Genomic DNA, 144,179 nt, shown 5'->3' on the forward strand with positions numbered 1-144,179 from the left:
GCGAAAAGCCACGGGGTTGATGATGGCTACAATTTTTTAAGGGCCAATGAACCTAGGACCCAGTTTCCAAGAGGGAACCTTTAATTTAATATTCCTAGTAGACAACCACACATAGTCATTTACTCCTAGGTCCGGACCTGGCGACCGTCTCTTATCAGCCATGCATTTGTATTTACCTCCCATATTTTTCAAGTTAGCTTGCACCTTCTGCCATACCGATGAAAGAGATGACGAAAACCGTTCCTCTTCGGGAACCCCAGAAGACTCTTTGAAAGTACAGAATTGGGGATGAAAACCATATGCACCAAGAAATGGTGACTTGCCAGTGGATTCCTGACGACGATTATTTATGGCAAACTCAGCTAACGGTAAATATGATGACCACAACTCTTGGTTTTCAGACACAAAACATCTTAGATATGTCTCCAGGTTTTGGTTGGTACGCTCAGTCTGTCCATTCGACTGAGGATGGAAAGCTGAGGAAAAGGACAAGTGTACCCCCAAACGGGAACAAAAAGCTTTCCGAAATTTAGAAATAAACTGGGTACCCCGATCCGAAACAACATCGGAAGGGACCCCGTGAAGCTTCACGATTTCACTGATGAATACCTGAGCAAGAGTCTTAGCATTAGGTAGTGCGGGTAACGCAATGAAGTGTACCATTTTGCTAAACCTGTCCACTACTACCAAAATAACTGTTTTACCCGCAGACAAAGGTAAGTCAGTGATAAAATCCATTGACAGATGTGTCCATGGTCTATTGGGAATGACGAGTGGTAATAGAGACCCTGCAGGACGTGTATGCGAAACTTTTGCGCGCGCACAGGTAGAACAAGAAGACACAAAATCCAATACATCCTGACGCAACCTTGGCCACCAAAAACGACGAGACAATAGCTCCAAGGTTGCTTTACTACCCGGGTGCCCAGCAAGTGCCGAATTATGATGTTCCTTTAATAATTCGAAACGCAGGTTCAACGGTACAAACAATTTCTCTGAGGGGCAAGAGACCGGGGCGTCCCCCTGGGCCTCTAACACCTTCCCCTCCAGAGCAGAGTGTACCGCAGAAACAACCACTCCTCTTTGAAGAATGGGTACCGGATCACTCACATTACCCCCTCCAGGGAAACAACGAGATAGTGCATCAGCCTTGGTATTCTTTGCCCCAGGACGATAGGTAATAACAAAGTTAAACCTGGTAAAAAATAGCGACCACCTAGCTTGTCTAGGGGTGAGACGCTTAGCTGATTCGAGGTACAGAAGATTTTTGTGGTCCGTAATCACAGTGACGGGGTGGACTGCCCCCTCTAAAAAGTGACGCCATTCTTTAAACGCTAGTTTAATAGCTAATAGTTCCCTATTGCCAATATCGTAGTTCTTTTCTGCTGCAGATAGTTTTTTAGAAAAGAAAGCACAAGGATGCCATTTGCCCGGAGACGGACCCTGAGACAGCACCGACTTCAACAATAAAAGGCTGAGAGACATCAGGTTGGACTAGTACAGGTGCCGAGGTAAACCTCTCTTTTAGAGAGGAAAAAGCAACTTTAGCGGCGTTAGACAATTTAGAAAAATCAGTCCCCTTCCTAGTCATGTCAGTAAGGGGTTTTACAATAACTGAATAATTTTTAATGAATTTCCTATAGAAATTCGCGAAGCCCAAGAACCGTTGCAGTGCTTTGAGGTTCTCAGGAAGATCCCAATCTAAAATTGCCTGGACCTTCCTAGGATCCATACGGAAACCTGAAGCAGATAAAAAATAACCTAGGAATTGTATCTCCTGAATGGCGAAGACACATTTTTCAATTTTAGCATATAATTTATTCGTCCGTAGGACCTGCAGTACTTGTCTGACATGCACCTTATGTGTTCTCAGATCAGACGAATAAATTAAAATATCATCTAGGTATATTACCACAAACCTGCCGATTAGATGACTAAAAATGTCATTAACGAAATGTTGAAAGACGGCAGGAGCATTGGTCAGACCGAAAGGCATAACTAGATTTTCATAATGCCCCTCAGGGGTGTTAAAAGCTGTCTTCCACTCATCCCCCTCCTTGATACGAATCAGATTGTAGGCCCCCCTAAGATCAAGTTTGGAGAACCACCTAGCACCCGCAATCTGGTTAAACAGGTCAGGAATGAGAGGAAAAGGGTATGGGTCTCGGATGGTTATCCGATTTAATTCGCGAAAATCTAGGCAAGGACGCAGGCCCCCATCTTTCTTTTTAACGAAGAAAAACCCTGCAGCCACAGGTGAAGAAGAGGGTCTGATGTGTCCCTTAGCCAAGCTCTCAGAGATATAATCTTTCATGGCTTGTCTCTCTGGACCCGAAAGATTATATAACCTGGTCTTGGGTAATTTTGCGCCGGGAATAAGGTTAACCGGGCAATCATAAGGACGGTGAGGTGGTAACTTCTGACAACCCTTTTCAGAAAAAACGTCCCCAAAATCCGAAATAAATGTAGGTAGGGTAGTTATGGAGGCGACTAAGCAATTGCTATTTAAGCAATTTTCTCTGCAATGCTCAATCCACTCCGATATCTCCCTGGCCTGCCAATCCACCACTGGATTGTGCGCTACCAACCAGGGAAGGCCCAGCACTACCGGAGTGGGAAGCCCCTCCAGAACATAACATGAAAGCATCTCGTTATGGTGGTCCCCTACCCGAAGGTGTAAATTATGAACAATGTGGGTGAGGTTTCTCTGAGACAGAGGAGCAGAATCAATAGCGAATATGGGAATAGGTCTCTGTAGCGTACAGAGAGACAAACCCATAGTGCGGGCAAAATGGGCATCTATCAAATTTACCTCTGCTCCACTGTCTAGAAAGAAAGAAATAGTCTCCGTCTTAACACCAAAAACAATAACCGCTGGCAACACAAATTGCGATGTACGTATGGAGGAAACATATACCCCCCGGCTGACATCCTCCACACAGCCTGGGGTTAGTAGTTTTCCGACGGTCTTTTGTTTCTGAGGAAAGAAGGACAGACATTAATGAAATTACCCCTCTCCCCACAAAAAAAACAAACCCCACGCCTACGGCGAGCCTCAGGAGGACGGACCTGACGAGTAGTTCCTCCTAGCTGCATAGGCTCGTCTAAGTCTGTACAGACTAACTGCTGCTTGGGAGGGGTTACCAATTGCTCCGGTTTTTTCAACCTGTCCCTAAGGCGTCTATCTATTCGGATAGAAAGGGACATAACCGCATCAAGGGAAAAGGGGGTCTCATATAATGCAAGCGCATCCTTAACCCTTTCGGATAACCCAGAGCAGAACTGACTCCTGAGAGCCGGGTCGTTCCATTGGGTATCCGTAGCCCACCTACGGAAGTCAGAGAAATACTCCTCTACCGGCCGCTCTCCTTGTAGGAGTCTCCGTAATCTTGATTCAGCCAGTGCGACTCGGTCAGGGTCGTCATATATGAGACCCAAGGCCCCGAAAAACTCATCCACTGACTGAAGAGCCTGGGAATCAGTGGGTAAAGAGAACGCCCAGGACTGCGGGTCCCCCTGCAGCAGGGAAATAACAACCCCCACCCGCTGTTCTTCATTACCAGAGGAGTAAGGGCGCAGTTTAAAATATAATTTACAGGCCTCACGGAATGTCAAAAACTTGTCCCTTCCCCCAGAAAATCTGTCAGGGAGAGGGACCTTGGGTTCCGCAACAACCTGGTTACCAGTAGCAACCGCTGGGCTTGCGGTCAGTTGTAATTGCTGCTGTTGCTGGAGGACCGACGCCTTCAATCCTGCCACCTCCAAAGACAGGCCATAAAATTGTTTGGACAGAGCAGCAATTGGATCCATACTGGATTCTAAGTAGGTAAAAAAAATTATATATATATTTTTTTTTACCTACACAAAATAAGGGCCAGATATAATGTAATGACCGGTGTCACGCACAGGGAGGGAAAAGGGAAAGCCCTGCCCAAGGGAGAGGGAAAGGTGGTGACCCCTGACTCACCTTGCGGCTGGCACCTGACTGCCCTGACGTCCCTAGACGGGTTCCTCACCCGTGCGGCGATCACGTGCCTAAACCCTGGCTTTCCCTAAAATGAGCCCTAGATAGTGAACGGGCCGGTGGGATCGCTAGTCCGCACCACTGACACTAAGAGGGAAACACCAGGGAGAGGACAGACAATACAGACAAACACATAAACCCAGGTGGGCGACCACAGCAGACCACAAAGGTCCAACAGGGATCCGGAGGGTAACACTCTGGACCAACAACCAGAGAACGCAGCAACACAGCTCCAGAGGGTCAGTATAGAAGTCCAGGCAGGAAGCTCTATATCTGGCAACCAGAGAAGTGTTAGAGGGGAATATAAGGAGGTTGGGAGTGCTGGACAAGGAACAGCTGAGGAGAAGGAGCTACGGATCCCTGAGTGAGCCAAAAAGGGTTGCAAAGCAAACCCAGAAAGCTACCATAAGGAAACAGCCCTATCTTACATAGAGCGCGCAGCTAACCGCTGCGACTTCCTGACCCCGGGTATAACGGAGTCAGGCGTGGTTTTTGACACCCTCGTGACAGGCGCCCAGGGATAATAGTAAGTGCAGTGAGATCCCTGGGCACCGCTGTACATATCATGATACTTAGTTCAGAATTTTTTGCCAGATGAAAAGGTAGTCTTTAAGGTCACTAGGGGAAGAAGAAGTTAGGTTGCCATTTTCAAATCTACCTTTGAACTTAGAGTTGAAGTTGCTGAAACCACTCCTATCAGGTTAAGGAGCCAATAGTCTCTTCTTAAGGAAAACCCTTTTCGTGATGCCATGTCTGCTATTTAAGTGAATGTAACTTGAATAAAGCTCTCTCTTGTTCTGGCTCAGGGAGATGAGGAAGTGCTTTTTCATGAAACCAACTTTGTGTGTCTGGTCTCATTATGAAAGCAGTATAGCACGTGCATACTTATACTTCTAATTAATTTGGCACCACACAAAGAAGATGAGAATCGCATGAATTGCGATAACAATCTCCCCCTCTTGAGGATGGACACATTTTTTCTATTACACAGAAATTAATGGATCTGGGATCTCCATTGTTTATCTCATGTACATGTCTAGAAATAGAGGCATCTCTTTTATGCCTAATATCGCCTAGATGATTCCCTATTCTTCTTCGTAATTCTCTAACGGTTTTGCCCACATATTGGAGTGGGCAGTGTGAGAGGTAGCTTTCTTTCAGGGGATCATCCTCACAAATACCTTTGCAAACAACAGGTTTTAAGGTCCAAACAGTGCATTTATTGTGGCACACCAGCAAAAGCAAAACCAACAAAACAATAAACACTCTCCCATCCAGGCTCTAACTAATACATAACATCCCTGACTCACCTATTAGGTACAGTTCACACCCTGTGATCCGATGTGGCTATCCCAGCCAATGTCCCACAGCCTCCTGGCTCTACAGAGCACAGTACACCCACTGTCTCAAGTCCAATGTCTCTTGTGGGGGATTAAGGCTCAGTAGTCCGCCTGACTATGGCACTGCGACCCTATCAGGCGTTGCTTTGCCCCCCAACTCTAGGATTTCTCAGAGCTTCGTGGTCTCTCAGCCTCCTGGCTGAAACCACACATCCAGAGCCTCTGCCAGACTCTGCTTCCACACTCTCCAGGATCACACTTCCCAGAATCCCACTCTTCACCCTCTGTCACTCTGAGGTTTCTTTTATTTTCAGGTGATTGTGGCACCTGGTATTGCCTCTGGCCTGGCAATTGATGGGGATATGGAAAATCCTGACATACACCTCCCCTAACAGCCATGATGCCTGTCACTGCCTCACAGCAGGTACAGGTGCATAGATATACCACTCCCATGGTCTTGCAGTTAGCAAAATCACTGATTTTATATTCCCTCTGTGTAGTCACACTCAAAAAACTCTTTGTAGTATGTACACTGCGTGCAGAATTATTAGGCAAATTAGTATTTTGACCACATCATCCTCATCATTTATGCATGTTGTCTTACTCCAAGCTGTATAGGCTCGAAAGCCTACCAATTAAGCATATTAGGTGATGTGCATCTCTGTAATGAGAAGGGGTGTGGTCTAATGACATCAACACCCTATATTAGGTGTGCATAATTATCAGGCAACTTCCTTTCCTTTGGCAAAATGGGTCAAAAGAAGGACTTGACAGGCTCAAAAAAGTCAAAAATAGTGAGATATCTTGCAGAGGGATGCAGCACTCTTAAAATTGCAAAGCTTCTGAAGCGTGATCATCGAACAATCAAGCGTTTCATTCAAAATAGTCAACAGGGTCGCAAGAAGCGTGTGGAAAAACCAAGGCGCAAAATAACTGCCCATGAACTGAGAAAAGTCAAGCGTGCAGCTGCCAAGATGCCACTTGCCACCAGTTTGGCCATATTTCCGAGCTGCAACATCACTGGAGTGCCCAAAAGCACAAGGTGTGCAATACTCAGAGACATGGCCAAGGTAAGAAAGGCTGAAAGACGACCACCACTGAACAAGACACACAAGCTGAAACGTCAAGACTGGGCCAAGAAATATCTCAAGACTGATTTTTCTAAGGTTTTATGGACTGATGAAATGAGAGTGAGTCTTGATGGGCCAGATGGATGGGCCCGTGCCTGGATTGGTAAAGGGCAGAGAGCTCCAGTCCGACTCAGACGCCAGCAAGGTGGAGGTGGAGTATTGGTTTGGGCTGGTATCATCAAAGATGAGCTTGTGGGGCCTTTTCGGGTTGAGGATGGAGTCAAGCTCAACTCCCAGTCCTACTGCCAGTTTCTGGAAGACACCTTCTTCAAGCAGTGGTACAGGAAGAAGTCTGCATCCTTCAAGAAAAACATGATTTTCATGCAGGACAATGCTCCATCACACGCGTCCAAGTACTCCACAGCGTGGCTGGCAAGAAAGGGTATAAAAGAAGAAAATCTAATGACATGGCCTCCTTGTTCACCTGATCTGAACCCCATTGAGAACCTGTGGTCTATCATCAAATGTGAGATTTACAAGGAGGGAAAACAGTACACCTCTCTGAACAGTGTCTGGGAGGCTGTGGTTGCTGCTGCACGCAATGTTGATGGTGAACAGATCAAAACACTGACAGAATCCATGGATGGCAGGCTTTTGAGTGTCCTTGCAAAGAAAGGTGGCTATATTTGTCACTGATTTGTTTTTGAATGTCAGAAATGTATATTTGTAAATGTTGAGATGTTATATTGGTTTCACTGGTAAAAATAAATAATTGAAATGGGTATATATTTGTTTTTTGTTAAGTTGCCTAATAATTATGCACAGTAATAGTCACCTGCACACACAGATATCCCCCTAAAATAGCTAAAACTAAAAACAAACTAAAAACTACTTCCAAAAATATTCAGCTTTGATATTAATGAGTTTTTTGGGTTCATTGAGAACATGGTTGTTGTTCAATAATAAAATTAATCCTCAAAAATACAACTTGCCTAATAATTCTGCACTCCCTGTATATATGGACATGCTATGCATCCACCACACCTGTATATGCCACATGTTTTTTTAGCCAACCATGTGTCTTGTTTTTTAGGAGGTAAATAATGACTACGAACAAATCTATCTCTCAATGATCTCCCTCTTCTGTAGGTAATGGTTGGGTGGTCTGATATTATGTTCTTTATATCCGGGTCCATTTTTAAAAGGTCCCAATATTTATTCAGGACATCTGCACTCTCCTACTTTGGTCATCATAGGTCCCTATAATGCGCATGATCTGTTTTTTATCACTCATCCTATCTTCGTCCTTAGGTTTAGGGACGAGTAATTCTGTCCTCTCCTTATTACAGGCATGTTTATAGGCATTATTAAGTACCTGCTGTGGATATCCTTTCCTAATAAATCTAGATTGTAAATCCCTGGCCTGGTGGTGGAAGTCTTCCTTATTAGCACAATTTCTGCGTATGCGCAGATACTGTCCTTTTGGTATACCCCAACGCAAACTAATGGGGTGATGACTTTCCCATTTTAGAAGATTGTTGGTCGCCGTGAGTTTCCTATATGTCTGGGTACGTATGACACCATTCTGCAATGTAATATCAAGTTCCAAAAATGCTAAATGACTGTCATTAAGTTCATAAGTAAAATGCATCACTATTTGATTTACATTTATGGTCTTCATAAACTCCACAAGCATGCCGCGGGCCGCTCCACAGTATGAATATGTCATCAATTAAGCGGCCGCAGAACGCAATATATGTTGTTCGCTGGTTGTGATCCGTGAACACCACAGTGTCCTCCCACCTGTCCAGGAACAAATTAGGTAGGCGCACAGGCACTACCCATTGCAGTGCCCCTGAGCTGGTCGAAGAACTTGGAGCCAAATATAAAATAGTTGTGTCTGAAAACAAACTCCAGAAGATTATATACAAACTGATTATGTGGGGTACAATAAGTGCCTCGTGTCTTGAGGAAGTGTTGTACTGCCACAAGACCTTTGTCATGAGGAATATTACTATATAAGGCCTCTACATCAATGAAGGCCATAAAGGTATCATCTTCCACCACCAGGCCATCTAACTTATTAATAAGATCCATCATGTTAATAAAGAGCTGGGCACTCACACCTATCTGGAGTAGGTGGTAATTTATTTCTGACATAAAATAAAGATTAAAATTAAATATGACAAATACTTTTAAAATGCATGCATTTACATATAAATAAAGCCCTTGATAAGAGGATCATCAATTAGTAGTGTGGCCAGACTCTAAAAGGGCTATCAATCCACCAAAAACAGGGACTAGGCACGGATTTATCACAAACAATCGGTTATATGTCCAAACCAGTCCACCGTGTGACGAATCACGCTGATCTAAAATTCATCCATCCAGCTAGTACAAAATCGCAACTCAGAAAATAAATTGCATGTGGTAAATCAGTCTATCAATTACGCTTCCACAATACTTGTAACAGGACATTGTCCGTAGTATTTCAAGATTAAATACCTTAGAACTTTGTCCACACAATTGTCGACTCGGTACCAAATTTGTAAGAACGTTAAGGAACGAGCATCACACCCAGCAAATCACTTGAACATTCCTCTGGATCGTACGGTATACTCACAGCCAGGCTCTTTCACGGGCGGGATTCGGTGCATGCTCCGCGGCGTCCCTGTTCAAGGGAGAGGGAAATATGGTGACCCCTAACTCACATTGAGGCTGGCACCTGACTGCCCCGACGTCCCTAGATGGGGTTCTCACCCGTACACCACGTGCCTAAACCCTGGCTTTCCCTAAGATGAGCCCTACGTAGTGAATAGGGCGGTGAGAACACTAGTCCGCACCACTAACACTAAAGGGAAACACTAGGGAGAAGACAGACAATACTGACAAAACATATAGTCCCAGGTGGGCGACAACAAACAACCAACAGGGATCCGGAGGGTAATGCTCTGGTACGACAACCAGGGATAACAGCAACTCAGCTCCAGTGGGTCAGTATAGAAGTCCAGGCAGGAAGCTCTATATCTGGCAACCAGAGAAGTGGGAGAGGGAAATATAAGGAGGTTGGGAGTGCCGGACAAGAAACAGCTGAGGAGAAGAAGCTACGGATCCCTGAGTGAGACAAAAAGGATTGCAAGGCAAACCCAGAAAGCTACTATTAAGTAACAGCGCTATCTTTAGACATAGAGCGCGCAGGCACCCGCTGCGACTTATATATAAGTCGGTATAACGGAGTCAGACGTGGCTCTTCACACCCTCGTGACAGTGATGTCTCGAACAAATATTTTCTGTTAGTCCATATGATCCTTACCGTCGTCTGTCGTATGCAGATAATTTCGAAATTGGCACCGATACTTGTGCCAGTAACTTCAGATCACAGGTCACCACGGACTTCAACGTTTTCTTTAAAAAAAGATCTTATTAGTTCTGTAACGGATCTCCTAGCACCCCGACCGGGTACCTCCGTCGATGGATGCGGTACCTCCGTCGATGGATGCTCCTAGTGGTTCCCGAGAACTCCAAGCACTCCACTTGACACCATAACCGCCACAGACCCCATGAACCGCCGAAGCTTGGTTGAGGTCTCACCGTCTCCTACCCACCCTGGACCTACGACAAGGCTCCAGGCTCCAGTGGGTGAACCTCTCCTAAATCAAGAGAGCAGGAACAGGAACAGCTCTTATAAGAGCTAATAGTATAGCCAGGGGAGTATAGCAAATCATCAGCGTATAGCAATCCCCAGTGTCAATCAGTTACCCAAACACCAGCCTCAACATGATGAAGGGTAAAACAGGAACTCTTTATTAAACACACAAGCATTGACTTATACACATTTTCCAACAAGGTTACCACCCACAGGGTTTTGTAAAAACAACCAATAAACACGTACAATACAGTAAAACACTCCCACACAAAATCCTCCCCTCTGCCTGTGATACAATTACCTTACATGGGTTAATGTAATCATCACAGGCAGGAGAATACACAATGTCTTCTGTCCTAGAGACAACCGAGGAGTAATTCAATTATCTCTCAGGACAAAGGGAAATCGCCAATACACACGTGGAGACAATAGGACAGACATCACTACTCAAATATACAATGTCCCACCCTTTACAGTACACATAGACATTTAACATATCCCAAAATGGCACGAATTAGACGAGGGGTTCAAAAGTTTAGCATGGGCTGATGAGAGGGCCCATAATCCTGGGGCAAGAGGCTGGCAAACAGGCCCCTCCAAAACCGAGTGGTGAGGTTGGTTTTGCCACACATCTCCCCCTCCCAGTGAGGACTAACCAGATACCTGACCTCACGCCGGTCAGTATCTGAGTTAGTCTGGCAGTCCACCCACCACCAAATACTGGACCTGTTGAATTTGGTAGCTTGTCTCTGTCCAGTGAGTCCACCAAGGTTATGTTGGTAACTGGTACTCCCGGTCTCTGTGTTGCTCCCTGGCTTGGAGTGGAGGTTGCTTTGTGGGCAGGGATCAGCGGTACTCTGCCTTGGTGCCAGTGCTACCACGGAAGAAGCCTGGTTGGAGCCTGGTTGTTGGAGGGGGAGACCGACTGTCTCCCCTTTGGATACCCAGCTCTGCTGCTGGAGGGGGAGACCGACTGTCTCCCCTTTGGCTAAACAGCCCTGTTGCTGGGGGACAGGACCGACTGTCCCTACCCCTTGTGCTGTAAGTGCAGAGACCAGGGTCCTATCTGCACGGTTGTGGGGCTTACTGTCTCCCCCTGGTAAGTTAAGCTGCCGCTGGTGAATGGAGACTGGGCTCTCAATTCCCAATAAATCACACGGCCGCTGGGGAATGGAGACTGGGCTCCCAATTCCCTGTAAATCACACGGCCGCTGGGGAATGGAGACTAGGCTCCCAATTCCCTGCAATTCACACTGCCAATAGGGAGAGGGGGTAGCAAGCTCCTCTCCCATACATATTTCCAGCCTCTGGGGAGGGACACCGACTGTCTCCGCTCACAATACAGTATCCTGTTGCTGGGGAAAGGAGACTGGGCTCTCTATTCCCTGTAGGACACTCTGCCGCTGAGAAATGGAGACTGGGTTCCCAATTCCCTGTAAATCACACTGCCGCTGTGGGACAGGACTGAATGTCTCTGCCCCCTGTAACTCAGCCTGCCGCTGGGGAATGGAGACTGGGCTCCCAATTCCCTGCAGGACCGGTGGAGAGACCTTGGTCCCATCTCCACCGGCCACCTGGGTTTCTTCCCAGTAAACATCCACAATATCCTCCCAGCAGAAGGGCTCTGGACCTGGGTCTGACTTCTTGCTGTCCTGCTGAGCCTTCCCAATGGAGTGGAAGAGATCTCGGTAGTCCTGCTCCAGTTCCCACTCCAGGGTTGCTAGGTGAGCCAGGTCTTTCTCTATCTCATGGGGGTCATCCCAATCCTGCCTAGCCTCCCTCTCGTAGAAAATGTCCTGAAGTCTGGACTGTGCAGGGCTCCCGAAGTCAGCCTCTGCAAAGGACTCCCATAACAAGCCAGGACCATCAAACTCCTCTCCCTCTGGCTTGTCATGCTCAGCTGTCCAGGGTATATACTGTGCCATATACCAGCAGAGCGCCTGGTAGGCATTCTCTAGCCATAGCTCCTGCCATACCCGGTGCTCTAGTTCCTTCACCCATTCCTCCAGGGGCTGCTCTCCCAGGAAGGGCATCCGCAGGGCCACTTGCTTCTGCAATCACTGCTCTTCACTGGGGAGACTCTCGCCTCGCTGGTATTGTACATTATGCAGGGCATCGTGACAGACGCCTTTCCGAACTGCATCCCTCCAGTCCGGGTCATCCTCTTCCTCATAGTGGAACGCTGTCCAAAGACTAGCCGATTCCATCCTGCTGTAGCCAGGGGCGCTGTACGGATACTAGCGTTGCCCTCAATATACTCCACGAACGGTGTCTCCGAGCTGCTTCTCCTCACACTAGGAGGCCATCCCACTGCTTGCCACCAATGTAACAAACTCTATTAGGGGTAGCGTGTAGTTTGTTTGCTTTTCGCCGAACGAACCTTGGTTGCAGTAATTCCCTAGTCCGTTTGGATGAAATTCGGTAAAATCCCTCAGAGTAACATGCAGCATCCACAGGAACAGTATAAATCCCACAACGATCACAGATACCCAAACACCAACTGAAACATGATGAAGAAGACTCTTTATTGAACACACAAGCATTGAGTTATACACATTTTCCAACAAGGTTACCACCCACAGGGTTTTGTAAAAACAACCAATAAACACGTACAATACAGTAAAACACTCCCACACAAAATCCTCCCCTCTGCCTGTGATACAATTACCTTACACAGGTTACTGTAATCATCACAGGCAGGAGAATACACAATGTCTTCTGTCCTGGAGACAACCGAGGAGTAATTCAATTATCTCTCAGGACAAAGGGAAATCGCCAATACACACGTGGAGACAATAGGACAGACATCACTACTCAAATATACAATGTCCCACCCTTTACAGTACACATAGACATTTAACATATCCCAAAATGGCACGAATTAGACATGGGGTTCAAAAGTTTAGCATGGGCTGATGAGAGGGCCCATAATCCTGGGGCAAGAGGCTGGCAAACAGGCCCCTCCAAAACCCAGTGGCGAGGTTGGTTTCGCCACAAGTTCCGATTTTCTTTACTTTCAAATGGAGGATCTAGACCAAACGCGTTTCGGGACATTAGATGGTCCCTTCCTCAGTGGTTAACTGTCCTCCATATTTACTCCCTTATATTTAGATCACGGTATCATCCAAAATGTGGGATGGATCATAAATCTCCTATAATATATTTTCTTTAAAACATATATGCAAACATTCTCATGTAAAATTTTCAATCAGACATAATAATAAAATAGTAAGCAAGACATTCCAAAAAACGCAAAAAAAACCTACCCTGCGGTATTGATGCGTTTTTGTTGCAATTTTTAAATAAGTTTTATAAAATGGGTGTAAATACTTTCTAACTTATAAAAATGTGATTGGGATATAAAAATTCTATTAAAAAAAACTTACCGTATTTTTCGACCCCATAAGACGTACTTTTTTCCCCCCAAAAGTTGGGGGGAAAGCCCCTGCGTCTTATGGGGCGAATGCTGCCAATTTACATCGCAGACTGCGATGTATCAGCTGGAGGGGGGAGGGAGGAGGGCCGGTGTCATGCAAATGCGGCGGGGCCGGTGCGGTCACTGTACTCCGGCCCCGCCGCTCACTCACTTCCTTAATGCCTAAACCTTTTATAATAATAACTTTAATTGAAGTTCCGATCCCCAGCCCCATCTGTACTACTTACTAAATGTCCTTCATTCATAAAGTAGGCGGCGCAGGCACGTGACATCAGTGAGTTACGGCCGGCCGCCCGCCCTGCCTGCTACAGGACATTTAGTAAGTAGTACAGATGGGGCTGGGGATCGGAACTTCAATGAAAGTTATTATTATAAAAGGTTTAGGCAATAAAGCAGTGAGTGAGCGGCGGGGCCGGAGTACAGTGACTGCACCGGCCCCGCCGCATTTGCATGCCACCGGCCCCTCCCACAGGTTTAGCTTCGGTATATTAGGGCATCTGTGGATGCCACTATTATGGGGTGTGGGATATGTGGATGGCACTGTTATGGGGTGGGGGATATGTGGGTGACACATACACTCACCTAAAGAATTATTAGGAACACCTGTTCTATTTCTCATTAATGCAATTATCTAGTCAACCAATCACATGGCAGTTGCTTCAATGCACTTAGGGGTGTGGTCCTGGTCAAGACAATCTCCTGAACTCCAAACTGAATGTCAGAATGGGAAAGAAAGGTGATTTAAGCAATTTTGAGCGTGGCATGGTTGTTGGTGCCAGACGGGCCGGTCTGAGTATTTCACAATCTGCTCAGTTACTGGGATTTTCACGCACAACCATTTCTAGGGTTTACAAAGTATGGTGTGAAAAAGGAAAAACATCCAGTATGCGGCAGTCCCGTGGGCAAAAATGCCTTGTGGATGCTAGAGGTCAGAGGAGAATGGGCCGACTGATTCAAGCTGATAGAAGAGCAACGTTGACTGAAATAACCACTCGTTACAACCGAGGTATGCAGCAAAGCATTTGTGAAGCCACAACACGCACAACCTTGAGGCGGATGGGCTACAACAGCAGAAGACCCCACCGGGTACCACTCATCTCCACTACAAATAGGAAAAAGAGGCTACAATTTGCACGAGCTCACCAAAATTGGACTGTTGAAGACTGGAAAAATGTTGCCTGGTCTGATGAGTCTCGATTTCTGTTGAGACATTTAAATGGTAGAGTCCGAATTTGGCGTAAACAGAATGAGAACATGTATCCATCCTCTGATGGCTACTTCCAGCAGGATAATGCACCATGTCACAAAGCTCGAATCATTTCAAATTGGTTTCTTGAACATGACAATGAGTTCACTGTACTAAAATGGCCCCCACAGTCACCAGATCTCAACCCAATAGAGCATCTTTGGGATGTGGTGGAACGGGAGCTTCGTGCCCTGGATGTGCATCCCTCAAATCTTCATCAACTGCAAGATGCTATCCTATCAATATGGGCCAACATTTCTAAAGAATGCTATCAGCACCTTGTTGAATCAATGCCACGTAGAATTAAGGCAGTTCTGAAGGCAAAAGGGGGTCCAACACCGTATTAGTATGGTGTTCCTAATAATTCTTTAGGTGAGTGTATATAGCAGTGCCATCCACAGATCCAGCCCCCATAACAGTGCCATCTACAGATCCAGCCCCCATAACAGTGCCATCCACAGATCCCCCTCCATAACAGTGCCATACACAGATCACCCCCCATAACAGTGCAATCCACAGATCACCCCCCATAACAGTGCCATCCACAGATCACCCCCCCCATAACAGTGCCATCCACAGATCTCCCCCCATAACAGTGCCATCCACAGATCTCCCCCATAACAGTGCCATCCACAGATCACCCCCATAACAGTGCCATCCACAGATCACCCCCCATAACAGTGCCATCCACAGATCACCCCCCATAACAGTGCCATCCACAGATCCCCCATAACAGTGCCACCCACAGATCCCCCCATAACAGTGCCATCCACAGATCCCCCATAGTAGTGTCATGCACAGATCACCATTAGTTCAAAACCCACCAAAAGCAAACCTTTTGGTTAAAAATTTTTCTATTCTTATTTTCCTCCTCAAAAACCTAGGTGCGTCTTATGGGCCGCTGCGTCTTATAGGGCGAAAAATACGGTATATAAATTATGTAATCGTCACCAAGAGACAAAAAGTGGGAAATAGAGTATATTATAACTCATTTCATTTATATATTAAAAAACTTTAATATGAGGTATTTTTATGACAAAAAATAAAAGATTTTGATGTTCATCTTCTTCTTTTCAGAGTTGGATAACGGTTGCGGAGTGTGATAGAGAATGGGTGGATGCCAATCGCAAAGGACGGACTGGCCATCCATACACATAACACGGTCCAGCATCGGCGAATGGCAACCACCCAACATCTACAGGAAACCAAAGAGCTCAAATTCCGCATTTAACCCCACAGGTAAGAGTGTGTTGAATTTGAAAAAAAATTGTGTTTCTGCTCTTGACATCCTACTCACATGGTCTCCTCCCCTCCAATGTTTCTGTACTTTTTCTATAGCAGCAAATTTTAGTTTTGATGGATCCTGGTCATGTACAAGTTTAAAATGATTAGATAGGGAATGATTTTCGAATCCTTTCCTAATATTGGAAGCATGTTTGGCAATTCGTTTTTTCAATGGCCTCTTAGTTCTGCCAATATATTGCCGTTTGCAAGGACATTCAATGATGTAAATAATGTCACTTGAATTACAAGACAAGAATTCTGTAATTGTGTGTTTATATAAATTAGAAGTTGAAATAATTTCAACAGTTTTTTTGGGGAAGGATGTGAATTTGCAATTGTTGCAATGTCCACACCTAAAAAAAAACTTTAATGTTTGCCCATTTTTGTATACTTTGTGAATTAATTTATCTTTTTGCACCAAATACCAATGTTTTTTGATAATATTTTGTACTTTTTTATATTGTTCATTATATGGTAATATTATCCTTAAAGTTACGCCTGTACTATTCTTCTGGATTGAGGTGGTTTCTTAAAAAAAAGACCTCCTGTCTATGTTCCGGACTTTATCTAATGCTTTATCAAGGATATTTTAGGGTACTCTTTTTCTAAGAATTGTTCTTTCATATTCTCTGTTTCTAATTCAAATTGTTGATCTATTGCGCAGTTTCTTTTAATCCTTCGAAACTGCCCCTCAGGGATATTCAGGAGCCATTTGGGACGATGCCAACTTCTATATAGAATATAGCTGTTGCGTGCTGTAGGCTTAGTAAAGGTACTACATTTTAATCGACCTTCCTCAACCTCAATTTGTAAGTCTAGAAATTCGAGTTTAGTGCAAGTAATTGTGGACGTTAATTGTAAATTAAAATTATTGGTATTAATCTCCCTCAAAAACTGGTTGAGGTTATTTTTGCCCGTTTGCCAAATAAAAAATATGTCATCTATATACCTTTGCCATAGCACCAGGTCCGACCCCAGCTTGGGAGAAATATTTGACTCCTCCCAATCAGCCATAAAAAGATTGGCATAACTGGGGGGCGAACCTGGTGCCAAAGGCAGTGCCCTGTGTCTGTAGATAAAATTGACCATTCAAATCAAAATAATTATGAGTGAGGCTAAAATCGATTCCTTCAACAATATAATCAATTTGTTCAATTGGGAGAGTACCGTCTTTTAGTAGTTGTGACCTCACTGCCTCTTTTCCTTGTTCATGATTGATTACTGTGTACAATGATTGCACATCCAAGGTGCCCATTATCCAGTTTGATTTAAACTCTAGATGTTCAACAATTTTTATAATTTGGGTCGTATCTTTGGTATACAATAACGTTTTCTTTACTCTAGGTTGAAGTAATACATCAATATATTGAGATAAGTTTGTAGTGAGTGAACCAATGCCAGATACTATTGGGTGTCCAGGTGGATTGTCCTTATTCTTATGAACCTTAGATATGCAATAAAAAATGGGCATTCTAGGTTGAATATTTAAAATAAAATTGTGTTCATCTTCTGTTAAAATCCCTTTATCTAGACCTCTATTACAAAGTGTTCTAAAAAAATTTGGGAATTGTTCAGTTGGATTCTTGATTAAAAGTTTGTATGTTTTTGTAAAGGGGGAATATTAATCACCAATATTAATGCAAATATTAATAATTAATATTCATAAATGAGAGGAGCCGTCTATTGATGACTCTGCCCATTTATACCTTTATACACTGCTCAAAAAAATAAAGGGAACACAAAAATAACACATCCTAGATCTGAGTTAATTTAATATTTTTCTGAAATACTTTGTTCTTTACATAGTTGAATGTGCTGACAACAAAATCACACAAAAATAAAAAAATGGAAATCAAATTTTTTAACTCATGGAGGTCTGGATTTGGAGTCACACTCAAAATTAAAGTGGAAAAACACACTACAGGCTGATCCAACTTTGATGTAATGTCCTTAAAACAAGTCAAAATTAGGCTCAGTAGTGTGTGTGGCCTCCACGTGCCTGTATGACCTCCCTACAATGCCTGTGCATGCTCCTGATGAGGTGGCGGACGGTCTCCTGAGGGATATCCTCCCAGACCTGGACTAAAGCATCTGCCAACTCCTGGACAGTCTGTGGTGCAACGTGACGTTGGTGGATAGAGCGAGACATGATGTCCCAGATGTGCTCAATTGGATTCAGGTCTGGGGAACGGGCGGGTCAGTCCATAGCATCAATGCCTTCGTCTTGCAGGAACTGCTGACACACTCCAGCCACATGAGGTCTAGCATTGTCTTGCATTAGGAGGAACCCAGGGCCAACCGCACCAGCATATGGTCTCACACGGGGTCTGAGGATCTCACCTCGGTACCTAATGGCAGTCAGGCTACCTCTGGCGAGCACATGGAGGGCTGTGCGGTCCTCCAAAGAAATGCCACCCCACACCATTACTGACCCAATGCCAAACCGGTCATGCTGGAGGATGTTGCAGGCAGCAGAACGTTCTCCACGGCGTCTCCAGACTCTGTCACATCTTTCACATGTGCTCAGTGTGAACCTGCTTTCATCTGTGAAGAGCACAGGGCGCCAGTGGCGAATTTGCCAATCTTGGTGTTCTCTGGCAAATGACAAACGTCCTGCACGGTGTTGGGCTGTAAGCACAACCCCCACCTGTGGACGTCGGGCCCTCATATCACCCTCATGGAGTCTGTTTCTGACCGTTTGAGCAGACACATGCACATTTGTGGCCTGCTGGAGGTCATTTTGCAGGGCTCTGGCAGTGCTCCTCCTATTCCTCCTTGCACAAAGGCGTAGGTAGCGGTCCTGCTGCTGGGTTGTTGCCCTCCTACGGCCTCCTCCATATCTCCTGATGTACTGGCCTGTCTCCTGGTAGCGCCTCCATGCTCTGGACACTACGCTGACAGACACAGAAAACCTTCTTTTCACAGCTCGCATTGATGTGCCATCCTGGATAAGCTGCACTACCTGAGCCACTTGTGTGGGTTGTAGACTCCGTCTTATGCTACCACTAGAGTGAAAGCACCGCCAGCATTCAAAAGTGACCAAAACATCAGCCAGGAAGCATAGGAACTGAGAAGTGGTCTGTGGTTACCACCTACAGAACCACTCCTTTATTGGGGGTGTCTTGCTAATTGCCTATAATTTCCACCTGTTGTCTATCCCATTTGCACAACAGCATGTGAAATTGATTGTCACTCAGTGTTGCTTCCTAAGTGGACAGTTTGATTTCACAGAAGTGTGATTGACTTGGAGTTACATTGTGTTGTTTAAGTGTTCCCTTTATTTTTTTGAGCAGTGTATAACAATAACACAATACTTTCACTATACTTTACGCTAACCACTATGCTAGCTGCATGCGCATTACTAAACTAACTATCGCTAATAACTACACGTTACACGGATAGTTGTACATAAAACAGTGCTTATTAATACCTAATACACTAAGCACGCAATGCACTAACAATACAGCACTAAATATACAATCCTAAACTACACTACACGTTCCCAAATTCCACCCATAAACTAACTATACAGTTCACACATACAAGTATTAGCAGCCCACCCCCCTGACTACTTTCTGTCCCTATGGGGTACAATAAGGGTTAACAGTGGCGCTGCAGGGACGAGTGCAGTCCACAGACACAGACGGAATAGCGGACAGCAATGCAAGGGTTAATACTGTAACAGAAGGTTCAGCACTGCAAGGGTTAATACCTTGCAAGTGAGTGCTGAGGTACACTATGATGGGGGTGGAAAACAGGGAATCCGGGGTGAACGTTGAAGGGACAGGGTAGGTAGGGGTTAATCAAAGGGGGGATCGTTGATGGGATAGGGTAGGTAGTGGTTAATCGTTGGTGGGATAGGGTAGGTAGGGGTTAATCAAAGGGGAGATCGTTGGTGGGATAGGGTAGGTAGGGGTTAATCAAAGGGGATCGTTGGTGGGATAGGGTAGGTAAGGGGGTGATACTTAGTGTCCAGGAGTCTTGCTCGTTCGTCCAGAGGTCCTGGAGGGGGGGTCCGGTCGCCTCCTCTGAGCGCCGGTTGTGCTCTCCTTCAGGAGGGGGGGGGTCTGGTATCGGTCTCCTCCGTGTGCAGGGCTGCCGGGCTTTATACCCTGCAGCCCGCACTCCCGGGCCGCGGCGCATGCGCTGTGCCCGCGCGCCACCAGTCAGGACACGTGGGCCGGCGCGGTGATATGACATCACCGCGCCAGCCCGCGCGTCCCTGCACGTGCACAGCGGGGCCGCGCCTCTAGCAGACAGGCGGGAGAAGCCTTTGATCTCCCGCCTGCAGCACCTGGCATTCCGGACAGCGCGATAGTAATCGTGCTTTCGGAATGTGCATAATGGAAGGAGGGGAGGTTTCTCCCTTCCTTCTATCATGCATAATTATCTCCAGCGGCGCTGGAGATAATTAGAACAAAGGCCTCAGATTCTGTTGAATCTGAGCTCTTTGTATCCATCAGGATGACCGGACCCTTGTCCGGTCATTCTGATGCAATTGGCCAGATTGCATCGGTGTGAATGCTTGGGGCCCATTCCCACCGATACACCTGGTTTCAGCCCATGGAGATGGGGGGGGGATATATATATATAATATACATGTGTATGGATGCTTGGGGCACATCCATACACATGTATACATTAATCATACATCAGGGGGCATATATGTTATGAAGGGGGTGTAAGGGGACACAGTATAAGGGGGCACAGCCCTTACACTATAAGGGGGCACAACCCCTACATTATAAGGGGGCACAGCCCCTACATTATAAGGGGGCACAGCTCTCCCACAGGGGCCACCATGAGCCCCTGTGGGCCACTAAGGGCAGATGTGCGCAGATGCTTGGCACATCCGCGCACATCACCCTATAGAATGTGTCGGCAGATAAGAACCATTTGGCCCATCTAGTCTGCCCAATATACTGAGTACTATGGATAGCCCCTGGCCCTATCTTATATGAAGGATGGACTTATGCCTATCCCATGCATGCTTAAACTCCTTCACTGTATTTGCAGCTACTACTTCTGCAGGAAGGCTATTCCATGCATACACTACTCTCTCAGTAAAGTAATACTTCCTGATATTACTTTTAAACCTTTGCCCCTCTAATTTAAAACTATGTCCTCTTGAAGAAGTTTTTGTTCTTTTAAATATTCTCTCCTCTTTTACCTTGTTGATTCCCTTTATGTATTTAAAAGTTTCTATCATATCCCCTCTGTCTCGTCTTTCTTCCAAGCTATACATGTTAAGGTCCTTAAATATTTCCTGGTAAGTTTTATCCTGCAATCCATGTACTAGTTTAGTAGCTCTTCTCTGAACTCTCTTCAAAGTATCTATATCCTTCTGGAGATATGGTCTCCAGTACTGAGCACAATACTCCAAATGAGGTCTCACTAGTGCTCTGTAGAGCGGCATGAGCACATCCCTCTTTCTACTAGTAATGCCTCTCCCTATACACCCAAGCATTCTGCTAGCATTTCCTGCTGCTCTATGACATTGTCTGCCTACCTTTAAGTCTTCTGAAATAATGACCCCTAAATCCCTTTCCTCAGATACTGAGGTTAGGACTGTATCACTGATTTTATATTCTGCTCCTGGGTTTTTACGCCTCAGGTGCATTATTTTGCACTTATCCACATTAAATTTTAGTTGCCAGATTTTTGACCATTCCTCTAGTTTTCCTAAATCCTTTTCCATTTGGTGTATCCCTCCAGGAACATCAACCCTGTTACAAATCTTTGTGTCATCAGCAAAAAGACACACCTTACCATCGAGGCCTTCTGCAATTTCGCTGATAAAGATATTAAACAATATGGGTCCCAGAACAGATCCCTGAGGTACCCCACTGGTAACAAGACCTTGGTCTGAATATACTCCATTGACTACAACCCTCTGTTGCCTGTCCCTCAGCCACTGCCTAATCCATTCAACAATATGGGAGTCCAAGCCCAAAGACTGCAATTTATTGATAAGCCTTCTGTGTGGGACAGTATCGAAAGCCTTACTGAAGTCTAGATAAGCGATGTCTACTGCACCTCCGCCATCTATTGTTTTAGTCACCCAATCAAAAAAATCAATAAGATTAGTTTGACATGATCTCCCTGAAGTAAACCCATGCTGTTTTTCATCTTTCAATCCATGGGATTTTAGATGTTCCACAATCCTCTCCTTAAGTATGGTTTCCATTAATTTCCCCACTATTGATGTCAGGCTTACTGGCCTATAGTTGCCAGATTCCTCCCTACTACCTTTCTTGTGAATCTTATTTGCTAATTTCCAATCTTCTGGGACGACTCCTGTTGCCAGTGATTGGTTAAATAAATCTGTTAATGGTTTTGCTAGTTCACCGCTGAGCTCTTTTAATAGCTTTGGGTGTATCCCATCAGGCCCCTGTGACTTATTTGTATTGATTTTAGACAGCTGACTTAGAACCTCTTCCTCTGTAAAGACACATGCATCAAAAGATTCATTAGTCTTCTTTCCTACCTGAGGTCCTTTTCCTTCATTTTCCTTCGTAAAGACTGAACAGAAGTATTCATTGAGGCAGTCAGCTAGTTCTTTATCTTCTTCCATATACCTTCCTTCTTTTGTTTTTAATTTTGTAATTCCTTATTTTAGTTTCCTTTTTTCATTTATGTATCTGAAGAATGCCTTATCGCCTTTTTTCCCTGACTGAGCTAATTTCTCTTCTGCCTGTGCTTTAGAAGCTCTTATAACTTGTTTGGCCTCTCTCTGCCTAATCTTGTAAATTAGCCTGTCATCCTCGTTTTTTTTTTTTATATAATTCCTAAATGCTATCTTTTTGTTTTTAATGATTTTGGCCACTTCTGCTGAGTACCACAGTGGTCTTTTCCTTTTTTTGCTTTTACTGACAAGCCTAATGCAATTTTCTGTTGCCTTCAATAGTGCCTCTTTTAAGTAGTCCCATTTCTCCTGGACTCCAATGAAACTGTTCCAATCTGATAGGGACTTGTATACCACTAATCTAATTTTAGAAAAGTCTGTTTTTCTAAAATCTAAAACTTTTGTTTTTGTGTGGTGTGACTCAGTCACTGTACTTATAGTAAACCACACTGACTGGTGATCACTAGATCCCAAGCTTTCCCCTACAGTAATATCATATACCAAATTCCCATTTGTGAATACTAAATCTAAAATGGCCTCCTTCCGGGTTGGCTCCTCAACTACTTGCTGTAGAGATAATCCCAGTAGGGAATTTAGAATATCTGTACTCCTGGCAGAACTAGCTATTTTGGTTTTCCAGTTTACATCAATCTAATTCCTTGACTTGGCTAGGTGGTCTATATATCACACCTACACGAGTTACCTTATGATTATCAAGCTGCAAGGTAACCCAAACTGACTCTAAATTGTTCTCGCTAACTTGTATCAAATTAGATTTTATGCTGTCTTTCACATACAGGGCCACCCCTCCCCCCTTCTTGCCTTCTCTGTCTTTCCTGTATAGAGAGAACCCTGGTATTGATATATCCCAGTCATTACTCCCCTTGAACCACGTCTCAGTAACAGCCACTACATCTATATTCTCAGATGCCATTATAGCCTCAAGTTCATTGATCTTATTCCCTAAACTGTGAGCATTTGTAGATAAGAATCTGAGCTTGTCATTTCTTAACCTTTGTGCTACTGGCATCTTCTGGCATTGTTCCGGGGGGCAGTCGGACTGCTGGATTATCACTCTTTTGCCCCCCTTTCCTAGTTTAAATGCTCCTTAGCAAATACTTGGAACTGTTCACCGAGGACATTCGTTCCTTTGAGAGAAAGATGCAAACCGTCTTTCTTGTATAGTTCTTTTCCATTCCAACAAGAGCTAACATGAGACACAAAGCCAAACCCTTGGTTCAGACACCATTCACCAAGCCATACATTGAATTCCTTAATGCGAATCTTCCTGTCATTCTGAAGGTTATGCAGAGGCAAAACTGCAGAGAATGAAACAGTTGATGCAACCTCCCGTATATCCTTTCCAAGTGTGTGAAAAGCTTCTTTCACCTTTGAAACCTCATTGCAAGCCAGATTGTTTGTCCTCAGATGGACAATAACATCCACTTCCCTTTCCTGTTTTGCTTGCCTAACAATATTAAGGATCCGTCGTCTATCCCTGCTAGCGGTAGCACCAGGGAGACATCTCACAACACCATTTTCCTCAAACTTCACACCTCTTATGATGGAATCGCCCACCAACAGCTGCTATCAGTCCTCACCTTCTCCTTTTTGTCTTTGGTTGCAGTCTTGCATACTTTAGGCATGGGAGATGATTGTTTCTCACCCACTGTGCTTGAGCCATCCGCCATGTTGCTCTTGCACTCTGAAAGTGCTGCAAATGAATTATGGAGAGCCACAGACTGTGGGACATGTCTTCTATCCACAACTCTCAGTCTACCAGAACCTACAGTAACCCATCTTCCATTTCTAGGGGACCTCTGTGGCAGTGGCATTGCAATGTTCTCAGTCTGAGTTTTCTTAATGGTTAATTTACAAATCTCATATTTCAAAAAGGTAATTTCCTGTTGCATTATGGAGAGCTGTCTACAGATCAGACAGTATCCAAACCTCTGAAGAGTGGAACCTGAAATAAAAGCACAACAATTCCTGCACAGAACCAGGTCTGCCATTGCAAAGAGAAGGGGGGAAAAAAAAAAAAAAAAATTTAACAAACAAATCTTACTTGTTTAGATTGTATCCACCTCCAGATTACCTCCTGAGTATCTCCTGAATATCTCCAATGCACTTGCAGATCAGCACTTGATTAGACCAGCACTAGATTAGAAGCCTTGAAAAAGCAGCAAGCTATAATTAGCAAGCTAATGCAATGTTGCTATATATACACACCCTCCCACAAAGGCTCCTCCCCCAACAGCAAATTAACACCTTACCCGCCTATGCTCATTTGCAATCAGACAATAGAGATACCGTGTCTAGCAAATTTCTTACCTCTTGTGAAACACAAGTGTCTGAGTATCCACCCGAAACACCACTGAAGTTCTGCTACAGTGGAAAAACTCTGAGTTAGACTAAGATCGTCTCCTGAATATCTCCAATGCACTTGCAGATCAGCACTTGATTATACCAGCACTAGATTAGCAGCCTTGAAAAAGCAGCAAGCTATAAGTGACCATTAATGCATGCATATATATCATACAGGCTTACAGTATCCCTAGTTTCAGGTGCTGCACTATCATCTGAAGGCAATCGTCTATGCTGTGAAGATACGAGATGTGTAGCACCTGAAACTACGGATACTGGAAGCCTGTGCTAGCATTTCTCCTGCGGTGTTGCTATCAGTGTGTGAAGAGTGGGAGAAGAGGGTTGCATTGACAATCCAACACAATGGGCAGCACATTGAACACATTTTATAAGTGGTCAGAAACTTGTAAATAACTCATGAAAGAATAAAGTTACGTTAAAACCAAGCACACCATTGTTTTTCTTGTGAAATTCCCAATAAGTTTGATGTGTCACATGACCCTCTTTCTATTGAAAAAACAAAAGTTGGATTCAAAATGGCCGACTTCAAAATGGCCGCCATGGTCACCACCCATCTTGAAAAGTTTCCCCCCTCACATATACTAATGTGCCACAAACAGGAAGTTAATATCACCAACCATTCCCATTTTATTAAGGTGTATTCATATAAATGGCCCACCCTGTATATTTGTGCTGTTTATCTGTGATAATTTCTTTTCCCTCTTCGTGTCTTCTTCTTTCTCCATTCTTTCTTATAGGTGATCGATATCTCTGTGCATTGTAATTCTCCTGATATGTGTCTTTTTTTGGTGTTGTCTGCTGGTACTGTGTTCTGTGCTCCTGCTGTGGAAAGTGATGTTTGTTCCTTAAAAGAACCTGTCACCGGGATTTTGTGTATAGAGCTGAGGACATGGGTTGCTTGATGGCCGCTAGCACATCCGCAATATCCAGTCCCCATAGCTCTGTGTGCTTTTATTGTGGAAAAAACCCGATTTGATACATATGTAAATTAACCTGAGATGAGTCCTGTACATGAGATGAGTCAGGGACAGGACTCCTCTCAGGTTAATTCGCATATGTATCAAATCGTTTTTTTTTACACAATAAAAGCATACAGAGCTATGGGGACTGGATATTGCAGATGTGCTAGCGGCCATCTAGAAACCCATGTCCGCAGATCTATACACAAAATCCCGGTGACAGGTTACCTTTAAATTGTATTGGTGATTCGGGGGTGAATTGGTGCCATATGTGTGGGTCCTCAATTGGGGAGTTTTCTGTCGTGTCCGTGATCTGTGGTGTGGGGGGGTTCTGTCTAAAAAAATGCTCTCTTTCTTCTAATATCTCAAATCTATTTTAAACTGGGATTTGAAAAACAGTACTCTTCTGTACAGATGTTTCATTTTTATCCTCATTATTATATTGTATATTCCTATAAATTTTTGACTGATCTATTTTATTTGGTTGAATTTGTTGATTTTTATTATATCTTAATTTATTCATTTTTTTATCCATTATATCATGTTCCACTTTGTCCAGATTTTTTTTACATAATCTTCCCTGCCATATATTATATTCATCATTCTTAGGTAGCTTTTCAACCACTCCTTTTATCTCATAAATTTTAATGGATACCTCCTCCAATATTTGTGTTCTCCTTTTTATAATTAATTTAACTAGAGCTATAGATTGTTCATGTAATAACAGGTCCCATTCACTATTAAATGTTGGTTCCCATAAATCCTGTGTTGGGGATTTCATCAATGTGAGGGCTTTTAGGATTTTGTCAAGGGTAATATATTGTTCTAATGTTTTAATTTCCCACCTTTGTTTGAGTTGTTTAATTAATAGTATTTCTAATTCTTTAAATGTGTCTCTTATGGATATTTCACCACTAGATTGAATCCCATTAGCACTATTGAACATGAACGATTCGACTGTTAGCCGCTTGTTTTCCACGTGACTCCAGATATCAATGGTTTCAAAATCACAGTGTGCTGGCCTTATGGGTGACAACTGGAAAATATATAGAATAAAGTATAATGGTAGCACTACCGCGCCTGATTCCAAGGAGGGGTGCTCACAGCAAACAGATTCACCCAATCTATAAAATAGCAACAAATTAATAAAAAGCTGGGCACTCACACTTATCTGGAGTAGGTGGTAATTTATTTCTGACATAAAATATGAATTCCCAAGTTTATCAAGACATTTTGCAGGAGAACTTAAGGCCATCTGTCCACCAGCTGAATCTCAACAGAAGATGGGTGTTGCAACAGGACAACGACCCAAAGCATAGAAGTAAATCAACAACAGAATGGCTTAAACAGAATAAAATACGCCTTCTGGAGTGGCCCAGTCAGAGTCCTGACCTCAACCCGATTGAGATGCTGTGGCATGACCTCAAGAAAGCGATTCACACCAGACATCCCAAGAATATTGCTGAACTGAAACAGTTATGTAAAGAGGAATGGTCAAGAATTACTCCTGACCGTTGTGCACGTCTGATCTGAAACTACAGGAAACGTTTGGTTGAAGTTATTGCTGCCAAAGGAGGTTCAACCAGTTATTAAATCCAAGGGTTCACATACTTTTTCCACCTGCACTGTGAATGTTTACATGGTATGTTCAATAAAAACATGGTTATATTTAATTCTTTGTGTGTTATTAGTTTAAGCAAACTGTGATTGTCTATTGATGTGACTTAGATGAAGATCAGATCACATTTTATGACCAATATGTGCAGAAATCCATATCATTCCAAAGGGTTCACATACCTTTTTCTTGCAACTGTATATCTAATTTCGTCTTTAGCGATCAATTGAGTCTCCACTGCTCCTATAAGAATTTTTTCCAACTTAGATTGAAATTCATTGGTAGGATCTCTCTTAAGTTGGATATAGGAGGATCTATCATTCAGGATTGTATTGCACATCTCAGTATATTGCAAGTGATTAAGGATCACCAGATTTCCTCCTTTATCAGAGGGTTTTATTATAATGTTATCTGATTCAAGTGTCAACATTGCTCTAATTTCGGACTTAGTAAGGTTTGGTCCCTGGTCTGCATTCTTGTATTCCAGTTTTTCAAGTTCCTTAGTAACAATACCCAGAAATAAATCTATGTTATTGGTTTCTTGAGGGGAAGGTGATTTTGTGCTCTTTGGTTTTAAATTAGTAAAAGGACCCAGGCCCCTCTCCCTTTTTTCCCGGTGAATGCAATCCTTTACCATAAGGGTCTACAGTATCGTGAGTAACCACACTTGTGGCACCAGTTGAATATTATTGAAATTATGCACATATCGCATATGCTGATAATGATCTCCATGTATCTATGTTTTGTTTAATTGTTTTTTGTTTTGGGGATATATTTATATATATATATATATTTTAAGATGTCACTAATAAATGTTAAGTTTTAAGGGTAATTGCATTATTCAGTGGCACCTTTTCAATACTTACCCAGTTTCTATACTATTAAATATCAGTAAAAGTAATAGTGGTATCCGTAGCCACGGTATTGGTGGTGAGGGCAGTGTTAGTGACAGTGGCACTCTGGGCAAATACAAAGCAGGGAATCAGAAGGGGGACAAGAAGCCCACCATGAGATATCAGTTTGATAAGAATGCAGGGAGAACTCCGATGATGATTGTTTGTTGGACAGGATCTGGGAGCCAGATCAGGGTGCTGAGGATGAGGTAACATATGACAAGGACGGTGGCAGCACAAACAAGCAAGAGCAGAGGTGACGTACGGCCAGAATCTTCCAAAGAATTGCCAAGGCCAGATCTGCTTCAGGAACTGTTGATGCCACTGATACTGTGGGTGCAGCAGGCCCAAAATGTGCCAGAGTTAAGCTATGTTGTCTGGCAGTTTTTCTCCTTGCTGCCAGAACAGCATTACCCTGTACAAACTTACAGTAGTAAAATAAGCCCTGGGCAGTCAAACACAAATATAGGCACCACATCTCTATTGACCCACATGAAGCGCCATCACTTGATCCAGTGGGAAAACAGAGGTGGCTGCAAGCTAGCGCAACTGTCACGAACCGGCAGGACAGGTAGTGAATCCTCTGCACCAGAGAGGCGATGGCGCGGGTTGTACTAGAGGACCGGTTCTAAGCAGTTACTGGTCTTCACCAGAGCCCGCCGCAAAGCGGGATGGATTTGCCGCGGCGGTAACTACCAGGTCGTGTCCCCTAGTAACAACTCGACCTCTCTGGCAACTGATAAGGCGTGGTACACAGGGAGAAGGCAAGAGCGTAGTCGGACGAAGCAGCGGTCAGGGCAGGCGGCAAAGGTTCAAAGGCGAGTGGACGGTAGCAACAGGTAAGGCAAACTAACATCATAGGGAACGCTTTCTCTGAGGCACAAGGCACAAAGATCCGGCAGAAGGCTGTGGGAGGAGAAGGTATAAATGGGCAGTGCACAGGTGCAGCCTAATTAAGTCAGCACTGCCTCTCACAACCTTAACCCTTAATAACCCCTTTGGACCAGGCACCAATCACTGGTGCACTGGTCCTTTGAATCTAAGAGTCCCGGCGCGCGCGCGCCCTAGAGAGCGAGGACGCACACGCCGAGACGCTGGAGTGCTGCCTGGGGACATACGCTGTGAGCTCAGCGTAACAGTACCCACCCCCCCTTTGGTCTCCCTCCCTTTTTGGTACAGAAGAACTTGCGGATGAGACTGCGGTCCAGGATGTTCTCCTCCGGCTCCCATGACCTCTCCTCAGGACCGCAGCCCTCCCAGTCGACCAAAAAAAATCTTTTCCCCCCGGGAGATCTTGGTCGCCAAGATCTCCTTGACAGAGAATATATCGGAGGTACCGGCGACAGGGGTGGGAGAAACAAGCTTGGGAGAAAAACGGTTAAAGATAGCAGGTTTAAGAAGGGAGACATGGGGGCGCATGCGCGAGGCTCACGAGGACATGCTTCCGTGAGCTCCGCTCCGCTTGTCGAACCAACCTGCTCTAAGCGCCTTTGATTAGGCTCCAATCAGCCTCAAAATCGATGCAGGGATCCCCGAAGATGACCCGCACCAAAGGGAGGTCGAAAATTCCGGGCACCCCGGTCCCGTCGCAAACTTTACCGGAGCTATTCCGACAGACCAGGCAGACTGTCATGGCGGACGCACCTTCAGAACCCACCAGTCCTGCATCATCGGACGGTGGCGGTCCCGTACCAGACACGGCAGCTCCGAATACAGGTCAGAACAACTTATATAAAAATATAGCAGCCCTGTTCAAAACTGAGTTATCCCAAGCCGTCACTGAATTTTCCCGCCAAATCCAAGACCTGGGAAATAGAGTCTCCGACATAGAGACAAGAATGGACGACATGTCCGATGCTTTAGACCGCGATAAAAAGGACATTAACTCCCATGATGCCCAACTTATAGAGCTAGAGCTCAAACTCGAAGACCTCGAGAATAGGTCCAGGAGGGGCAACCTGAGGGTCAGAGGCCTCCCAGAGACTTTCACCGATCTACAAGCCACCCTTACCACCCTGTTTGCAGCCCTCTTACCACAGACTGAGCTCAGTCTTTTCAAGATGGATAGAGTCCACAGGGCTTTGGGGAAACCTCGTAACCTGGACCTACCCAGAGATATCATTCTCAAGCTTCACCATCCAGAAATGAGAGATAAAATCTTATTTGCCGCAAGGGACTTACCTGTACTACCTGGACTCCCAGCTTCAGTCCATCTGTATGCGGACTTGGCCCCATCCACACTTCGTAGACGCAGAGAGATGAGACCAGTCACACAGTCCCTGCAGAAAGCTCAAATTCGATACAGGTGGGGATTCCCCTTTAACCTGTCATTTCAGCTGAACTCTCGTCTGCATACAGTCCATTCACCGGCGGAGGGATTAGAAGTCTTACAGCGAGCAGGGATCCCTTGTGAACCTCAAGCCCAGTTACCCTCATCGCCGAAACCTCAAAGGCCAGCAAGAGTCTGGACCAAGGTTCCTGCAACCCCGAATGGATCAAACAGATCAAGAATCACTTGAACTTTTTCCTGTCAGGATGGTGGCAATATCTTATATTACATTTTGCGGTCTCATAGGGATCCCTTGTTGTATTATTCCCTCTAAGCCATATGAGGCCAACCCTTTTGATTCAGGGGTTCGATAACGTGGTTTATCATGTTGTCCCTGTCTATGGGTCATTGTGAGATAGTAAGGCGAGCCAATTACAGGCTAGCTATCTATTCACTTTTCCCACTTATGATTGCTTTTTGTTATGGGCTTACCAGCTCTACTTTTTGTTTTACGTTTTTATATGTTAATTTGCTGTTTAATTGTATTGTTTCATACTTCTTGGAGACTTGGCATGGGGATTCATACTATGAGGTGTTAGGAGGGAGTGGTGCTGGGGTGCGACTGGCTCTGGGGGCGGGTGACGTCTGGCTTCACCCTCAAATTACTACATTGATTCTGCACTGATATCATGTGTAAGATTTTAACTCATAATGTAAGGGGTATAAACTCCCCACGAAAGAGAAAAACAGCATTCTCCATTTATGTTAAACACAAGCCTGATGTCATCTGCCTACAGGAGACCCATTTCACTCCCACATCTCACCCTAAGTACTTTAATCCACAATACTCCACTTTCTACTCCTCTTCATTTACTTCAAAATGTAGGGGTGTAGTGACATTGTTGAAAAATACCTTCCCTTTCACTGTTTCCCAAACTTGCATAGACCCGGAAGGGAGATACGTAATTCTACTGGGAACATATAGGGATAAGTCTCTTTGCTTGGTTAACTCATATGCTCCTAATGAGGACCCCATTACTTTTTTCGAAAAGGTTGGAAAAGTGATTGAATCCCTAACTTTCCATAAGCTAGTATGGTGTGGGGATTTTAATTTTACCATAAATCCTGTACTAGATCGTTCCACCCCTCCTTCTACCTTGCGACCTACAACGCAGACAAAAAAGATCCAACGAGTCTTTCAATCTTTGGCCCTAGCTGACACCTGGAGGGAACACAATGGTACACAGAGAAGTTATACCTTTTATTCAGCAGCTCATAGGGTGTACTCTCGCTTAGATATGATTTTATCTTCCACCTCGAGAAGTTATACCTTTTATTCAGCAGCTCATAGGGTGTACTCTCGCTTAGATATGATTTTATCTTCCACCTCTCTTCTTCCTTACATGTCTTATTCCAGACATGTGGTATCCTCTTGGTCAGATCACGATATGGTTATCTCTGATTTTACGGTTCCACAGGTTAGTTCTACTCCGTTTCACTGGAGGCTCAACGAATCACTCCTGACCCATACAGCACAATTTTCTCAATTGAAAGACGAACTTTCGAACTTTTTGTCTGAGAATGTTTCTCACGAAATCAATCCTATGACATTGTGGCTGACCCACAAGGCCTTCATGAGGGGCAGGTTGATAAGTTTGGCCTCCAGGAGAAAGAAGGAACGTTGTCAGGACTCGAACCTGTGGCCAGTCATGTCCCAGGTGGTAGCTCTACCCACTAGGCTACCGTCTCTCCCTGGACTGTTCTCTAGCTAACTTCTAACTACCTCTCTTGTCCTTGCCTTGACCTGCTGATTATTCCAATCTCTTGCACCTGCTACTTCCCTATAAAACCCAGCCCTTGAACACAGCCCGTTGCTGGTTATTGTGCCTCCAAGCCTGTAGCAAGCTTCCTCTCTGCTCCTCCACCGCTATTGCTGATTACCATCGTTGCCAACCCGGACCGTTTTGACCTCGCTGAATTGCCGCCTGCATTGACTTACTGCTTACCACCGACCACGCCTCCGTCTACTCCTGCTGTTACCTCGCTGCCATCTCTGCTGCCGACCCGGACTGATCGACCGCGCTACCTGCCTCCTGCTTCTGTGGGCCTCTGCCACTGGACTCCATACTTCCAGCTCGGGTGTCCTCAGACTCAGGTGAGCCTCGATTGACACTACTCCGTAACAGAATAACCAGCCCAAAAAAAAATGGAGTCCACAGTCGCCACCCTGCGCAAGCAGGTGTCTGAGCTGCAAGAGTTCGGCACCACCTACCAGGAGAAATTTTCGCAAATCCAAGGCCTGGTACAGAGTCAACAGGGGGAGATCATTGAGCTCCAACGGCAACTCCTGGACATACGCGGCACGGCTGCAGACACCCGCATGCCACTACCCTCGAAATTCAATGGAGATCGTCGCCAGTACCGGGGCTTTCTCAATCAGTGCCGTATCTACTTCCGGATGCATCCGGCCCCCTTTTCCACTGACGAGAAGAAAGTATTGTTCATTGTTAACCTCCTGACGGATGAGGCCCTGGCATGGGCGTCTCCATACGTGGAAACCAATAGCCGTCTGCTGCACGATCTGGATGTTTTCATCACAGCTATGAGCCAGGTCTTTGATGACCCCAATCGCTGTGCGACAGCTGAGGCAAGACTACACAGTCTTCGACAGGGAAGACGCTCTGTCGCCGAGTACGCCTCCGAGTTCCGCCGCTGGGTCTCAGACACCAACTGGAACCCAGCTGCTCAAAGGAGCCAATTTCGGCGAGGTCTATCGGAGGCGATCAAAGATGAACTTGCCAGACTTGAAGCCCCGGATGATTTGGACGACTTCATTCAGGTGTGTGTCCGTATTGATCAGAGGCTCACCGAGAGAAGGAAAGAAAGGCTCTGGTTCCAAGGCGACAGACCCACTTACTCTACTACCCAGCAGGTCGCCCAACCTCCCATCGAGCCGATGATGGTTGACGCAGTGCGCAAAACTCTGTCCGTAGCAGAAAAAGAACGACGACTGGCCTCTGCCTCTGCCTCTACTGTGGGGAGCCAGGGCACATTGCCATCAAATGCCCCAACAAATCCCGCAGAACCATTGCCGTCACTAAACTGCGAGAGCAGCGGCAGGCCGCAATCCCACCGGTGATGGCAGAGACAACTGAGTTAGCAGCCACCGGGTCCCACTTCACCATTCCAATTGTCATTACCATCGGGGATCGACAACTTCTCTGTTCTGCAATGCTCGACTCCGGGGCTGGCGACAATTTTATGGATCAAACTTTTGCTCACGAGAACAACATTCCGCTTGTAACCAAGACAGCCCCCATCGATCTGGAAACAGTGGATGGGTCCCCACTCTCCTCGGGACCCGTTACACATCAGACCACAGATTTACAGCTCCACATTAAAACCGACCACCACGAGACGATCCACTTCTCTTTGATTTCCTCCCCCAAGTTTCCGGTGATCTTGGGCATCCCGTGGTTAGCCACTCACAACCCTTCGATGGACTGGGAAACCCGCTGTCTACGGTTCACATCCGAGTTCTGCTCTTCGAACTGTCTGCATGAACCTGCTTCCCCAACACCCAAAGTATCTATCATCTCGGAACCAACGGTCAAGGAGCTGTTGCCTCCACAATATAGTGAGTTTCAGGATGTCTGCGAAAAAAAAAACGCAGACAAGCTGCCCCCGCATCGACCATACGACTGCCCAATTGAATTATTACCTGGGGCTGAAATACCCTTCGGCAGCATCTACTCCCTCTCGGAGCCTGAACTCAAGGCCCTGAAGGACTACTTGAACGAGGACCTAAAGAAGGGCTTCATTCGACCCTCCACCTCCCCCGCGGGAGCACCCTTCTTCTTCGTGGAGAAAAAAGACTCCTCTCTACGCCCTTGCATTGACTATCGCAAGCTGAATGATGTTACGGTAAAAAACCGTTACCCTCTCCCCTTGATTTCGGAACTTCTCGAGAGACTCCGGGCGGCGAAAGTCTTTACGAAACTCGATCTTCGAGGGGCCTATAATCTGGTTCGCATTCGCCCCGGGGATGAATGGAAGACCGCCTTTCGCACACGATATGGACATTTTGAATACTTAGTTATGCCCTTCGGACTTTGCAATGCCCCAGCCACTTTCCAACATTTCATTAATGACGTCCTTAGGGACATGCTGGATCTGTTCGTAGTGGTATACCTGGACGATATTTTAATTTTCTCTGAAAATCTCGATCAACATCGCGAACATGTCCGCAGGGTGTTACAAAGACTTCGCGAGCAGTCCCTTTACATCAAGCTCGAGAAATGCGAGTTCGAACAGACCACCACCCAGTTTCTCGGTTACATCATCTCCCCGGAAGGGCTTAGTATGGATCCTCGGAAAATTCAGGCTGTAATAGATTGGCCTCCCCCTAAGAACGAAAAAGAAATACATAGGTTTGTTGGCTTCGCCAACTTCTACCGAAAATTCATTCGGAACTTCTCAAAAATCATTTCTCCAATTACCCACTTAACCAAAAAGACTGTGCCCTTTTCCTGGACACCCGAAGCACAGGAAGCCTTCACCAAGCTTAAATCCCTCTTCACGTCTGCTCCAATTCTGATCCATCCTAATCCCGAACTGCCATTCACAATCGAAGTGGACGCTTCCGACAGCGCAGTAGGCGCTGTCCTATCACAACGTACGGGAGAAAAGATGCTTTTACACCCTTGCGCCTTCTTCTCTCGCCAAATGTCCCCCGCAGAGAGGAACTATGACATCGGGAATAAGGAGTTACTGGCAATCAAAGATGCCTTCTCGGAGTGGAGACATCTATTGGAGGGGGCCATCAATCCCATAACTGTGTTCACTGACCACCGAAACCTCGAATTCATCCGTTCTGCCAAGAGGCTTTCCGCCAGACAAGCCAGATGGAGTTTTTTTTTTTCTCGATTCAATTTCACTATCACATATCGCCCTGGGTCGAAGAATGGCAAAGCAGATGCCCTTTCCAGGATGTTCTCTGAACCTTCACAGGACAACAAGGGCCAAGCCAGCATTCTACCCGAGAAAAATGTCTTAGGAGCTACTTACCCAAAGGAACTCCTGGGGTCAATCAAAAAGGGTTATGAAAAGGACCCCTTCCTCACCCACCCAGCAGAAGACGTCAACCTCACCCTCAAGGGTGGCTTCTGGGTATACCTGGGTCGACAACTGTACGTACCAGAAATGGCACGGCTCGATGTACTAAAATATAACTACGATACCAAGTTGGCTGGCCATCCAGGTACAAGAAAGACCCAGGAACTCCTGTCCCGCTCCTTCTGGTGGCCGACGTATAAGAAAGATACTAAAAGGTTTGTCTCCTCATGCACGGTCTGTGCCCGCAACAAGACTCCCCGCTCTTCACCCGTGGGGCTGCTGCGACCACTCCCCATCCCCTCCCGCCCTTGGGGTTCAATTACTATGGACTTTGTGGTTGACCTACCCCCTTCAAAAGGGATGAACACCATCCTGGTCGTCGTAGACCGCCTTACCAAGATGTCCCATTTCATCCCCTGCAAGGGCCTACCCACCGCCAAACAGACGGCTGACCTAGTATTCCGTGAAATCTTTAGGTTACACGGGGTTCCAGATGATGTGGTCTCTGACCGAGGAGTGCAATTCACCTCTAAATTCTGGAAAGCCTTCTGCCTGGCCCTTGGGATCACGGTAAACCTGTCCTCCGCTTTCCATCCCCAGTCTAATGGGCAGACAGAGAGAACAAACCAGACCCTCGAGCAGTACCTACGTTGTTTCATCACTCATTTGCAGGATGACTGGTTGGACCACCTTCCTACGGCCGAGTTTTCCTACAATAATGCGGAACACAGTTCCACCCATTACAGTCCTTTCTACGCCAACACTGGCCTGCATCCAGCTTTCATCCCACGCCTGCCCATCACCTCCACGCTTCCAGCTGTGGCCGAACGCCTGGCAAATTTACAAGAGGCACAAGAGAACATTTCCAATAATCTCCTTGAGGCTCAGAGACGCTTTAAGCGGGCGACAGACAAATGTCGTAGACCCGCTCCGGACTTTCAGATAGGAGATCAAGTGTGGCTCTCCACAAGAAACCTAAGACTGAAGGTACCTGCTCAGAAATTGGGCCAAAAATACTTGGGGCCTTTCCGGATCTCTGGCCGGATTAATGAAGTCACCTTCCGGCTAGACCTCCCACATTCCATCAGGGTGCACCCAGTCTTCCATTGCTCCCTTCTCAAGCCGTTTGTAGAGAACACCTTCCCTGGCCGCCATCCTCCCCCCCCACCACCAGTAAGGGTACAAGGCGAAGAGGAGTACATTGTCTCAAAGATCCTTGACTCCAGACTCCACCGGGGCAAAATCCAATACTTGATTTCCTGGAAAGGTTATCCTCCAGAAGACAACTCCTGGGAACCGGAGGAGAACATTCATGCCCCCAGACTTGTCAGGGAGTTCCATCTGAGTCACCCAGATAAGCCTTCCCCTGCGGTGCCCGGAGGTCACCTTGGAAGGGGGGGAGTACTGTCAGGACTCGAACCTGTGGCCAGTCATGTCCCAGGTGGTAGCTCTACCCACTAGGCTACCGTCTCTCCCTGGACTGTTCTCTAGCTAACTTCTAACTACCTCTCTTGTCCTTGCCTTGACCTGCTGATTATTCCAATCTCTTGCACCTGCTACTTCCCTATAAAACCCAGCCCTTGAACACAGCCCTTTGCTGGTTATTGTGCCTCCAAGCCTGTAGCAAGCTTCCACTCTGCTCCTCCACCGCTATTGCTGATTACCATCGTTGCCAACCCGGACCGTTTTGACCTCGCTGAATTGCCGCCTGCATTGACTTACTGCTTACCACCGACCACGCCTCCGTCTACTCCTGCTGTTACCTCGCTGCCATCTCTGCTGCCGACCCGGACTGATCGACCGCGCTACCTGCCTCCTGCTTCTGTGGGCCTCTGCCACTGGACTCCATACTTCCAGCTCGGGTGTCCTCAGACTCAGGTGAGCCTCGATTGACACTACTCCGTAACAAACGTACTCAAGCTCAAGTTGGGCTGGAAGCCCAGCTGAGCAGACTTGTTTGGGCCCATCAGAGATCCCCGTCTCTCTATTTACTTAAGGCAATTAAAGATGTTAAATTACAACTTAACATGATACTCACAAACTCCACAGAAAAAGCCCTTAGATGGACAAACTCCTTTTACTATAAGTTCGCCAATAAGCCAGATAAACTTTTAGCCAACCAACTTAAAAATAAACAGAAGATCAATCAGGTATTTAAAATTAGTACAAGATCAGGTCAAACCACTTCTAATCCTGACACAATCTACACTACATTTCAGGAATTCTATACACATCTTTATTCAGCTCCCATAGGAGACTCTAGAACAAAGATAAATGAGTTTCTGTCATCAGTCCATCTTCCTGCCTTATCCCCAGAATCCCAATCAGAACTTAATAAACCGGTTTCAGCAGAAGAAGTAGAATATGCTATTAACTCCTTAAAATTAGGGAAAGCCCCAGGCCCCGATGGCTACTCAGCCTTATACTATAAAAAGTTCGTCCCTCTACTTATTCCACATATAACTAATTATTGTAACTATTTGATGCAAGGATCTGTCCCTCCAGAAGAATTCTTAAAAGCCTCCATCACAGTCATACCTAAGCCCAATAAAGATCCCCTGCTCACTTCCAATTATAGGCCGATTTCCTTATTAAACATTGACAACAAACTCTTCACTGCTATTTTGGCTGGAAGACTCAATAGATTCCTACCAAGTCTTATCCATAAAGACCAAGTGGGTTTCATACCCGGTAGGGAAGCCCCTGATAACATCAGAAAAATACTTAACATCATCCAATACTCCAATAAATCCAAAATCCCACTAGCCTTATTGGCCCTAGACATTGAAAAGGCCTTTGATTCTGTTACATGGTCATATCTTTATGGTGTTCTCTCGACAATGGGAATCAAGGGTCCCTTCTTAGCAGCTATCCAAGCCCTATACTCTAAACCAGAGGCTCAACTTAAATTACCTTCCACTAGGGTTTCTCATATCCCTATTAGAAGGGGTACAAGGCAGGGTTGCCCCCTGTCCCCAGCCCTATTTGCTCTAGCCATTGAACCCTTAGCTGCTCACATAAGATCCCATCCTGATATTAAAGGTTTGACAGTTGGGGGAACAGAGTATAAACTCAATCTCTTTGCAGATGACCTTATGTTAACCATCACCAACCCCATTATCTCCTTCCCTTCCCTGCTGAAATTATTGGATTCATTCTCCAAAGCTTCGGGCCTTTCCATAAATCATTCCAAATCTGACTTACTTCTATGTAACACCCCCATTTCTACTAAAACATTGCTCACTCAAAATTTCTCTTTTCAACTTAGACCCCAATATATCCCATATCTGGGAGTCATGTTGCCAAAGACGCTAGACACAACATATAGGATTAATTATTTACCCATGTATAAAAAGATACGTCAGGACTTAGTAAATTGGCAATCCCTTCAAGTATCTTGGGTGGGTAAGATAAATATCTTCAGAATGGTAGTTCTTCCGAGACTCCTTTATTTGTTCAGGGCTCTACCAATCCCTGCTCAAATAAGGGATTTGAGATCGGTTCAGAGAGATTTAATGAGATTTATATGGGCTAATATACGTCCCCGTATATCTAAGGCAGTAATGTGTAGACATAGGTCACATGGGGGGCTATCAGTACCTGATTTAGTAAAATACCATCAGGCAGCTAGACTGGCCCAAATGTTTTTGACCCACCTAAACCCACAGGATCACCCCCTATGGATACCACTTGAACGCACTATCCTTCTCCCTTACACATGGAAAGCCCTGATCTGGAATACTGCACCCATTCCTCAAGCAGTTCGTAATAATTCACCTTTGACTTATTTTTCACTGATTCTTTGGAGGTCAATTAGGTTTAAATTTACCCTGCAATCTAGGCCCTCTCCTTTACTGAGCATTGTAGGTAATCCTGCTTTTCCCCCGGGCCTCCAAGGTAATAACCTTAATTGGTGGTCATCTAACCAACTATGTACCCTTCACAAACTTCTGGTTAGAGGTAAATTAATATCCCTTTCGGATTTTAAAGAGAAATACTCACCTCCCGTAGGAGAATATCTCCTCATGAACCAGGTCTTCTCTTACTTTAGGTCTAATCTGATACCAAACCGTAATGTAGAATTTTCCCCCTTTGAGCGTTCTATTAATTTCTCACTATACAGGCAGGGTCTCCGCTCAAGAATGTATGAAGCCCTGAACTCTATTCCCGAAGGTCATAAACTAGCATATATGAGAGCCTGGGAGAGAGACTTGCAACAGGAATTCTCTACGTCTAAATGGTCTCAACGCTCACTAACTCTCACGAAGGGTTCATGGCAGGTTACCCTGGCGGAAACTTCCATAAAAGTTCTACATAGAACCTATATGGTACCAACGAGGCTTCATACTATTTACTCTGAGGTTTCCCCCTTATGTTTTAGAGGATGTAATGAGGAAGGAACCATGCTTCATACATGGTTGTCCTGCCCTGTGGTTAAAAGGTTCTGGATCCAAATAACAAGCTTGATGTCTTCTGTATTAGATTGTAACTATCCACTAGCAATGCCACTATGCATTCTGGGAGATAAACCTCATTGGCTGACCTTTGCCAGATTTAAACTTTCCCAATATATATTACTAGCTGCGAGAATCCATATAGCTTTCAAATGGCGAACTGATTCACTCTCTTACCAGAGTGTTGTTGAAAGGATCAATAAAATAATGGTCTTTGAAAAACTTTCAGCTATCCGAGCTGACACATTTATAACATTTGAGAAGGTTTGGGAACCGTGGTTAGCTTCCCCCCATGCACCAGACTTGCAATATAGTATTTCTCTTTGATCTTACTATCCATGCTTGCCAGAGCTATACCTCTGAATTTTGATACTCTCTCCTTATGTCAAGAATTCTATTGTATTTCATAGTATGATAAAATAATGTACAATGTGATATACATTCCTCCAAGAATTGTTAATGTTTATGTATTTTATATTCTTTTATTTGCTTATGTTCATGCATATCTACCTATGCCAAAATCCAATAAACACCTTTTGAAACATAAGAAGGGAGACATGGAAGGAGTTATGGATTCGGAGGGAGGGAGGAAGATGGAGCTGATAAGAAACTTGATTGATACGACTCTTGATTTTATAGGGTCCCAAGAAACGAGGGCCCAACTTGTAACTTGGGACCCTAAATCGGATGTACCTAGAGGAGAGCCACACCTTGTCACCCGGCCGAAATTCTGGTGGAGATCTGCGTCTCTTGTCAGCTTGAACCTTCATACGGGCGGAAGCCCTGAGGAGAGCAGCGTGGGTTTCTCGCCAGATGGAGGAAAAATCCTGTACAAGACTGTCAACGGCAGGTACAGAAGAAGGAGTGGGAGACTGCGGCAGCAGTGGAAGAGGATGACGGCCAAAAACTACAAAGAAAGGAGACTTGTTAGAGGCAGAGGATTGTTTGTAGTTGTAGGAGAACTCCGCCCAGGGAAGTAGATCAGCCCAGTCGTCATGGCGAGAGGATACAAAGTGACGCAGATAGTCACCCAAATTCTGGTTCACCCGTTCTACTTGGCCGTTAGATTGAGGGTGGTACGAAGAAGAAAAGTCCTATTTGATCCCGTGCTGGGCACATAGAGCCCTCCAGAATTTGGAGACGAATTGTACCCCACGATCCGAGACAATATGTTTGGGAAGGCCATGGAGACGGAAGATGTGTTGGAAAAATTGTTTGGCCAACATGGGTGCAGAGGGTAGACCGGGCAGGGGTACAAAGTGAGCCATCTTGGAGAAGCGATCCACCACGACCCAAATAACGGACTTGCCATGGGAGGAGGGAAGATCAGTAATAAAGTCCATGGCGATGTGAGACCAGGGAACTTCAGGAACAGGTAGAGGCAAGAGGAGACCCGCTGGTCTCTGGCGAGGCGATTTATCCCGGGCGCAAATCATACAGGCCTGGACGAAGTCCGAGACATCTTTCTCCAGAGAAGGCCACCAGTACCTTTGGGAGATTAGTTGGAGAGACTTTAGAACCCCTGGATGACCGGCAAAAGGGGAGGCGTGGCCCCACTTGAGAATTCGCAGCCGCTGACGTGGAGGTACGTAGGATTTGCCAGGAGGAAGAAGGCGCAGGTCCACGGGAGCGACTGTAATAAGGCGTTCTGGAGGGATAATATATCGAGGTGTTAACTCGTTGCCCACCACATCAGAGGAGCGAGACAGAGCATCTGCCCTAATGTTCTTGCAAGCCGGACGGAAATGGATCTCAAAGTTAAAGCGGGCGAAGAACAGAGACCAACGAGCCTGACGGGGATTTAATCTCTGAGCAGACTGGAGATAAGCCAGGTTCTTGTGGTCCGTGAAGATGTACACAGGATGTGTGGCGCCCTCGAGTAAATGTCTCCATTCCTCCAGTGCCAATTTAATAGCCAGCAGTTCCCTGTCCCCAATGGAATAATTTCTCTCTGCGGAAGAGAATGTTTTTGAAAAGAAGCCACAAGTTGAAGTCTTGCCCCGGGAAGACTTCTGGGTGAGGACGGCTCCGGCTCCCACCGAGGAGGCATCCACTTCAAGAGAGAAGGGCTTGGTGGAATCTGGTCTAGAGAGAACGGGTGCAGAGGCAAAGGCGGATTTCAGGGACTGGAAGGCGTCCTCGGCTTGGGAAGGCCAGGATTTGAGGTTAGCTCCTTTTCTAGTGAGGGCCACGATAGGAGCTACCAGAGTGGAATAGTGAGGGATGAATTGCCTGTAGTAATTCGCAAAGCCCATTTGTATGGCTCAGAGACCAGAGGGACGTGGCCAATCCAGAACCGCCGAGAGTTTGGCTGGGTCCATTTGAAGTCCTTGGGCTGAGATAATGTATCCCAGGAAAGGCAGGGAGGTCTGTTCAAATAGACATTTTTCAAGTTTAGCGTATAGGTGATTTCTCCTGAGACGAGTAAGAACTTGTTGCACATGGACCCGGTGTTGATCCAAATTGGAGGAAAAGATGAGGATATCATCCAGGTATACGACCACGCAGGTATAAAGTCCCTGAAAATGTCATTGACGAATTCCTGGAAGACAGCAGGTGCGTTGCAGAGGCCGAAGGGCATCACCAAATACTCAAAATGGCCGTCCCTTGTGTTAAAGGCGGTCTTCCATTCGTCTCCCTCACGGATACGGATCAGATTATAGGCCCCTCGGAGGTCCAATTTAGTGAAGATCTTAGCCCCTCGGAGACGATCAAATAGCTCAGAGATTAGAGGCAGAGGGTAACGGTTCTTGATGGTAATTTTATTAAGACCTCTGTAGTCAATGCAGGGGCGGAGGGAGCCGTCTTTTTTTGTCACGAAGAAAAAACCGGCCCCAGCAGGAGAAGAAGATTTTCTTATGAATCCTCTCTGTAGGTTCTCACGTATATAGTCGGACATCGCAAGAGTCTCAGGAGGTGAGAGAGGATAAATTCTGCCCCGAGGTGGAGTAGAACCGAGTATCAGGTCGATCGGGCAATCATAGGATCGGTGAGGAGGAAGAACCTCAGCTTGTTTCTTGCAGAAGACATCCGTGAAGGAATGGTATGGCTTGGGCAGCCCAGAAGGCGGAGAAACTTGCGGGTTCTGTTTGACCAGAGCAGGCTTGAGACAGCGGTCCGAACAGGAGGAGCCCCAACGCAGGATCTCACCGGTGGACCAATTCAGGATAGGACTATGGCGTTGAAGCCACGGCAGACCCAGGAGGAGTTCGGAGGAACAGAAGGGAAGGACAAAAAACTCTAAAGTCTCGGTATGAAATATTCCGATGTCCATCTGTAGAGGCTGAGTACGGAACTGCACGGTGGCTGAGAGTCTCTCACCGTTAACAGTAGAGATGAAAAACGGCTTGGGTAGACGGATTACTGGAATACGGTACTTGTCAACCAAGGAGGCGTGAATGAAGTTGCCAGCTGAACCGGAATCCAAGAAGGCGGCTGCGGAGAAAGAGGACTTGGAAGAGATGATCAACTGCACGGGTATGATGAGACGTGGAGAGGAAGAATCCACCTCTAGCAACGCCTCTCCCACGCTTACTAGGTGCGAGCGTTTCCCGAACGCGGTGGACGGAGAGGACAATCTCTAAGGAAGTGCTCGGTACTGGCACAGTACAGACACAGGTTCTCGTTTCTGCGGCGGCTTCGTTCTTGCGGAGTCAAGCGTGACCGATCCACCTGCATGGCTTCCACGGCGGAAAACCCAGTAGCGGGTTGAGGTGGATGCGGAAAAACGAGAGCCAGACGAGGAAAGCGTCTAGGACGAGCTTTTTCCTTTTCAAGGAGGAGTTCCTCCTGTCTTTCAGCGAAACGTTTGTCTATCCTAGTGGCCAGCAAGATGAGGTCACAAAGAGTGGAAGGAAGCTCACGTGCAGCCAGAACGTCCTTTACTTCACTGTTAAGTCCTTTCTTGAAGGTGGCACAAAGGGCTTCATTGTTCCAGTTCAGCTCAGAGGCCAGAGTGCGGAACTGAATGGCATAGTCACCCACGGAAGAACCTCCTTGGGTCAAATTTAGTAAGGCAGTCTCTGCGCAGGTAACCCGGGCAGGCTCCTCAAAAACATTCCGGAACTCTAGGCAGAAACTCTGGACGGATGCGGTGGCAGGATCTGCGCGGTCCCATAGTGGTGTAGCCCAGGCCAGGGCCTTCCCGGACAGTAAACTGAGAATAAAGGCTACCTTGGCTCGCTCAGAAGGAAACTGGTCGGACAGAAGCTCGAGGTGGAGAGAGCACTGCGACAAGAACCCACGGCACTGCTTAGGATCTCCGTCATATTTGTCTGGTAGGGACAAGCGGATTCTGGAACCGTTGGTAACTGCAGGCGGAGGTGATGCAGCAGGAGCAGACGGAGGAGCTGGCTGTTGCAGAGAAGGCAGGAGCTGCTGCAACATAGCGGTCAACTGGGCCAGCTGTTGACCCTGCTGGGCCACAATGGTGGTGAGGTCCTCCAGGCTTGGCAGGGGAACATCAGTGGGATTCATGGCCGGATCTTACTGTCACGAACCGGCAGGACAGGTAGTGAATCCTCTGCACCAGAGAGGCGATGGCGCGGGTTGTACTAGAGGACCGGTTCTAAGCAGTTACTGGTCTGCACCAGAGCCCGCCGCAAAGCGGGATGGATTTGCCGCGGCGGTAACTACCAGGTCATGTCCCCTAGTAACAACTCGACCTCTCTGGCAACTGATAAGGCGTGGTACACAGGGAGAAGGCAAGAGCGTAGTCGGACGAAGCAGCGGTCAGGGCAGGCGGCAAAGGTTCAAAGGCGAGTGGACGGTAGCAACGGGTACGGCAACAGGTAAGGCAAACTAACATCACAGGGAACGCTTTCTCTGAGGCACAAGGCACAAAGATCCGGCAGAAGGCTGTGGGAGGAGAAGGTATAAATGGGCAGTGCACAGGTGCAGCCTAATTAAGTCAGCACTGCCTCTCACAACCTTAACCCTTAATAACCCCTTTGGACCAGGCACCAATCACTGGTGCACTGGTCGTTTGAATCTAAGAGTCCCGGCGCGCGCGCGCCCTAGAGAGCGAGGACGCACACGCCGAGACGCTGGAGTGCTGCCTGGGGACATACGCTGTGAGCGCTCCGAGACCAGCAGGGGACCCGGAGCGCTCAGCGTAACAGCAACAAGACTTTCCTCCTTCTCCTGGTCTCGACAGCTAGGCCACATCCACATAAATTACTGTGTCCGTCATCATCAGTTACTGCTTCTCCCACTCAGACTCCTCCACTCCGTCTCACCAATCGATAACTGAATGTGTGGCCAGGAAACAACTTTACATACCCATCAATCCAATGGTGCACAGGCTTAATTCCCACCTGGCAAAGTTGCTGCCATTGCAGTTGCTGCCATACCGTTAGGTAGAGTCTGCTGCCTTCAGGGAGCTGATGGTGTGTGCTCAGCCTTGCTGGAAGATACGTAGCTGGCACTATTTCTCCCAAAAAGCCATCCCTGCCTTGTACTCTCATGTGGTAGAGAACGTGGGCCACCCTTTGCAATTGTCACTGTGTGGCAAGATGCATGCCACAGTAGGGAGCATACAAGTCTTTCACTGCCAACTGGTTCAATGTACAAACCAGATTCCCAAAAAGTTGGGACACTATACAAATCGTGAATAAAAACTGAATGCAATGATGTGGAGGTGCCAACTTCTAATATTTTATTCAGAATAGAACATAAATCACAGAACAAAAGTTTAAACTGAGAAAATGTACCATTTTAAGGGAAAACTATGTTGAATCAGAATTTCATGGTGTCAACAAATCCCCAAAAAGTTGGGACAAGGCCATTTTCACCACTGTGTGGCATCTCCCCTTCTTCTTACAACACTCAACAGACGTCTGGGGACCGAGGAGACCAGTTTCTCAAGTTTAGAAATAGGAATGCTCTCCCATTCTTGTCTAACACAGGCCTCTAACTGTTCAATCGTCTTGGGCCTTCTTTGTTGCACCTTCCTCTTTATGATGCGCCAAATGTTCTCTATAGGTGAAAGATCTGGACTGCAGACTGGCCATTTCAGTACCCGGATCCTTCTCCTACGCAGCCATGATGTTGTGATTGATGCAGAATGTGGTGTGGCATTATCTTGTTGAAAAATGCAGGGTCTTCCCTGAAAGAGATGACGTCTGGATGGGAGCATATGTTGTTCTAGAACCTGAATATATTTTTCTGCATTGATGGTGCCTTTCCAGACATGCAAGCTGTCCATGCCACACGCACTCATGCAACCCCATACCATCAGAGATGCAGGCTTCTGAACTGAGCGTTGATAACAACTTGGTTTGTCCTTGTCCTCTTTGGTCCGGATGACATGGCGTCCCAGATTTCCAAAAAGAACTTCGAATCGTGACTCGTCTGACCACAGAACAGTCTTCCATTTTGCCACACTCCATTTTAAATGATCCCTGGCCCAATGAAAACTAGGGGTGCACCGAAATTCCGGCAGCCGAAAATATCGGCCGAAAATGTACCTAATCCATTTCGGCCGATATTGTTACATATCGGCCGAAAATATGGGGTGTGGGATTTGTCGCTCACCATCTGCGGGCGGGCGCCGGGCGGGCGGTTTACTTTAACCGCCTCACGTCCGCCCATAGGATATAAACGTCCTATGGGTGGACGTCTATTTCTGACAGCACGTTTTAAAACGTCCTGTCAGAAATAGCAGCTGCACGCTAATCGTGCAGCTGCTGATCGGGTTGCCCGCTGTCAGTGACAGCAGGGCAACCCTAAGACAAGGCAGGGACAGTTCCCAGGTGTCCCTGCCTTCACGATCGCTGCAGACACAGCGCTCACCGAGCGCTGTGTCTGCAGAGAAGGAAGCGCTGTGCGCTTCCTGTTCCGGCCCGGCGGTCATGTGACCGCCGGGACCGGAGAGTGCAGGGGCTGTGTGAGGTCTCTCAGAGACCTCGATCAGCCCTGCTGTGAGGCTGTACAGCGCAGGATTGCTGCTGTACAGCCTCTATAGGGGTGCATTTGTCCTGTAACTGGGGCTACTATCTCAGCCCCAGTTACAGGAGAAATCAACTGTGAAAAAAAAAAGAAAAAGTGAAGCAAATGTCCCCCAGAGGTCTTGTATGACCTTATGGGGGACGAAAAGTGTAAAAAAAATAAAAAAAATAAAGGGTTGAAAAAATAAAATAAAATAAAGTTTCACATGTAAAAAAAAAAAAAGTTCCCAAGTTAGGAATAAAAAAAAAAAAATTAAAATAGAAAAAATAAAGTAAAATAGACATATTTAGTATTGCCGCGTCCGGAAAAACCAGCTCTATAAAAATATCACATGACCTAACCCCTCGGGTGAACACCGTAAAAAAAAAAAAAAAAAAACGGTGTCAAAACAAGCAATTTTTGTCACCTTGCATCACAAAAGGTGCAACACCAAGTGATCAAAAACGCGTATGTCCCACAAAATGGTACCAATAAAACCGTCACCTCATCCCGCAAAAAATGAGCGCCTACATAAGAAAATCTCTCAAAAAATAAAAAAACTATAGCTCTTAGAACATGGAGACACTAAAACATAATTTTTTTGGTTTCAAAAATGCTATTATTGTGTTAAAGTGAAACAAATAAAAAAAAGTATACATATTAGGTATTGCCGCGTCCGTAAAAACCAGCTCTATAAAAATATCACATGACCTAACCCCTCGGGTGAACACCGTAAAAAAAAAAAAAAAAAAACTGTGTCAAAACAAGCAATTTTTGTCACGTTGCATCACAAAAGGTGCAACACCAAGTGATCAAAAACGCGTATGTCCCACAAAATGGTACCAATAAAACCGTCACCTCATCCCGCAAAAAATGAGCCCCTACATAAGAAAATCTCTCAAAAAATAAAAAAACTATAGCTCTCAGAACATGGACACATTAAAACATAATTTTTTGGTTTCAAAAATGCTATTATTGTGTAAAACTTTAATAAATGAGAAAAAGTATACATATTAGGTATCGCCACGTCCGTAACAATCTGCTCTATAAAAATGTCACTTGACTGAACCCCTAAGGTGAACGCTGTAAAAATAAATAAATAGAAACTGTGCTAAAACAACCAATTTTTTGGTCACCTTGCCCCATAAAGTGTTATATTGAATGATCAAAAAATCATATGTACCCAAAAATAGTACTAATAAAACTGGCACCTTATCCCCTAGTTTCCAAAATGGGGTCACTTCTTGGGAGTTTCTACTGTAAGGGTGCATCAGGGGGCTTCAAATGGGACATGGCATCTAAAAACCATGTGGAGTTCCTTTCCTTCTGCGCCCTGCCGTGTGCCCATACAGCAGTTTACGACCACATGTGGGGTGTTTCTGTAAACCGCAGAATCTGGGTAATAAATATTGAGTTTTGTTTGGCTGTTAACCATCGATGTGTTAGAGAAAAAAATTGATTAAAATGGAAAATCTGCCAAAAAAGTGAAATTTAAAAATTTGATCTCCATTTTCCTTTAATTCTTGTGGAACGCCTAAAGGGTTAACAAAGTTTGTAAAATCGGTTTTGAATACCTTGAGGGGTGTAGTTTCTACAATGGGGTCATTTATGGGGGTATCCACTATGTAGGCCCCACAAAGTGACTTCAGACCTGAACTGGTCCTTATAAAGTGGGTTTTGGCAATTTTCTTAAAAATTTGAAGAATTGCTTCTAAACTTCTAAGCCTTCTAACGTCCTAAAAAAATAAAATGACATTTCCAAAATGATGCCAACATAAAGTAGACATATGGGGAATGTTAAATAATAAATATTTTATGAGGTATCACTTTCTGTTTTAAAAGCAGAGAAATTGAAATTTAGAAAATTGCGATTTTTTTTAAATTTTTGGGTAAATTTGGGATTTTTTCATAAATAAAGGTGAAATATTTTGACTCAAATTTATGACTATCATGAAGTACAATGTGTCACGAGAAAACAATCTCTGAATGACTTGGATAAATAAAGGCGTTCCAAAGTTATTACCACATAAAGTGAGATATGTCCGTTTTGCAAAATTTGGCCTGGTCAGGAAGGGGGCAAAGGGCCCAGATGGGAAGTGGTTAAGTCACTGCATCTTTATTTTACCTTACAATCGTGACACTCCAGTAAAAACTCTGCAGGCAGAGCGGAGGGCGGCGTAACGTCACTTACTCACGTGACGCGCCTGCTCCGCCTCCTTCATTCATAAAGTGGGCGGAGCAGGTGTGTCACGTGAGTAAGTGACGTTACGCCGCCCTCCGCTCTGCCTGCAGAGTTGTACTGGAGCGTCACGATTGTAAGGTAAAATAAAGATGCAGTGAGTGATTAGTCTGCTGTGAGCAGCAGGGCCGGGGCTGTTATGGGTAGGGGGATCGGTCTATGGCACTGCTATGGGGAGGGGGGATCTGTGCACTGTTATGCCCATAACAGTGCACATATCCCCCCTCCATAACAGCGCCACCCACAGATCCCCCTCTCCATAACAGAGCCACCCACAGATCCCCCCCTCCATAACAGCGCCACCCACAGATCCCCCTCTCCATAACAGCGCCACCCACAGATCCCCCTCTCCATAACAGAGCCACCCACAGATCCCCCTCTCCATAACAGCGCCACCCACAGATCCCCCTCTCCATAACAGCGCCACCCACAGATCCCCCTCTCCATAACAGCGCCACCCACAGATCCCCCTCTCCATATATAATATGATTTATTAAATTCATGAAAAAGAATTATTAATAAAATCTTTAAAAAAAAAGTATTTTAAAAGTATTTGGGCAAAAAGGCAGTTTCAGTTTCGATTTTCGGACCAGAATTTTCATTTCGGTGCACCCCTAGTGAAAACGCCTGAGCTTGTGGATCTTGCTTAGAAATGGCTTCTTCTTTGCACTGTAGAGTTTCAGCTGGCAACGGCGGATGGCACGGTGGATTGTGTTCACTGACAATGGTTTCTGGAAGTATTCCTGAGCCCATTCTGTGATTTCCTTTACAGTAGCATTCCTGTTTGTGGTGCAGTGTCATTTAAGGGCCCGGAGATCACGGGCATCCAGTATGGTTTTACGGCCTTGACCCTTACGCACAGAGATTGTTCCAGATTCTCTGAATCTTTGGATGATGTTATGCACAGTTGATGATGATAGATGCAAAGTCTTTGCAATTTTTCGCTGGGTAACACCTTTCTGATATTGCTCCACTATCTTTCTGCGCAACATTGTGGGAATTGGTGATCCTCTACCCATCTTGGCTTCTGAGAGACACTGCCACTCTGAGAAGCTCTTTTTATACCCAATCATGTTGCCAATTGACCTAATTAGTGTTAATTGGTCTTCCAGCTCTTCGTTATGCTCAAATTTACTTTTTCCAGCCTCTTATTGCTACTTGTCCCAACTTTTTGGGGATTTGTTGACACCGTGAAAATTGGAATCAACGTATTTTTCCTTTAAAATGATACATTTACTCGGATTAAACGTTTGATCTGTCATCTACGTTCTATTACAAATAAAATATTGACATTTGCCATCTCCACATCATTGCATTCAGTTTTTATTCACAATTTGTTTAGTGTCCCAACTTTTTTGGAATCCGGTTTGTATTTTGCAGCAATGGAAAGGCAGCACCATAACAACAAAGCCAGTTGCTTATGAAACCTATCCACCATGGACACCCTTCTGTCCCCAACAGCAGCAATGGTAGAGCGTCGTTCCCCCTCCCCCTCCCTCCTATCATGTGTCAAGTCAAGTGTTGCCATGGGATTTTGGTTTTGATCGGGCTTGGCAAGAGTAGCCACACAGCTGATCACTTACTAAAGTGCATCAAGCAGCAAACATTCTGCTAGATATCTCCTCACCAACTTCAACTGGGCAAGGTGGTCAGTGACAATGGGCACAACATTGTGGCTGCCCTGAACCTGGGGGAAATAACCCATGCTCGCTGCATTGTGTACGGGATTAATCTAGTCATACAACGCTTTTTAAAAAAGTACACTGGCTTGTGGACGGTGCTGGCAATGTCCAGGAGACTGTCCTCTCATTTCAGCCATTCTTGTGTGGCAAGGAACTGGACTTGCAGCGATAGAATGGTCTGCCATTACACTACTTAAACAGCAACATTTCAACTAGTTGGAATTCCACTTTGCACATGCTAGAGCGTAAAGCAGTGAATGGTTTTGCACCAGACTACCTCAGCAGGGCGCATGTGTTGTTTCGAGTTCAGGCAGTGGCAGCTCATCAGAGACGCCGGTCGTCTGCTGAAGCCCTTTGAAGAGGCCACAAAATTTGTCAGTAGGGATAACTGTGGCATGAACAATCTTATCCACCTCATATTTATCTTAGAACAGATTCTGATGCTCATGCAGCAGGGGACAATGGCGGTAGAACAGCAAACGCATTTTGCTGTCCACCCTATAGCTGTTGAGGACTCACAAGGAGAAACTCACATGGAGAAGGAGGAGCTGCCACTGGAGGAGGAGTCAGAGGTAGAGGAGCAGGATGATGATGATGACAATGACCCTGGCCACAACACATAATCGTCTCAGTGGGGGGCAGAATCAAAAAGAACTGCCTCCTCGGGCATGCTGGCCAGAATGGCAAGCTGTACACCTGCATGCTTACCCTTGCTATCAAAGCAAAATGGGGGAATATTTTCCACCCACTGAAAAGGAAGACCAATCATTGTATTACTAGCTTGTGTGTACACAGCTTGCCAAAGCTTTTGGCAAATAGACACCTGCTGCCACCATGTCTGAAAGGGAAACCCCTCTCCGCCACCTGCAGGGTCACCCACCTCCTGCCCTCTCCACTGCCACAAGCAGCAGAAGCCTCAGCAGCAGCCAGTTCAGTATCCTATATATTATTATTTTCATGTACCATGTTAGGCTGAGCAAATCAGCTAACAAAGACCTGCCACCTCAACCCCCAGGTTCCGTCCTACCTGGACTCTGCCCTGTCTCCTGCACATAACCTACTCCCTGACCACAAAGACTTCTGGGCAGGCAGGTTAGAACAGTGGTCCGAACTGACTCACTATGCTCTCTATCTTCTTTCTTGCCCAGCCTCCAGTGTCATCTCTGAATTTTTATTTTTTTTAGCATGGCAAGGGGTGTGGTGATACCCAAATGGACCAAGTTGTCCTCCACCAGTGTCCAAAACATCACTTTTGTCAAAATGAACCAGGCATGGATCCAGGAAGATTTTCACACTCCTCCGGCTGAGACCGATGAACAGATCTAGCCTTGCTGACGATGCCATCTTGCCACTGTTGCTGTCTGCCTACCATGATGTCCTATACAGCTGCTGCCATCATGCAACTCCCACCATCATGCCACTGCCGCTGTCTGCCTGCCAACATGTACTATATGGCTGCTGCTGCCGCCAGCACTGTTAGTTCTACTGCCACCACTATTAATGCTGCACATCTGCCACTACTACTACTATCCATCAACATCTGATCTACTGCCTTGTATTTTCCATGCTATGCTGCCACATGCCGCTATTTATTATTATTTTTTATTTAAATATTTTCTTTATTTATTACCATAAAAAATCACCATTACAGGAATAAATAAAAAAAAAGGGTAGAAGCACATATTATCAATTAACACAACAAAACCCAAAAGGGACATCCTATTTATATTCTAAACCCCCTATTCCCTACCCCCCCTTCGAAATCATTAATCCTTTCATCCATAGTTGTAGTAGGGAAGATGGTATTTTGGAGCTGATATCTATTATGTAGATTACGGCAGGGCCCTCTCTCCTTCTGTACTAGTTTGTAACTCGTCTTGTTTATGCTTTGTGCTATTGTCTGTATTATGTATGTATACCCCTTTTAATAATAAATAATAATAATAATAATTGGCACGAGCCCGAAAACTACAAACTCAAATGAAGGATCTACTGTTAGTTTGCTACTTATTCCCAAGCTTTCAAAAATGGGTTGCCAATTTTTATGAAAAGAAATTAGGGGTATAATATAACCTATGGACAATTTTAAATTGAATTAGCCTGTGTTGATTAGCAACCGAAACGCCTTGGATATTTTTATATACCATTGCCCGGTTGCTGACCCTGTCCCCTAATTCTTTATCCCATTTTCTTTCACTCTTAAACTTTGTGAACCTACCTATTTCTTGTTGCAACCTCGCATAAATTTGTGATAATTTTATATTCATACCCAAAAAAGAAAAAGAAAAATCTAAAAGTGTTTGGTCTTGCACCAGTAATAAATTCTTATTAATTGTGAATAAAGCGGCATGTGCCACTTGTGCATAACTAAACTGAGCCATAAAAGTAATATCCTCTTCCAAAAATGTTTTAGCCAAGGCCTTTAATTTCCCAGCCTGAAATAAGTGTGCAACTACAGTGATCCCTATATTAATCCAAAAGTGAGTGTCCCTTAACTTATAAAACTCCCCAAAATATAAATTGTCCCAGAGCGGGGAAAAATGCAGTGCGTGCGTAATATTGACAATGGTCTTAATTTTATTCCAAACTTTCTGTAACATATAAGAAATCGGGAAATCGAGACCCTTAACCCCCAATTGACCAGTCTCAAGGATAAAGAACATATTTTCTTTATCATATTTTTCATGGAGATATCCCAGCAAGCCATTTTCATGTGCATTTAAGCACCACTGGATTCGTGCGCTAAGGTAGTATCCTTGAAAAAAAGGGAGGGACAACCCCCCCATCCCTATATGATAAGATATAAAAATTTCAACTCAATCCGAACCCTGTTTCTGCCCCACACCAGGTCATTAATGATCCTTTCCAGCGGGTAAAAAAAGGAATCGTCAATCCATATGGGGCAGACCATCAAAACGTACAGTATACAGGTGAAACGCAAAAAATTAGAATATCTTGCAAAGTTAATTTATTTGAGCAATGCAAATACTGTAAAGAAAGGAGCCCCCCCCCCACAGATTGAACATTAAGGAACGCTCTATGAATATTCGACTGTATGTGTCTACCGGGGATAAAACCCATCTGATCTGTGTGAATTACATATTTTCTTATTTTCTTAAGTCGGTTTGCTAGCGCTCTCGCCAAGATTTTATAATCAGTGTTTAAGAGTGAGATGGGTCGATAAGCCCCAATATCACTCTCATCTTTCCCCTTTTTTAATATCAATCTAATTGAAGCCTCTCTTAACGAGGGGGGGAATTTTCCGTCTATTAAAGACTGATTTATTACTTGGATAAGAAATTGCTGCAATACATCACCAAGCAATCTGTATAATTCAAAGGGTAGACCATCTGATCCCGGTGTAGAGTTACCACTAATATCAGACAAAGCAGTCTGTAATTCACTCACTGTAATGGGCGCATTAATAGACTCCTTTTCTTGCTCAGATAATCTTTGCAAGTTAATCTGACCCAAATATGCCCTAATATTCTCCTCACTCCCGTTTAATTCTGAACGATACAGCGCCGAAAAAATAATCCACAAATTCCTGTATAATTCTATCTTGGTTATTTGTTATACCTGCGCTTGTTCTTTTTTTCCTAATTACATTACTACCGTAGATCTTTTACTCGCAATAATCAGCGACAGTAATTTCTCGTATTTACCTGATTCACAAAATCGCTTCTGACCTAAAAAAAATTGCTTATGTTGGGCTTTATTACTAAGATACACATGCCGCTATTAACTTACCCTTTCCACACTGCACTCCTGCTGTTCTCAAAAGGGAGAATTTTTCTAGGCTCGTTCAGTACCAGCAACTCTTTCTTCTAACAATTATCACTTTTGTGTGTATAAATACGAGAAAGCATTCTACCCCGTTAACGCATAATTTTTGGAGGCTTGGTCCCAACAAGCCACTCTTTTTTCTGACAAGTAACATTTGTGCATGTCATATGGGCAGGCATTCTGTCCCTGTGAAGCCATACAAGCCACTGTTTTCTTCCTCACAACACTGTGTGTGTTTAACACCTTCCTGACATCCGCCGTACTATTAGGGTGTAGTGGGAAGTGACTTCCTGCAAACCGCCATAATAATAATAATAATAAAATGTATTTATATAGCACCACCATATTCCGGAGTACTTTACAAATTCATAGGGTTCATGTACGAAACAAATCTAACTGGCTAATATGCAACTGAAACACTAGGAGTCATGATCCTGCTCGCAAGAGCTTACTGTTACAATCTATGAGGAATTGGGGGTGACACATAAGGTAGTTGATTGTGATAAGTAGGATTTGAGCCAGTATTGAACTGACAGGAGTGGTGCTGGCCGATCTGCTTCAGGTTTGGGACTACTAGAGGATCGAGTTTAGGCCATAGGAGTTGGTTGGGGAAAGTCATTTTAGGTAGCTTCATAAGCCTGCCTGAAAAGATGTGTTTTTAAGGCACGTTTGAAGGTGGAGAAGTTGTGATTTGACCTAGTATTCCAGAGAGTAGGTGCAGCTCGAGAAAAGTCTTGAAGACGGGAGTGAGAGGTACGAATTATGGAGTAGTAATAATAGTACACCAAGCTGATTGGATGGGCACAGGAGCTGTGCACTCTCGATCAGTGCAGGGGCCAGGCTATGACTGATAGCTGGGCCCCTGCTGTATCCGCTGACATTGCTGAAAATACTAATGCTGGCGGATTAACCTCTCCACAATCAACACTGACCGCGGCATATTGGAGATTCACAGGAGGCCGTTGGTTGACATGGCAGCCCCAGACCTTGCAAAGCTTTGGGGCCTGGCAGCTACAGAGGCCTATGAGACCCACCTAGGCTGGGCCTCATAGGAAAACTGTCAGAGTAGAGCCTCATTCACACGTCAGTGTTTCACGGACGCATGCTGTACATGTTCTCCACGGACAGCACACGTCCCCATTGATTTTAATGTGACATCAGTGTTTTAGCACGGTCGTGTTTTTAGCACGGATGCATGCTCTATTTTGTCCGTTCACTGATCCATCACACCCATTATAGTCTATGGGTCCATGAAAACTACGGATGCAACGTGGATGCCATCCGTGTTGCATCAGTGTTTCACGGATCATTAGGAAGGGATGCTTTGAAAATTATTTTTCAGCTGTTCAGTGTCAGTGAAACACAGATGGCACACGGACAGCAAAAAACGGACACACGGACCCAACACGGATCCTTCACGGACGCATCACTGACCACCTTCTAACGGATTTGAGCACGGACACGGACGTGTGAATGAGGCTTAATACACTGACAGTAAATGCAGTGCAATACAGCATGTATTGTACTGCATTGAAACAGGGATCTGATCCCTAAAAGTCCCATAGTGGGGCAAAAATAAAAACTGAAAAAAAGCGTTTTAGAAAAAAAAAGTCCCCCTTTCCCCTAATTAAGCCATTTTCAATAAAAATAAATAAAAAATAAATAAATAAATAGACATAATAGGTATTGCTGCATCCGTAACAACCGGCTCTATAAAAAATGTACCCCATCAGGTAAATGTAAAAAAATAAAAACTATGCCAAAACAAACATTTTTCGTCACCTTGCCTCACAAAAAGCTTAATATAGAGTAATCAAAAAAGTACCATGTAACCCAAAATGGTACCAATGAAAACATCATCTCATCCTGCAAAAAATAAGCCTTCACAGCCGTCACATAAGACAGGCAGAAAAAAATAAAACATAGCTCTCAGAATATGGCGACACAAAATAATATTTTTTTCAAAAAATGCTTATTGTGTAAAACTGCAAAATAAAAAAAATAGACATATTAAAGGAAATCTGTCACCTGGTTTGAGCATATTTAGCTGTCACCATTGCCATGTACAATAAACTACCTTATTTCCTGCAGTGGTCTTCTTTCTTCTTTTCATGGTTTCATTTTGATAAAAAAAAGCGCTTTTTGTGTTATGCAAATGAACCTCCAAGGTGCCCAGAGGTGCGTTATTCTTCATCTCTTGAGCCCAGTAACGCCCCCCTGCAGTGCCGAGCCCGCCTTAATTTCAAGCCCAAGCACGCCTACTCATTATGAAATATCGTCCCACAGCCGAGGTGAATGGGACCGCTACGTCAACTAATACATTCAAGCTACACCCCTGGCTTTTTTCTTTCGGCCGCCGGAAATCTCGCACAGGCGCAGTACAGCCGACTGCCTGTGCGATCAAATAGCTCCTGAGGGCAACAGCTTCAAAAGTGTCACTGGGCTCGGCGCATGCCCACTGACACTTTTGAAGCTGTTGCCCTCAGGAGCTATTTGGTCAATTTGGGATTTTTTTTATAAATAAAAGTAATACATATTGAACCACTTTTAACACTAACATGAAGTACGATATGTCACAAGTAAACAGTCTGAGAATGACTTGGATAAGTAAAAGCATTCCAAAGTTATTAGCACATAAAGTGCCGGTAACAAGTTAGATTTGCAAAATTTGGCCGGTCAGGAAGGTGAATAATGGCTGTGTCAGGAAGGGGCTAAACACCCTCTGCCCCCGATAAGGGACAATTTTTGGAAGCTTTGGACTATAAAAAGGCAGACCACATGTGTCGGATCCGTTCAGATAATACAACCGTCTGCAACCGTTCACGTGTCGGATCCGTTCAGATAATACAACCGTCTGCAACCGTTCAGATCGGATCCGTTTGTATTATCTTTAACATGGCCAAGACGGATCCGTCTTGAACATCATTGAAAGTCAATGGTAGACGGATCAGTTTTCTATTCTGCCAAAATGTGTCATAGAAAACGGATCCGTCCCTATTGACTTACATTGTGTGCCAGGATCCGTTTGGCTCAGTTTCATCAGACGGACACCAAAACGCTGCAAGCAGCGAGGAAAGGAGGCGGAACGGACGTAAGCTGAAGCATTCTGAGCGGATCCTTTTCCATTCAGAATACAAACTGATCCGTTCTGGACCGCTTGTGAGAGCCCTGAACGGATCTCACAAACGGAAAGCCAAAATGCGAGTGTGCAAGTAGCCTAACACAGACAATTGCACTAAGCATGAACAAGACGAGTTACAAACTGGTACAGAAGCTTGCTTAACCTGATGAAGAGGACCTTGGTATCAAAAATAGAACATGTCCTATTCTTGTCCGCAATTGCGGACAAGAATAGGCATATTCTATTAGTGCAGGCGATGTGCGGTCCGCAAAATGTGGAACGCATATTGCCGCTGTCCGTGTTTTGTGGATCCGGACGTGTGAATGGACCCTTATGCTGATCCAATTACAATAAATAAGATTTATCTCATATCCGAGTGACGCCGGTTGTTTTGTGCCATGCAGCGAATTTTCCAGATTTGACCATTACCTGCCTGATCTATGTTCTGACCCTCAGCTGCCCACCCTGTTTATCAGACTGCACTTACTCTTTTGTACTGACTTTTTTTCTTTTACATTGCAGCCCTATGCTGACAAATGTCAGTGTAAGGTATCTGTCTGAGACATCCTATGAATGTATACGTCATGTGTACACTTTAAGGCCTCCTGCACACGACCGTTGTGTGCATCCGTGGCCGTTGTGCCGTTTTCAGTTTTTTTTCGCGGACCCATTGACTTTTAATGGGTCCGTGGAAAAATCGGAAAATGCACCGTTTTGCAGCCGAGACCGTGATCCGTGTATCCTGTCCGTCAAAAAAATATGACCTGTCCTATTTTTTTGACGGACAACGGTTCACGGACCCATTCAAGTCAATGGGTCCGTGAAAGAACACGGATGCACACAAGATTGGCATCCGTGTCCGTGATCCGTGGCCGTAGGTTAGTTTTTATACAGACGGATCCGAAGATCCGTCTGCATAAAAGCTTTTTCATAGCTGAGTTTTCACTTCGTGAAAACTCAGAACCGACAGTATATTCTAACACAGAGGCGTTCCCATGGTGATGGGGACGCTTCAGGTTAGAATATACTAAAAGAACTGCGTACATGACTGCCCCCTGCTGCCTGGCAGGTGCTGCCAGGCAGCACCCCCCCCCCCCCCCTGTAGTTAACACATTGGTGGCCAGTGCGGCCGCCCCCCCCTCCCTCCCCTGTAGTTAACTCATTGGTGGCCAGTGGGCCCCCCTCCCTCCCCTGTAGTTAACTCGTTGGTGGCCAGTGGGCCCCTCCCTCCCCTGTAGTTAACTCGTTGGTGGCCAGTGGGCCCCTCCCCTGTAGTTAACTCGTTGGTGGCCAGTGGGCCTTCTCCCCTCCCTCCCCCTCCTAATTAAAATCTCCCCCCTATCATTGGTGGCAGCGGAGTGTACCGATCGGAGTCCCAGTTTAATCGCTGGGGCTCCGATCGGTAACCATGGCAACCAGGACGCTACTGCAGTCCCGGTTGCCATGGTTACTTAGCAATTTGTAGAACCATTATACTTACCTGCGAGCTGCGATGTCTGCATCCGGCCAGGAGCTCCTCCTACTGGTAAGTGACAGGTCTGTGCGGCGCATTGCTTAATGACCTGTCACTTACCAGTAGGAGGAGCTCCCGGCCGGATGCAGACATCGCAGCTCGCAGGTAAGTATAATGGTTCTACAAATTGCTAAGTAACCATGGCAACCGGGATTGCAGTAGCGTCCTGGTTGCCATGGTTACCGATCGGAGCCCCAGCGATTAAACTGGGACTCCGATCGGTACACTCCGCTGCCACCAATGATAGGGGGGAGATTTTAATTAGGAGGGGGAGGGAGGAGAGAAGGCCCACTGGCCACCAACGAGTTAACTACAGGGGAGGGAGGGGCCCACTGGCCACCAACGAGTTAACTACAGGGGAGGGAGGGGGGCCATGGTTACCGATCGGAGCCCCAGCGATTAAACTGGGACTCCGATCGGTACACTCCGCTGCCACCAATGATAGGGGGGAGATTTTAATTAGGAGGGGGAGGGAGGAGAGAAGGCCCACTGGCCACCAACGAGTTAACTACAGTGGAGGGAGGGGCCCACTGGCCACCAACGAGTTAACTACAGGGGAGGGAGGGGCCCACTGGCCACCAACGAGTTAACTACAGGGCAGGGAGGGGGGCCGGCCGCACTGGCCACCAATGAGTTAACTACAGGGGAGGGGGGGGCCCACTGGCCACCAATGAGTTAACTACAGGGGAGGGAGGGGGGGGGGCCGGCCACACTGGCCACCAATGTGTTAACTACAGGGGGGGGGCTGCCCCCTGCTGCCTGGCAGCACCTACCAGGCAGCAGGGGGCAGTCATGTACACAGTTCTTTTAGTATATTCTAACCTGAAGCGTCCGCATCACCATGGGAACGCCTCTGTGTTAGAATATACTGTCGGATTTGAGTTTCACGATGTAACTCAAATCCGACGGTATATTCTAACATAGAGGCGTTCCCATGGTGATGGGGACGCTTCAAGTTAAAATATACCATCGGATTGGAGAAAACTCCGATCCTATGGTATATTAACTCCTGACTTTACATTGAAAGTCAATGGGGGACGGATCCGTTTGAAATTGCACCATATTGTGTCAACGTCAAACGGATCCGTCCCCATTGACTTGCATTGTAATTCAGGACGGATCCGTTTGGCTCCGCACGGCCAGGCGGACACCAAAACGACTTTTTTTTCATGTCCGTGGATCCTCCAAAAATCAAGGAAGACCCACGGACGAAAAAACGGTCACGGATCACGGAAAAACGGAACCCCGTTTTGCGGACCGCAAAAAAATACGGTCGTGTGCATGAGGCCTAAATATGGGATAAAACCGTAATGTGAATAGTCTAAGATCAGTGGCGCTAAGTCATTTAAAGGGATTCTGTCACCAGATTTAACCCTATTAAGCTAGCTGACATTAGCGATGTGGTAATGTCAGCTGAACCTAACTAGCCTATTCCTACTTTTATCTATGCCCCCGTTACGCCAGAAATCTAACTTTTATAATATGCTAATTAGCCTCTAGGAGCAAGGGGGCGTTGTTCCTGCTCCTATAGGCTCCGTTCTCCCACCTTTGTCGCCTCCCTTCAAGTCCTGATTGACAGGGCCAGCCCATGCAGCGCTCGCATCTGTCTGCCAGCCCTGTGCTCTGGGTGAAATCTTGCGCTGTTCAGCATTCGGAACGACGCTCGCAGGCGCGGTGAGGAAGCTGGCAGCCTGCGTGTGTCTTTCCCTCAACACGCCGAATGCTGAACGGCACAAGATTTCCCTGGCAGACAGATGCGAGCGCTGCTTGGGCTGGCCCTGTCAATCAGGACTTGAAGGGAGGCGACAAAGGTGGGAGAACGGAGCCTCTAGGAGCAGGAACAATGCCCCCCTGCTCCTAGAGGCTAATTAGCATATTATAGAAGTTAGATTTCTGGCTTAACAGGGCATAGATAAAAGTAGGAATAGGCTAGTTAGGTTCAGCTGACATTAGCACATCGCTAATGTCAGCTAGCTTAAAGGGAACCTGTCACCTGCAAAACGCATATTAAACCGACCACAGTACCTTACAGTATCCCCCAGTGTGTTGCTATTCATGGTTTTCTTTCCTCTTTGTGTTTCTTCATACTTGTTAAAAACGCTGTTTTAATGTCAGTTGGCGCCGTCTCCGAGTCAGGCTTGAAGTCAAGGGGGCAGCGGCCTCCTTCCTTCAAGTAAAGCTAAGCCCGCCCCTTACCACTCCTCTACAATTAGATGGACATGCTGGCGTGATGCCAGGATCGCGCTCTTCTAGCGCATGCGCGGTACACTGCCTGTTATAGCGTGACGGCCGGGCGCGCGCACGATCGAACTGTCCGCCACATCCGCAGTCAGCAAAATGCAGGCGGGTGAGTGAGGATCACGCTGTAACAGGCAGCGTACCGCGCATGCGCTAGAAGAGCGGGATCACGCCAGCATGTCCATCTAATTGTAGAGAGGAGTGGTAAGGCTTAGCTTTACTTGAAGCAAGGAGGCCGCTGCCCCCTTGACTTCAAGCCTGACTCGGAGACAGCGCCAACCGACATTAAAACAGCGTTTTTAAACAAGTATGAAGAAACACAAAGAGGAAAGAAAACCATGAATAGCAACACACTGGGGGATACTGTAAGGTACTGTGGTCGGTTTAATATGCGTTTTGCAGGTGACAGGTTCCCTTTAATAGGGTTCAATCTGGTGACAGAAACCCTTTAACCCCGGGTACTCATTAAAATCAATGTGTCCATGTGGCTACTTTGATGCCAGCTCTTGTTTGGGCCAGGCTATCACGGGGGGCATCGCCTTCTGTATGTTGGCAGTGTGAGATCATACACAAATCTGACTTGGGCTTGGTAACCTCTACTGCCCTGTCCAGGAAGCCGTGCCCGACAGTCAGCTGAGCCATCGCCCGTGACGTCATTTCCTGCCTGCTTGACTTTACGTTGCCGCCGCCTCCTCTTCCCGGCGTACGTCACTTCCGCGCCTATCATCTGGCGATCGCCGGCGGCAGGAGGGATCTGCTGGACATTTCAATCCTCTTTTTTGCCTGGATCGCCTGCTCCCACTTGTCTCCTGCCATCATGTCGGAGTTTGACGCTTTCGGGCCTGTCGGTAACGGAGTGTCCGAGGAGGACCCGGCCGCCGCCTTCCTGGCACAGCAGGAGAGCGACATCGCCGGGATCGAGAATGATGAAGGCTTCAGCATCCTGGACAGCGGGGACGTGCCCGGCGCCCTGCACGATGGCACAGCAGGTGAGAGGAAGGAGCTGTCACCTACCGGGAACATGAGCGATCTGTAGTCCTCTGTGGGGGAGGGTCCTATCGGGACCGCCATCAGCATAGGGGAGAAGGACCTGCGGGTGGTCAAGTCATTCTATCTCCTCTCTCTGAGCCCCCCTCGGTGACCCCTGGACGTATAGCAGAGGATTCCGGCAGGATGTTCTGTCACCGACACTGCCTGCCGGATTCGTCAAAACGTATGCGAACTGATAGCATTTGTCAGACGGATCAGGATCCTGATCCGTCTGACAAAGGCATTGAAATGCCGGATCCGTCTCTCCGGTGTATTATCTGGAAAAATGGATCCGGCATTTTTTTTTTAAAACATTTTTTGCTGTCTAAAAGCATGCGCAGACCGCAATGCCGGATCCATTTTGCCAGAATACTTGGTGCTGGATCCGGCATTAATGCGTTTCAATGGGGGAAACATGCCGGCATTCAGGCAAGTCTTCCGTTTTTCTGTCCGGAGATATAACTGTAGCATGCTGCGGTATTATCTCCGTCCTGAACAGTCAAAAAAACTGAACTGAAGACATCCTGATGCATCCTGAACGGATTGCTCTCCATTCAGAATGCATTAGGATAAAACTGATGAGTTCTTTTCCGGCATTGAGCCCCTAGGACGGAACTCAGTGCCGGAAATGAAAAACGCTAGTGTGAAAGTACCTTAACACACCCAAAGTTATCATGTTAGTACTTTCACACTAGCGTCTTTAACATGATAACTTTGGGTGTGTTAGGGTACTTTCACACTAGCGTTTTTCATTTCCGGCACTGAGTTCCGTCCTAGGGGCTCAATACCGGAAAAGAACTGATCAGTTTTATCCCCATGCATTCTGAATGGAGAGCAATCCGTTCAGAATGCATCAGTTCAGTCCCTCGCACGTTTTTTGGACGCAGAAAATATCGCAGCATGCTGCAGTTTTATCTCTGGCCAAAAATCCTGAACACTTGCCGGATCTGGCATTAGTTTACATTGAAGTGTATTAGTGCCAGATCCGGCATTAAGGCTCCATTCACACGTCCGCATCCTTTCCGCAATTTTGCGGAAAGGTCGCGGACCTATTCATTCTCTATGGGGACGGAATGTGCTGTCCGCATCCACATTTGCGGATCCGCACTTCCGCATCCGTGCTTCCGTTTCCGCAAAAAAATAGAACATGTCCTATTCTTGTCCGCAATTGCGGACAAGAACAGGCATATTCTATTATGTCGGCAATGTGCGGTCCGCAAAATGCGGAACGCACATTGCCACTTTCCGTGTTTTGCGGATCCATGACTCCGTGTATCCGCAAAACACATTGCGGACGTGTGAATGGAGCCTAAGTGTTCCAGCAAAACGGACCCAGTTTTTCGGTCTGCGCATGCAAAAAATAATAATTTATAACGGATCAGTTTTTCCGGATGACACCGGAGAGACGGATCCGGTATTGCAATGCATTTGTCAGATCTGCATCCGTCTGACAAATGCCATCAGTTTGCGTCCGGACGGAACTGCCTGCCGGAATCCTCTGCCGCAAGTGTGAGAGTTCCCTCATACACATAAGTAATATCTGTATACATTGCTCGCTGGCGGGGAATGTTTCCCCTCTGCTGGTGATCTATCAGTCCGTGCCGTTAATAATTCAGTGTTCCTCTGGTTACACCTGGATTAGCCTGTACTTTAACCCTGTAGCTGCCACCCGCAGCCTCCTGGAGATTACTCGGAGTTACGCAGGGTTAAGAGGATTATATGCAGGCTGCTGTAATATATGGAGTTTAGTGTACGGTTCTGTATGTGAAATGGGAGAGGTTAGTTACAGGACATGCCTCATGGTCAGCGATACAATCTAATGCCAGAGACGGGAGAGGGGTTACTCTGTCATTAATTCTAGGAAGTACATGGAGCAGGAAAGTGGAGAGCGCTCACCGCCGGCATCCGTAGTTTGCAGACCACAAAAACACAGACGGGAGAGTTCAGTGACAAGAATAGTATTTTTCTCTAGACGGAGGGGGGCCGCTCATGCGTGGTGCGCTCCCATTCACTTCTATGGGAGCAGCGCTCGGTGGTGGACAGACCCTGGGAAACCCGGGGTCCTCCAGCCACAGCGCTCCCTTTTCTTTGTAGGTTCGGGTCCCAGAGGTGGGACCCGAACCTATTGGACAGTGGGGGCATATCCTAGCGATATGCCCCCATTGTCTGTGATGGGAATACCCCTTTTAATTCCCAGTCCGCTCCTGGTCAGAGAACAAAGATATTCACATGTTGGTGACTCACGGACTTGGGCTAAGCCCTCAGAAAGAGTTCAGAATATGGCGATGGAGGCCCCAAGTTCTTGAAGCGATATCAGTTTTTTTTTTTAAAGAGGACCTTTCACCACTTCTAACATGTCTGTTTGATAGCTTCATGCATTCCCCATGTAATAAAAATCCTGGAGTATCTATTCTTATAGCTCCATGTTGTACTGCTTCTTTATTATTCCTACTAGAAGTTATGAATGAATTGCTAGCAGTCTGCAGTAAGGGTATGGAGGGTTGTTAACCAGTTGGGGGTGTGTACCTGCACAGACTGACTCTATCCAATCAGTGCTGACATTTTCAGTCTGTGCAGGTACACCCCCCCCCAACTGGTTACCACCCCCCTGTACCCTTACTGCAGACTGCTAGTAATCTATTCATAACTTCTAGTAGAAATAATAAAGGAATGGCAGAACACAGAGCCATAAGAATGGATGATCCAGAATTGTTATTACATGGGGAATACATCGAGCTATTCAAACAGGCATGTCAGGAGTGGTGACAGGTCCTCTTTAAAGAGGACCTTTCACCTGAAAATGAAAGTTAAACTAAAGATATAGCCTTACTTGCATGCCCCCGGTATTGCTTATTCAGTCACTCATTTTTCATCAGTGCCCCCGTTTGTCCGCGCTACCCCCCAGAATATTTGCCGCCTTGTATGCTAATGAGCCATTCGGCTCAACTGGTCGGGCCTTCAAAAGTTCTCCCGGGCGTGTCATTAGTCTCCCTGGCACGGAGCGCATCCAATCAGCGCGCTCCGCTCTCTGCCAGGGAGAAGACGCTCCAGTTCTCGCGAGATGGCACCGGATGGATGAAATCGCTCCAGTTCTCGCGAATCTCGCGAGAACTGGAGCGTCTTCTCCCTTGGCTAAGAGCGGAGCGCGCTGATTGGATGCGCTCCGTGCCAGGGAGACTAATGACACGCCCGGGAGAACTTTTGAAGGCCCGCCCAGTTGAGCCGAATGGCTCATTAGCATACAAGGCGGCAAATATTTCGGGGGGCACTGATTGAAAAATGAGTGACTGAATAAGCAATACCGGGGGCATGTAAGGCTATATCTTTAGTTTAACCTTCATTTTCAGGTGAAAGGTCCTCTTTAAGGTTGCATTCACATGCAGCAGATTTCTTGAAGTGTTTGGTTTCTCTGAATGGGCCAAAATATATCCCATAAGTGCAAGTCCCTGAAGGGGGTCTCGGTGACGAGTCCCTTGTATTGTGCGTTACAGGAACTGTATTTTGCTGTGCAGGTTGAAAAGGAGGAAATTCCTGTGGATAAAACGGTCAAATGGTCATTGTGAAAAGCAGATGCAGCAAATCGTACAAGTCATGGAATTTCATAGCCTGTCCCAGCCGGACAAGCCGCTTGTTTTCTTCCTGACTCTGTACAATGCCCATTTTAATGAATGTAATATTGCTGATTGCAGCGTGCGGAGAGGACGATGAAGGTGAAGTATGTATGTGTGCTGTATTAGGCCACCTGCGCACATTGCGGATTATGCACGTTTTTTCCCCATCAGATTCTGCAGCGTTATACAGTACCAGCAAAGCGTATGAGACGAGACAAATCATGTGTATATTTTTGCTTTTTTTTTTTTTTGTTGATTTTGAAATCTGCAGCATGTCAATTCTTTGTGTGGATTTGACACTTTTCGTTCAGGATTTGTACCAGACAGCCCGCTCCCCGTGTGCAGGTAGCCTATAGGTAGACCATGCACCTAGACCTTTACTGCCAGAACTTTTCATTAAACAGCATCTGTCAGCAGTTCTGTACCTATGGCACTGGCTGACCTGTTACATGTGCACTTGGTATCTGAAGGCATCTGTGTTGGTCCCATGTTCATACTGTATGTGCCCACATTACTGAGAAAAAGTATGTTTTAAATATATGTAAATGAGCCTTTAGGAGTAACAGGGGCGCTGCCATTACACCTACAGTCTTGTGAAAAAATTAGGACACCCTTTGAAAGCATGTGGTTTTTTGTAACATTTTTAATAAATGGTTATTTCATCTCCGTTTCAACAATACAGAGAGATTAAAGTAATCCGACTAAACAAAGAAAACTGAAGAAAAGTCTTTTCAAGATCTTCTGTAAATGTCATTCTACAAAAATGCCTATTCTAACTGAGGAAAAAGATAGGACACCCTTGCCCCTAATAGCGAGTGTTACCTCCTTTGGCTGAAATAACTGCAGTGAGACGGTTCTTGTAGCCATCTACCAGTCTTCGACATCGGTCTGAGGAAATTTTACCCCACTCCTCAATGCAGAACTTTTTCAGCTGTGAGATGTTTGAGGGGTTTCTTGCACGTACAGCCCTTTTCAAGTCACCCCACAGCATCTCAATGGGATTCAAATCTGGACTTTGACTTGGCCATTCCAGGACTCTCCATTTCTTCTTTTTCAGCCAATCTTTGGTTGATTTACTAGTATGTTTTGGGTCATTGTCATGTTGCATGGTCCAGTTCCGCTTCAGCTTTAATTTTCTAACTGATGGTCTCACATGTTCTTCAAGCACCTTCTGATACACAGTAGAATTCATCGTGGATTCTATGATGGTGAGCTGACCAGGTCCTGCTGCAGCAAAGCAGCCCCAAACCATGACACTTCCACCTCCATGCTCCACAGTTGGTATGAGGTTCTTTTCTTGGAATGCTGTGTTTGGTTTACGCCAAACATGTCCTCTGCTGTTGTGTCCAAATAATTCAATTTTGGACTCATCTGTCCAAAGAACATTATTCCAGAAGTCCTGGTCTTTGTCAACTTTATCGCTGGCAAATGTCAGTCTGGCCTCGATGTTTCTCTTGGAAAGCAAAGGTTTCCTCCTTGCACACCTCCCATGCAAGTTAAACTTGTACAGTCTCTTTCTGATTGTAGAGGCATGTACTTCTACATCAACAGTAGCCAGAGCCTGCTGTAGTTCTCGAGATGACACTTTAGGGTTTTTGGATACCTCTTTTAGCATCTTGCGGTCTGCTCTTGGGGTGAACTTGCTGGGGCGACCAGTCCTGGGCATGTTGGCAGTTGTTTTGAAAGCCCTCCACTTGTAGACTATCTTCCGGACAGTGGAATGGCTGATTTCAAAATCTTTTGAGATCTTTTTAAATCCCTTCCCAGACTCATAGGCTGCTACAATCTTTTTTCTGAAGTCCTCTGACAGCTCTTTTGCTCTCACCATGGTGCTCACTCTCACTTCAACAGTCAGGAGCACACCAAACTAAATGTCTGAGGTTTAAATAGGGCAAGCCTCATTCAACATGCAGAGTAACGATCTACTAATTATGTGCACCTGGTGTGATATACCTGTGTGAGATCTGAGCCAATTTAAGAGGGAATACATGTGAGGGTGTCCTATCTTTTTCCTCAGTTAGAATAGGCATTTTTGTAGAATGACATTTACAGAAGATCTTGAAAAGACTTTTCTTCAGTTTTCTTTGTTTAGTTGGATTACTTTAATCTCTCTGTATTGTTGAAACGGAGATGAAATAACCATTTATTAAAAATGTTACAAAAAACCACATGCTTTCAAAGGGTGTCCTAATTTTTTCACATGACTGTATAGGCTCTGCTCTCTGCAACTGCCGCAAATGACGCTTTCACTGCCTGGCCCTGTCAATCAAAGTGGAATGGGCGTGGCAGAGAAAGCAGTCTCTAGGTGTAATGCCAACGCCCCCGTTGCTCCTAGAGGCTCATTTGCATATAGCAAAACATCATTTTTCTCAGCAATGTGAGCACATATGAATATGGAACCAACACAGATGCCTTCAGCTTCCAAACACACATGGAACAGGTCAGCCAGTTTCATAGGTACAAAGTTGCTGACAGATACCCTTTTTGGCTATAGAGATCAGACTGGATCCGATTGTGTACAGTAAGGCCTCGTTCACATTTCCATTTTTTACTAACGTGTACTGTCAACATTTTCCGCCGACAGCACACGTACCCATTGATTTAAAGGGAGTCTGTCATCACAGTTTCACCTTTTTAACCCTTCCCATAGCTCTCTAGCAGCCTTACAGTTAATAAAAACGTTACCTTTTATAAGCAATCCTGGACTTATGAAAACTGGCAAAAATCATCTTAGTAGGATATGCAAATGAGGGCTCGCAAGTGCCCAGGGGCGGCGTTACCCTCGTAGGTGCCAGGCAGCTCTGCCTTATCGTCGCTTCCCCCCTGCCCATCCTTTCCCTGTGCCCGCCCATCTTCTTACTACTTCTGTCGCCGAGATCCCGCGCCTGTGAGCTGAGTCCGTCGGCCGGCGCATGCGCACTGCGATGCCCATTCCTGGTACGGCATCACAGTAATTAATGCGCATGCTCCGGCTAACTTTGTCCGTTAGCCTGCGCATTAATTACTGCAATGCCGTACCAGGAATGGGCATCGCAGTGCGCATGCGCCGGCCGACGGACTCAGCTCACAGGCGCGGGATCTCGGCGACAGAAGAAGTAAGAAGATGGGCGGGCAGAGGGAAAGACTGGGCGGGGGGAAGTGACGATAAGGCAGAGCTGCCTGGGCACCTACGAGGTTGATGCCGCCCCTAGGCACTTGCGAGCCCTCATTTGCATATCCTACTAAGATGATTTTTGCCAGTTTTAGAAGTCCACAATTTGCTTATAAAGGTAACATTTTTATCAGCTGTAATGCTGCTAGAAAGCTATGGGAAGGGTTAAAAAGGTGAAACTGTGATGACAGACTCCCTTTAAATATGTCTGTTCACATTTCAGTATTTTTTTATTATTTTTTTTTCTGACTATGGGTCAGTAAAAAAAAATCACGGGGACATGCACTTCTTTGATCCATGATGCGGACCAAGCACGCCCATTGAAGTCTATGGGTCCGTGAAAATTACTGCCACACATCTGTGTTGTGCCCGTTTTTCACTGAAGACTATTAGGAGATTCTTTGGAAATTGATTTTCAGCTGAGCAACGTCGAATTATGGATGGTTAAAATGGACACATCGACCAACCACTGATCCTTCACGGACAGTTTCACGGTTGAAACGTGTACGCTTTTTTTTTTTTTTTTTTTTTTTTTTTTTTTTCTTTTTTTTCACGGATGTGACACCGACACGGAAATGTGAACAAGGCCTAATTCATTACTGGACAGCTCTCCAGGAGCCGTTGCCCTGCCTCTTATTGTTAGGCTGATTTCTGTAGAAGTTCTTATTGGCTCCCTAGAGTAATTTTTCCATCCATGTACTATGCATCTTTAGACCTACTTGGCCTTGTAGTGTTTTCTTTAGATCGCTGTACATGGTTATAGAATAGAAGATATTGAGTAGAAATGGCATAGCTCTAGAAGACAATGTTCAGGGATTTAAACTGGTTCTCCAGGAATTATTTTAAGGGGGTTATCCAGGTATTGATAACGATGACCTATCTTCGGGATAGGTCATCAGCTCATCGGTGGGGGTCCGAGTCCTGGCACCCCCACTGATCAGCTGTTTCAAGGAGCTGGTGTGCTCCCCTGACCTCTGAGGAGCACAGGTTTCTAAGCAAAGCGATGTACATAGTATTGTGGCAGTGCTTGGTATTGCAGCTCAGCCCCATTCACTTCTATCAGGGCAGAGCTACAACTGGGCCATGTGACCTATGTATGGTGATGTCACATGCCTTGGAAGAGGCCACGGCACTCATTGTCCCATGTGTCAGACTCCTGCTGATCATCATAGGGATAGGTCATCAATATATATTACCAGATAACCCCTTTAACATGGCTGCCAGCAACCTGTCCTACAATGGGAGCAGGACTGGTTGCCTCTGCTTACACAGCTGACTAGGGGGATGATGCCTCACTACACAGTACGCTCTGTCCCTTGCATGTAGTACACATTGGTGAGTATTCCTGTCGGGCTGCTCAGCCATGATGGCATATCCTATCGGGATCATATCATTACCATCTGATAGAGCAGCCCCCCCCAGGTAGCTGTGTGTATTAGTGTATTGTTGGCCGAACCCGCCGAGAATGGCCAACAGTCGTGAAGAGTCATGGTTATTCCTAATCTCCTGCTCCCCCCCCCCCCCCCCCCTTATCTGATGATGATTGGCAGATAGAGAGAAAACTAGGTAGAAGACAGTCAGTCATCAGCAGGTGGGCAGGGAGAGCAGGACTTCATGAGTAACCAGGACTCTTCTCAGGTGTCCTTGACTCTTTTCCAGGCCCAGTCTGCAATGATTGTGATGTTGGTTCTCGGCAACCAATTACTTTTAACTTGTAAATGACAGACCGCTGAAATCAGCTCACCTGTCACTACTTTACTTTATTCTGCCATTAGTATGGGCAGCATAAAGTTGATGACGGGTTCCCTTTTAAAAGGGACACTGTCACCTGGATTTCACTTACTGAGCTATTAACATCACCACATCAGTCTCCACGATTTACATTAAAATATACTAGTATTACTGCCCTGTGTCTTGTAATTCATCTATAAAATCGCTTTTATTAATATGCTAATTACCTCAATAAGGAGCCCAAGGGGCTGTCCCTCTGGCCGTTGGAGCCCAGCCGTGCCCATTACTTCGGCGCTCGGCACCGCTCCACTGCTAATTTATTCACTCCTCTTCACCAACGTAATGTTTATGCAGCGCCCGTAATCCCGTGCATGCGCCCTGGATACACATGTCAGCGCCCGCGCTGTGTCCTGGCATGGGCCTCACAGAACTCATTGCGCATGCGCCAGCTTTGCTCGACCCGCGCCTGGTCCTCCCCCCGCCCGGCAAGTTGCGCCACTACGCTCTTCCTTTCCGGGTTGAGCGAAGCTGGTGCATGCGCAATGAGTTTTGTGAGGTTGATGTCGGGACACTGCGCGGGCGCTGATATGTCTATCCAGGGTGCATGCGCGTGATTACGGGCGCTGCACAAATATTTTCGTCGAAGAGGAGTGAATAAATTAGCAGTGGAGCGGTGCCGGGCTCCGAAGTAATGGGCACGCCTGGGCTCCAACGGCCAGAGGGACAGCCACTTGGGCTCCTTTACTGAGGTAATTAGCATATTCATAAAAGTGATTTTATAGACAAATTACAAGACACCGGGCAGTAATACTAGTATATTTTAATGTAAATCGTGGTGATGTTAATAGCTCAGTAAGTGAAATCCAGGTGACAGTGTCCCTTTTAATGGGCAGGATAAAATTGTTTATATAGGGGGCAGAATGGGTTAATGGCGTTAGCCACCTTGTTAATCTTCTGCCGCTGACATTCAGATGCTTTTCAAGTCCCTGTTTGACCCAGGAGATGCCAATCATTGGCCTTAGCTAGTGATTGATTGAGCGGGCGTCTCCAGACATTTCCAGTCAGGAAGTTAAGAACCGCAGGGACCCCTGTATGCAGTCTGCCCCTTTATATATGAAAACTGTATCCCGCCAGACACCATTTCTTTAAAAATGAAATGCTGTCTTTGTTGCCCATAACGGCTATCGTTTTCCAAGAGCAGGAAACAAAATGAAAGCTGCGTTGTGATTGGTGGCTATGGGCAACGAAGACATTATTTCTTCTAGACGGTTTTATAATTCCGACCCTTGAGTGTGCCTGTGACTACAGTGACCTGGCATGAAGTAGGCATTGGAGGAAGCCCACGATGTATGCCACTGGGTAAGTTTGCCTTCTGAAGCTGGAATGACATGTGCTGGTAAGAGGTTTGGTGGACACTGTAGAAGAGAGGAGGAGGACGGTATACATGTGGCCCAGAACTTTCACATCACGTCATATATTAATTGAATCCTTTTCTGTTCTTTATTATACAGATGGGGTTTTCAACGGTGACTTCTACCAGGTAATATCAATGTTTGTTCAGGTGAAGCATTGATGGACGCTGAATGTCCTGGCATTATTACGGCATTATTATATTTTTTCTGTTTGGCTATGTAAATATTTTTTGCTCCTTCTTTTTTTTTTTTTCTTCTTTTTTTTTTTTTTCAGTGATACATGGGGCTTTATTTTTTGTCATTTTTATTTTAGTATCATTTTGTTTTTATTTCTATTCGCCTCAGTTACAGGAGAAATACAGCCCCTCCGAGAGGTTGTACAAGCTTATCTGGGTCTGCTAAGACACAGCAGCTCATGCAGACATACGACCCCCATTGATAACATGATTGCTAGGACTAGAGCAGGAAACGGCATAGCTGCTTATACAGGGCTCATTCAGAGCTGTGTATAGAGTGATGGAGAAGGCATGGATAGTAGAAAACCATATGGGGAGCCCCACTGTCGCTGACAGCCAGCTTCGCACTCCCGCAGCTGCATGGTTAGCATGCAGATAATGGGTTATTTTGTGACCACATGGACGTCTATGGGCAGTTAGCAAGCGGTTAAAGGAAGCTGCCTAGAGATAGATTCACCCCCCTCCTTCTTTGTTCTTGTCAGCGATAACACTTCTCAGTGTATCTTCACATTTTTGCACTTGGTAAATGCCTTTTATATATGCAGAGTTTTTCACACTCGTGTCCCTTGCATTATTCATTGCTGCTCTCATTTTCACAGTACAGTACTGCAGTCCATGGCAGCTTTGTAATGGATAGAGACTGAATTATTTCTTTATTTTTTGCAGATTGTCTCCCTCCTTAAGCGAACCAGTCATGTTGTACATGTGGTCCTATCTGCAGTGTGGTATAGGGCAGGAGGAGCTGAGCAGATTAATATTCTTTGATATATATATATTATATAATTATAAATTATTTTTTTTTAACACAGAATGTTGAAGCAATGTTTTTTTTTTTTCTTTTCGTTTTTTTTTTCTTAAGGAGGATATTTCTCCCAGTCTAGAGGGAAGAAAAGACTGAAAGATGCCATTCAAACATTTGTTTAACGGGGTTATCTAGTTTAATGAGAAAACTGGACAACCTTTTGGGATCAGCCTGCAATGAAGACCAGGTAAGTACTTACATGGCAGGTCCTTTGCCGCTGCACTGGCTCTCCTGGCCAGGCTCTATTTACTCGGCTGCAGCAGTGATGTCACGTATACAGTATGTGGCTGCTGTGGTGAATCGCTGGCCTCGATGGTGCACTGCAGATGCCAGTTATTGGCTGCACTGATCAGATGTTCTCAGTGTGATGTCACACCCGGGTACATAGAGCCCGTCCAGGAGAACCACAGCGGCAGCGTAGGATCGGCCAGGTAAGTACTTACCACTTCTTTATTCCAAGCTGTTCCTGAGGGCTGTCTGGTTTTTCAACATATAAACCAATAATAAAAAAATAAAAAAAAGTTTTAGTGCCAGAAAGGCGGCATTCTTTTCAGAAGTTTGTCCATAAATGTGTGAACTAAAATGATTTTTTCCCCTTAATTAGATCAAGAAAACCTATATATAGTTTTGTACATTCTGTGGTCTAATTTTTTTTTTTTTGCGGTTTGATCAGGAGTCTAATGGACCAACAGATAGTTATGGAGCAATTTCCCAGGCCGATCGTCTACAAGCAGAGCCAGAGAGCATCCGCAAATGGAGGGAGGAACAAAGGAGTCGTTTAGAAATTCTTGGTGAGAAACTCGCGTTTTCATTTTATTTAATGTATCTACAGACCCCTGGCAAGGATTTCTACTTAGAGGGAATGTGTCATCAGAAAATTACCTATTGTTCAAATAATGTTTTTATGTTAAATTATAATTATTTTTTTTTCCCTTACACCCATGACAGCACCTTGGGAGACCACCTCCATCCAGGACAGGAAACAGGAACTTTTGTGGAGAGCTCTTAAGGAGGGGCTCTGCCCCATACCACTAGTTCCTGTTTCCTGTCCTATGGATAAGACTTCTATGTGGAGAGCAAGGATCAGGCTGCAGGAGCCCCTGAGGTGCAACATTTATAGGGGTTACCTGGTCCGGCATAAGACTCCACTAGGAGCGGCCTGCTAAGTCTGGGGCCAATCCTTCTGGGTTCTGGGTGTATTCTGTCGGGCCGGTGTTCCTGGGCAGTCCCAGCATAACTGGGAGGTGACATTATTTGGCACGCTGGATCATATTAACATAGTAACATAGTACATAGATCATCTTGGCGGTGTTCAGGAGGTCCAGGGCCTTTTCTCTGCCTTCCTCCTGGCCTGGAGCAACTTACAGAGGCAGGGGGCGGGCTTAGAGTTTTCTCTGCGTGCTCTGCGCGCGAACCGTTAGTTACGGGATGCACCTTCCGGTATTTGGAACGCATGGGCCTACAGTGAAGGAGCGTTCTGGAAGTAAGGGGAGGGACATCCCCCTGCTGCAAGGGCCGCATAGGAACGCCAGCAGGGACCTGACCTAGGGCATTTAAATTCTTCAATGCGCGGTCAGAAGGATCCCAGCCAGCCTGCAAGCATCTGTGGATCCACTCTCTATCCCTGTCTGGTACCATGGAGGAAAAGGGTAGTCAACATGCTGATGTCCAGGAGGGTCATGACGCCTGACCGGTATTCCTGGTGGGGTAAGGGGGTCAATCCCCACCCTTTATTTCTTCCTTCAGTGTCTAATAGGAACTTATTCTCTTATTTTATTTTAGAATATCAATGAGGGCCCTAGGAAAGCTACCACTAAATCTAAAGGAAGAGAGTGTGCTGTATGCAAGAAAAAACTCGCTCCTTCCTGTCTAAGTTGTTATGTCAGCATTGTGTGAACAAGGTGGTAGAGGAGGAATCCCCATCACTACTTCAGAGCATCAAAGATATTGTCAAATCTGAAGTTTCCGATTCAATGAAAATGTTTAAAGGGAGTCTGTCAGCACATTTTCCCCTTTTTAACAGTTCCCATAGCGCTTGGCCGGGGCATCGCAGTGCGCATGCCCCGGCCAAGAAAGTCAGCGCACAGGCGCGCGATCTCTCTGAGGGGGAGAGAAAACAGATGGGCGGTCAGAGGAAGAGGCTGGGCGGGAATAAGAGCCGAAGAGGCAGAGATGCCTGGGCACCAACGCGGTGGACTCCGCCCCTGGGCACTTGCGAGCCCTCATTTACATATGCATCAAAGTTCGTTTTTGGTAGTTTTACAAGTCCACAAAAGCATATAAAGGTACCGTTTTAATCATCTTTGTTGCGGCTACAGCGCTATGGGAACTGTTAAAAAGGGGTAAATGTGCTGACAGACTCCCTTTAAAAAGTGCCTCCCTTCCTCAGCCTTGGGCAAGCAGGGTCAGTCTAATATATCCGATTCGGAGTCTTCAGACGAGAATGAGCAAGGAGAAATCCTAGAAGATTCAAACTCTTCCTCAGATTACGAAACCACGGGTAGACCTTTATTTTCCCCTGAGGATATGGATTCTTTGCGCAAGGCTATTAGAGCCACTATGAAGGTGGATGAATCTAGGGAACACAAATCTAGTCAAGATATAATGTTTGGTGACCTGGGGCACAAAAGATCTTTCCGTTAAATGAAAATATTAAATATTTAATTCAGAAAGAGTGGAAAAAACCTGACAAGAAGTTTTTTTATCCCTAGAAATGTTGAAAGAAAATATCCTTTTGATGAGGGCGAGTCCTCTTGCTGGGATAGGCCTCCTAAATTGGACGCCCCAATCGCCAAGATTTCAAAAAGGTCTGCTTTGCCTTTTGAGGACCTCCGGTGCCTTGAAAGATCCGATAGACGGGCAGAAGTATACCTTAAAGTATAGGAGGCCTCTACGCAGGCATTTAAACTAAATATTGCCACTACCTCTACTCCAAGGTCTTTAAAGTTATGGCTACAAGAGTTAGAATCCCATATCCAGAATAAAACCTCCAGAGACCAGTTGCTAGGGGTGTTTCCTACTATCTTTAAAGCGGTGGACTTAATTTCGGATGCTTCTGCGGATGCATTAAGATTTAATGCCAGGTCAGCAGCTCTATCTAATTCTGCTAGGAGGGCCATTTGGCTTAAGGGGTGGTCTGGTGACATGGGTTAAAAAAATAAGCTTTTATCTATTCCGTGCCCGGGAGATTACCTTTTTGGGTCGGTTTTGGACGACTTTTTAGAAAAGGCCTCTGACAACAAAAAGGGCTTTCCTGTTTCCAGACCCCCTAAAAGATAACTAACAGTTTTTTTTCGCAGAGACAGAATTTTTTTTTTACTAGAACAAAAAAAAAAAGCTGAATAATTGGAAAGAAAACAGAGGTAGGAATGATAAGGGATTCCTCTTAAATTCCCAGTCCACTTCAGGGCCCAAGGCTGGTCAACAATGACTGTCCCGTGGGGGGAAAAATTTCTCTCCTCTCGAGCTTGGGAAATAATCTTGGCAAGCCCTTGTATTATAAATGACTGGTTTCGTCTAGAGTTTCTCTCTCCCCCACCAGAAAGGTTAAAAATTACAAATCTGGTTGTCTTAGACTTAGCATAAGACGATAAGTTTTTCCTTTTTTTTTTTTTTTAAGAAAAAGGTTCTTGTTCCAGACTCACAGAAGGGGAGGGGTTTTTATTCGTCCCTTTTTCTCGTACCCAAGACAGACGGATCATTCAGAATAATTATAAACCTTAGACTTAAATTAGTACCTGAAATACAAAAAAATTCAAAATGTAATCCGTACAGTCTGCAATAAAACATCTCTTCAAAGACTGTGTAATGGCTACCATAGACATGAAGGATCCCAATTCATGCAGATTTTCAAAAATAGTGGCATTGTCTATGGAAGGCCAAGTTCATCATTTACAATACAGAGCACTTCCGTTTGGAATATCTCAGGCCCCCAGGCTCTTTCTGAAATTGATGGCAGAGGTTATAGCCCACATAAGGGAAAGAGACATTCTGTTTTTTCCTTATTTGGATCTTCTAGCGGTGGCAGAATCCAAAGACCTTCTAACCTCTTGTCTTCTAGAAGTAATAGAAATTTTAGCAAAGTTAAGGTGGCAGATAAACTGGGAAAACCTGACCCCTTCTCAGATATGTGTGTTTCTAGGACTGATTCTGATTCCCAAATAAGAGAAGACCGCACGTCCCTGGTAGCCTCAAAAAATCAAACTATCAGCCAGGGATGTCAGTATTAGGCAGAATGACCTCCACAATACCTGCTTCAGTTGGGCCCTGTTTCACTCCAGGACATTTCAATGGCAGATTCTGAAAGAGTGGCAGGGATCATTGTCCCCGTTGGATGCCCCACTTCCTCTTACCCCTCAGGTAATACAATCCTTAACCTGGTGGCTGGAACCTTCAAATCTGACAAAAGGGTCTTGATAAGAACCTAAGACTTAGCACCCTTAAAGTTCAAGTTTCTGCCCTTAGTACTTTGTTTGTTTTCCCTATTGCCAATCATCCGTGGATTAGGAGGTTCTTTAAGGTGGTTAGTAGGATTAAGCCTGTGATCAGATCTTCCGTTCCCCCTTGGGATCTTAATCTAGTTTTGTCTAGAATGATTGAGCCTCCTTTCAAACCTCTGCAGGATTTATCTATTAAAACTTTGTCTTTCAAAACTGCTTTTCTGGTGGCCATCACCTCCAGGCGTGCGTGTGGGTGAGATTTCTGCCTTTTCAGCCTCATTCACACATCTGTGTCCTTGCTCAGATCCGTGAGCAGGTGGTCAGTGATCCATCCGTGAATTATCCGTGTTAGGTCCGTGTGTCAGTTTTTTGCTGTCCATGTTGCATCCGTGTTTCACTGACACTGAACAGCTGAAAAATAATTTTCAAAGAATCTCTTAGGCCCCTTTCACACGGGCGAGTATTCTGCGTGGGTGCAATGCGTGAGTTGAATGCATTGCACCCGCACTAAATCCTGACCCATTCATTTCTATGCGGCTGTGCACATGAGCTGTGATTTTCACGCATCACTCGTGTGTTGCGTGAAAATCGCAGCAAGCTCTATATTCTGCGTTTTTCACGCAACGCAGGCCACATAGAAGTGAATGGGGCTGCGTGAAAATCGCAAGCAAGTGGGAGTCCAAAAGCTGAGGAGTCTGAGTCGGACCATTTATCTACCGACTCCACAGCCCTGCCTGTGGTGACGTCACATCACATGATCCAATCACATGGTCCCTCACCATGGTGATGACCCATGTGATTGGACCATGTGATGAGCACAGTGACGTCATCAAAGGTCCTATTCCTGTGCACAGCAAAGAAGACAGAAGAGATGCCGGCTGCGCGATCAAGTGGATTAAGGGGAGTTAAATTATTTTCTCGCCCATTTCCTTGGGGGACACAGGAAACCTTGGGTATAGCTCAACTCCCTAGGAGGCGTGACACTAAGTGAAAACTGTTAAGCCCCTCCTCCAGCAGCTATACCCTCAGCCTGGAGAGAGAGACTACCAGTTTTTTGCTTGGTGTCCAAGGAGGCAAAACACTCCCTGCTTCGCAGGGCTGTTTTTCTCCTTCATTTTTTATTTTATTTTTTATTTTACTATTCACAGGGACAACAGATACGCACTAGACCTCTCTGTTTTTCCCGGGGTTGAGCTGCGCCAGTGCCGGTCATCCACACTGCTGCCTCCCCCACAGAAGACAAGGAGGACCAGGGCAGCCCAGCTCCCCTGCATCCCGCCAGCGTAAAGGTCGCCCACACGTCAAGCCCCTCTCCAGCTTCCTGCCACTGCGTGCCAGTAGCTGAAGGGGTGACCCTGCTGGAATGGACAGAGGGTGAAGACTTCAGGATGGTGAGAGTGGCTGTTCCAGCTTCTCCCCCCCCTGCCTTCTGCTCTCTGCTCACCCCCCAAGGCCTCCTCACCTGTCTAGTATGCTGTGGCAGTCACTTGGGCTCCTATTCACCGCAAGAGCGGACCCTGATCAGACGCCCTACTACAGGCTAAGTGCCTTTCTTCAGCCGCAGCAGGGGCATCCAGGCTACGATCGCAGGCAGGCAAGGCCTGCCGCAGAAGCAAGCAGCCGGCACACTATCTCGGCTGGCCGGCATCGCGACGTCCGCACGCAGGGAATCGCGGCGATCGCTCTATCTGCGGGGGTGGACAGGCTCTCCCTTACTGCGGCGGCCGTATAATAATGGAGGGAAACTTGGCATTCAACTGCGCCATATGGAGTCAGTCTCGGAATGGGCTTCCCAACTGGACCAGGAACTTGATTCGGACGTCTCCATTCAGGACCTCCATTCTTTAGCCCAGCTTGTTGTTCAGGCAGGGAAATTCATTTGTGAGGCCTCACTCGATGCGGGTGCCCTCATCGCCCGTTCCGCTGCTCTGGCTGTCTGTCAGGAGAGAACTTTGGCTAAAAGTTTGGACGCTTCAAAACGGTCTCTTGCTGGACTTCCCTTCGCGGGTTCCCGTTTATTCGGAACCCGCTTGGACGAGATCATTTCTGAAGCCACGGGGGGGAAGAGCACCCATCTTCCCCAGCCCAGGACCAAGAGCACCACTTGAGGCCATCCTGGTCTCTCTCGTTGGTCCTCCCGCAGGTCCTCCAACCCTTGACCGGTCCTTCCTCTAATTCCTCCCAGGATAGGTGTAAAAAGCCCTTTTTTTGGACTCAACCCTCCTGGCGTAAGTCCCAACCTGCTCGCCCCTCCTCGGCCAAGCAGCCCTCCACCTGAAGGTGCGCCCCCACCCACCCGGGTAGGGGGCCGCCTCCTCCTTTTCAGGGACATCTGGCAGGCACACGTCTCCGACGCCTGGTCACTCGAGATTGTGTCATCCGGATACAAAATTGAATTCGCGTCCCTCTCTCCGAATCGTTTCTTTCGCTTCCGTGCCCCGAGGGACTCCCAGTGTGCGGCCGCCTTCTCCGAAGCCATTCGCACCCTTCTGGACAAGAGAGTGATTACCCCTGTTCCTCCAAGGGACAGATTCAAGGGGTTCTACTCAAACCTTTTTGTGGTCCCCAAAAAGGAAGGCTCGGTGAGACCGATCTTGGACCTCAAACGGTTAAACCGGTTTCTCCGTCTTCGCCGGTTCAAGATGGAGTCCCTTCGATCCGTGGTGGCTTCCCTGGAAAAAGGGAAGTTTGTCGTCTATCGACATCCAGGATGCTTACCTCCGATCGCCCAGTGTCACCAGCGTTTCCTTCGCTTTGCGGTGGGGAACGACCACTATCAATTTGTCGCTCTCCCCTTCGGCCTGGCGACGGCTCCTCGGGTGTTCACCAAGATCCTAGCCCCTGTCCTGGCCTTGCTCCGCTCCAGGGGTGTTTTTCTGCTTCCCTACTTGGACGACCTGCTCATCAAGGCGCCCTCCTTTTCCCAGACGTCCACCAGCGTGGACCTCACACTGCAAACCCTGGAGCGGTTCGGTTGGATTATCAACCTTCCCAAGTCTTTGCTTATCCCCTCCAGACAACTCGTCTTCCTGGGGATGCTGCTGGATACAGAAGCGGCGGAGGTTCGTCTCCCACCGGAAAAGCATCTGACCCTTCACCGTTCGGTTCGGACCCTCCTTCTCCGCCGCCATCCGTCCTTCCGGTCCAGCATGCGGGTATTGGGACAGATGGTGTCCTGCTTCGAAGCGATTCCGTTCGCGCAATATCACTCCTGCATCTTCCAGACGGCGATCCTGTCTGCCTGGGACAAGTCCCCGGAGAGTCTGGACCGGCCCTTCCCCCTACCTCCCCATGTTCGGACCTCCCTCCTCTTGTGTTATGGACCTCCCTCCAAGGAAAATCCTTTCTGCCTATGACCTGGTTGGTGGTCGCCACCGATGCCAGTCTGCAGGGTTGGGAGGGGGGGGATGTTTCCTCCCCGATCCGTCCAGGGCACTTGGTCTCCATCGGAGTCCAAGCTGCCGATAAACATCCTGGAACTGAGGGCGATTCTCCTATCGCTCCAGCACTGGACTCCCCTGCTTCGGAGCCATCCCGTCCAGTCGGACAATGCCACGGCCGTGGCGTACATAAATCATCAGGGGGGCACTCGCAGAATCGTGACAGAGGGCATGCCTACAATCCTGTTAGCCCCAGATTGGCCTCGCCAGCCTTGCTACGCCAACCTGATGCTGCTCCTGGGAGACGCGCCTTGGCCGCTGCCTCTAAGAAAAGACCTTCTTTCTCAAGGGCCGATCTTCCGCTAGCATTTAGGGTCGCTATGTTTAATGGCATGGCTGTTGAGACCGCAGTTTTAACGCAACTGGGTTTTTTGGCGGATGTGGTTCGTACCATGATCCGCGCACGAAAGCCGGCCTCGTCCAGGATTTATTACCGGACTTGGCGGTCTTACCTAGGTTGCATCTGGATGTTCATCCTCTTCGTTTTTCCCTCCCACGATCCTGTCCTTTTTACAGTCTGGCCTGGGTCTGGGTCTCAGCTCGTTAAAGGGTCAGGTCTCGGCGCTTTCCATCCACTTCCAGCGTCCTTTGGCCCCTCTCGGACATGTCAAAACCTTCATCCAGGGAGTCGCTCACTCTGTTCCTCCGTATCGCTCTCCCATTCCACCCTGGGACCTTAATGTTGTGCTCTCGGCGCTCCAGTCCTCCCCCTTCGAGCCGTTACGGAGGTCCTCTCTTCGCCTTTTGTCCTGCAAAGTCCTATTCCTTGTGGCCATCACGACTCTACGACGGGTGTCTGAATTGGCGGTGCTTTCTTGTACTGAGCCCCTTTTGGTCTTCCACCAGGATAAGGCTGTTCTCCGTCTGGTCCCTTCCTTCCTCCCGAAGGTGGTCTCCGCCTTTCACCTCAATGAGGACATCGTCCTCCCTTTCCTTTGTCCGTCTCCTTCTCGCCCTCGAGAACGGGAGCTTCACCGCCTGTATGTCGTTAGGGCCCTGAAGATTTACCTGGAGGTCACCGGACCTTTTTGGCGCACAGACTCTCTTTTTGTGGTTCCAGAAGGTCCGCGCAAGGGGTTGGCGGCGTCCAGTGTGTCTATTGCCCGCTTCATCAAGATGGCTATTGCCGAGGCTTACCGCGCCATGGGCGCTTCATCAAGATGGCTATTGCCAAGGCTTTTACCGTGCCAGAGCGGTCGGTGCCTCTTGGGCTCAGAGGCACCGGGCTTCAGCTGAACAACTGTGCAAGGCGGCCACCTGGTCTTCCTTGCACACCTTCACCAAGTTCTACAGGGTGAACAGCTATGCATCGGCGGATGCTGCTTTGGGCCGCCTTGGACTGCTCTCGAACATCCCAAGGTTTCCTGTGTCCCCCAAGGAAATGGGCGAGAAAACGAGATTTTTGTATAACTTACCAGTAAAATCTTTCTCTCTCTCTTCCTTGGGGGACACAGCACCCACCCATTGTTCTGGTTTACCGTTATGGTTTAGTTGCCCCTGTCGGGTAGTTGACTTGTTTGGTTTCACATGGTTGGTCATTGTCTTTTTTTTCACTACTTGGACACGCAACTGGTAGTCTTTCTCCAGGCTAAGGGTATAGCTGCTGGAGGAGGGGCTTAACAGTTTTCACTTAGTGTCACGCCTCCTAGGGAGTTGAGCTATACCCAAGGTTTCCTGTGTCCCCCAAGGAAGAGCGAGAAAGAGATTTTACTGGCAAGTTATACAAAAATCTCGTGTTTTTTTTTTTTTTTTAACCCTATTTTTTTAAGCCCTATTTTACTAAGCATTCTGTATTAAGAATGCTATTATTTTCCCTTATAACCATGTTATAAAGGAAAATAATACAGTCTACAGAACACCTAACCCAAACCCGAACTTCTGTGAAGAAGTTCTGGTTTTGTTACCAAACATGCCAATTTTTCTCACGCGCGTGCAAAGCGCACTACAATGTTTTGCACTCGCGCTGAAAAATCGTGCATTTTCCCGCAACGCACCCGCATCTTATCCGGGCAAAAAACATGACTCCCGTGTGAAAGAGGCCTTAGACTATATAATGGGCGTGATGGATCCGTGAGCACGGACAAAATAGAGCATGCTAAAAAAACTGACCCATGGACTGTGCTAAAACTAAAACACTGATGTGTGAATACACACATTAAAATGAATGGGGACGTGTGTGGTCTGTGGGGAGCACGTACAGCACACGTCTGTGAAACACTGACGTGTGAATGAGGCTTTATACTAACATCCTGGAGGACAGAGTTCTCATTAAACCAGATCCTCCTTTTCTACCTAAAGTGGTCTCCCTGTTTCATAGGACAAGACATTGTTCTTCCATCCTTGTGTCAATCCCCAAAGAATGAGAAGGAGAGGAGGCTCCATTGTCTAGACATTAAAAGATGCCTGTCTAAATATCTGAAAGTCACTGGTCAATGGAGGAAATCCTCTAGACTTTTTGTACTATTTGGTGGAAGAAACAAAGGTAATTAAAGTTTCTTCTAGAACTCGATCCAGATGGATAATGGGGGCTATCGCTTTAGCCTATTCCTCAGCGGGAGAAACTCCCCCTTTGGGATTTGGTGCTCACTTAACCAGATCCATTTCTACTTCTTGGGCAGAGAGGGCTGAGGCATCTCCATGGACCCCTGCCAATGTGTTAATGATTAGCTATGCTGACCTATGACCTATCTTTACCTGGATAACCCCTTTAAGACTTCCTGCCTTTTGAGAGCAGCTATATGGGCCATAGACACGTTGGACAGGAGGGGGACCCCACTGTCTTCTCTGAGTTTTTTTTAGGCATGCTCTGTGACCTGTGCAGAGGGCAGGATAGAACTGATTACCTGCGATATCGCCTACTGTGAATGGTGGGTACCGTGTTGCTTGTTATTGTAATTCTATTGGCTAAGTGAGAACAGCTGCTGAAAAGTTACCTTTGCAGAAAAGGAAATCATTACCTATTAGGCCTAGTGGGGAGTGTGAAATCTGGCATGGTATAAAATACCTAGCCGTTCTATAGAATGCCTAAAGTATGAAACCTTTATTATTTCCCGCATTTCTAAGGCATCTTATATAATGCCTAAAGGCAAACCAGCAAAGTATAAGATATATATTTTTCAAAGGTTGTCATCGGGCAAAGTATAAAATACTCTCTTCTAGAAGTCGTCGCACAGCGACCGCTCCATACAGTCACCCTAATACAGCGACAATGCCATAAAATGACCCCCATGATGTCATGAAGTTGTCAGTTTTAGCACAAAGAATTGCCTTGTTTATTGCATTTCAAATGCCATTTTTTTGCAGCAATTAAGGACATTTGCCTTTTTTCTGTGCCAGAGCAAGTGCCAAACTGTGAAGTGCTCTTGTGTGAGATAGACAATTAAGTGCAATTCAAAATGTCATTCTAGCCTTCCTTGTTGCAGCAAGTGAGGACAATATTGGTCTTTTTCTCTGGCTTTTCAGTAAGGGCTCATTCACACGAACGTGTGAAGCCCGTGCCCTGGACCACAAATTGCGGTCCGCAATGCACAGGCACCGTCCGTGGGACAGCCGCATGGGGATCGTTGACCTATTTACTTGAATGGGTCCGCGATCCCTCTGTTCCGCAAACAGATGGAGCATGCTCTATCTTTTTGCGGAGCAGAGGCACGAAACGGAACCTCAGGAAGCACTCCGTAATGTTCCGTGCTTCCGTTACGGATTTGCGGACCCATTGAAGTGAATGGGTCCGCTATGCGGAATGCACACAGAACGGTGCCCGTGTATTGCGGATCCGCAAATGCGGTCGGCAACAGGCAGCACACGTTCGTGTGAACGAGCCCTAATAAAGTCCTGTTCTTCTGTTATTTAGAACAATGCCAAGGCAAAGTATATAAAAGACTGAAATAAGACAGACCTCTGATACTTTCTATTATATTATATATATTATTAGAGTGTCTAGGCATTTTATACATGGTTTGTATTTCATACTTTGCCTATACTGCCTATATTGCCTTACTTTATTTAATAACTATTAGCCTTCTTAAGGGCTAGAACCCTTGTTATATTCACCCTAATAGAGCTCTATTAGGGTGAATAGGACTTTACACTCTCCCTGCTGCCCTGTGCATAGTACACACAGCAGGGAGCTGACCATGGCAGCCTCCCTCTGATCAGCCCCTCCAGCCTCCCTCTGATCAGCCCCTCCAGCCTCCCTCTGATCAGCCCCTCCAGCCTCCCTCTGATCAGCCCCTCCAGCCTCCCTCTGATCAGCCCCTCCAGCCTCCCTCTGATCAGCCCCTCCCGCCTCCCTCTGATCAGCCCCTCCAGCCTCCCTCTGATCAGCCCCTCCAGCCTCCCTCTGATCAGCCCCTCCAGCCTCCCTCTGATCAGCCCCTCCAGCCTCCCTCTGATCAGCCCCTCCAGCCTCCCTCTGATCAGCCCCTCCAGCCTCCCTCTGATCAGCCCCTCCAGCCTCCCTCTGATCAGCCCCTCCAGCCTCCCTCTGATCAGCCCCTCCAGCCTCCCTCTGATCAGCCCCTCCAGCCTCCCTCTGATCAGCCCCTCCAGCCTCCCTCTGATCAGCCCCTCCAGCCTCCCTCTGATCAGCCCCTCCAGCCTCCCTCTGATCAGCCCCTCCAGCCTCCCTCTGATCAGCCCCTCCAGCCTCCCTCTGATCAGCCCCTCCAGCCTCCCTCTGATCAGCCCCTCCAGCCTCCCTCTGATCAGCCCCTCCAGCCTCCCTCTGATCAGCCCCTCCAGCCTCCCTCTGATCAGCCCCTCCAGCCTCCCTCTGATCAGCCCCTTCAGCCCCCCTCTGATCAGCCTCCCTCTGATCAGCCTCCCTCTGATCAGCCTCCCTCTGATCAGCCTCCCTCTGATCAGCCTCCCTCTGATCAGCCTCCCTCTGATCAGCCCCCCTCTGATCAGCCTCCCTCTGATCAGCCCCCCTCTTCCAGCCCCCCTCTTCCAGCCTCCCTCTGATCAGCCCCCCTCTTCCAGCCTCCCTCTGATCAGCCCCCCTCTTCCAGCCCCCCTCTGATCAGCCCCCCTCTTCCAGCCTCCCTCTGATCAGCCCCACTCTTCCAGCCTCCCTCTGATCAGCCCCCCTCTTCCAGCCCCCCTCTTCCAGCCCCCCTCTGATCAGCCCCCCTCTGATCAGCCCCCCTCTGATCAGCCCCCCTCTTCCAGCCTCCCTCTGATCAGCCCCTCCCCCCCCCCTCTTATCAGCCCCCTCTGGTAACAAACCCACCCCGCCTCCCTCCCCAGTATTAATCATTGGTGGCAGTGGCCACAGGGTCCCCCTCCTCCTCCCCCCCATCATTGGTGGCAGTGGGCAGTTCCGATCGGAGTCCCAGCAGTGTAATGCTGGGGCTCCGATCGGTTACCATGGCAGCCAGGACGCTACTGAAGTCCTGGCTGCGATGGTATGTTAGTAAGCAGCATTATACTCACGTGCGCCGTGATCGCCGGGAGCTCCTTCTTCTCATAGGTCTGTGCGGCGCATTGCTAATGCTATAAGCATTAGCAATGAGCCGCACAGACAGAAGGAGTGACTGGCGGCCACGGCGCACGTGAGTATAATGCTGCTTACTAACATACCATCGCAGCCAGGACTTCAGTAGCGTGACTCCTGGCTGCCATGGTAACCGATCGGAGCCCCAGCATTACACTGCTGGGACTCCGATCGGAACTGCCCACTGCCCACCGATGCAGAGAGTCGAGACTGAAGAATCCGGCACCCGACCTCTGACAGGACGCTGTGATCCGCGCGAATAACCCCTCAACTGAGGGGTTAATCGCGCGGATCACAGCGTGCAGTCATAGGGGCCGGGATATGGCCGGCACATTCATTGGTGGCGCAGTGGCTACAGTCCCTCCCCTCCTCCTCCTACTCTGTTCTTAGTGGTCAGCGGCAGCCGCGCAGTGGGGAGGGAGGGACTCCTCTCCTTCTCCACTGTGCCGGCTCAGGAAACCATGGTGCGCGCCGAGAGCGCATCTTTGAAAACGGGCTGACAAATACCCAAGCGCCAGGACCAAATTCCTGGTCGCCATGGCGACCTGGCGCCCGGGATTTGTCGAGCCCTGATATATAGATAGATAGATAGAGTAACGTGGAAAATTAAAAGAAAACTCGCCAAAAATTAAAGTAAGGCTACTTTCACACTCGCGTTTTGTGCGGATCCATCATGGACGGAACCGTTCAGATAATACAATCGTTGGCATCCGTTCAGAACGGATCCGTTTGTATTATCTTTAACATAGCCAAGACGGATCCGTCTTGAACACCATTGAAAGTCCATGGAGGACGGATCCGTTTTCTATTGTGCCAGATTGTGTCAGTGAAAACAGGTCCGTCCCCATTGACTTACATTGTGTGTCAGGACGGATCCGTTTGGCTCAGTTTGGTCAGACGGACACTGCAGCGTTTTGGTGTCGGTCTCCAAAGCGGAATGGAGACAGAACGGACGTTAACGGAGGCAAACTGATGCATTCTGAGCGCATTAGAATGCAAACTGATCCGTTTTGGACCACTTGTGAGAGCCCTGAACGGATCTCACAATCGGAAAGCCAAAATGTGAGTGTGAAAGTAGACAAACATAAAAACATGATTTAAACAATAGCTCATTCTCTGATGACACATTCCCTACAACATTGGGAATATGCTGCATTCAGCAAAAACCGCTTTAGTGACATTAGTCACTTGGTTAAATGGGCTGTTTGCTGGCCAGGCATCTTACTTCAAGGGTGGACTCCACAACGGCAGTTTAATGGTAGGGTGGTTTACACCCCTTTGTGCATGCTGATCTTAGGCTTTTTTTTTTTTCCGTATTATGTTATATCGCTCATCTGCCTTGTTCGTTGAGTTTCTGTGGCCTGCAGGGGTCGTTGGTTGTCCAAGTATTTACTTCGGCATTGCTATCTTTACCTGACATACCGGTCTACGATTTAGTAATTCACCTTTCTGTACAATTCTGGTCAAAATCGTGCAAGCCCATGTTGGGGTTGGCCATTTGATGCAGACTCTGTTCTAAAATTGGTGGTGGGGAGTGTCAGAAAAATATAACATTACGTCTTTGTCTTCATTCAGAAAGGCATATAGCATTAACAGGGTTGTGCAGTGACAGGGGATAGGTCATCAATATCAGATCAGTTTGTGTCTGACTCCTGGCACCACTGCCAATCAGCTGTTAGAAAGGGTCACAGTGCTCATGCGAGTGCTATGTCCTCTTTAAAGTTTACCTGGACACCATCTTGCTTTTAGCAGAGGTGCAGTGTAATTACAACGGCTCATCTCATTCACTTGAATATAACAGACGTTACAATTACTCTGCTACAAGGGAGCCGTCGGGCAGATAACTATTGAAAAGGATGCGGAGCTGACAAAAGCACAGCGACCCCTTCAAACAGCTGATCGGCAGGGGTGGCAGGAGTCGGACCCCCACTGATCTGATATTGATGACCTATCCTGAGGATAGCAAAAGCAAACACAATTCAAGAGCACACTGCAAACCTATATGGGCTAAAGCTATACTTGCTATATAAAATGAATGAGGTACTTAGCAAATATATTTTTAATCAAAATAATTTGTACCCATCCACCACGGCAAGGTGACCTAATTCTGGATGGGAACCTATTATTCGATACCTCTTTGGGCCAAGGCCGGTTGGCTCCAACATGTACCTAATGAGTGTTCATATTCATAAGCTTCCGGCTTTCTCTGCTGCTGATTGACATTTTTGTTGTTGGCGAGATCTGGAAGTTCATGAATATTAGGACTCCTTGGCGTGTGCTGAAGCTGTTCAGTCCAACATTTTAGCTAGTTGGGTGAATTAAAGAAAGTGACCCAGCATCTTGATAAGGGGTTCTGTCGGTAGTTTATGTTGCCAAGAAAACTGATGACAGATTCACATTTTACCTACAAACTATGTGAATAGAAGAGCTTTACTGATTATTTATTTAGTGCCAAGGGGATTGGTTATGGGGCTTCAGCCTCTGGATGTAAGCAAATAATGCTGTCAGAAAATGCTGAGAATGGAAAGGAATAATATAAAGTATTTTAGAAAGTTGTGTCCTTTTCATTTTTTGTATATAAAACCTGCTCTGTGGTGGTCGGATTTTTTGATCTTGAAGGCCCAGAGTCCAAGGCTGCACTTTGAGAGAATGTCATTTCATATCCTCATTTCTATCAGCTTCAGTGTTGTTAGGACGTCTTTGCGAATCGAAGAGGATGGGAATCTGAATCCACGTACACATTCACACTCAACTGTTACTCAGTTGGAATTGTAATATTTTTAGAACATTAGATTATTATTAATGTGCCTTATTCTGGCTTGTAAACTTACCTTTAAGTAGCCGCATCCTTTGAATAGGCACTTGGTTTGATATTGGGAATCTCTTTTTCCTGACATGGGAGTATGTATATATAATTTTTATTTCATTTATTTCCCGCACTTTATATTGAATGTTTTCTGCCCTTTACACAGACGCCAACTCTAGAAAACAAGAGTCTGAATGGAAAGAGAAAGCTGCAAAAGAACTAGAGGAATGGTCTGCCAGACAAGACGAGTTGTTACAGAAGACAAAAGTTAATAATCGGTAATGTTTACTTTCTCCTGAGCCTAGACTATGTGTAAGAGCTGATCTGTTTAACCTCTTAAGTGTATCTGCATAATGAAGGAGGTGTGCAGCTTGGACAATCCATGTTCTGACTATAAGCAGATTTCCTGGGATCCTGGTTCTGAAACCCCATGGAGATCTGCAGTAATCTGCAAAGGAGCCTGACCATGCAAAGCTCCATTCTTCTGCAGGACCACCACAGAGCTTTGGAGAGTCCTCATTGAAATCAAGTGTCTCAATATAAAACATGGACTTGCTGGGTCCTGTAGATTGATTGACACTTTTGTAACCGCTCTGATTTTTAGTATTGTAGTAATGCAGAATTCCCCAGTAGAGGTTTTAAAAAGGGGCTTTCCAAACCAGACAACCCCCTTTTTAAACCAGAGGAATGTTTTTATAGATGTTGTAGACTCGATAGATTCTGTGCTACGTATCTTATAGAAACTGGTTTAATATGGACTGAGGTATTATTATTTTTTTTTTTTTCCCCCAATATTCAGTACAGCGCACTGTTGTATAGGTGCTATTACCTCTAACCCCGTACTGAATACTGGAGGCCAAAAGTGATCTGATGATGTCCATATGTAGACTGCATTCACACACAACATTTGAACTTGTTTCCAGATGACCGTGTGTGGTCTAGATAAAGCAATCAGTGTTGAATTTCCCAAACCGTCCGTAACTTGTCTGATCCAAACTCTTTGCATTGTAGTGATCTGTGATTTCTGGTCTACTGTCCTCAAATGATGCTGTGAGTTGGAATACTGTAGACCCGTGGTTGGGTTGGTAATCACAGCATCATAGATCGCTATTATGTAACGGGGTTGGTCTACCTGACACGCATTTTGTCCAGGAAATGTGGCCATCACATGGACCGGTTTTCCCAGAGCGCGCATGGCTGTCTGAACCTGGCTTTGGAGCCTATGAGGCTGGTGTGCTTTGACAATCCATGGCAGAAGGACCTGTATAATCCTGTATCATGGTAGTATATTCTGCTAGGCACTGACAGAGCTCATGAGCCGGGTGTTTTAGCGAACTAAACTCAGCTAGCCTAAGGCCTCGTTGTCGACGAATCCAGTTATCGAATAATCGCCGATTCGTTGCTATGCGGGCGGGCGGTTTACTTTAAATCAGCGCATCTTTATTTTACCTTACAATGAAGCTCCAGTAACAGGCAGAGTGGCCGGCGGTGTAATGTCACTTACTCACGTGACGCGCTTGCTCCGCCTCCTTCATTCATTAAGTGGGCGGAGCAGGTGCGTCACGTGAGTGAGTGACGTTACGCCGCTGCCCGCTCTGCCTGTTACCTGAGCTTCATTGTAAGGTAATAAAGATGCGCTGAGTAAAAGTTACTGCCAGAATAGTCTGCTGTGAGCAGCGGGGCCGGGGCTGTTATGGGGAGGGGGATCTGTGTATGGCACTGCTATGGGGAGGGGGGTCTGTGTATGGCACTGTTATGGGGAAGGGGATCTGTGCACTGTTATGGGGAAGGGGATCTGTGCACTGTTATGGGGAAGGGGGTCTGTGCACGACACATATAGCATAAGATCCCCCCCCCCATATCAGTGTTGTGCACAGATCCCCCCCCCCTCCCCATAATAGGGCCATACACAGATCCCCTTCCCCATAGCAGTGCCATCCACAGATTCCCCCCCCCCCCATAATAGTGTCATCCACAATTTTGTTTTAATATGGCCTTTTGAACATAATTTTTCAAGTAAAATCATATAAACCTCTTTGTTTTGTAATTTTGTTTTTCCCGATTTTAATAGATTTAAATTATGGACAACTAATCGATTATTCAAATAATCGTTAGCTGCAGCCCTAGATGTGTTAATGAGACCTTAATGACAAGCTGCAGACTACTAAGCAGTGTGAGCTACACTGAAAGGAGCTTGTCGGGTTTGGTGGTGGAGATTGAGCTTGACCTAGGAATACACCCGACTCCTGGGACCCCTGACAATCGGCTGTTTGAGAAGGCACCGGTGCTTCTATGAGTGCTGCAGCCTTTTCTGTGCTCACCAAGCACAGTGCTGTACATTATACAGTGGCTGTGCTTGGTGTCTCGCGCAGCCCCATTCACTTCTATGTGGCCGAGCCACACTTAGGGCATGTGACTGAACGTGACGTCACATGGCCTAGGGAACGCTGTGAGAAAGCCACGGAGCTACTGCAAGCACAGCTGTCTCCTCACACAGCTGATCAGTGGAGTAGGTCATCAGTTAGAAAGTCTTGGAAAAGTCATTAAAGGGGTTGTCTGAGTTATGAAAAAAAAATATAGCACTTAAAATCTGATGGGCAGCAATATATAACTAAGCTAAGCAAGTTTTATGCAAAAAAAATATATATATATTTCCTCATTTCCCTGGTTCTTTTCTGGCTCTTTGTTTACATGCATTAAAAACACTCTCTGCCCCTCCCCCTGCTCTGCTAAGGGAGTGAATTCAAGAGCTGCCCTGAGTGACCTATCTGCCTGCAGGGAGACTCAGCAGCATGTTGTATGTGTAGGACTACAAGTCCCAGCTGTATAATGACACTGCTAAGGGAGTGAATACAAGAGCTGCCCTGAGTGACATGTCTGCCTGCTGGGAGACTCAGCAGCATGTTGTATGTGTAGGACTACAAGTCCCAGCTGTATAATAACACTGCTAAGGGAGTGAATACAAGAGCTGCCCTGAGTGACATGTCTGCCTGCTGGGAGACTCAGCAGCATGTTGTATGTGTAGGACTACAAGTCCCAGCTGTATAATGACACTGCTAATACACACAGGATCTTCCCCCTACCTTCTTGTGCAATTCTCTCTCTAGTAGGTCCGCTCCAGTGCCCAGAATTGTCTCCTCACTGCCTTCTGCAGCTAGCCAGTCTGTGCAGCTGAAGGGGTTAAGAATCCTAGGATAGAGCAGACGGCAGTGAAGGGGGGCGTGGCCAGCACAGTGACATCGGTCGGTCGCTTGTAAACGACCTTTATCAGAGCAGGCAGAGAAGCTGACATCACAGGTCATGTGACCGTCAGTGAAATCTGAGAAACCAGCCACTGGAGATAAAGTGAGTTAATTGGAAAGCTGTTACATTTGCCCAGCTAGCAACACAGAGAGAACAAAAAAATAACTCTGACAACCCCTTTAAGTACACCAGCCTCTTCAGCTTACAGATCTATTTAAAGGGTTATTCCCATCACAGACAATGGGGCATATTGCTAGGATATGCCCCCATTGTCTGATAGGTGCGGGTCCCACCTTTGGGACCCGCACCTACAATGACAACGGAGCGGGGAAATGAACGAAGGGCACACTGCGCATGCGCAGCTGCCATTCATTTTTATGGCGCTGCTGAAAATAGACGTGCACTGGCTCGGCTATTTCCGTGTGCCCCATAGAAATGAATGGGAATAGGGGCTGCGCGTGCCCGGGGTCCTCCCGCCACAGCTCTCCCCGCTCCGTTCTGGTTGTAGGTGCGAGTCCCAGCGATGGGACCTGCACCTATCAGACAATGAGGGCATATCCTAGCGATATGCCCCCATTGTCTGTGATGGGAATACCCCTTTAATACACTGTAATGTAGGTTGCATTGTGAAATCTGGTGACAGATCCTCTTTAAAGTCTATAGCAGAATCTAGCAGAAAGTCTACTTGCATGTGAATTTTGTGAGAAGTGCTGTTTTTGTTCAAAATGTAAAATAATCTACCAGGGCATGGCCTTTTTTCTTCATGTGTTTTCCCCACAAACTCCTTTAAAAAACACCAAGAAAAATAACACATGTACAGAATAAAACAAAAGCCACAAAACTGCTGGAAAAAACACTTCAAAGACATACCATCCTTTACAGGCGTGCAAAAAGTGTGTGAAGTAGCCCAATACAGCGCGCAACTTGCTCCTCTGGTTTGACACATTGAGGACTATCGGGCCTTAAAGGGACTCTGTCACCACTTTCTAACCCCCCCTTTTAAAAGTATTGTTCTCTCCATGGCGCCCTTGTGATTACAAAGGTGTTGTTATAACATAAATTCGCCGTCTCGTTTTGATAAAAATACCTTTTATCTAACCTGTCAATCTTGTGGATAAGGTGCCCAGGGCGTTTCTGAAGGTCTGAAGCTGCCGCCCGCCGCCGCCGTTGGTGCCCAGCTCCTCCCCTGATCCCTTCAGCGCCGCCTGAATGTAAAGAAATTCGCCTCCGGCTCTCGCTCAGTGCCCCCTCCCCCTTTTCAAAGATCCTGCGCGTGCGCACAGGCCTGTGCGGACATTTAGAATCAGCCTCATTGAGCGAAGTGCGCATGTGCGCACTTCGCTCAACCTCCTCATAAGACGAGCACTGCAGCCAGCCACTCAGAGCCTGCCAAGCGCTGTATGGAGCCGCAGGCTCTGAGTGGCTGGCTGCAGTGCTCGTCTTATGAGGAGGTTGAGCGAAGTGCGCGCATGCGCACTTCGCTCAATGAGGCTGATTCTAAATGTCTGCACGGGCGCATCAGGCACAGGCCTGTGCGCACGCGCGGGATCTTTGAAAAGGAGGAGGGGGCACTGAGCGAGAGCCGGAGGCGGATTTCTTTACATTCAGGCGGCGCTGAAAGGATCAGGGGAGGAGCTGGGCACCAACGGCGGCGGGCGGCAGCTTCAGACCTTCAGAAACGCCCTGGGCACCTTATCCACAAGATTGACAAGATTAAAAGTTATTTTTATCAAAACGAGACGGCGAATTTATGTTATAACAACACCTTTGTAATCGGAAGGGCGCCATGGAGAGAACAATACTTTTAAAAGGGGGGGTTAGAAAGTGGTGACAGAGTCCCTTTAATTATTTTTGAAAAATGTGTTTTTTCCCTGTGAAGTTCAGATGTGTGCAGTCTTTTACTGCTGCGGCTGATTATACAGTGAGTGTGTTACCGTACTGACACAATTACATGAGTCATTACTCAGAACCCGCTGCCTCTGCACTCCCACTGCAGACAGATCATACACTAGGCTCCATTCAGCCTTTATTCAGGGAGACCACAAAAACTAGATTGAGGGGGAAGAAGAGCAATCTACATGTAAAGGGGGTTCTCCAGGAATGATTTAACCTGTTGGAAGTCACTAATATGCCTTTTGACGGCAGACACTAAAGGGCCTTAGGCTGGGCTGCCGCCTTTTTACAGCGGCTCAGTCTAAACGCTGCACTGGGGCTTGGCTCTGACATGAGAGCTGCACTCCTGCTCTAAAGGACTGTCGGAATCGCCGATCCAGGCCATTTAACCCCCTTTTTTTTTAAATTTGTATCATTGAGGGACACAGGATACCATGGGTATAGCTGCTGCCACTAGGAGGCGACACTAAGCAAAAAAAAAAGTGTTGGCTCCTCCTCTCAGCTATACCCCCTCCTGCATACACTGAGCTAGTCAGTTTTAGCTTGGTGTCTGTAGGAGGCAGACAGTTTCTTTACCTTTTTTCCCCACTTTAGGTACGGGAAACAGAGTTTCCCGTCCGTGCTCTCACGTGTTGTAGCATGCTCTCTTTTCACAGTGCAGTTACCTTATCTCTGCTCTGTTAACTCAACCTGTCTAACACCGGTCATGTAATTCCTGGATCCAGCATCACTTAGTCTTCCCTTCTTTTCTAGTAATGGAAGTTTGTGTGACTGCACTCTTATGCTGCATGGCTGGGATGCTGCTGTTCCCTGAGGACACAGTTTTTTTTTTTCCTCCCAGACTACTCACCATGCACATGTTTTTTTTTTTTTCTGGTCGGTTCCCTTCGATTGGTTGCTATTGTGGCTTTCATCTCCCGTGGCCGTCCCTAGTTTCTCTTACGGATTGGCCACAGATATCTCCTCGCCTACCTGGGAGGCCTCCTCAGGACTGGTCCTCTGCCTTCTGCCCAGTTAATTCCTTCCAGATTATTATGTTTTTTCTTGTGTTGCGATCTCCCTTCTGGTACTTACACATTCGTTTGAGTCCTCTTGTCATTTGTCGGCCGGGTCTCATATGTACATGGATTCTACAGACCCATTTCTATTGGGTGGAACTCCTTTGGTTTTTCTATTGGGCCTATTGTCATGGAAACCATCCTGGCCTTGCATTCCAGACTTCCACTCCAGTTCTGTGGTCCTCGATATCCAGCAGTGCCTTCCAGACATAATTTTCAGTCGTCTGAAATGCTTACTCTTTTTGTGGATATTCTGTGCTACTATCCGCATCTAATGCAGTCTCCCGAGCCATTTAGCTACATTCAGCTGGGCTTTCCTCTTTCTGCCCAGCATGTCACTGCATCCTTTCTGGCTGGCCTTCCTGGTACATACACCTTCTGTTCTATCCAGGGTTACTGGTGCGTCCTTCCCCCGCATTTACATGCGGGACCTCATGGCCAGTCTTAGGTTTGTTCTGATCTTTTGTTCCCTTACCATGGTTTGTATTGCTTTGGAACGTCCCATGGTATCCTGTGTCCCCCAATCATTCATAGAATTTTTTTGTGCTGACCTGTAAAATCCTTTTCTCGCTGAGTTCATTGGGGGGCACAGCACCTACCCAGTAAGTGTATTGCTGGCTCTTCCTGATGGGTCCACCAGTTCATGGTTCTGACCCTTCTCCAGTTATCTTCTTACTTTTGTTTGTGGTTGGCCTCTCCTGGCTGCTCCTACTAGGGTTGGGCAATATCAAAAATATTCCCACGATAACAATATTAAGAAATTTATTGCGATAACAATATATATCGCGATAAATACCCATTTAGCAGAAAAAAACACTTGGGGCCACAAGGAGACGTTGCACTGTATGGGGCGGTGGGCCACAAGGAGACGTTGCACTGTATGGGGCGGTGGGCCACAAGGAGACGTTGCACTGTATGGGGCGGTGGGCCACAAGGAGACGTTGCACTGTATGGGGCGGTGGGCCACAAGGAGACGTTGCACTGTATGGGGCGGCGGGCCACAAGGAGACGTTGCACTGTATGGGGCGGCGGGCCACAAGGAGACGTTGCACTGTATGGGGCGGCGGGCCACAAGGAGACGTTGCACTGTATGGGGCGGAGGGCCACAAGGAGACGTTGCACTGTATGGGGCGGAGGGCCACAAGGAGACGTTGCACTGTATGGGGCGGAGGGCCACAAGGAGACGTTGCACTGTATGGGGCGGAGGGCCACAAGGAGACGTTGCACTGTATGGGGCGGAGGGCCACAAGGAGACGTTGCACTGTATGGGGCGGAGGGCCACAAGGAGACGATGCACTGTATGGGGCGGCGGGCCACAAGGAGACTTTGCACTGTATGGGGCGGCGGGCCACAAGGAGACATTGCACTGTATGGGGCGGCGGGCCACAAGGAGACGTTGCACTGTATGGGGCGGCGGGCCACAAGGAGACGTTGCACTGTATGGGGCGGCGGGCCACAAGGAGACGTTGCACTGTATGGGGCGGCGGGCCACAAGGAGACGTTGCATTGTATGGGGCGGCGGGCCACAAGGAGACGTTGCACTGTATGGGGCGGCGGGCCACAAGGAGACGTTGCACTGTATCATAGGGACGCCTCTTATGATCCATCTAACTGGGGTAAAATCCTATTAGGATAATTTGTGGAGGAAGTCTTCTTTGAGAGATTTTAAAGAAGAGGACAGGGCTCCACATGGGCTAGAAGTGACAACTGGTATTTGGGGGGAGGGGGGGTCATTCTGTGGTGAGGTCACTCTCCACCCCCAAAATAGCACTACATGAGGAAGCTGACTTCAAATATGAAGTTCTCCTACCCCTATAAATCACCCCCATGGACAGTGACTGCAGTCATTACCTGAAGGAGTAGTAAAATAGCCAGGGGTTATGTTAGCAGTCAGTAGTGGGCTGTCGGTCACAAAGGGCGACGCAGATGGAAACACCATCAATGTAAACCATCAGTCTACCGGAGCCCTGTACACACGACATATACACGTCATGTATGTACACAGTGACATCTCTATTTATATGCGTATCACATCACAGGTGGACACTGGAGTGAAGACACATGCGTTGGTGACACATATTGGGTCCAAAGAATATGAACTTAGTAGCAGGCGCCCAGGGATCTAAGTGCACTTACTGTTATTCCTGGGCGCCGCTCCGTTCGTCCGCTGTGGCCCCTGGTTTTTTCTCAACATTCGGTGCAAGTAGGAGGAGACGCCAGTGTCTCTCCTTCTCCCTGACAGCAGCGCTGTCCAATCACAGCGCAGAGCTCAGAGCCAGGGAGGTTTCTTTTCTCCCTGGCTCTTAGCTCTGCGCTGTGATTGGACAGCGCTGCTGTCAGGGGGAAGGAGGCACTGGCGTCTCCTCCTACTTGCACCGAATGTTGAGAAATTACCGGGGGCCACAGCGGGCCCCAGGATTAATAGTAAGTGCACTTAGATCCCTGGGCACCGCTCTATGTAGGCTTCTACTAAGTTCATATTCTTTGGACCCGTGAAAGGTCCTCTTTAATGTTTGTACAAAGTCTTGGTAAAGTTGCCATCACAGGTTTATATAAAGTGAAGAAAATAAAAAGCCTGCTCGTCCCTGCAGCCAGGTTCAGCCCTCCGCGTGCTAGTAGTAATGCAGGAGGCAGAGGCCAGTGACCGGGGAACATAAGCAGGTGGAATCGGACATTTTAGACGTAGGTCAGCACACGTGACCACTCCCATGACCTCATTAAATACCGCAGTTTTTCGGAAACGGTAATATCGCCATATCGCTGTGTTTTAATATCGTGGATACCGGTATATCGCTCAACCCTAGCTTCTACTGCTTTTTTACAAACTGACTAGCTCAGTGTATGCAGGAGGGGTATAGCTGAGAGGAGGAGCGAACACTTTTTTTTTTTTTTGCTTAATGACGCCTCCTAGTGGCAGCAGCTATACCCATGGTCTCCTGTGTTCCCCAATGAACTCAGCGAGAAAATGATTTAACAAATAATCACAAAAAATCCTATTATTATTATTATTTTTTTTCTTTTCTTTTCTCCTCCCTACCTTCCAAGACCTATAACAAAAAAAAGCCTTGGTGATTTTTGTGGTAACGCCAAATATGTTTATTTTAATATGTCAAATTGGGAAAAGCAGGTGATTGTGTGTGTGTGTATGTATATATATATATATATATATATATATATATATATATATATATATATATATATAAATAATTTGTTTTTGAATATGTGATCCTCAGAAAATAGACGGCAAAAGTATACTAAGTATTCTGTCACCAGTTTTATGCTGCTAGGTTCTAACAGTCTAAGGGCTCGTTCACACGAACGTGTGAAGCCCGTGCTGTGTACCGCAAATTGCAATGCACAGAATGGAACCCAAGAAAGCACTCCGTAGTGCTTCCGTAGTGTTCTGTTACGTTCTTCCCTTCCGCATCTCCGGATTTGCGGACCCATTAAAATGAATGGGTGCGCATCCGTGATGCAGAATGGCCACGGAGCGATGCCCATGTATTGCAGATCCGCAAATGTGGTCCGCAATACGGCAACGGGCATCACACGTTCGTGTGAGCGAGCCCTAACAGTCCCCGTATTCATGAGCTTATGGCTCTCCCTGCTCACCTGCCTCAGAGCTTTTTTTCCCCATATGAATTAGAAGCAGGTGCTAAGGGGATCTGTCACTAGTTTATATTGCCCTTAGTCAGGACACCATAAAACTGGTGACAGATTCCCTTTAACAGGCAGTCTGCTATGGCAGGCTTTGGAGCCTAGGCTGCCATAGCAACCTGATCAGAACCCTGCAATTTCTCAGTGGGGAGGACAGAGGGAGTCGCCTCCGCACTCAAACGTGGATTAGTTGGTCTTAATTTGGTAGCTGTGGCTACAAGTTACCCAACAGTTCATGCCACATTTTGCTAGGGGTATATTTTGGTTATCCGTAAGTGTATATAAGGCAAATTTGAATAACATATAAAATTACCGTATATATTAACAAGCTGTGGTGTCTTTTTTTGTGTATATTAACAGTTATGTGCCTTTTCTTCTTATTTTTGTGGTGTCATTCTGTTCTTACTTTATGCATGTTTCTTTACTAAACTTTTTATCCTCCATGCTTATGTAATGCTATCTTGTATGATCTCCACTTTTCAATGCTCTCTCCCTCTTTTCTTCTTTGCCTGCCTTCCTTCTTTTTGGACTTCTTGCTGTCTGTAGGGTGGCAGATGAAGCGTTCTACAAACAACCCTTCGCTGACGTGATTGGTTATGTGTATGTTCCAAAATTACTAATTTTACTGTTAATGGATGTTTTTTTATTTTGTGTATGTGTTTGCGCTTTTGTCTTAGGTGAAAAAGATGAGCAGAAATGTAGTAGGAAATCTGTGGATTATGTGTCGTGTGCTCAATGAGTTAATAATGGTGGCTTGCTTCTGTGCAAATACTTTTTATTAAAATGAATGCTTTTATTGTGAACAGCAGACTAGGCCCTATAGAAAGTATAATGGCCCTAATTGCCAGCTCGTTTATATGTAAGTGTACCACGCTTCATACTAGAAGCTTTCCCAAATGCCTGATGAATATTAAATCTCATAGGCTAGATAGTTGGTATGTAGATCAGGGGTGCTCAAGTACTTTTTCTAAAGGTCCACATACCTGGGTCTTCTGTTGCATGAGGAACAAAAGCAGAATGTAAGAAGGGGCAACACTAGTGGCACATAACGTGCTGTGTGTGTTTTATTTTATAATATACTATGTCTGTAATCCAGCCCAATCTCCTCTGTGCCCCCAAAACAGAGAGGGATAGGTTATCCTCCTACATGTGAGTGTTCTATGTACTGTATTTTCTGCTCCATAAGATGCATGTAGGATATAGAGGAGGAAAATAAGAAAAAAAATACTTACATTCCTCATTGGACCTGAGATCAGACCCACCAAGCTCCATTGGACCTCACCAGACCCCCAAAATCCATCAGACCTTAATCAGACATTAAACAATAAATTAACTTATTCCTCAGCTCCGGACTGTGCTCCCACTCTGCAGATCCGCTGGTCTCTCCGGCCCATGCTGCAGTGTGACCTGATGTTGCACAGTGTCAATTCACAGTTCGGGCCTACGTGCACTTGCACTACATCCTAATGCTGTAGGTAGTGGGGGGGGGGGGGGGGGGGGGAGAAAGAGACATGCTCCGCCACACCCCAAAGAAGACCAGGGAGAGTACAACCAGCACAGCGCCACACTCACTGCTTCCTGCATTCTAATGATCTCTTTTGTAATGGAAGCGCTCACTGGTATTTGCTCCATAAGACGCACTAGAATTTTAGCACAGCACATAGCCTTGTTTGACTTTCTCAGTGACAACATTTAATCTGCCCAGAGAGGGAAGGGGGATGACTCAGAGCATCCTGTATTAGGCTACACCGCACATGGCCGCCACATTTTCTATTCTTGTCCGCAATTCCGCAATTTGCGGGGCTGCAGAACTTGACTACAGATCTTTTGCGGCCCCGTTGAAATGAATGTGGTACAGTACTTCCAAAATGAAGAAAAAAAAACAAAACCGCAAGACATTCCTAAAAGGTTTTCTATGTATATTGAAAATTACCCATTTCTGACTAAAGTTCCCCTTTAATAGGGTATAAACACTAATCACTTATGCGTATCCCTGCATAAGCTAATAGCCCCTTATTGACCCATCACTCAATAAAAACAGTATATCTTATTATTAAAACAAGTTCCAATGTAACACACTTTTACTCAACATTAAAGGGGTTATCAAACCCCTAAAATAAAATTCCCCATACGCCTGGGCCCCTCCCAGAGGTTGTACTTGCCTCACTCCCCGGCACCTGCGTCGCTTCTGTTGCCCGCTGCTGCATCTCCCCGTCGCACGGATGAAAACGTGGTGATGCTAGGGAGGCTCGTTCCCATCGAAGCCTGTTATTGGCTGCCCACTCTGTGGCCCTGTTGTGCGGGCATCAGAATAGTCGCGGGTGCTGGGGGAGCAAAGTAAGTACAACCTCTGTGAGGGGCCTGGGCGTATGGGGAGGCGGTTTAGGGGTTGGAGAACTCCTTTTAAACACAGAGGCGAGAGGTACAGCTGTGATTACTGGGAAGTGAGTAGAGAAACAAGTTCTGAGGGCATATCGCCGATTCTCCTCATGGGGGGAATACTGCTGTGACTACAGGGGCGAGATGTACTGCTGTGATTACTGGGAGGAGCGAAACCAGTTCAGAGGGTGCATCTGACTCTCCTCATAATAGGGAGCACTGCTGTGATTACTGGGAGGAGAGAAACTAGTTCAGAGGGTGCATCTGACTCTCCTCATAATAGGGAGCACTGCTGTGATTACTGGGAGGAGAGAAACTAGTTCAGAGGGTGCATCTGACTCTCCTCATAATAGGGAGCACTGCTGTGACTACAGGGAGGAGAGATGTACTGCTGTGATTACTGGGAGGAGAGAAACTAGTTCAGAGGGTGCATCTGACTCTCCTCATAATAGGGAGCACTGCTGTGACTACAGGGAGGAGAGATGTACTGCTGTGATTACTGGGAGGAGAGAAACTAGTTCAGAGGGTGCATCTGACTCTCCTCATAATGGGGAGCACTGCTGTGATTACTGGGAGGAGAGAAACTAGTTCAGAGGGTGCATCTGACTCTCCTCATAATAGGGAGCACTGCTGTGACTACAGGGAGGAGAGATGTACTGCTGTGATTACTGGGAGGAGAGAAACAAGTTCAGAGGGTGCATCAGACTCTCCTCATAATGGGGAGCACTGCTGTGACTACAGGGAGGAGAGATGTACTGCTGTGATTACTGGGAGGAGAGAAACCAGTTCAGAGGGTGCATCTGAGTGTCATAATGGGGAGCACTGCTGTGATGTGGAATTTCATTTTGCTTGGCATGTACGATTTAAAACGAATAGTGTCTGGGAATTGGGACATGACTTTACCAGTCCTGATATCCCTCTCTGTAGAGGAAGCTGTGCCGACTTCTAATATTCCGTGTCAGCAGTGTCTCTGGAGGCCGTTTCAGACCTCTGCTCCTCATGGATGAAGCACCATTCTGAAGTTATGAGGACATCCATCACCACGGTTCCCACTATGTGCAGGGCCTATGATCTGCACTGAAGGAAGCTGCCCAGGCATGATACACCCGCTTAGTCCCTGCTGTTTCATAGTTCAAACCATCCAGCAAGAGGTTCACTTCACGAGGAACTGCAGCATCATTATGGGTTGTGTCACTCGTGTTCTTCTAGCCCATTAATATAACCATGTATGTGTACATGAGCGCAGAGGTTTGTCCGTAGGTTTACGTTGTCATTTCTATGTGCTTGTATGGTGTTAGGCTTCATTTACATTACCCTATATTAACAGTTGCTGTTTTAACATAACCGGATGCATCGTAAGCAAATAATGGTCTAATATGAGCGTTGGAAGAACAGCAGCATGCTGTGCCAATACTGAACGATGCATTTTTCTAACATTTTACCGTTTATTAGTTATCATTTACTATTATTCATTTACTGGATGACGAGAACACAAAGAATGATCAACCCGGGTTACCCATCTAGGGGATTTATAGATGCTACTGGAATGAACTTTTCTTTTTCTAGAATTTATTTTGTGTAGCTTTTTATTCACGTAGAGTAACAAGTATTTATGTTAAAGGTTTGGCCAGATTTTGCCAGTTGCTTATGGAACGTTTGCTGAATATTTCTAGATACGTTGAATTCCGAATTCTTGTGTGTGCCTTGGGCAGAGCAGGATCTCCTTTTTGTATATTTTTCTTTCCAATAATGCTCTGCCGAATGTCATGTGATGGGACCCAATGACTCGTAGCTTGCCCCCATGGACTGCCCTATATTTGGTGTGAAATCTTACCTTATCCTGTTATTCAGCCATGTTTCCAGCTGCTAATTCAATCTGCATTTGTTTTTCTTATTGCCTCCTTAATACCGGTTGAATAGAATAGATGATGGTTTTTAGATTCCTTTTTGTATGTGCTACTAGAAAGGCAAGCAATGCATGTTGTAGTCCTAGCCCTAGAATTTCTTCGAATTTCTGATACATCTCGGTAATAGTAGAATGCTTTTGTATAATGGAGATGAAATATTTTTGAAAAAGGATTTGGAGTGGGTTAAAAACAAGTAAGGGTACTTTCACACTAGCGTTTTAGTTTTCCGATATTGAGTTCCATCATAGGGGCTCAATACCGGGAAAAAACGCTTCAGTTTTGTCCCCATTCATCGTCAATGGGGACAAAACTGAACTGAACAGAACGGAATGCTCCAAAATGCATCCCGTTCCGTTTAGTTGCGTTCCCATACAGGAGAGAAAACCGCATCATGTTGTATTTTGCTTTCCGTCTTGGGATGCGGATGCAAGACAGATCCGGCATTACCCCAGTGCAAGTCAATGGGGACGGATCCGTTTTCTCTGCCACAATAGAAAACTGATCCGTCCCCCATTGACATTCAATGGAGTTAAAGGGGTTATCCCATCATAATGATCACTGTTAAATCTGTTAATGATTTGACAGTAATCATTTTTGTAAATATATTTGATTAACCCAAATTCCCACCGTTTAGGATAAAATTCATCCCCACTTACCTCATTGTTGTCATTCGGTCTCCCCTGGTTACGGCCACCGCTCTTCTCCGGCCACGCTTGCGCAGAAGACTCCTTCTTTTCTCCCGGCCGGGCCGCTCGCTGTCCTGAACGCGCATGCGCGATGGTGACTTCTTCCTGGCCAGAATAGTACAGATCCGCGCACGCCAACTCTGTACTATACTGGCCAGGAATAAGTCACCATGGCGCATGCGCGGCGGCGTGCACGTTCAGTCCAGCGCCCGGCCGGGAGAAGACTTCAATCAAGATGAAGCCCGCCCCCAGCCAGAATCCAGGAAGTGAACAGCGCTCAGGCAGCAGGTAAGTATGAAAATGCAAAGTGGGATAACCCCTTTAATGACTGATCCGTCTTGGCAATGTTAAAGATAATACAACCGGATCCGTTCAGAGCGGATGCAGATGGTTGTATTATCAGTAAGGCTACTTTCACACTTGCGGCAGAGTGATCCGGCAAGCAGTTCCGTTGCCGGAACTGCCTGCCGGATCCGTCAAAACATATGCCAGCTGGTGGCATTTGTAAGACTGATCAGGATCCTGATCCGTCTTCAAAATGCATTGCAAGAACGGATCCGTCTGTCCGTTTGTCATACGGACAAACGGATCCGTTTCGATTTTTTTTCACATGTTTTTCAGTCTGCGCATGCGCAGACCGGAAGGACTGATCCGGCATTCCGGTATTTTGAATGCCTGATCCGGCACTAATGCATTCCTATGGGAAAAAATGCCGGATCTGGCAAGTCTTCAGTTTTTTTGCCCGGAGATAAAACCGTAGCATGCTGTGATTTTATCTTTTGCCTGATCAGTCAAAATGACTGAACTGAAGACATCCTGATGCATCCTGAACGGATTACTCTCCATTCAGAATGCATGGGGATAAATCTGATCAGTTCTTTTCCGGCATAGAGCCCATAGGACAGAACTCTATGCCGGAAAAGAAAAACGCTAGTGTGAAAGTACCCTAAAAGAAGGGATACTCGCCCTCACAGATTTATCCCCCTCTGCCCCCATTGCAGTGCTGACTGGTTCCCCACTGGTCTCTGCCTCCTGGTCCAGTCTTGACTTAGGGGATGGGGGGGGTTGGGCGGGAGAAATAACAGCCCAATAAGCATGCATCCAATGGCTGTCTAAGGCCTCTTTCACACTTGCGTTGTCCGGATCCGGCGTGTACTCCACTTGCCGGAATTACACGCCGGATCTGGAAAAACGCAAGTGTACTGAAAGCATTTGAAGACGGAGCCGTCTTCAAAATGCTTTCAGCGTTACTATGGCAGCCAGGACGCTATTAAAGTCCTGGTTGCCATAGTAGGAGCGGTGGAGCGGTATACTTACAGTCTGTGCGGCTCCCGGGGTGCTCCAGAATGACGTCAGAGCGCCCCATGCGCATGGATGACGTGTCCATGTGATCACGTGATCCATGCGCTTGGGGCGCCCTGACGTCACTCTGGAGCGCCCCGGGAGCCGCACGGACGGTAAGTATGCTGCTCCCCCGCGCCCCGCTACACTTTACCATGGCTGCCAGGACTTTAGCGTCCCGGCAGCCATGGTAACCATTCAGAAAAAGCTAAACGTCGGGACGACATTTAGCTTAAGTCCGGATCAGTGCCTTTCAATGGGCATTAATTCCGGATCCGGCCTTGTGGCAAGTCTTCAGGATTTTTGGCCGGAGCAAAAAGCGCAGCATGCTGCGGTATTTTCTCCGGCCAAAAAACGTTCCGTTCCGGAACTGAAGACATCCTGATGCATCCTGAACGGATTTCTCTCCATTCAGAATGCATTAGGATAATCCTGATCAGGATTCTTCCGGCATAGAGCCCCGACGACGGAACTCTATGCCGGAAGAAAAGAACGCAGGTGTGAAAGAGCCCTAATGCGTGTCTTGCGCATGTATCCTGGACTGGAGGTCTATGGCAGAGATTTCATCGGAAGGTACAGGCTGAAAGGGAGATGTGCTATGGTGAGCTCTGTCCCGATATGAGTACATTTAATACAGATCAGTTCCGTATACCACATACATGGCTGCAATGTACGGATTCTCTATGCACTGTAGTAAATAGCACTTCAGGAGGCCCAAAGTTAAGAAGCCTCTTCTGATGGTAAAATTAGAAAAAAATAAAATAAATGACTTATATTAGAAATACCCTAAAAATGTTACTTGAACATTTAGGTACACATTAAAGAAGAGGGTATGCAAATGAGCTCTTAGCAAGCTCTGCCTCTAATGCCACCAGATGTGTGAGAGCTATCCTATAAGTCAGTGTTCGATCTTTTAAACAGGCCTTGACACATGACCTGGATAATAATTAATCCAGCATCTCTTCTGCAGGTGCTGGCTTTGTTGTTATCCAAGTTATGTCTCAAGGCCTGTTTAAGAGGTCGAACATTAATTTATAGAATAGCTACCTTACATCTGGTGGCATTAGAGACAGAGCTTGCTAAGAGCTCATTTGAATACCATCTTGCCAGAATTCCAGAGAAACTTTGCCTGTTTTATAAGACTCTTCATGTCCATCAGGTGCTCTCCATGAGGAGATGCAGTATTCCCTGAATTAGGTACACTTTAAAAATTCCTATTTTCAGGTTTCTGAGTAGAAATGTGACCATGATTTGGATTTGCCAGCGTTGGATTCATATTTTTATTTTATTTTTTATTTTTTTTAAGAAGTATTTTTCAGTACCAGATTTTTCACCCTATAAGACGCACCTGCCCATAAGATGCACATAGGTTTTAGAGTAGGAAAAATAATAAAAAAAACCTCAGTCAGACCCCAAGCAGATGTCAGATCAGAACCTGTTTTTAATCAGACCCCCAACGTTATTTAGACTTCAGATCAGACCCCCAATGTTATTCAGATATCCATGGTTAATCAGACCTCAGATCACACAAAATTAAATCCACTAGCCTCTCCTGCTCTGGATGCAGCCACCACTCAGGAGATCCAGCTCTCCTCTTCCTGCTGCGCTGTGACCCAATGTCACACCGCGTGAGGTTACAGTGTTGGCAGAAGACCAGGTGACAGTGAGTACAGCCAGTACAAGCCGGTCCTACTGTACTAATGAGTGCTTCCATAGTGGAAGCACTTCCCATAAGACGCACTGCCATTTTCCTCTGCAATCTTCAATATCAAGGTTTCCATGAAAAAACTAAGCGCAGGTCTTACTAACAGAAACCCTAAAGGGTTCTGTAGGCACGCTGTATAAGCCCTAGCCTTGTCACTAGTCTGCTGTATCTAGTGCTCACAGGATATTTTCAGCAGCCTACACAATCCACTTTCAGATAGTTGTGAGCTCTGATCCAGGCTCGACACAATAGAGATCTCTCCCATGTATTCTTCTGTTGTGTGTGGGCGTCTGGCTGCATCATACACTTCAATTGTTGTGCTGTACTGCGGAAACGCGCGCTCTCATGAATAGCATTAAAGTCTCTGATTTAGCTCTCCCTTTGATACAATATTGCCTCCTCCTTGACTGTGAATATATACTAGTACTGCAGCCCTCTTACGTTTTGTAGTGGTCTTCGGAGAGAGGAAATTTGAAGGCATGCCTGCTGTGTCATAATGCATGTCCTGCTTGTCATCCATCTTACCTTCATTTTCATCTTCTTTATCTGACTTTAAACTTCTTGTTTTTATTTCTTCTCTTCACCTATAAGCACAAACATAAACCATCCTTGCTACAGCCTAGAACAGTTAAGTAAAATCTTCTCACTGCCCCTTTAACCTGTCCGTCCCATGGTTAGTGCTAGTGTCGTATGATCTGTCCGCAATGATGTACACCCACCGTATGTCCTGATGTGATCACACCTTACCATGGAAGCTCATCCTCATTGTAGTTTTGTTTTTTTTCCTTCTCCTGCTTTATCTACATGTTGCATATGTTTTATCCTTTCCTATTGTTTGGCTCCTTTAGAGTACTGTAGACTATGTATGGAGATATTGGGCTTTTAGATTACATGGGGCATTAATCTTATTTTGCAGCAAGACTTTCAAACCGTCATTCCCTTTGACCTGTTAGATTTGCCATGTCTAGACAGGGCGACGAATTGTTATCTGCCAAAAGTAGCTTGTCTGCTTGATACGTATATATATGCATTAGGCATAGGTGTGGTAGCTGTATATAAAGGCGTAGTCTGACTCGTTACTTAGATTTGCAGGCTTTGTGTCTTCCGCAGCTGCTTCTGTGGCTTCAGTTGTCTTGGTCGGATATTATTGTGCTTACATGCTTGTGAAATATTCTTTAACATGGTACTGACTATTCAGAAAGCAGGAGATTACCAGTGAATGATCCAGGAGCTGCTGGTACTTGTGCCTTAAAGGGGGTTCTCAGGAATTATTTAAAATGGCTGCCAGCAACCGGTCCTAGAATATGAGCAGGACTGGTTGCCAGGACTTGCGGAGCTACCTTGGCGTGGGGCCTCCCTACACGGCTCTACAACACATGGTAATGATGCGTTCCTGCCTGCAATATGTCATCATGGCTGAGCAGCCTGACAGGAAAACTCAATGTGTAGTGTGTATTGAGGCCTTACCCCTCTGGACTGCTCTTCAAGTGGTGGCAACCAATCCTGCTCACGTTCTAGGACAAGTTGCTGGCAGCCATTTTGAATCATTCTCAGAAAACCCATTTAAGGCGCAAACTCTGTTTTCAGCCTAGCCAAATTTCATAAATCTGAGTTGGCCTTGATATTATTCATTCTTATCCACTATATTACTCCCTTATCTTTTTTTTGTTCTTTCCCTCAAAATGTTATACTACCCACTTTTCAATACTGTATGATACCTTGTATACTCATCAGACACTTGTATGTGAAGATCGGGTCTGCTGACATTGTGAAACCATGTTGAATGCATTTTACTTGATAGAAAAGTAGGTAATTGATCTCTTGTAAGCAGACGAGAAAAGAAGTATCTCTTTCTAACTAGTGAATTTACTGCTTTTCAGGGCTGCCGAAGAAGCGTTTGTAACCGATGCTGAAGAAACGTCCCCAGGAACAGAGTGGGAAAGAGTTGCTCGTCTTTGTGACTTTAACCCCAAGTGTAGCAAGCAAGCAAAAGATGTTTCGCGTATGCGCTCTGTCCTGATATCACTCAAGCAGGCTCCGCTGGTTCACTAAGAAGAAGGCGCGACAAAACAATATGACACTTCCAATATTTTAATCTCAGAGAAGCTATGTTTGCAAAAATTGGTTAAATTTTACTATTTCCTCCTCTTTCAGGACCAAACCTCCAAATGTATTTGATATCGATCATTGTATGTAATTGCTCCTGTTTCTCCCATGTACTTAGGAATTAATTTTGGGGGGGGGGGGGCGCCGCCACATGATCATGGTCTCAATGTGCTTCAGTGTAATACAGGTTGTCTTTGGATTTGTGCAGAAGTGTAATAGTGATATTAAAGGTCTATACTATATATGGCCAGATCTTTGATTATTTCAGTATGGGTGCATGGTCTGTCCACTAACAGCTGTTTCATAGTGGGGATCTCCAGGGGCACCAATAAGCTTATATTTCTTATCAAGAATAGTTTAATTACAATCCTTCTACAAGGTCATTAATAAATATATTGAAGATAATAGGGCCCAATACTGACCCCTGAGGTACCCCACTAGTGGCAGTGACCCAATCTGAGTGTGTACCGTTAATAACCACCCTCTGTTTTCTATCATTGAGCCAGTTACTTACCCACATACAGACATTTTCTCCCAGTCCGAGCATTCTCTTTTTATATACTAACCTTTTATGCGGTACAGTGTCAAATGCTTTGGAGAAGTCCAGATATACGACATCCATTGATTCGCCGTTGTCAAGTCTAGAACTTACCTTCTCATAGAAACTGATTTGATTAAATTAGTTTGACATGACCGATCCCTCATGAAGCCATGCTGATATAGCGTTATTTGCTTATTTTCATTGAGGTACTCCAAGATAGCATCTCTTAGAAAACCTTTAAACAGTTTACCCATGACAGATGTTAAACTTAAAGGCCTGTAATTTCCGGGCTCTGTTTTTGGACCCTTTTTAAATATTGGCACCACATTTGCTATGCGCCAATCCTGTGGAACACTCCCTGTCAGTATAGAGTCCTTAAATATCAGAAATAAGGGTCTGGCTATGACATTACTCTTAGGATACGGGGGTATATGCCATCTGGACCTGGCGATTTGTCTATTTTAATCTTTTTAAGACGCCGCTGTACTTCTTCCTGGGTCAGACAGGGCACTTTTAATGGGGAATTTACTTTTACATTCTGCATTTCATTTGACAGTTTATTTTCCTCAGTGGAGAAAAAAATATTTAATAGCTTTGCTTTCTCCTCATCGATCTCTGCAACTCCCCCTTCAGTACTCTGTAGAGGGCCGACACTTTCAGATTTATACTTTTTACCATTTATATAATTGAAGAACATTTTAGGGTTAGTTTTGCTCTTTGGCAATTAATCTCTCTGTCTCTAGTTTGGCTGCTTTTTGTTTTTTATGCATTTTATTTTTATCCTTATAGTTTTTCAGTGCTTCCTCGCACCCTCCTGTTTTAGTGATTTTAAATGCTTTCTTTTTGTCATTTATTGCTTTCTTTACATTTCTATTTATCCACATTTGGTTTTTCCTTGTTTCTTAATCTTTCCCATAAGGCATAATTAGATTTTAGGATGCTTTTAAAAATATCCCATTTTGTGGCTGTACTTTTATTTTTGAGGACTTTGTCCCAGTTAGTTAGGCCTGTGGCCTCTCTTAGTTGGCTAAATGTTGCTTTTTTGAAGTTTGGGATTTTTGTTCCTCCCTGACAAAACACATTTTTGAATGACAATTGGAAGGTTATTACTTTATGGTCACTATTTCCCAAGTGTCCCCCGACCTGCACATCTGTTCTTTCAGGTCTATTGGTTAATACTTAGTCTAGTATGGCCGTCCCTCTAGTCGGGTCCTGAAGCAGTTGGGAAATGTAAATGTCTTTGGTTATTGCCAAGAACCTGTTTCCTTTTATGAGATGTACAGGTTTCAGTTTCCCAGTCTATAACTGGTTAGTTGAAGTCCCCCATAATAACGACCTCATTATGATCAGCTGCCTCGTCTATCTGCTGTAGGTAGTCTGGGCATGCTGGGAGTTGTAGTTTTGCAACAGCTGGAGAGCCTCAGGTTTGCCATCCCTGTATTAGCACTACATTCACAGTCTACGGGACTGCAGAATATGGCGCTCAGCTATCTCCGTCAGACTCCATTTTCATTGACCGTTTTACACCACTACAACGTCAATTGAAAAAAATTTACTGTATTTTTTGCTTTATAAGACGCACATTTTCCCCCTCCAAAGTGAGGGGGAAAAGTCAGTGCATTTTATAAAGCGAAGTGACGCAAAGCAGGATGGCCATTACTATTGAAGTAGCTCAAGAGCTCTCACTAACAGCTCCTGAGCCTGCGATTAAACTGTTGGGCGGGCTGGCAGTTTCAGTGAAGGCTAACTTCTGCCACCATCCCGCGCACTATTGAAGGAGCTCCGCGATTAAACAGTTAGGCTGTTGGCAGCAGTTAACATTTAGTGAAGCCACCAGTCCACGCCTCCTTTTCATGCCCCACACTATTAGCTCAGGAGCTTCGCGCGTAGGGAAATGAGGTGCAGAGGGAGACAATTAGCTGCCCCCGCTCCAGGCCGTGCTCATCGCTGACTGCTTCAACAGGAGGTTTTACCCCGTCACCAAGGACCGCCCACGGGTGAGCGCCATGTTACATGGGGGAGGCTGACAGATGACATGTGAGGATAGAGGAGAGAATCTCCTTCTCCTCTGCGCTTGAACCCTGGCTGTTCGGCTGATTGGCGGTGAGTGCGGCGGGAACTGCTCCTGCTCCCCCCGCCATACCAGTTCTGCTCCTGCTGTGTGCAGCGGTTTTGTGGTCCTGTGTTGTCTGTGACCTAAAGTCCCTGGGTGAGTGCAGCTCAGGGGCAATATACGGTTAAAATGAAATGTGTTACAAATATAACTTTAACTTCCCTCATCCATAGGAATCCATCGATGTACTGCAGTATATTGGTGGATTCCTATGGATGAGGGGGTTATAGTCATATTACATGCCAATTACTGAACAGTACCTGGACAGTGGTTATATTTAATGCGACTATAACTCACCTCATCCTTAAGAATACACCAATGTACACCAATTTTTTAGGATGATGGGGGTTATAATCTCATAACTGTGCATCATCCACAGATCCCCTCCATAAGTGTGTCATCCACAGATCCCCTCCATAAGTGCGCCATCCACAGATCCCCTCCATATGTGTCATCCACAGACCACCATTAGTTCAAAACCCACCAAAAGCACACCTTTTGGTTCAAAATATTTTTTTTCTTATTTCCCTCCTCAAAAACCTAGGTGCGTCTTATCATCAGGTGCGTCTTATGAAGTAAAAAATATGGTAATTGTAGCAGGCGTATATAATTAACTAGTTAGAACTGGTATTTTAAGAGTTTTAACATGAGAAATAATTACCTTCTGACTACATAACCGTTGTGTCCTTAGTTTAGAGATCTGTATGTTTAACCCCTTAGTGCCCACTAATACGCCTTTTTACTGACGTAAACAAAGGGGGTTTTAGCTAAACGGCTTGCTTTAATCAATCATTGCATGTACTTAAAATGGTGCATTAAAAACTATAACTTATCCTGCAAAAAATAAGACCTCACACAAATACATTGATGAAAAAACAAAAAAGTTATAGCTCTTGGAATGCAATTTTAAAAAAATGTGCGTGGTCACAAGTTGATCTACTACACGTTTAAACTTCCTATGCAGATCTCCAGGAAACTGCTTATTTAACCCAATATTAAAGTGGTCTTCAGTCCTTTCTTTCCTCTGACTGCTGCTGGTATAATTCATCTACATCCTGCTGTGTGACTTCTTTGCGGGGAAACAGCTGTAGGATTGTTTGTTACAGAAACTGTGCCTAGAGAACCTAGGGTCATGTTCAGACATGGTGGAATTTTTCCTATGCGCATTTGACCGCAAAGGGTGAAATCTGGTGATAAAATCCTCAATAAATCCATGACATATAAGCCATGCTGTGGATTTAAAACGCTGTAGAATGGGCCAAAATTGGCACTGATTTTTATTTATTTTTTACTCCACTTGCATTGTAATGAGGCCTTCGAGAAGCATTTCACATAAAGGAGGTTTTGTGTCATAAATACTTTAACCCCTATCACTACATGTCCATTTTGTGGTAGTTATTCAAAATAAAAGGCTTTTTTTTAATTTATTTTTTATACAACATTTTGTTTGAGAGTTTCCAACATCGCAATGGAATCTTTAAAGAGGTTTTCTGGGATTTTCAAACTGATGACCTAACCTTATGATAGGTCATCAGTATCTGATCAGTCGGGGTCTGACACCCGGGACCCCCTCCGATTAGCTGTTTGAGAAGACATTGGGCACAAAAACATTCCCCAGACCTTAACACTGGCACCGCCAGCTTGTGTTCTTCCAGCAATGGTTGCAGGGGGTTTGTACTTTGACGTTTGTCGCCTGACCCACCAAGGTCCATCCGTTCAATGAACCAGAATCTGTGACTCATCAGAGAAGGCAAACCTTTGCCAATTAGTGGAGATCCATATTCAATACTCCTGCAAAAACTAAAAGCCTTTTCTGTTGATGCAACTTAGTTAATAGAGATGCAGTGACTATCCATCTGCTTCAGAGCCCCATACACAAGTAGGGTTCCCTGAAATGTTTTAGACACGTCTGGTAGACCCTTTGTTCATTTTGGCGGTGAGCTGCTCCGTATCGGTCCGACCTCGCGTACCTTCGTAGCAGACGTTCACCTCTCACATCATTGGCACGTGGTGCTCTGCAGTTTCCATGTCTCTTATTCACAATGGTGCCATTTGTCCTCTAACTATACACTTTCACAACAGCAGCACAAGATCATTTCACAAACTGTGCAGTTTCAGAAATACTGCTACCCTTGGCCAAAAGCCAATAAAAAACGATCAGCTGTTTGAGAAGGCAGTGGCGCTCCAGTAGCGCCGTGTCCTTATTTCTGTTTATTGCAGTCCCAGTGACGTAATGACTAGTATCACTGGCCTTGGCGCAGCTAAGCCCTGTTCACTTGAATGGAGCTTAGCTGTGCCCAGGCCAGTGATACTAGTCGATACGTCACTGGGCCTGCAGTAAACAGAGAGAAGGACATGGCGCTAGATCATCAGAAAGAAAAACTGCAGAACCCATTTAAATAGCCTGTTGAGGCAATATTTATTATTATTGCATTGTAACATAGTATATAAGGCCAAAGAATTACATTTGTCCATCCAGTTCGGCCTGTTATGCTGCAAGTTGATCCAGAGAAGGGCAAAAAAACTGAGGTAGAAGCCAATTTTCCCCACTTAAGGGGAAAAAATTATTCCTTCCCGTCTCCATTCAGGCAATCAGATAACTCCCTGCATCAACGACCCCTCTCTAGTAGCTATAGCCTGTAATATTATTAGGCCTCTTTCACACGAGCGTGTCCGGATGCGTTTTGACTGCGATTGCGTTCCGTTGTTCAGTTTTTATCGCGCGGATGCAATGCGTTTTGCACGCGCGTGATGAAAAACTGAATGTGGTACCCAGACCCGAACTTCTTCACAGAAGTTCAGGTTTGGGTTCAAGGTTGTGTAGATTTGTATTATTTTCCCTTATAACATGGTTATAAGGGAAAATAATAGCATTCTGAATACAGAATGTATAGTACAATAGAGCTGGAGGGGTTAAAAAAAATATTTAACTCACCTTAATCCACTTGTTTGCGCAGCCAGCATTTCTTCTGTCTTGTTCTGTGAGGAAAAAGACCTTTGATGATGTCACTACGTTCATCACATGGTCAGTCATATGATCCATCACCATGATGACTGCAAAAGACCTTCAGGAAGGTTTAGTAGACTCTGGAGTTGTGGTACATTGTTCTACTGTTCAGTGACCCTGCACAAATATGGACTTCATGGAAGAGTCAACAGAAGAAAACCTCTCCTGCATCCTCACCACAAAATTCATTGTCAGAAGTTTGCAAAAGAACATCTTAACGAGCCTGATGCATTTTGGAAACAAGTCCTATAGACTGATGAGGTTAAGGCTCCATTCACACATCCGCAAATGGGTCCGCAACCGTTCCGCAATTTTGCGGAACGGGTGCGGACCCATTCATTTTCTATGGGGACGGAATGGATGCGGACAGCACACAGTGTGCTGTCAGCATCCACATTTGCGGAGCGCGGCCCCGATCTTCAGGTCCGCAGCTCCGCAAAAGATAGAACATGTCCTATTCTTGACGCAACTTGTGGATAAGAATAGGCATTTCTATAGGGGTGCCGGGCGGGTGTGTTGCGGATCCGCAACACACCATGGACGTGTGAATGGAGCCTAAAACAGAACTCTTTAGCCACAATGAGCAAAGGTATGTTTGGAGAAAAAAGGTCACAGAATTTCATGAAAAGAACTCTGCTCCAACCATTAACCTCTTCAGGACACAGGGCGTACAGGTACGCCCTTATGTCCTGTTACTTAAGGACACAGGGCGTACCTGTACGCCCTGGGTATTTCCGATCGTCGAGTGGTGATCGGAAGCCCGTGACCCCCCCCCCCCATGTCGGCGATCGCCGCAAACAGCAGGTCAATTCAGACCTGCGGTTTGCGGCTTTTTATTGTGCGGGCGTCGGCGGCGGTGGTGCCATTGGGTCCCCATGGATCTGTGGGGGGGAACCGATGGCATAGAAGGCAGCGCGATGCCTTCCGGTGAGGAGCCTGCGAGATCCAGCCCCCTGGATCTCACAGGCCGGAAGCTGTATGAGTAATACACACAGTATTACTCATACAGCCAATACAGAAGTATTGGAATGCATTGTAAAGGATCAGACCCCCCAAAAGTTCAAGTCTCAAAGTGGGACAAAAAATAAAGTGAAAAAAAAAGTTGAAAAATTAAGTTTTCCCCCCAAAAAATTAAAAGTTCCAAGTAAAAATAAATAAAAACTTCATTTTCCCCAAATAAAGTAAGAAAAAATTGGTAAAAAAATAGGGGGAAAAAAAAAAACATTTTAGGTATCGCCGCGTGCGTATCGACCGGCTCTATAAACATATCACATGACCTAACCCCTCAGATGAACACCGTAAAAAATAAAAACTGTGCTAAATAAACCATTTTTTTGTCACCTTACATCACAAAAAGTACAACAGCAAGCAATCAAAAAGGCGGACGCCCACCAAAATAGTACCAATCTAACCGTCACCTCATCCCGCAAAAAATGAGCCCCTACCTGAGACAATCGCCCAAAAAAAAAAAAAACTATGGCTCAGAATATGGAGACACTAAAACATTTTTTTTGTTTTAAAAAAGCTGTTATTGTGTAAAACTTACATAAATAAAAAAAAGTATACATATTTGGTATTGCCGCATCCGTATCGACCGGCTCTATAAAAATATCACATGACCTAACCCCTCAGATGAACACCGTAAAAAATAAAAACTGTGCTAAATAAACAATTTTTTGTCACCTTACAACACAAATAGTGTAATAGCAAGCGATCAAAAAGTCTTATGCACCCCAAAATAGTGCCAATCAAACCGTCATCTCATCCCGCAAAAAAATCATACCCCACCCAAGATAATCGCCCAAAAACTGAGAAAACTATGGCTCTCAGAATATGGAGACACTAAAACATGATTTTTTTTTGTTTCAAAAAGGATATTATTGTGTAAAACTTACATAAATAAAAAGTATACATATTAGGTATCGCCGCATCCGTAATAAGTTACTCTATAAAAATATCACATGACCTAACCCCTCAGGTGAACACTGTAAAAAAATAAAAACGGTGTAAAAAAAGCAATTTTTTTGGTCATCTTACATCATAAACAGTGTAATAGCAAGCGATCAAAAAGTCATATGCACCCCAAAATAGTGCCAATAAAACTGTCATCTCATCCCGCAAAAAAATGAGACCCTACCTAAGATAATCGCCCAAAAACTGAAAAAACTATGGCTCTCAGACTATGGCCTCATGCACACGGCCGTTGTTTGGGTCCGCAAAAACGGCGGCTCGGATGCGGACCCATTCACTTCAATGGTGCCTGAAAAGATGCGAACAGCACTCCGTGTGCTGTCCGCATCCGTTGCTCCGTTCCGCGGCCCCGCCCAAAAAATATAACATGTCCTATTCTTGTCCGCAAAACGGACAAGAATAGGCAGTTATATCAATGGCCGCCCATTCCGTTTTGCAAATTTCGGAAGGCACACGGGCAGCTTCCGTTTTTAGCGGATCCGCGGTTTGCTGACCGCAAAAAAACGGCACGGTCGTGTGCATGTAGCCTATGGAGACACTAAAACATGTTTTTTTTTTGTTTCGAAAATGAAATCATTGTGTAAAACTTACATAAATAAAAAAGTTGTAAACATATTAGGTATCACCGCGTCCGTTCCAACCTGCTCTATAAAAATACCACATGATCTAACCTGTCAGATGAATGTTGTAAATAACCAAAAAAAACTGTGCCAAAACAGGTATTTCTTGTTACCTTGCCTCACAAACAGTGTAATATAGAGCAACCAAAAATCATATGTACCCTAAACTAGTACCAACAAAACTTCCACCCTATCCCGTAGTTTCTAAAATGGGGTCACTTTTTTGGAGTTTCTACTCTAGGGGTGCATCAGGGGGCTTCAAATGGGAAATGGTATAAAAAAAAACAGTCCAGCAAAATCTGCCTTCCAAAAACCGTATGGCATTCCTTTCCTTCTGCGCCCTGCCGTGTGCCCGTACAGCGGTTTACGACCACATATGGGGTGTTTCTGTAAACTACAGAATCAGGGCCATAAATAATGAGTTTTGTTTGGCTGTTAACCCTTGCTTTGTAACTGGAAAAAAAATATTAAAATTGAAAATCTACCAAAAAAGTGAAATTTTGAAATTGTATCTCTATTTTCCATTAATTCTTGTGGAACACCTAAAGGGTTAACAACGTTTGTAAAATCAGTTTTGAATACCTTGAGGGGTGTAGTTTCTAGAATGGGGTCATTTTTGGGTGGTTTCTATTATGTAAGCCTCACAAAGTGACTTCAGACCTGAGAAATTTCAAGATTTACTTCTAAACTTCTAGGCCTTGTAACGTCCCCAAAAAAAAAATGTCATTCCCAAAATGATCGTAACATGAAGTAGACATATGGGGAATGTAAAGTAATAACTATTTGTAGGTATTACTATGTATTCTAGAAGTAGAGAAATTGAAACTTGGAAATTTGCTAATTTTTCCAATTTTTTTTACAAATTTGGTATTTTTTTTATAAATAAAAATAATAATTTTTTACTCCATTTTACCACTGTCATGAAGTACCGTACAATATGTGACGAAAAAACTATCTCAGAATGGCCTGGATAAGTCAAGGTGTTTTAAAGTTATCACCACTTAAAGTAACACTGCTCAGATTTGCAAAGAATGGCCTGGTCCTTAAGGTGAAATAAGGCTGTGTCCTTAAGGAGTTAAGCATGGGGATGGATCAATCATGATTTGGGGCTGCTTTGCAGCCAATGGAATGGGAACTTTTCACAGGTAGAGGGAAAAATGAATTCAATGAAATTCCGGAAAATTCTGGAAGCAAACAGCACCAACTGTAAAAAAGCTGAAGTTGAAAAGAGGATGACTTCTTCAAATGGATAATGATCCTAAGCACACCTCAACATCCACAATAGACTACCTAAAAAGGTGCAAGATGAACGTTTTATTTGTCCCCCTGATCTGAACATCATTGAAAATCTGTGAATAGACTTTAAAAGATCTCACTGAACTGGAAGACTTTTGCATGGAAGAATGGATGAAATTCCCTCAAACAAGAATTGAAAAACTATTGGCTGGCTACAAAAAGTGTTTACAAGCTGTGATACTTGCCAAATGGGGTGCTACTAGGTACTAACCATGCAGGGTGCCCAAAGTTTTGCTTTGGGCTCTTTTCCTTTTATGTTATTTTGAAAATATTTATAGAGATCACACATCCATTTTTCTCAGCTCCAAATCCATTCCCACATGTTAGTGCAACAGATTTTTTTTAAATCAAGGATAACCGCTAAGTTCAGTCTGCAATCTACATTTTCAGATCCCTTGATAATTCAGACTTTTCTCTTGCAGTCATATCCTTCCCAGTAATACATACATAATGTGACGTCCACGAGTAATTATTTATAATAATATTATAATTTACATAATTAATATAATAAATATTTATATATATTATATATATTAAATTAATATTTCAAATTAATACATTTTTGATAATAAATTAACAATACTGCTGCGATCACTAGTTCTCATGGACTAGCACTGCTGTGCTGCTTCACATCTGAAGCTCCAAATAGAGCCATCTTATTTGCTGAAAAAAGCGATGTATGCAGTGTTGTTTTCTCTTTCGCCTATCACAGCACCTCTGGAGAGACCGCCTCCACCTCCTCAGGACAGGAAACAGGAACAAGAACCGCCTTTTAAAAGAGGGATCATCCCCTCTACCTCCAGTTCTGTTTCCTGTCCTAAGGGGCAGGAGGGAATCGGATCAGCTGGAAATAAGACTAGATGGAGCTGAGGGGGCCCCGGCTATTGTTATAGTGTGAGGAGGGTTACCCTGTGTGGCATAAGACTCCTTTGGGAGCTGCTGCAGAAGTCTGGGCTACCTTCTCTCTCCCTACCCCTTCCATTCTTCCTGGGTCCTTGGGAGGTTTCTGCGAAACTCTGTTCGGCCGCCGACCGGCATGCTGGATTCCCTTCCGGATTGCGGCGGTGGGAGGGAGCTGAAGCTGCGTACCGGAAGGGGAGGGAGACGGCTTGCGCGCGCTGAGGAGAAAAACCCAGCCAGCTCACTGCCATTCCGAGTGGTGTATGTTGGCAGTTTTTCTTCCATTCTGGCTTGGATTGCTATGAGATATGGAGTAGACTCGGCGCGCTGAAACCTCCAGCATGTTTTTTTTTTATAATAGTGCTCATGGGGTCATGTTTTGTGCTTAGGTGTCTAAGGAGTCTTCCAGGAAGACCTCCAGAGCAAAAGAAAGGGGATATGCTGTGTGTAAAAAGAAGATACCTTCTGCCTGGGCAAAACCCTTATGTCAAGTGTGTATCAGCAAATTAATGGAGGAGGAAGCTCCGTCTTTAATGGGCAGCATTAAGCAGATGATCCGTGAAGAGGTCAGAGAGTCGGTTAGCGGTTTGATTAAAAGCCGCCCCGGTACTTCTGGAGCTGCAGCTAAGGATTCCCCCTCCAGTGACGGTGATAAACTTTCTGGTTTGGAAGAAAGAGAATGGGTGTCATCAGATGAGTCTTCTGAGGATGAGGCCGCAGGGAAACCACTGTTTCATGTTGAGAACACTTATTCCCTAGTCAAGGCAGTTAGAGCTACCATGGGGTTGGATGATCAGAAGCTACAGGAATCAGTCCAGGACTCTATGTTTGAAGGTTTAGGTCCCAAGCAAAGAAAGTTGGAATTTTACTTACGTAATTATACTTTCTTCGAGTCCGAAGGCAGCACAGAAGGGATATTTCCCGTCCCCGTCACTCTATCATAGGACCGCCCACCTAGAAAAATCTAACAATTAAACAATTAACAGAATTGGCAATACCGTAGGCACTCTATATAAGACGTCAAGGCACTGCATCCATTGTGTAATAACGTAGACCAACTCATGCAAGTAAAATTTATTGGGAGGGTTAGTGTGCTGCCTTCGGACTCGAAGAAAGTATAATTACGTAAGTAAAATTCCAACTTTCTTCTTCGTCCTACAGCAGCACAGAAGGGATATAACATAGAAATTAAAGGGGGGGAAAGCTTTCTTTTACTGCTGACAAAACTGCTGTGCTGAAGGCTGAGTTCTCAGGTCCATTGCTGAGCCTGTAGTGATGAACAAACGTAGAGGATGAAGTCCAGGAAGCTGCATTGCAGATGTCTAGGAGATCAACCTGCTGTCTTTCGGCCCAAGATGTAGAAGTTGCTCTCGTGGAGTGAGCCCTCAACGGCCGAGGCGGTTCTTTACCATCCAAAATGTAGGCCTCCGAGATGGTTGTTTTAATCCAACGACCCAGAGTGTCTTTTGAGGCTTTCATACCCTTCCTCGGACCAGAGAATAAAATGAATAAATTTTCTTCCTTCCGGAAATCTCTCAGCCTTTCAAGATAGCAAATTAATGCTCTACGAATGTCCAGAGTATGGAGTCTCATTTCCTCATCTGACTTAGGATCAGGGTAGAATACTGGAAGAACAGATTCTCTATTGATGTTAGTTGAAGACACAATCTTTGGTCTAAATGAAGGCATGGTTCTTAGTCTGACACCATTCGGCAAAATTTTCAAATATGGCTCTCTGGAGGACAAAGCCTGCAACTCCCCTAGCCTCTTTGCGCAAGTAATGGCAATGAGAAAAAGGATTTTATAGGATAACCAGCTAAGATCCACTTCGGCAATAGGTTCAAAGGGAGGACCTGTAAGTCTATTTAGAACCAGTGATAATTCCCAGATGGGCATAGGTGGTCTCACAGAAGGCCTCAACTTTTTCAACGCTCTGAAATACCTGGCTATTAAAGCGTCACCCGCATATTGTCCATCTGTCCAAGCATTAATGGCTGTCATGTGGACTCTTAATGTATTAGGCTTTAGGCCCTTTTCGTGCCCCTCTTGCAGGAAGTGCAAAATGGAGTTGGTAGAGACTAGTAACTCTTTTTCCTGCAACCAGGAAGAAAACTTTCTCCATAATCTGTTATAAACTGCAATAGTAGACTGCTTTCTGGAGGACAGTAAAGTAGAAATGACCTCATCTGAAAGGCCTTTCTCTTTTAATCTTTCCCTTTCAGGTGCCAAACGGTTAAATGCAACTTGTTCGGAGGCGCATGCGCGAGGCTCATGAGGAAGACATGATTCTGTGAGCTCCGCACCGCACGCCGAATTACCCTCACTTTAGCGCCTGAATCAGGCTCCTATACGCCTGCAAGTGCATGCAACGGACCCCTAAGATGCCCCGCTCCAAGGGGAGGTCGAAAATACCCGGTACACCCGCTCCTTCACAGACCTTACCGGAACTTTTCCGGCAGACAAGGCACACTGTCATGGCGGACACCGCCGCTGATCCACCGAGCCCCGTCTCCTCTTCTGAAGGTGAGTCAACTCCGGACATCAGCGACCATAATGTGGGTCAAGAAGACCTTTACAAGAACATTGCAGCATTGTTCCGGTCTGAATTGTCCCAGGCGGTCACAGAGTTTTCCCGCCAGATCCATGATCTAGGGAACAGAGTCTCTGACCTAGAGACACGCACGGATGACATCTCAGACGCCATAGGCCGCAATAGGGATGATATTAATTCACATGAGGCCCAACTGGCGGATTTGGAGCTAAAGATTGAAGACCTAGAGAATAGGTCCAGGAGAGGGAATCTACGGGTCAGGGGTCTCCCTGAATCTTATCAAGACCTTCAAGCCACCCTCTCCTCCCTGTTTTCAGCGCTCCTACCACAGGAAGAATTCAACTATTTAAAGATGGATCGGGTTCACAGAGCATTAGGGAAACCACGCAGCTCGGACTTACCTCGAGACGTTATTCTTAAATTTCACCATCCTGGGACCCGAGATAAAATATTATCTGCAGCCAGAGGCAACCCGACCCTACCGGGTCTACCTCCATCTGTTCACCTATATGCAGACCTTGCTCCATCCACGCTCCGACGAAGGCGGGAAATGAGACCGGTCACCCAAGCTCTCCAAAAGGCCCAGATCAGGTATAGATGGGGCTTCCCTTTTAGCCTGACTTTTCAAGTGAACTCTCGCTCACATACGGTGCGTTCACCGTCTGAAGGGCTGGAAGCATTACAGCGGGCCGGAGTGCAGTGTGAGATAGCATCGCCTCCCAGCCCCGCTCCGCTACCGCAGCGACCAGCAAGAGTTTGGACCATGGTCACTCCAACATCCTCTGGATCGGGCAGACAGAAGACCTCTTGATTTTCATATCTTCTCCTCATACCTAGAGCACTGATGAGGACTCTAGATCCACTTGGATCCGTTTTCTTATTTGTCTATCGACATCTGTTAAGTTAATACCGTTTAGGCTAACCTTTTTCCTCATAGGGTATCGGCGATGTGGACTTTCATGCTGACCTTAACCATGTGTTTATGTGGAGGGATGAGGCAAACCAAAGTTTGGCTGTTTCCCCTACCGCATCTACCAACCAAACAGGTTGTAAGTTATGGGCCCCAAAGCCCTTTATGTTATTTTTTGTTGTTTTATACCCATTTTTATGTTGTTCCCCATTTTGAGGCATTGCATATGTACATGACTATGGCGGATGTTGTTGTTCGGACAGCTGGGGGAGCGGTGTGGCTGGAGGCGGATGAGATCTGGCGCGTTTAGGTTTCTCCTCTAACCTTTCAAGATGTATAAAATATTAACCCATAACGTTAGGGGATTTAATTCTCCTAGGAAGAGGAAAACCGCATTTTCTTCATATCTTAAACACGCGCCGGATGTCATCTGCCTTCAGGAGACCCATTTCTCACACACCTCCCACCCTAAATATCTTCATGCTCAGTACTCAAGATATTACTCGTCCACTTACATCTCTAAAAGCAGGGGTACGGTAATACTTTTGAGAAATTCCTTTCCCATGACTATTACCTATACCAATATTGACCTGGAGGGAAGGTTTGTTATTTTAATGGGGATATACAGAGAGGAAACTGTATGTATGGTTAATACTTACGCCCCTAATGTTAGACCCATTTCGTTCCTAGAGGAAGTAAGTAAAATAGTTGAATCCCTTTCCTACCATAAAATAATTTGGTGCGGTGATTTTAATATTACCATTCACCCTACATTAGACCGTTCTGTCCCGCAACCTATTCCACGCTCTAAAACTTTATCAAGCAGAATAAACCAACTCCTGCAATCCCTTTCTTTGGCCGACACATGGAGGGAACATAACGGCTCTCAAAGGAGCTATACATATTACTCCCCTGCTCATCAGGTATACTCCCGTATTGACTTGATCCTTGCCTCTTCATCCAGTCTCCCTAACCTATCTTATTCCAGGCATATTGTATCACCCTGGTCAGACCACGATATGGTCCTTACAGCTTTCTCAGCATCCCACCAAAACTTTACCAGAGCAGTATGGAGACTCAATGAATCCATTTTAACACAACCTGCAATTCTTTCCCAATTGCAAGAAGATGTTTCCCACTTCTTTGCGGACAATGCTACCCCTGATATGGACCCCATGAATCTTTGGCTTACACATAAAGCTTTTATGAGAGGTAAGTTGATAAGTATAGCATCCAGACGTAAAAAAGAACGTACACTGACTCAAACTAATCTGGAGTTTAAACTTAATAGACTTGTATGGGCACACCAAAAGAACCCATCTTTATATCTCCTAAAAGCCATTAAAGATGTGAAACAGCAGCTAAATATGATACTTACTAATAATACTGAGAAAGCCCTTCGCTGGACAAGTTCTTTTTATTATAGGTACGCTAATAAGCCTGATAGACTACTTGCCAGTCAACTAAAAGCGAGACAAAAAACTAACCAGGTATTTCAGATCCGTACTAGGCCTGACCATGTCACTTCCCACCCAGATATTATTTATAAAACTTTCCATAAATATTATGAGCTTCTCTATACCCCACCAGGGGGGGATACTGCTCCTCAGATAGATGATTTTATGTCATCAACTAGGCTACCTATTCTATCCCCAGAGGCGCAGTCTGAATTAAGCAAGCCAATTTCGACAGACGAGGTGACATTTGCCATTAAGTCCCTTAAACTTGGAAAAGCCCCAGGCCCCGACGGGTATACTGCTCTTTATTATAAAATAATTGGCTCCACAACTTATCCCTCACATTACTAACATATGCAACCAGCTTATGCAGGGAGCCTCACCCCCGGAAGAGTTTCTTAAAGCGTCCATTACGGTCATCCCTAAGCCTAATAAGGACCCTTTGCTCACAACTAACTTCAGACCAATTTCTCTACTGAATATTGACAACAAGCTTTTTACATCAATATTAGCTAACAGACTTAACAGGTTCATTCCAAACCTCATCCATAGAGACCAAGTGGGATTCATCCCTGGAAGGGAAGCCCCAGACAACATAAGAAAAATATTGAACATAATACACTCATCTCAGAAACAAAAGATCCCGCTTGCGCTCCTGGCATTGGATATTGAAAAGGCCTTTGACACAGTTACCTGGCCATACTTGTATAAGGTCCTTACAGTAATGGGTGTTAGGGGACCCTTTCTTAGGGCTATCCAAGCTCTCTACTCCAACCCTAAAGCCAATCTCAAACTCCCGACCACTCTATCCCAACCCATTCATATAGCGAGGGGAACGCGTCAAGGTTGTCCGCTATCCCCAGCACTTTTTGCCTTGGCCATCGAGCCCTTAGCGGCCCGTATCAGAGCACACAAAGACATCACAGGCTTCTCGATTGGGGCTACTGAACACAAGTTGAGTCTGTTCGCTGATGACTTAATGTTATCAATCACTAACCCTATTATTTCCTTCCCTTCACTACTAAAACTGCTTGACTCTTTTTCCAAAGCATCGGGCCTAACAATAAACCACACCAAATCTGAACTAATGCTTTGTAATACACCAGAAACAACAAAAACCTTACTTTTACAAAAATTCCCTTTTCAGTGCAGACCGAGGCACGTCTCCTACCTGGGGGTCTTGATACCGAGCTCGCTAGAAGATACATATAAAATAAATTATCTACCAATGTATCGTAAGATTCGCCAGGATCTAGCGTCATGGCAGAAACTTCCAGTATCATGGGTGGGGAGGATTAACATAATTAGGATGGTTACGCTTCCAAGGTTATTGTACTTATTTAGAGCTCTCCCAGTACCCATCCCACTATCGGACCTGAGATCCCTCCAGGGAGACGTACTTAGGTTTATATGGGCGAATAAACGTCCTCGAATTGCCAAATCAATTATGTGTAGGCACAAGACAGTCGGGGGGCTTTCTGTCCCGGATATGTTGAAGTATTATAAAGCAGCCAGACTAGCACAAATGTTCTTAACCCACCTAGATCCAAAACTACATCCCCTGTGGATTGAAATGGAGGCCTCTAGTCTCTCTCCATACTCCTGGAGGGCTTTGATCTGGAATGTTGGTAGTATCCCGCGTACTATTAAGTCTACTTCGCCATTATCATACTACTCATTACTCCTATGGAGATCGGTTAGATTCAAGAGTAATCTTCAATCCAAACCCACCCCTCTAGCCCACTTACTAGGGAACCCGCAGTTCACCCCGGGTCTCCAACATCGCAACTTTTCATGGTGGATGAGCAATCAATTATGTATACTTCATAAATTTCTATCCAGAGGTAAATTGTTAACAATTGACAGCTTCAGGGAGATGCACTCCCCTCCACCCGAAGAGAATATGCGTTTGAACCAAGTATTCTCCTTCTTGAAGTCATTGCAAATAGCAGATAGGAATATTTCGTTCTCCCCATTTGAAAGATCAGTCACATATTCCCTTTATAGGCAGGGGCTACTATCTCGTATCTATGGCTTACTCTGTCAAAAATCCGAAGAGGTTAAATTACCCTACATGAAGGCCTGGGAGGAGGACATGCAACTGGAATCCTCTTTCCCCAAATGGTATCAGAGATCGCAGACCCTTACAAAAGGATCCTGGCAGGTTACATTAGCTGAAACCTCAATTAAAATACTTCACAGAACCTATATGGTTCCTACTAGACTCAATCGTATGTACCCAGAGGTTTCCCCAAATTGCTTTAGAGGTTGTGAAGAAGAGGGGTCTATGAGCCACATTTGGTGGACTTGCCCAATTGTTAGAAGGCTATGGGCCCAAACAACTGCACTATTGTCTACAGTTTTACAATGTAATTACCCTACGTCACTTCCCTTATGCTTATTGGGCGATAAACCACATTGGCTGACATTCGCCAAGTTTAAACTTTCTCAACACATATTGATGGCCACCAGGATCCACATAGCCTTTAAGTGGCGTACTGATGTTCTTTGCTTCCAGATGGTCCTTGATAGGATTAACAAAATTCTTCAAGGCGAAAAATTATCTGCCATACGTACTGATACATTCTGTTCATTTGAAAAGGTTTGGGAGCCTTGACTGTCCTCCTCCTATGCCCCAGATATACGCTATAGTATTTCTTTATAAGCTCCTGTGTCAAACATTACTCAATGTATGGACCGTTATCTGTTACATGATGCCCTCAACAGGGCCTGATGGAACTTCATCTGCGATGAATATATCGAATCTTGAACAAACATGTATATGCCTTAAACGTTAATTATTGTTTCTGTATTTTATTTAAAAGATTTTGTTTTGTATGTCCTTTTTTTGTTTAAATTTCTCAAAAACCAAATAAATGATTTTTGAAACTAAATGCAACTTGTTCAGTTGAGGATGGTAAAGGTCTTCTTGTAGAAGAAGATCCGGGTACAGAGGCAAAGTCCAGTGATCGTTTTTCGAAAGTTGAGATACGACAGAAAACCAAGCCCTGCGGGGCCAATAGGGAGCTATTAGTATTGCTTCCGGTGCTTCTGAGAGGAGTTTCGGTATGATCTGAGGTAATATTGGTATGGGAGGAAACAGGTAGACAAACTTGTGGCTCCAATTCAGAGAGAAGGCATCCAGACAGTCGGGTCTGTCCGCTCTCCTGAGAGAACAAAACTTCAGGGCTTTCTTGTTCTTCCTCGTTGCAAACAAATCCCATTCTGGACGACCCCATTTCTCCACTACTTGAGCGAAATATTTCGGGTTCAATTCCCATTCTCCTGGGCACACCTTCTGTCGACTGAGTCGATCTGCTCTGATATTCTCGGAGCCCTTGATGTGAACTGCCACTAGGCTGTGTAGGACTGGCTCTGCCCAAGACATTATCATGTCGCAAATGGACTGTAGAGAGAGACAACGCGTTCCCCCCTGTTTGTTTACATAATATGCCGCTGTTGCGTTGTCTGTCTGCAGGAGAACTGCTCTGTGGTAGAGATAAGGTTCGAAATGCTGCAGGGCTAGATGAATGGCTTTCAATTCCCTGAAGTTTGAGAATTGCCTCATTATGGTTGAGGGCCATTCCCCTTGAATCCACCGATCTCCCATGTGCGCACCCCAACCTATGCGGGAAGCATCTGTGGTTATCACTACTCTTTGAACGACTCGGAAATCTCTTCCTTTTTCCAGATTTTCTTCTCTTGTCCACCAAAGCAGCCCTCTGCGTGTTGCATATGATATCTTCATCATAGTGGTTAGGGATTTGGGATTCTTGTCCCAACAGTGGAGAATCTCTCTTTGCAGGTCTCTCAAATGAGCCTTTGCCCATGGCACCGCCTCTATAGCAGCTGTCAATAACCCGAGGGTACTCATCGCCGAACGGATGGATATCTTCCTTGTAGAGATCAACAACTGAATTCTGTGAACGATCTGAGCCACTTTGAGAGGAGGAAGAAATACCTTCATTACTTCTGAGTCTAACAAAAGACCCAGGAACTGGATTCTCGTAGTGGGGACCAGCTGCGACTTCTTTTGGTTGACAATGAACCCGACTTGCTGAAGTAGATTCAGAGCAGTGTGAAGATCCGATCTCAGAGCCTCCTTGGAAGCTGCAATAAGCAACCAGTCGTCCAGATATGGCACTATCCTTAGACCTTGAACCCTCAGAGCTGCAATAAGGACGATCACCACCTTCGTAAAGATACGAGGTGCCGGAGATAGCCCGAAGGGAAGAGCCCTGAACTGATAGTGCCAAATCTGACCTAGAGTCTTGACCGCCACCCTGAGAAATCTCCTCGATTCTTTGTGGATAGGTATATGAAGGTATGCATCTTTCAGATCTATGGATGCCATAACCTCCCCAGGTTGCAGGATGCTCAGGAAAGATCTTATGTTGTCCATCTTGAATTTTACCTTCTTTAAATGGTTGTTTAGAAACCTTAAATCTATGATGAGGCGCCACCTGCCGTCTGGTTTCGGAACGGGAAACACTCTTGAATAGACCCCTGAATATACTTCCTCCTCTGGAACTCTCTCCAGAGCATTCATCTGTAGGAACTCCTGAAGAAGAGGCCTGATTCTTGGATCCTCTGTGTTGTTTAACAGGAACCTTTCCCTTGGAAGATGAATGAACTCGAGTGAATAACCGTTCTTGATGATATTCCGAACCCAGTTGTCTGAAGTGACACTCTCCCATTTCAAATAAAAGCTTCTTAACCTTGCGCCTACAGTGAGGGCAGGCTTGACGTCAGAACTTTGAATTGGAGGCAGGGGCTTCAGAGGGTTTCTTCTTTCCCTTGTCCTGGTAGCGGGGGCGAAACTTCCTCCCTTGCTCCTGTCTATTACGACCCTGAAAGGAAGATCTTCCCCTCTGCGTACGAAATCTGGTAGACCTGGGCCTGAAAGTTTGCGGAAAAGCTAAAGTCTTCTCCTTTTTATTTTCTTCCAGGATCTTATCCAACTGGGATCCTATTAATTTTCCCGGTTCAAATGGGAGAGCGCAAAAGTTGGATTTAGAGGAAGCGTCTCCCGTCCAAGGTTTTAACCAGATCGATCTTCTTGTGGAATTCGCTAAAGCCATGTTCTTGGCTGAGATCTTTATGACATCAAGCGGAAAATCACAAAGGAATTCCGCAGCCGTCTTAAGGGTCGATACTTGATCCAGCAGTTCATGCCTTGGTACCCCCTCTTGGATGTCTCTGGTTAGTTCGCTGAGCCAGACTCTTAACGCTCTTGCCACAGGCACTGAGGACATAGCTGCCTTCTGCAGAGAAGCCAGGTTGCAATGAGATCTCTTTAGGAAGGTGTCAGCTTTCACGCTTTACGCGTCTGACGAGCTTTTCTGCTGAATCCTTTTTCAATAGGAAAAATTCTTCACTACCTGTATCTGAATCCGAAGATAGGTCAGATTGAGAGACAATAGCTGATGATTGAGACATGTCATCTGAATGATGATGATGATGGCTTTTTTCCTTTTTGCTGCCAGAAGTAGAAGCCAAATTCTGCATATTTTCTCTGAACCAGGAAAAAAATTTTTTTGCTTCTTCTGCTAACGGGTCCTGTGGGGTACAATCCATACAGATATTGGATGTCGCTTCTGGTGATAAGGGCTGTAGACAAGTGATGCATAGCTTAGATCTTGCGGGCTGCGGAACAGGCGTGCGTAACTTCTCTGCACAGAGATCACAGATGTCATCATGTAAATCATCTGGAAGCGGCAATCTACAACCTGCACAAACACGGTGCTTTATCTTTTTATGGCTCTTCCGGCTCGACATCTAAAAAAAAATTTAAAAAAATGAATTTATTAGATGTACATCTATACTGCATAAGGGAGGCAGATAGGGCAGCAACACCCTTAATAATACCTTTAGAGACTCAGAACTCAGCTGCCTCGCACAGCAGGAAAGTGCACACAGCTTCTGAGTCTCTAAATAGGAACCAAGTTTGAATTTGCCGCCCTAGACACGCCCCCAACGTGATGACGTCACAGGACCAGAGGAACGAGGGCTAGGCATAAGGGGAGGTGTGTGTGCGCGCGCGCGCGCCTATACCACAGAGACCGCAGCGCATAGAAGAGGTAATTAACCCTTCTTGAACTCACCCGGAGTGTTCATACATCAGACATGAGCCAGGCAACGCCGGCAGACAGCCTAATACTTACCCGGCTGTAACCGTCTGAAAACCGGGAACCAGGTCAGCCAGGCAAACGCACTGGACACAGACCGGCGACCTACTACAGGTATTACCAGGCAAACGCACTGGTAGGCAACAGTCCCCATAATATAATCAGATTCTTGTTGAGACAAAATACCCATCTGGGCACCTCTCTGACAGTATTCCTCTAGTTTGTCACTAAATCTCGTTGTAGGATCTGTGTCAAGTTTTTTGTATGTCAATTCGTCAGATAGTTGTCTCATACATTCTTGTGTATATTTGGCGGTATCCAAAATCACGATTGCCCCCCCTTTGTCTGCGGGGCGAATCGTGATTTTCTCATTTTTTTGTAATTCTCTAATCGCGGACACTTCTCCATTTGTTAAATTTTTCCTATATAATGGTTTATCTTTAATTTTTCTGAGATCGGCTTCAACGTTTTTCTGAAAACTTCCCATTTCTGGGCCAATTTCGTTTCTGGGGAATTTTTTTTACTTTTTCTTTAGGTCTGTGTGTCTAAACCTTTCTTCTGTTTGTGTAGTCATGAAAATCGGATTTTTGATAAAATATTTTTTTAGGCATATATTCCTCATAAATTTTTGGATCCCGATGTAGGTGTCAAATTTGTTTAGTTGTGCGCTAGGTGCAAATTTAAGTCCTTTATTTAAAAGGGAACTTTGTGCCGGTGTAAGTGTCATATTAGTCAAATTGATAATGTTGTCCTCTGTGCCATGTGGATTTATCTGTGAGTCCTTCTTTTTCCTCCCCCTTCGTGTCTTATTGTTTGCGATTGGTGATTGTGATATGTTGATTTTTGATTTTCCCTCTGAGTGTATGTTGGTGGTGTTCTCTGGTGATCTCTCTGTCCTGATGGGCGTGCTTGGTGCGGTGTGTAATAGGATTCCTCCTGTCTGTGAGGATTGTGATGCCTCAAATTGTATTGGTGTTTCTGAGGTGTTTGTGCCCTCCTGTTGTGCTCTGGTGACCTTAAGTGTCTGGGTTTTACTCTTGGTGAATGGTGAGGTGGAGTCCCATCTAAAAAAGGCTGCTGCGCCAATGTTTCAAACCTATTTCTCGTTGGTATTACAGGTTTTATTTGTTCTACAGGGGGTCTCTCTCTATATTCTAATTTATTGGAATCCTTATGTATTGTTTTAGGGACAAAATTGTATTTTTTACTCTTTTTTGTAATGATTTCGGATTCGATTTTATCCAAACTCTTACATATTCTGTCCTGCCATCCACATACTTTCCATAAATAACATAATATCTTTATTCTCTGAGTCAGTACGATTACAATGATACCAAATATATATACTTTTTTACATTTTACTACTTTTTTTTGCAATAAAACCCCTTTTTTTCATAAGAAAAAAATGTTTTTGCATTGCGCTTCCCAAGACCCATAACTTTTTTTTTTCTTTCTATGGAGTTCTGTGAGGTCTTAGTTTTTGTGGGAAGACTTGTATTTTTCATTGGTATTATTTTGGAGTAAATTGCGCTTTTTGATTGCTTGTTATTACGTTTTTTCGGTGGCAACTAAGAATAAATTAGCAATTCTGTCTTTTTAAAAAGTTTTCTTTTAACGTTGTTCACCGTAGGGGATAATTGACATTATATTTATGTAGTCCGGGTTGTTACGGCTGTGTCAATACCAAACATATGGGGAATATATTTTTTTTGAAAAGGGTATTTTCAATGGAAAAAAAGGGTAATTTTTTTAAATGGGATTTTTTTTTATTGCGGCATGTAAAGTGTTAAACTGCTGGTCCGTGCAGCGCTTAGACTGGGCCACCGTAAAAAAAACGTATGGGTGGTCACTAAGGGGTTAAACCTGCTATTGCCGCTACGTCTATTGCTAGGTCCCTAAAAGTGTGGATGGGGGAGTTAGAGGCTCACATATATTCACACGACCGTGTGTAATCCTTTCCGCTTTGCGGATCCGCAAATAACGGATCCGTATGTCCGCAAAATGCGGAAGAGTGGCTTCCGTATGTCTTCCGCAAAAAACGGATGAGTATAAAAAAAGGAGGAGAGAATAAAATATTATAATATATTTATAGTTGTCAAGGAAACAAATGTAGAAAAGTCACATGCTCATAAATTCAGGCGCCATTTTATGTGCTTTTCTAGTCGGATAGAGCTTAGTGGGTATCTTGTGCCTTGCTGGTATTTGATTCTTACTGTTTTCTGTGCGACAACCATGGCAAATTACTTTGAACGTGAACTGCTTCTACGCTGGCTCCTTTCTCGGCGCTTTGGAAGTAATTCGCAAATGCTGGAAGAAGAACCAAGGAGGAGACGGTGGCAATGGGTGCATCCTATTGTCTCACAAAGGCTCCGGAAGGGACACTTCCAAACGTTGTATGCAGACCTGCGGCAGGACCCTATGAAATTTCACCAGTTCTGTCGTATGTCTGTGGAATCATTTGATCGCCTGCTTGCATCTCTTCGTCTGTACCTAACCTTTCGGGATACGAACATGAGGCGCTGCATTGGACCTGAAGAAAGACTCATTGTCACTTTGAGGTAAACCAATTTTTTTTCTATTATGTTATATTAATTAATATAGTATTTTATATGTTTTTTTATTTATTTTTTAATAGTTAGAGGTTTATGATATTATTATACGTTTATAATATTCTTAGGGTACCGTGCATTCTTAGTGTACTTTCACACTTGAGGCAGAGTGATCCAGCAAGCAGTTCATTTGCTGGAACTGGCTGCTGGATCCGGCAATCAGCTTGCAGACATAAAGCATTTGTAGACGGATCCGGATATGGATACATCTCACAAATGTATTGCAAATGCGGACCCGTCTCTCCGCTTCTCATGTGGACAGATAGATCAGTCTACATAATTTTTTTAACGCATGCCATGCTGTCATTGTGGTTTGTTTAATGTGGCATCTGGCACTGTCAGGGGTCACATAACTTTAATTTATGATGCTATGTAGCCCGAATGTATAGTCTAACAATGGCATATTTTTTGTAATGGGGTTTTCACATCTCAGACAATGTGGGCATATAGCTAGGATATGCCCACATTGTCTGGTCGGTGTGGATCCCATATTCTGCGCAGTTTCCAAACTGCCTTGGGGCACTTGATGGCAAACACATACGTGTTAAGAAGCCTGCTCACTCAGGGTCCCGGTACTTTAATTACAAGCAGTACTTTTCTGTGGTGCTGTTAGCCTTGGCTGACAGTAATTACAGGTTTGTAATTGTCGATATCGGGGCCTATGGAAGTACATCAGACTCCCGCATCTTTTGTGCCTCCAGAATGGGTGAGCGACTTCGTGCCAATCAGTTAGCCCTACCAGAGCCCAGAACACTACCCGGATCAGCAGGTCCCCCGGTTCCATTTGTAATCATGGCTGATGAAGGGTTTGCATTATTACCCAATATGATGCGGCCCTTCCTAGACGCGATTTAGACAACCCAAAGTGCATATTCAACTACCGACTGACTCGTGCACGTCGGTTTGTTGAGTGTGCATTTGGTATCATTTCTGCTAAGTGGAGAGTATTTATGTCGTCAATGCAAATGGATCCTGGAAAATGTCACCCTGGTGATCCAAGCTTGTGTAGTTTTACACAATTTCACCAGGATCCACGATGTGACCTTGGATGCAGAACTGCTTCAAAACTTGACTACCACACCAGTCAATTTTGAACAAGTCCGACATGGCAGACCTGGAACAGCTGGACCAGCTGTCCGGGAACGCTATGCGGACTATTTTTGCAGTCCAGAGGGAGCATTGTCGTGGCAGATGGATGCCATCCGTGGTGGTCGTTAATTTCATCTCGTCTCTGGGATTAAATAAAAAATTATTTTTATAGTTAGTTAGTTCCTTGTTTATTTTTAGTGATAGTTTAGGGACTCGCAAGAGAATGTGGACCCTTGATGTGGGCTTGCGGGCTGGGGTATTATTATTTTTTTTTTAATTTGCATATTTTATTAAAACTTTTCATGGCCTATATGCACTTTTTGAAATAAAATAAAAATATAGACCATGAAATAATTTAATATAAATTTACTCTAATATTTAGAGTTTTAATTTTTCAAAATTTAAAAAATACCCTCTAATATCACATTTAACTTATCCAATTTTTTTATATATTTTCTTGCCAAAAATTATAAAAAAAATTGGATTTTAAAGACAAGCTCCTTTGTATATAATAACTATTCCTAATATTTCACTTGGATGCAATGGGCCCTGACACTTGCCTGAGTGATTGTGCCGAAATGTCATATACCTGAAGAAAAAATTCAATAAAATAAATACTTTTATATTAATAAAGACTGAGACAAAATAGTTGATTTGAAATTACTTTTTATAAAACTATAAACTGAAAAAAAAATCACAAATCAAAGTGTTCACGGGTGTATGGACCACTTCCCCTGTGAACTATCGGAGCAAATGTAGAACTGCTTTGCATTGTTTGCGCAGGCATTGGAATCTGTGACATACTTGGTGCAGACGGTATGTCGGATATTGTTTGCGATCGAATCTGTGCCTGTCGCATTTTTTCATGATCAATGTATTGTATCATGTCGAGAGGCATGTTATCCCCCTCAAATATATACAGTATAGAGGACATTACTTTTAGTACCATCATATGGCGGTCTTCTGGAATTCTAGCTAAACCTGTTGACAGGGAACGTAGCATTTTTTCCTCTTGTGTCTCAGATTTGTTTTTGTTTAAGTATTCAAAAACTTGAGAGTCAATATAGTCTCTCCTGGCCATCTGAGAGGGAGGTTGTTGATTACTTCCTCCCCTCCTTCTTTTGCTTGGACGCTGAGTAGGCTGTTGAGGCGAAGTCTCCTGATGACTTTCCTCATAGAAACTTAGAATGTGTCGGCAGATAAGAACCATTTGGCCCATCTAGTCTGCCCAATATATCTGAATCCTATTAATAGTCCCTGGCCCTATCTTATATGAAGGATAGCCTTATGCCTATCCCATGCATGCTTAAACTCCTTCACTGTATTTGCAGCTACCACTTCTGCAGGAAGGCTATTCCATGCATCCACTACTCTCTCAGTAAAGTAATACTTCCTTATATTACTTTTAAACCTTTGCCCCTCTAATTTAAAACTGTGTCCTCTTGTGGTAGTTTTTCTACCATCTGGTCTTTCAACAGCCTCCATTTCTACAGCAGGTGTTGGACATGATGGTGGTGGTGTCTGATTATCTATATCTGTTGAAGAGTCACCTTCGGCCTCCAGATTGTCCACAGTACTAAAAAAATATATATAATTATAGTACAAAAAAAAAAAACAGCAGACTTTTTTCTGTTTAATTCTTCACTAGTGATGTTCTTACCATGATATAAAAGGCTCCGATTGACTTTAAAAAATGTCACCACACTACTGTAGTGCAAATTCATTCACTAACTTTTGATTAGTGGGGTTCATATGGTCATGATCTATCAACATCACTAAAATATACTGTATTTTCCGCTCTTTAAGATGCACCCGATGATAAGACGCACCCCAGATTTTAGAGTAGGAAAATAAGAAAAAAATATTTTCATCACACCTCGTATCAGCCCACTCAGACCCTTATCAGACCTCAGATTAGCCCATCAGTACCCCCAGACCTCAGAATAGCCCATCAGACCTCAGATCAGACTAAAATAAAAAATCATCAGCGGGGAGCGAAGCGCCACAAGCGCAGGTAATACTTACCCTCACTGGTCTGCGCCACGGCTCCTCTTCAGCAGTTTCGCTCCAATCTTCCCGGCCTGCGCTGCACTGTCACATGACTGTGTGCAGCGTCAGGTCATAGTGCGCAGATATTTTCCCCCCACTTTTTTTGGGGAAAAAGTGAGTCTTATAAAACAAAAAATACGGTAATATATTTTGAAAAAAATTAAAACTTACGGTCGCAGGTCCATTATAGGTAAAATGAACTGTAAATCCTTGGTGTATAGGTATGTTTTTTTTTTTTTGCTTCCCACCGCCGCTAAGCCCTTTGTTAGCATTGAACTCACGGCGGAATTGATCCCGACATGAATTCCATTTTGTTTGAAGTTTTTTTACTGCAAAAAATAAAAATAAAATTGGAATTACTATATTATTTATCCGTTATTTATTACTATGTCACTTTAGTATTTTTTTTATTTTTTATTCTCACCTTACAACGTTCATGTAAATTTATAGTGCAGACATCTGCAAGGATAGAACACAGTGTTCCATCCTTGGAGATGTGTGTACTCGAAAATAAACAGGGCCTAGCAAAGAGAAATGGTAAAGTTTGCATTTAATATTATGCACAGATGCTTTTTCTATAAAAAGTTATAAGGGTACAGTTACACTTGCGGTGGAGCTGATCACACCGGCTGTTCAAAGGGTAAGATCCTTCCTGCCGCTATTTGGCCATGTTCTCGGACTGACGCTCTGTGTCCATTGACTATAATGGGGGCGTGGGTGGAGTTTCGATGCAGCATGGCAGCATGTTGAGAACACGCTGGACTTAAAATTTGGACATGCGGTATTTTTAGTCTGGCGGCTTCTCGCCTTGTGCTGCATCGAAACTCCGCTCCCACCCCATCCCATTATAGTCAATGGGGACGGAGCAGCAGTCCAGCAACATGGCGCTGGGATCCGCTCAGCCACAAGTGTAAAAGTACCCTATTTGGATTTTATTAAAAGCACAACTTTTCTATGTCACTTTGCAAGGCCCAATGAACATTTCATAAAGCCATCTGTGATGGCTTTCTGAAATGTTCATATTAGAGCACAATAGCAAGTCCTATAGCATGCCCTGTTTTTTTTCTTCAGGGTCAGTGTTCCATCTTTGCAGACGAGATGTCTGCACTAGAAAAGTGCAAGGGCCTAGCAAAGTCACATAGGAAAAGTTTGCATTTAATATTGTGCAGAGATGCATTTAATAAAATTTGATAAGATGCATGATAGGATTTTATTATAAGCACAACTTTTCTATGTCACTTTGCTAGACCCATTATACTTTCTAGTGCAGATGTCTGAACAACACCCTGGAGATGGCAATCATGGATGCTACAGGACTTAATATTATCGGATAAAAAAAATTTACTTACCAAGTCCCATACGTTTATCAGATTTGTATCTCGCCCATTCATCAGGCAAGAGCTCCTGCGCGATCTCTTCCCATGACGGATCCTTTCGTACACGGTCTTGGTACATATTCTGTCTTGAATCCCAAATCTCTGGCCTGTCTTGGATCAAGACAATGAGTTTGCTGACATCTATTCTGGACATTTTGGAGAGCAATAAAGTTGGTGTGCCAAAATCGTCACCAAATGCTAGATATGATTATTTAGCCACAACCCCTGAGGGCAGAGCCTTCAATAAAATATTTAAATAAAAATACGGAAACGGTTCCGCAAATTGCGCATGACATACGGAAACCATTCCGTATGTCATCCGCAATTTGCGGATCCATTCACTTCTATGGTGGTGCAGACCGATTTCTGCGGACAATAATAGGACATGCTTCATATTTTGGCGGTGTATAAATGCGGAAACACGGTTGCGGACAACATACTAGATGTTGTCCGCAAATTTTATTCACAAATAGGAATGAATGGGGCCGCATTTATTCCGCAAAATGCGGAACGGATGCGGATCGGACGTGGAAACAAATAATACGGTCACGTGAATGGACCCTAAGGGGGGTACCCCTAGAGAACGGTCACTTTCTTCCTTACCTCCTATAAATAATGCCTTCGATTTCTTAGCCGACGCTTCTGCGGACTCCTTAAGATTTCCCGCCTTTTCTAACTCTGCCTGTAGGGCAATTTGGTTAAAGGGCTGGAGTGGGGATGCTAGTTCCAAGGAAAAACTTTGCGCTATTCCTTGTCAGGGTGAGTTTTTGTTTGGCCCGGTCCTTGACTATTTACTAGAAAAGGCCTCGGACAAGGAATAAGTTTTCCCTCTGTTAGTCAGCCCCCCAGGAAGTCATTCCGTCCCAGATTTAATAAAGAGAGCTTTAAGGGGAAAGAAAGAGCAAAGCAGTTTACAGGTGCTGGAAGGAAAGATGAGGAATTTTTTTTTTCCAGGTCGCATGCCTCAAAAAAGCAGTCCCAATAACGCCAGGACCCCTGTCGGAGGTCGTCTGTCTCTCTTTTCTCTTCAATGGCAGATCTCCAACAGCCTGTGGATAAATTTTGTGATAGGGGAGGGCTTAAAGAGGACCTTTCACCGATTATTACACTATGAACTAACTATACAGACATGTAGAGCGGCGCCCGGGGATCTCACTGCACTTACTATTATCCCCGGGCACCGCTCCGTTCTGCTGCTATGTCCTCCAGTATCTCCGTTCCCTAAGTTATGGTAGGCGGAGTCTGCCCTTGTTCTTCTGTAGCGCTGGCCAATCGCATTGCAGAGCTCACAGCCTGGGAGAAAATAACCTCCCAGGCTGTGAGCTCTGCGTTGCGATTGGCCAGCGCTAGAGCAGAACAAGGGCAGACTCCGCCTACCATAACTTAGTGACTGGAATCTCCGCCTACTATAACTTAGTGAACGGAGATACCGGAGGGCATAGCAGGAGAACGGAGCGGCGCCCGGGGATAATAGTAAGTGCAGTGAGATCCCTGGGCGCCGCTCTACATGTCTGTATAGTTAGTTCATAGTGTAATAATCGGTGAAAGGTCCTCTTTAAAGCAAAAATTTCAGAGCATTCCAGAAGGGAGATTTTGTAATTACAGATTACCATTCAGATCCCACAAAGTAGTCGGCCATCATTTCAGAAGTTTTTTTCCTTAATAGAGAAAAAGGTGTTGGTAAGAGTTCCAGAGCAGGAACTGACAAAGGGATTTTATTCTACCCTTTTTCTTGTCAAAAAACCAAATGGCTCGTTTTAAACAATAATAAACAAAGTGTTTGAACCAGTATCTGCTGTACAAGAGATTTTGTGTGGAGTCCATCACGTCAGCTGTGAACAATCTTTCTCCGGACTGTTTTATGGCCACAGTAGACCTGAGGGATGCGTACTATCATGTCCCTATCCATCCCAGCCACCAGATGTTTCTGAGGGTAGCAGTCCAGTAAGACAGAGATGTTCTGCATCTTCAGTTCCAGGCCTTACCCTTTGGGCTCTCACAGACTCCGAGAGTCTTCACGACGATTGTTTCAGAGATGATGGCCCACCTGAGGGAGAAAGAGATCGTCATTATACCATACCTGGATGATTTTCTTCTAGTGGCCTGGTCAAGTCAGATTCTTCCGGGACAGATTGCCTGGTTGAGGGAGGTTCTAGAGAAACTGGGATGGGAGATAAAACTAGAAAATCCAGTTTATGCTTAAGCCAGAGATGCAGCTTCCTAGGAATGCTTTGACTCCAGTTTCAAAAGGTGCCTGTTACCCCTTCAAAAAGCTTTACTTATCAGATGAAGAGTTCAGCTACTACACTCGCATCCGTCAGTCACCCTAAGAGAGGCCATGTCGGAGCTGGGTCTCATGACAGCCGCTGTTCCGGGAGTAGAATGGCCCCAGTCTCTTTCAAGGCTTCTTCAGCTTCAGATTCTGCGGGATTGGGACAGATGTCTTCTCTCTCTGTACGCAGAGATCTCTCTATCACCCCAGACTCTGAGTTGCTTGGGGTGGTGGATTGATCTGCAAAATTTAAAAAAAGGGGTTCCTTGGATCTGGGAGGCGGTTCTCCCCTTGACCACAGATGCAAGCCCATCCGGTTGGGGAGCCCATAGAAATTCTCTATCCCAATCTCACAATTTCAAGGAATTGAATGCAATCAAGATAGCCTTAGTACAGAGTCTCCCGGCTATCAAGGGCAGAAACATGAGAGTCTACTCGGACAACACGACAGCCGTGGCCTATTTCAATCGGCAGGAGGTACAAGGGATCAGGGCCTCATGTCTCTCACTCATCAGATTTTCAGTCTAGCAGAAGCTTCTCTATTATCTCTTTCTGCAGTACAGACAATGTGAAAGCGGACTTCCTCAGTCATCATAATCTAAACCAGGGAGAGTGGTCCCTAGATCAGGGGGTATTCAATCAGGTTGCAACATTATGGGGAATTCCGGAAATACAGTGCCTTGCAAAAGTATTCACCCCCCTTGACTTTTTTTCATATTTTGGTGCCTCACAACCTGGAATTAACATGGATTGTTTGAGGATTTGCATCATGTAATTTACAGAACATGTCCACAACTTTGAAGTTTTTTTATTTTTTATTTATTGTGAAGCAAACAACAAATAGGACAAAATAACAAAAAAAGTCAATGTGCATATTTATTCACCCCCCTAAAGTCAATACTTTGTAGAGCCACCTTTTGCGGCAATCACAGCTCCAAGTCGCTTTGGATAAGTCTCTATGAGCTTGCCACATCTTACCACTTGGATTTTTGCCCATTCCTCCTTGCAAAACTGCTCCAGCTTCTTCAAGTTGGATGGTTTAGGCTTGTGAACAGCAATCTTTAAGTCTGACCACATATTTTCTATTGGATTGAGATCTGGGCTTTGACTAGGCCATTCCAACACATTTACATGTTTCCCTTTAAACCACTCAAGTGTTGTTTTAGCAGTGTGTTAGGGGACACTGACCTGCTGGAAGGTGAACCTCCGTCCTAGCCTCAAATCACGCCGCACAGAGTGGTACAGGTTTTGCTCAAGAATATCCTTTTATTTAGCACTATTCATCTTTCCCTCAACTCTGACCAGTTTCCCAGTCCCGGCTGCTGAAAAACATCATGCCACCACCATGTTTCACTGTGGGGATGGTGTTCTTTGGGTGATGTGATATGTTGGGTTTAGGCCAGACATAGCGTTTTCTTTGATGGCCGAAAAGTTAAATTTTAGTCTCATCAGACCAGAGCACCTTCCTCCATACATTTCGGGAGTCTCCCATATGCCTTTTGGCAAACTCACAATGTGCCTTTTTGTTTTTTGCTGAAAGTAATGGCTTTCTTCTGGCCACTCTGCCATAAAGCCCAACTCTATGGAGCGTACAGCTTATTGTCGTCCTATGTATAGATACTCCAGTCTCTGCTGTGGAACTCTGCAGCTCCTCCATGGTTACCTTAGGTCTCTGTGCTGCCTCTCTGATTAATGCCTTGCCCAGTCCGTGAGTTTTGGTGGGCGGCCGTCTCTTAGCAGGTTTGCTGTTGTGCCATGTTCTTTCCATTTGGTTATGATAGATTTGATGGTGCTCCTGGGGATCATCAAAGATTTGAATATTTTTTTATAACCTAACTCTGACTTGTTTGGAGAGTTCCTTGGTCTTCATGGCAGTGTTTGATTAGTGATGCCTCTCGCTTAGGTGTTGCAGCCTTTGGGGCCTTTCAAAAAAAAAGTGTGTATATGTAATGACAGATCATGTGGACATCATTTCACTAATTCTGTGACTTCTGAAGGTAATTGGTTGCACCAGAGCTTTTTATGGGCTTCCTAACAAAGGGGGTGAATACATACGCACATGCTAATTTTCTATTTCTAAACAATAGTTTTATTTATATATTTTTCTCATTTCACTTCACCAACTTAGACTATTGTGTTCTGATCCATCACATACAATTCAGACTAACAAAACATTGAATTTAAGGCTGTAATGTAATAAAATATGAAAAAAGTCAAGGGGGTGAATACTTTTGCAAGGCACTGTAGATCTCTTTGCCACCAGGTCAAACAGAAAGGTAGAGGTCTTCTTTTCCCCATCTCCGGGGGAGCATTCGAGAACAGTGGATGCATTGGCACAATCATGGCAGCAGGGCCTTCTTTATGCCTTTTTTTACTCCCTAAAGTTGTTACCAAGGGTTCTCAGGAAAATCAGAGAGGAGGGAGCCATGGTGATAGTTATAGCTCCTTTTTGGTCGAGACGGGTGTGGTTTTCCTGGCTCCGCAAGATGTCAATAGCGACCCTATGGGTGCTTCCAGAATTTCAAGAGCTTCTGTCTCAGGGTCCAATCTTTCACCCAGAGGTGAAAATTCTGCACCTGACTGCCTGGTTGTTGAGAGGGAGATTTTAAAGAAAAGAGGTCTCTCTGAGGTTGTAGTTAACATTCTGTTGGCCAGTCGAAAGACCGTCACTTCTGATATCTATCTGAGAGTTTGGAGGGCTTTTTTCAGATTCGCCAATAGACCTGTAAATGGGCTAGATGTTCCTGACATCCCGCTCGTATTCGATTTCCTATAAGAGGGATGGAAGAAAAAACGTAAGCCTAGCGCTTTGAAGGCCCAAATTTCCGCTTTAACCCCTTAAGGACTCGGCCCAATTTCACCTTCTGCACTTGGCCATTTTTTGCAAATCTGACCAGTGTCACTTTAAGTGCTGATAACTTTAAAACGCTTTGACTTATCCAGGCCATTCTGAGATTGTTTTTTTATCACATATTGTACTTCATGACACTGGTAAAATGAAGTAAAAAAAAATGCATTTTTATTTATAAAAAAAATACCAAATTTACTAAAAATGAAGTAAAAAATTGCAAATTTCCAAGTTTCAATTTCTCTACTTCTATAATACATAGTAATACCTCCAAAAACAGTTATTACTTTACATTCCCCATATGTCTACTTCATGTTTGGATCATTTTGGGAATGATATTTTATTTTTTGGGGATGTTACAAGGCTTAGAAGTTTAGAAGCAAATCTTGAAATTTTTCAGGAATTTTCAAAAACCCAATTTTTAGGGGCCAGTTCAGGTCTGAAGTCAC

At 45.4% G+C, this 144,179-nt stretch overlaps 1 protein-coding gene across 1 annotated transcript; it reads left to right on the forward strand.

Moving 5' to 3' along the window:
- Positions 1–62,556: 62,556 nt before the first annotated feature.
- On the forward strand, positions 62,557–110,239 carry CLTA (clathrin light chain A). Its single transcript, XM_040417379.1, has 5 exons — positions 62,557–62,856; positions 72,901–72,929; positions 74,513–74,630; positions 90,185–90,296; positions 109,768–110,239. Exons 1-5 carry the CDS (start codon positions 62,685–62,687, stop codon positions 109,937–109,939), a joined length of 603 nt encoding a protein of 200 aa, XP_040273313.1. The 5' UTR covers positions 62,557–62,684; the 3' UTR covers positions 109,940–110,239.
- Positions 110,240–144,179: the final 33,940 nt, after the last annotated feature.

Source organism: Bufo bufo, chromosome 2, assembly GCF_905171765.1.
Source record: "Bufo bufo chromosome 2, aBufBuf1.1, whole genome shotgun sequence".
Classification (NCBI taxonomy): domain Eukaryota; kingdom Metazoa; phylum Chordata; class Amphibia; order Anura; family Bufonidae; genus Bufo; species Bufo bufo.

What these genes read in the sequence shown, in the direction of transcription:
- CLTA (XM_040417379.1), top strand. Translation starts at nt 62,685, where the DNA reads ATGTCGGAGTTTGACGCTTTCGGGCCTGTCGGTAACGGAGTGTCCGAG. An exon ending in TCAACGGTGACTTCTACCAG is followed by an intron (nt 72,930 to 74,512) that starts GTAATATCAATG and finishes CGGTTTGATCAG; the next exon opens with GAGTCTAATGGACCAACAGA. An exon ending in GAGTCGTTTAGAAATTCTTG is followed by an intron (nt 74,631 to 90,184) that starts GTGAGAAACTCG and finishes CCCTTTACACAG; the next exon opens with ACGCCAACTCTAGAAAACAA.